Raw genomic sequence first — 144,179 nt, forward strand, 5'->3', positions numbered from 1 at the left:
ATGAAAATGTTTAACAGTTGAAAGCATTCATTAGAAAAAGTAATCAAATGTAATCCGTTACATTACTTTAATAAAGTAATTGTAATAGTTACACTGCTTATTACATTTTAAATAGGGTAATCTGTTTGTAACTTGTAATCTATTACATTTCCAAAGAAACCTTCCCAACACTTGGCTCAATCTTTGTTTGGATTTTGGTTGAATATAAGTGATTAAGTGTGTTAGTGCACAGTAATGTTACAGCATAGTATTATTCAAATATAGTTTATTTTATTTTAGTTATGCGTGTTTTTTGCCATTTATGTATTTTTTTTTTATTGACTATTTAGGTTTGTTTTATTTTGATTTCAGTTTTAGTTAACAATAATAACCCTGTATATCACATTCGCATATCTGCTCTGAATAGTGGTACATTTCCATTTCCCCAATATTCATGTAAAATAAAATATCAATATCAAAATATTGTAGTACTAGTACTTTGACATTTTGATTTCCTTTTTGCCACTAATTGACCATATTTTTCTTCCCTACTATAAAGAAAATATATTAGCTGGAAATGAAATGATTTAGAGTTGGATTGTGTGAAATGCATCTTTAACTAAACCAAAGCACAACCTGCACTGCACCAATATGCCACACCTGACACCAACAGTATCAGTCAAAACCTTCATGTCACAAAAAGGCTTGATGGAGCAGTCACTCCACTCTCCATAATTATAAATATAGACATTTTCCCTGTCAGTCAGATCAGCACTGAGGATGTAATGGGCGTTGAGTTAATTGCTGAGTGAGCCACAGCTAGAGAAAGAGAGAGTGAGCGAGTGAGCGGGGTACTAAACTGAAAACTGTCATTTCTGCCAAGCCCCTAATCATTTATTCTCCATTTTCGACCATGTTACTAAATCTCTTTCCCACTTATTACATAAATTGCAATTAGAAGTCATCGTGACATGCTGCTGGGGGTCCTGACCTGTAATGGCTCCTAAAACAGAGAAACCTTATTATCTGTCAAGAGGTGCTTTGGCATATGCCAGCGCTTTCTCGCTCTTTCTGTGTGACATGCTCCAATAATCTTTTGACTTCCTGTCTTCTGTAATTTAGATTTATTTAAGGAAGATTATTTTACAGGCTTATGAGTGGAATAATTTCAGTCCTTTTTGTCAAATGAGAAATTCGGTGTCATGAGGAGTTTACGAAGTCAAACAAGAATCGATGCACATGGAAAGGTTAGCCACCTGGAATAGAAGCAGCATGCAAGATGTTTGCGTCACCTTAACAAAATGCTGTGCCGCAGTCGATCTTGGCATTGTCTTCTACAGAACCAACCACAAAACCACAAACATGCAAAGTGAACGACAAAGTAATGAAGAAAACTGACTTTGGTTTACACTAATGAAAAGTCATAATTTACTCACCCTCATGTCATTCCAAACCTGTATGACTTTTGTTCTTCTGTGGAACACAAAAGGCAATGTTTTTTTCTTTTCTCTCCATACAATTGAAAGTAACGGGGTTCAGTGTTGTTTTGGACCTGATTGACCTTAAAAGAGTCATACAGGTTTAGAATGGCATGAGGGTTTTGGTGTGAACTATCCATTTAATTAAATTACCTCTAGGGAACAGGGTTAGTGTTCAAGCAATATAGTTATTGTAAAAAGGACGTGGATTTTGTATTGCAAAGTGAACACGAGGAATCCATACAGTTGACTTAGAAACATTACATCTTAGGCAAAAAATGCTCCACTCCAGTCATTCATTTTTTCTATAAAAGCAAATTTTGACAAACAGCCAACAATATAGCTTCAAATAACACTTCCTGTTGTGAAAGAACTCGACTGTAACAAATGTTGCCACAATCAACACATCATTTGTTTGGGGAAATTTGTCTGCTCTCTGACAAAAGCGGTAGGTCTGTGTGGGTCTAATTTGACCTAAAACAAGCAGTCCTATTAGTGATCTCTCTAATTGAATCGAGTGATATTGGTGGCCTTCTGTGTGATGAACACACAGTTGCTCTATGCGTGGGAGGCGAGCATCAGCTGGCCTCTCTCCTAGCAACTACAAGTCCTTGAGCCCTTCGGTTTACAAAATGCCGGCACACACGGAGGTGCATAAACACAGTTGGCCCACTCGAGCCTGGTCAGAGTTATTTGCATCCTAATAAGTTTCAATCTAAATAAAAGACATTTAATAAGCCACTCAACTCTGTCTGGGAAAACGGCAACTGGTGTGCCCTTATTAATGTGAACACTGGGCCGCACTAGGGCAAACACTAACTCCTCTCTAATCAGTTTAGCAAAGATTACTGCAGCATTGTCACCTGATAGTACAACATTTGATTTACTCATGACACATGGCAGATTTAAATTCAGACTCGAAAACAGACAGAGAAATAAAAATCTTTCTGAATTTGTACCATTTTTTTGTGGCTTGAGAGTGGTATTATTTATTATATATATAATTTACTCATGTGTTAGAAGCAGGAAAAATGGACAAGCGTAAGGATTTGAGCGAGTTTGACAAGGGCTAAATTGTGATGGACTGGGTCAGAGCATCTCCAAAACTACAGCTCTTGTGGGGTGTTCCCGGTCTGCAGTGGTCAATCTATCAAAAGTGGTCCAAGGAAGGAACATTGGTGAACCGGCGACAGGGTCATGGGCGGCCAAGGCTCATTGATGCACGTGGAGAGCGAAGGCTGGCCCGTGTGGTCCTATCAAACAGACAAGCTACTGTAGCTCAAATTGCTCAAGAAGTTAATGCTGGTTCTGACAGAAAGGTGTCAGAATACACAATGCATCACAGTTTGTTGCATATGGGGCGGCATAGCCGCAGACCAGTCAGGATGCCCATGCTGACCCCTGTCCACTGTCGAAAGCGGCAACAGTTGGCATGTGAGCATCAGAACTGGACCACAGAGCAATGGAAGAAGGTGGCCTGGTCTGATGAAACACGTTTTCTATTACATCACATGTACGTCGCTTACCAGGAGAACACATGGCACCAGGATGCACTATGGGAGGAAGGCAAGCCAGTGGAGGCAGTGTGATGCTTTGGGCAGTGTTCTGCTGAAACCTTGGGTCCTGCCATCCATGTGGATGTTACTTTTACATGTACCGTTGCAGACCATGTACACCCTTTCATAGAAACAGTATTCCCTGGTGGCTGTGGCCTCTTTCAGCAGGATAATGCGCCCTGCCACAAAGCAAAAATGGTTCAGGAATGGTTTGAGGAGAATGACAACAAGTTTGAGGTGTTGACTTGGCCTCCGAATTCCCCAGATCTCAATCCATTCGATCATCTGTGGGATGTGCTGAACAAACAAGTCCGATCCATGGGGCCCCACCTCACAACTTACAGGATTTAAAGGATCGGCTGTTAAAATTTTGGTGCCAGACTATAGCACACCTTCAGAGGTCTATAGTGGAGTCCATGCCTCGACTGGTCAGGGCTGTTTTGGCAGCAAAAGGGGGACCAACACAATATTATAGTTTTTAATATTGTATTTTATAGGATATTATGTTATGTTGACATAATATGACCTTTGAACCAAGTCAATGGGGCCCATTTTCTTTCTCAACTATTTACGTTCACTTAAAACATAACTGACTGTGTTTACATGAATACTCACCAAGACCGGCATTTTGACATTATTTTGTATGTATTTGACTGTTTAAGCGCAATAAGCAGCAAAAATAACTTTTTATTTGGGATTTATGTGCGTGCGCTTTGGGTGTGAGCACAAAATCTGCAGGACTGAGTAAAATTATGGGCAATACGCGCAATCCCATGCTGAAATTCAAGCCCTGGAGCAAATGAAACGAGGGAGTGAGGGGAGGTGGGTTTGCGTGTCAACTCACTGTACGAGAGATGAGAGAACGAAACAGTGCAGCTGGTGTGTGTGTGTGTGTGTGTGTGTAGGTAGGTAGGTAGGTAGGTAGACAGACAGACAGACAGATCGTGGTATTTGACTGACAAGCGTATCCATGGCAGAATAGAGGGAGTGGCCTTTGACGACAACATGCCCAGTGCATTATGGGTGTTGAAGTTTTCCCACCTATTTGGCAAACGGGAAGACAGCTGCCTTTTTTTTCTCTATTTGCTCTAGACAGGTAGCAGCAATTAAAAAAAAATATTCCACTACTGTATCCAAGTTTTACTGAAAGCCCATTTTGTTAGCGGCGAAGAAGTGGCATACTTACGCTGCAATGCTACAGTTTTGTGTGTCGTTTGTGGTTGCCAAGGTGTTGCCAATGTGTTTTGAGTTGTTTAGCATGTTGCTATGTGGTTGCTAATGTGTTTTGGTTGGTTTCAAGAGTGTTTGCTGTATAATAAAAAAATCTCACCCTCCAAGTGTCTAAGATATTCTTCTCCCTATGTGTATGGCTTATTAAGAAGATGCATGTTGTTACTTTTCTAAGCAATAGAGTGCAACAGTCGGCTTCCGGATGTAAAAACTTGATTCATTTTCTCCATAGGGAAATTGATTTGAACAATGACTAGTAAACCTTTAAAGACAGACCTACTGTGAGCTACGAGGTTGATAATGATGGTATTTGCTTCTGTTGAAGATGTCTGCTGCATTAAGCTTATTTTTAAAATAATTGTGTTTAATAGCGGAATTCCTGGTGAAAAACTACGTTACACATGATGCTGTACAAAAAACTACACCAATCAGTTGAAAAAAGCAACATGTGCCAAAAGATATTGTTAGCTCTGCCCACTCTCATGAAGCACTGAGAATGGCGTCATCAAGTTGATCTCTCTACGCAAAATACGTTTATGTATGTTTATAACTTAAAAATATTGTTTTAAAATATATAATCAACATTTGTAAATGGGTAGGCTACTTTTATGTTTCTTGTATCTGGTTTTTAAGTGGATTCTACTGTCCGCAATGCCATCATGTATGCAATGATAGTTCTTTCCCTGACTAAAACCTTTGTAATTTTTTCTGATTTTCAAAAATGAAAAAGAGGGCAAGGACATTATCATGACAAGTCGGCATGAAATGAAATTTGCGATAGCCTTTTCTCTCAAGAATAAAATGTAAGACAGGACTTGGTTTTGTCCATCAGGAATTGATTAGATGGTTGTGGTTTGCTATTGCTGTGATCTCACAGGCCGCTCCGCCCTCTATCCAATAAACACATCATCAGAGAAGAGAGATGTCGCTGCAAGAGGGAGGAGAAACTATTTTAATTAAAGATTACAAGGGCACATAAATAAAATTAAATACAAAAATAATGATGTGCAAGGATAAATCATTTACAATAAATATAATATTTCATTAAAAAAATGTGAACAAAAACTGTGACATATTTCATTGTCAGTTGTTGTTTTATCATTTTTGAGTGGTGTCTTGAGGGGTATTATTTTAGATTTTATTTTATTCTATCCTAGGTTTTTACACAATGTTATATTAAGTGTCAAACTTACACGGCAAAGCTAGAGTTTTGTGGGTGGATTGTGGTCACCATACCGTTTAGCACGTTGCTATGTGGTTGCTAGGGTGTTCTATATAATGAAAAAAGCCCACCTAAGTGTTTCTGCTCCATATATGTGTAGAGCTTTTTGAGAAGTTGCTGAAACAAAACCTCAGATAAACCTAACTAACACTGACAGTTAAACCAAATAGCAACACACATACAGACACACACACACACACACACACACACAATCAGAAAACTTTGGCAACAGCATAACAAGAGTTTTTCTTAAAAAAAAAAAAATCTAGTCGTTCAAATTACAAATCGTAAGGTGGCATTAGCAACAAATAAAACAAAAACGAAATATTCTTCTTACACTGTTACATGGTTTCGCGGAAGTATTTTGGCGGAAACTATATGGTTACCATGGCAATTTTTGTCAGGGTACCGACTCTATTCCCTATGACATGTAAACGAAAATAATTGTATCTCTGTTTTAGAGCGGAAAGTATTCATCTATAGCGCTGAAACTTTGACATTCGCATCCTCGTTCGCCATTGCAGCATCATCTGAGTCTCCGTGATGAAGGAACCAGTCAGGAGGCGGTGTCTGATCCGAGCCCAACATTAAACATATCTGACGTCTATATCTCCATCATCATCTTCATCATCGTCTCTCAATGTCCAAATAACTCTTTGCATTTCCGTGCTATAGGTTTTCCTTCAAATTCGCGTTTTTCGTCTGTTAGCCCTCTCAACGTCTTTGGGGATCTGAAGTTTGCCTCAGTTTGCGCAACCGGTGTGTGTGAACTCGAACAGCCAGATTTGATCGCTGTCCAGGCGTGATTGTGGTGACAACAGGGGATTCATATGAGCGTGCCTCCGGTGATCCGACCGCCGAGCCCCCTCCCGGGGTCGCAAGGCATTTCCTTCCAAATCCAGATCGGGTTGAGCCGGGAACCCGTCCTGCTGGATTCCGGCGAGTTCAGCCTGGCGCAGGTCCGAGAGATGGCATGCTCCATCGTAGACCAGAAGGTAACACTTTCCATTTTCCTCATGTCACATTCATTGCCGTTCCCGTGGAAATATCATAAACGTCACACAAATACTATTTGAAGAAATAACTTTTACCTGTGACTTGCACGTAGGCTACGTTTGTTGAAAAGTGGGGCTTGGCGGTTATTTTCTTTCCAAACTCACAGGATTTTAAGTTTCGACGAACTTGAAATATATTCATATGACCTGCATTGTGTTGTGTGCGTTAATATAGTATGCTAATTTAGAAGTGTGTTAGGCAGAACATACAGGTTTACACAAGTAACTTTCAAAATATAGTCAGTGAGAAAAAAATGATAGAAAATGGCAGTTCAATTCATTCTTGTCAGAGTTTACTTCATAACCCGAAGCAGCAGAATCACACTGGTTTTGTGTAGCTTCATCAAGTGTTCTGCATTGTATTTTCCATTGACAGTGATGATGACGACATGGTGACGTTGGGTACTTATTGAACCAGTGAAGGGCTTGTACTAGCACACATCAGAGTACAGCAGGCCTGTCTCTCCTGCTGAAACACTTTCTTTCAAAACTATTCAGTGGATTGTATCCAGGAGCTTTTTCTTCTTTCTTTCTTTTTTTTTTTTTTTTGTTGATATTTGGGATATCCTGTCGCTGTACACGTTTGTTACATTGAGTGAAAATCAGGAAAAGGAATTTATGGTTGTATAAGGTGGCCTTGAACTTAATTAAAAGGGACCTATTATGCAAAATTCACTTTTACTTGGTGTTTGAACATAAATGTGTGTCGGCAGTGTGTGTGCACAACCACCCTATAATGGCTAAAAATCCACCCACTCTTTTTTTAATTCCCAATTCCCATAAATCATAAGCAGAAGGACATGGCATTTGTAGATTCTAGCAGTGTGATGTCACACATGCTTAGGCTCCGCCCACAACTGCTGACAGACTCATAGTTTTCAGTCACGTGACTGTCGCGGAGCCTTGGAGGGCAAAACCGCCATAGAACTCCATAGAACGGCAGCACAAGCCTGTCAAATTTTCATCTTAAAACAAAAATATGTGAACAAGATGCACGTTTTGGGCACTTATGATCCATATACAGCACCTGCTGCAGTATTTAAATCACTGAAAACAGCGGGACGTTTTTAAAACGCTTAACGTGAAAAACTCTATAGGGTGAGTTGCACCAATAAGGATTAAATTAAGCAAAGTTTAAAGGATTTGTTGATATGGGTTTTATTCTAAATCGAGTCGTTGCACCACTTCATTTTAAACACAGATAAATTATGCAGTAAAAACGTTATTTACATTTATGCATTTGGCAGACGCTTTTATCCAAAGCGACTCACAGTACCCGTATTACAGGGACAATCCCCCTGGAGCAACGTGGAGTAAAGTGCCTTGCTCAAGGACACACTGCTGGGATCGAACCAGCAACCTTCTGCACATCAGTTGAGTGGTTTAACCCACTAGACCACCATCTCCGTTATAGAGCTGAACAAGCAGCAGACGGAGGTGAACTGAAGACAGGCTAAAGAATCCTTAGTGCAACCCACCCTTAAAGTGCCGTAATGTACTACAACAGTGATATTAAAAGATCAAATTCAGTTTACACCTTTTTGATGATGCATACTATATACAGGCGAGTAGATGAGGCAAGAATATGAAAGCTACGTGTTTTCTTTATAATGGGTATGCAACATCAATAAGGTGTATATTGAATTTGGTATTTTAATATCACTGTCTTACCGCATTAATACTGACTACAAACCTGGTAAAAATGACTAGCGGGCAATGGAGGAGAGCCTTCTTTTGCCCTCCAGGTGGGCGTTCCTATAAGCGTGTGACGACACGTGAAAACTATGAATTAGCATGGCCAATCAATAAGACGTGAAAGAGAACCCAGCTTTCTGTGCGTATGAAAACCAGAATACCATAGGCCCATATCAGAAGTTTAGACTATATGTATATGGCGTTAAAACGCATGCACATATGAAGAACTACGATGTCACATGACCACAATAGAGGTGATTGCTAAAAAGAAAACATCTGTTTGGTTTTGATTTGGTATCCGAGGCAGGAGCTGTACAGGCTCCGTCCTCTTCTGTAAAGCTAGTGGGGAGCAGCAGCTCATTTGCATTTAAAGATACATGCACAAAAACAGCATGTTTTTGCTTCCACTCAAAAATGGGAATCTATAACATGGTATAATAAAGGATCTGTGGGGTATTTTGAGCTGACAGACACATTCTGGGGACAACTGAGACTTACAGTGGTGGCCAAAATTATTAGAACATCTAAACATATTGACTTTTTTTGCCTCCAAAACATGATTTCATTTCGTAATGTTCATGAAACATGCAGATGGTTGCTCTGACCATCAAATATCAGATGAAGTGAGTCATACTGTTTTTATCCACTTTTAACATTAATATTTGGTATGTCCGCCTTTTGCAGAAATTACAGCAGCACATCTCTCTGGCATAGTGTCAATATATTTCCTCGGAGAACTTCAACACTAATGTTATCCCATGCCTTCTGCAACTGAAGCCAAAAGCTTTCCTTTGAATGTAGGATAGATCTTTCCAGTTTATTACAAAAACTTACTACCTGCATTGTTGCTATGGTTTTCTGCCATGAGATAGATGCTTTGACAAAATTACACTATAGATTTATGAATACGAGTAGTGACAATGGCATTACATTTGGCAATAGTTTCAAACATATTCGGAGATTGTAAGACTAGAATACATGTAAGACAAGAATATTTATAGTTGTGTGTTAATTTTTGTTTGCTCCTATTAATTTGGCAGAATGGTCTACCAATTGTGATTTGCTGAAGTAAATTTTAACTTGAAATTGAGCTTTTGGAGTAACAGGAGTGAAAGTAATAGCATTTACCAACATAATTTCTTTTTTTTTTTGGAACAGAAAAAAAGTTATTTAGCAACACCCATGTCCAAATTTCAATTTTCCATCCTTTTCTTCACCCAGTCTAACATAATTAATTTTTTATACATAAGAACTGAAGTTAAATTTGTATATGGTATCAAGTGCATTTTGCTTCCAGCATGCAAAGTTCTCACATTCATGAAGACGTCGGGTTTCAAATACGGTTTTCAGTGAATAACAACATATCCTCACACAGAACCACTGTGTGGCTTTAGAAGACTTGTAATATAGCGAACAAGTAATGTGGACTTTGATACCATTCACTCTTGTAGGGAAATTAGCATTCTGATAAATACATTTTAATGCGTTTCATTTTGAAAAATATGGTTTATGGTTATGTTTTTTTTTTGTGTGTAACTTTAATGTTTTTGGAATGACATGAAGGTAAAAGCCAAACCTGACTATATAAAAATCTAATGCAGTACAAGAGCATGTGAACTCAAAAGTGCTTACAGTAGTAAAAAAGTTCTGCGAAGATTCATATTCTCAGAAATTGCTTAACACAGTGATAGCACAGCAGTCAGATTGTCACCACTCCTTAAAATGCACATAAGATGACATCTGCACAGTTATTAATATCTTTTGGCGAAAAGTGTTTTCTGTTTTGTAAGCACCTGTGCTGTGACACATCACCAGAATGATACTACAGCTCCATAAATTTTATGCATTGTGTTCGTTGTTCGTACAAAGTTTGTGACGAGACGCGAGGTGTTGACAACAACATAATTTCCCACTATTATCAAACGTTGTTTTCTTCCTAAATCTCTTTCTCTCCCTTGCGGCTTCTTAGTTTATTCTGACACAGTGCAAGGGTTGCAGTCTGTGTTTTTAAGACATACAGGTGTTAGAATACAGAGCAGTATTTTGATAAGCATAACAACAACAAGCATCATGTGACGCTTAACAAGAAACACCTTTTTTTTAGGCCTGACGTTGTCAGTAAAGTTTAGGAAAATAGAAGTACATGTTTAAATATGGTTAGTAGAAAAAATGTGAATGAGATCCGCAACCTAATCTCCTTCAACGCACACGTTCTCTTGCTCTCTTGAGCAGCACTCGGAGCATTTAACACATTAAACAGTTAGATGTGAGATGTTGAATAAGTGTGTATGATGTGAAGGTGACATTGTTGTGCAGACAGTCTTAAACAATGCTGTGCTTATATTGTTTGGTTGTATGTGTTGGAATGTGTTAGTGGGATGGGGGGAGTTCGTTTCGTTTTATCTACCTGCAGTGCTTGTACAGGTGTTCACACATGGAAAATAACATGTAGGCCTAGCTCAGACTTAAACGTAATTCAGACAACCCAGAGATGTCACTTTGAGTCACACTTCACTTCTTTCTTTTCTCTTTTATTGTTACATATAGGGCAAGTCTGATGTGTGACAACGCACATGTGACAACAGATGAATGAGTTTGTTCATATGTTCAATTCCCTGTCATATTATAGACAGAATCAGATAATAAAAAAATCCATTCCATGCCGATCCGGCCCAGCCTGTGTGGGGCTGATAATAACTCTTTAGCATTTAATACAAATGTGTCGGTCCTTGCCTTGGTAATGCAAGAGTTTACAGACATTATGAGATGTAAATAGTGACTGGAGGATGAACAGATATTCATTTTAATTTTATTTTTAAAGTACCCCTATTATGCTATTTTAAAGGTTCCTAATTTTGCTTTTGAGGTCTCCTACAACAGGTTTACATGCATCAAAGGTCAAAAAACACTTTCATTTTCTCATAATATACACTCACCTAAAGGATTATTAGGAACACCTGTTCAATTTCTCATTAATGCAATTATCTAATCAACCAATCACATGGCAGTTGCTTCAATGCATTTAGGGGTGTGGTCCTGGTCAAGACAATCTTCTGAACTCCAAACTGAATGTCAGAATGGGAAAGAAAGGTGGTTTAAGCAATTTTGAGCATGGCATGGTTGTTGGTGCCAGACGGGCCGGTCTGAGTATTTCACAATCTGCTCAGTTACTGGGATTTTCACAACCATTTCTAGGGTTTACAAAGAATGGTGTGAAAAGGGAAAAACATCCAGTATGCGGCAGTCCTGTGGGCAAAAATGCCTTGTTGATGCTAGAGGTCAGAGGAGAATGGGCCGACTGATTCAAGCTGATAGAAGAGCAACTTTGACTGAAATAACCACTCGTTACAACCGAGGTATGCAGCAAAGCATTTGTGAAGCCACAACACGCACAACCTTGAGGCGGATGGGCTACAACAGCAGAAGACCCCACCGGGTATCACTCATGTCCACTACAAATAGGAAAAAGAGGTACAATTTGCACGAGCTCACCAAAATTGGACAGTTGAAGACTGGAAAAATGTTGCCTGGTCTGATGAGTCTCAATTTCTGTTGAGACATTCAGATTGTAGAGTCAGAATTTGGCGTAAACAGAATGAGAACATGGATCCATCATGCCTTGTTACCACTGTGCAGGCTGGTGGTGGTGGTGTAATGGTGTGGGGGATGTTTTCTTGGCACACTTTAGGCCCCTTAGTGCCAATTGGGCATCGTTTAAATGCCACGGCCTACCTGAGCATTGTTTCTGACCATGTCCATCCCTTTATGACCACCATGTATACATCCTTTGATGGCTACTTCCAGCAGGATAATGCACCATGACACAAAGCTCGAATCATTTCAAATTGGTTTCTTGAACATGACAATGAGTTCACTGTACTAAAATGGCCCCCACAGTCACCAGATCTCAACCCAATAGAGCATCTTTGGGATGTGGTGGAACGGGAGCTTCGTGCCCTGGATGTGCATCCCACAAATCTCCATCAACTGCAAGATGCTATCCTATCAATATGGGCCAACATTTCTAAAGAATGCTTTCAGCACCTTGTTGAATCAATGCCACGTAGAATTAAGGCAGTTCTGAAGGCGAAAGGGGGTCAAACACAGTATTAGTATGGTGTTCCTAATAATCCTTTTGGTGAGTGTACATTGCACATCACATTTTTTAATGATTCTCAAACGACTAGTCAGATGAATCAGTCTCTCTAAGGGTGCTTTCACACTTGGTTCAATTGCCTGGACCGAACCCGAGTTCGATTGTTCGATTGCTCTCGCTCCATCCTTTATCTTTACTCAAAGTAGAGAGAATGACAGGCGATCTGCTTTAATAGACACAGTATTAGGTAATAGTGGCTCACAGCTGTTTAGCAGAAGTATTTCAGTAAAAAAAGTAATAATGCACACAATATAAAACACAAAACTACGTATTTTGAACACCTGGTAGAAAGTATATCAGTAATTACTCATACTTACAGGTTGTGATTCTGAGAAGCAAGCTGGTCCAAATAACCTGAGTACTGACCATAAAGTACTGACCCATCTTTCAATAGCAAGCGTTTTGCAAATCCCGCGTTGAACTCCGAGATTTGAGAAGCAGTCGTCAGTAAAATCTTACGTTGAAGGGCGGGTCGAGTTGTGACAAAGTACAACATAGGCGGGCATTATGCAAATGTATTATCTAGTGACACAGTGAGATTCCACTTGTTTAGGCGCTTCAGAGTCTATTCTTTCTTTTTGGAGACAATAACTGTATTTATCGTGAACTTTTAGCAGTTGGCTAACCATGCTGACAATTCCGGGACGAGAACAGTTTGTAATCGTGCCGTGCTGAACCAAGTTCTAGTGGAAATATAACGGGAACCTTTCCTTATCATTCTTAGAACCGTTCGGCCAGACGGTGAAAAAGCAGCTATAGGTTCCATGAATAACCTTTAACATTTCTGAAACCTTTCCATTGCACAAAATGTTCTTTATAATGGAAAAGGTTTTGTAGAATGGTTCTTCTATGACATTACTGTGAAAATCTGGTCTGTTCCTCACGCTTAACTACTCATAGGACTTCAGAAGACTGAATATAATGCATGAGTAGTACGGCTCATTTTTAACGTTTATTGTCTTTTTTTTCAAAAAAATTTGACAGAAAGTTGCAGAACACACATTTTCATAACAGAAGTCATTTTCTCATTCATCTCAGAACTTGCATTTAGGTCAACTTTCACTTTAAGGACAATATGTTCCACACTTAAGTTGGCCTTGGAAATGAACTTCATTTACTACTTCCTTTGGCCTCTTTGCTCAGTTATTATCTGAGCCAGTGGTTTAATACAGCAGAGGGCAACAAATGTCTCTTGAGCTGTAAGGATCAAGGACCATTCTTAGTCAGATCACAACAAGTCATGAAAGGTGGAGCAAGACTGCTTGACCATGAACCAACTGATAGAGTATGATAGCATTTCTGTAATAACAATAATGTGCAAACACTTCTAACAAGATAATGTGGTGAGTATAAGCTTGTCAGTGCTGATATATATACAGTGCATCTGGAAAGTATTCACAGCGCTTCACTTTTTTCCACATTTTGTTATGTTACAGCCTTATTCCAAAATTGATTAAATTCGTTATTTTCCTTAAAATTCTACAAACAATACCCCATAATGGTAACATGAAAGAAGTTTGTTTGAAATCTTTGCAAATTTATAAAAAATAAAAAACGTGTACACATGTACAACCCCAAATCAGAAAAAGTTGGGACAGTATGGAAAACGCTAATTAAAAAAAAAAGAAGTGATTTCTAAATTTACTTTGACTTGTATTTCATTGCAGACAATATGAACACAAAATCTTTCATGTTTTGTCTGGTCAGCTTCATTTCATTTGTAAATATGCATCCTTTCCTGTCATTCAGACCTGCAACACATTTCAAAAAAAGTTGGGACAGTAAAGCATTTACCACTTTGTAATGTTGCCATTCCTTCACGAAGCTTCTTGAAGGCAGCATATTATGCTCCAAAATCTCTATGTACTTTTCAGCATTAATGGTGCCTTCACAGAAGTGCAATTTACCTTTGCCAAGGGCACTGACACAACCCCATACCATGACAGACCCTGGCTTTTGGACTTGTTGCTGGTAACAGTCTGGATGATCCTTTTCTTCTTTGGTCCGGAGCACACGGCGTCCATTCCTCCCAAAAAATACCTGAAATACTGATTCATCTGACCACAGTACACGTTTCCACTGTGTGATGGTCCATCCCAGATGCCTCCGAGCCCAGAGAAGTCGACGGCGCTTCTGGACACTGTTAACATAGGGCTTCCTTTTGGCACAGTACAGTTTTAACTGGCATTTGTGGATGTAACTACGTATTGTGGTACTTGACAAAGGTTTGCCAAAGTAGTCCTGAGCCTATGTGGTGATATCGCTTATAGATGAATGACAATTCTTGATGCAGTGCCGCCTGAGGGATCGGAGATCACGGTTGTTCAGCTTAGGCTTGCGCCCTTGTCCTAATTACGCACTGAAATTCCTCCAGATTCCTTGAATCTTTTAATTATGTTATGCACTGTTGAATGTGAAATATCCAAATCTCTTCCTATCTTTCTTTGAGGAACATTGTTTTTAAACATTTCAATAATTTTCTCACGTTTTTGTTGGCAAACTGGCGATCCTCGGCCCATCTTTGCTCCTAAAGGATTAGACCTTTCTTGGATGCTGCTTTTGTACCAAATCATAATTACAATCACCTGTTTCAAATCACATCATTATTTAACCATTTTACCTCATTACTAGCCCTAAATTGCTCCTGTCCCAACTTTTTTTTAAATGTGTTGCAGGTCTGAATGACAGGAAAGGATGCATGTTTACAAATGACATGAAATTTACCAGACAAAACATGAAATATTTTGTGTTCATAGTGTCTGCAATGAAATACAAGTCAAAGTAAATTTAGAAATCACTTCTTTTTTTTTTTTGCGTTTTCCATACTGTCCCAACTTTTTCTGATTTGGGGTTGTACATAAGTATTCACAGCCATTGCTCAATATTTTTTTGAAGCACCTTTGGCACCAATTACAGCTTTAAGTCTTTTTGAGTATGATGCTACAAGCTTGACACACTTATTTTTGGGCAGTTTTGGGCAGTTTCTTCCATTCTTCCATTCTTTTTCATTCTTCTTCATGTGCCTTTTACTGAAGAGTGGCTTCCGTCTGGCCACTCTACCAATACAGGCCTGATTGGTGGAGTGCTGCAGAGATGGTTGTTATTCTGGAAGGTTCTCCTCTCTCCACAGAGAAACGCTGGAGCTCTGTCAGAGTGACCATCGGGTTCTTGGTCACCTCCCTGACTAAGGCCCTTCTCCCCCGAACGTTTGGCCGGGCGGCCAGCTCTAGGAAGAGTCCTGGTGGTTCGAAAACTTCTTCCATCTATGGATGATGGAGGTCACTGTGCTCATTGGGACCTTTGTACCCTTCCCCAGATCTGTGCCTCGATACAATCCTGTCTCGGAGGTCTACAGACAATTCCTTGGACTTCATGGCTTGGTTTGTGCTCTGACATGCACTGTTAATTGTGGAACCTTATATAGACAGGTGTGTGCCTTTCCAAATCATGTCCAGTCAACTGAATTTACCACAGGTGTCCTCCAATCAAGTTGTAGAAAGTGGAAACAGGATGCACCTAGGCTCAATTTTGTCATAGGTGTCACATGTGCATTCAAAGACAGGGAATAGCTACTTATGCACATGTGATTTTTCGCTTTTTATTTTTAATAAATTTGCAAAGATTTCAAACAAACTTCTTTCACGTGGTCATTATGGGGTATTGTTTGTAGAATTTTGAGGAAAATAATGAATTGAATCTATTTTGGAATAAGGCTGTAACATAAAATGTGGAAAAAGTGAAGCGGTGTGAATACATTCCGGATGCGCTGTATAAATACGAACAGATTTATAGCTAAAGACCTATTTATATTGTCATTTTATGAGCAGAACATGAAGATATTTGCTGTATTGAAACTTCACAGAAATGACAGTCATTCAAACTTGCAATTGGAAAGACAAACACTTATAAAAAACAATATTTCAACAAAATATGTTTGCCATAGGAAACACAACAAATCTAGCAACAAAGAGCAACATGATCTTAGGCAGAAATTAAAAGTCTCTTTACCATCTCCTCTTTCTCACATTGACAAAAGTCCTTAGTGCTATCAAGGGGCTGCCTAATAGACTGTGAATCCATTAGTGCTCTGGATTATCAGGCTTAATTAAAGTGATAGCGCCTTTGTTTGAAGTTTGCACCTTTTTGCATTACCGCTCCTCAAAGTGTTCTTATTAATCAGCGGGGCTGCCGCACTCTTCATGCTAAGCGCTAACCGATCCATTGCTCAGTCCATAGCATAGACGTGGCTGGCAGATGAGCATAACTGATGATGGCTGTGTGGAACAGCTACTTGTGTTTGATGGGTTATTTTATGTCAGCCTAATGCATCCATCACAGGTCTAAAACGAGTTTGAAAAAAAAATGGATACTTGTATTTGTGGAGCTAAGTTTAATAGAGTCTTTCTGTAAACAGGCATAAAAGACCTGCACTGTATTTTGCACATTGTTACAATGAAATAGCCTCCAAAATGTAGATTTTAACGCAATTATACATTTACCCATCCTAAGACATTATATTTGAATTATCGATATTAGCTTATATGGTCATCTCGCCAGCTCTGGTCTTTCTATGTGAGTCTTTCTAGTTGCTTGGCAACTGATTATGATTGCCTGTGAAGTACTTATCTGAGTGCCATTATGATGACGAGAGCCATGTGTGGTGGGGTCACGCACACACACACACACACACACACACACACACACACACACACACACACACACACACACACACACACACACACACACACACACACACACACACACACACACACACACACACACACACACACACACACACACACACACACACACACACACACACACACACACACTCCCACACTGGGGTAAGAGATGAGAGCTGCACATAGCCCATTGTTAAGCAGCTGTTCTGGAGAGTATTCAAAGAGCTTTTATTATCATGAAATACATGACGGTGTGCATGTGTGTATGCCTGTTTTTGAGGGCAGTGGCTTCATAGCGTCTCATTCATCTTGGTTTTTTTCAACAACGTGTAGCGGTGCCGCAAAACACTTTGGTCTTTAAACCAGTCAGGTTGCTGAATGGATTCTTGCTGTCATATATAATGCTGTGGCTCTGGCAAAGTAGTCATGAAAGGTTTCTTGAGTAAAGTGGACCGATGGAGCCTCAGTTTTGCACTTTCATTTAATAGCATTATTGAGATATGGATTCTCATGCGGTCCAACGTGGAAATAAGGAGAGTTAACAAAGAAACTTGTTAATTGCTTTCCGTAATGAAGTAAACACTGCATATTGCAGTAATTGAAATGACTAAAAATATGTAGTTTGTCTCGGTGTCAATGCAGTTTACTGAGAGGTTACATCATTTTCATGGGTGTTCAAGCAGGATTGGATCTTTTCAGGAAAACCAAGCACAAACATGGTCATGTAGTGTTGTTTTAGACTGTACATTCAGCCACTGAAAAAGCCAACCTTAAAGTATACCTTGCAACAAGGTATATTTGAGCAGTCCTGCTGCTGGCAAATCTTGGTGCCCTAAGCGTAATTACTTTATGGTGCCCATGGTGGCAGCGTTTGTGACTTTTTAGAGCTGGTGCTCCCTCAGCTCTTGGTGCCCTGCGGCAGCGCTGTATTTGAGTCACTCTTGTTGAATCTTAAAGCATTAGCATGTACTTTACAGACAAAGTGTCTGATTTAATAAAGCATTGATGTGATGCTTGTTTTTGTCCAATCTATCAGTATAGTCTATAAAAAGATGCAATTCATGCAATGCCCTTAATACACCTCTTCTATGAGGGGTAGGGGAGAGCGGGGCACAACCTAACGCTTTTTGACTTTCTCAGTTTGTGTAAATCCACTTGGGGTTCAGAGTATTTATTTTTTCCCACATTAATTGCACACATGTCTAGTACAATTATGTGGTTTTGTTTCATTAATACAGTGTATACTTTTTTCTTGATTTACCCCGAAAGAATGGAAGTCAAATGTGACAACATGGCCCATAGGTGGGGTACATTGTAACATGTGGTGGGGCACAATGGAACATGAGCAAATAACAGCTTAAAATGTTACCTGATATAATCAAAAAAATATACAAGACAAACTAAAATATTTTGTCAACAAAATACAATTATTAACTTTTTTAAATAAAATAATGGCATTTTTAATTATTAAAAATATAAGCATTTTTGAGTTTGACTACAAACACATAGCTAAAAACAGCTATACAGCATAGTTCAAAACATAATAATAATTAATAATTTCTGAACATTAACTCAGTCATTATTCACCCTTTTCTCATGGTTTCTCAAAAGAATTCATAAAAGTAGAGAATATAATGTTATATTTTTAATAGGGGCTCATTGTAACGCAGTGTTACAACGCACCCCATCTGCTCAACTGGGATTTAAATCGCGGCTCGTGTCTTCTGCTGGTTAGATCAGCATTAAAGAACGATCTCAACTGTTAAATAACAGATATAAGATTAAAATAATATCGGATTAGTCTTATTTTAAATAAACACAAAAAACAGAGATGAAAACTAAACTTAAGTAACAAATTTACATTTGTATTGGTTAAATACATGTTCATATCTTCCAGAGATTTTTTTTCCCTATTTTTTCTCTAAATAATGTTGACATGGCAACTAGTAAATACACTAAGTTTCGTCATTCTGGCATGTGTGGAAAGGGTTAAAACGTGCACACACGTGCAAGAAAGGAATGTTATTTCACTATAACCCGTCAGCAGGCCGGTGATAGCCCATCTGAAAAACACATAGCCCCGGGACTTTGGGCTTTGCGAGCTGGCGTTACAAGTCCGACTCTGATCACGAATGAACCAATAACACATTCTCCAGCCTGTAACAGCGTGCTAAGGTATGTAATCAATAGATATCAAATGATCTGTAACAATGCAATACTAACACATATAAAAAAACATGTTTTACTCACATGAGTGTGTTGCACCATTCCTGTCAGATCCAATATAGAAGGCACAGCATTGTGTTTTAAAGGGGTGTTTCCGTGTTTTTTTTCTAGGCTTGGTTGTGTTTATGGGGCGCAGTATAACATGTCTTAATACTTATTCTTTTTAAAAACGCCGTATTTTTCTAATATTTTACCTTTATTCCACACCGCTGTCTCCACTGTCCTTTGAATGGCTCGTTTGCTTCCTGCTTCTATGAAGCCCATCCCTCCGAAAAACGCAATGGTCTTAGATTGGTTAGATGGCCAAATGTAGTTTGTAGTTCTGCAACAGCTCTCTCTCTTTCGTAATGACTGCGACGTGGCCTCGCCCACTTTGTTGCGTGTTCGCGGGGGCAGTGTTTATGTTAATAGCAAGGGTTTATGATGTCACCAACCCGGGAAGAAGCTTGTTGTAGTCCAAACCAGACGTTTTTGTAGGCAATAAACTGCCATAACTTTAAAAGACAATATCTCCGTTTGCATTGAACTTTCAGCACTATAACTTTGCAGATACTGTTTATGCCCAAGCAGAAACATTACACACTAACTAAAGTTTAAAAAGTGAAATAGCATGCAACCACCCCTTTAATCTCAATATGTCTGCAAATCCAGTCTCGACCTCCATCTTGTTTACAATCGATTCCGCTGTGAAATGAAGCGAACAAACGCAATGTCTTACGCACGTGAGCTGGAACCAACATCGTTTAGCTCCACGAGTCAGTGGGAAGGCTTGAGGCGGTGCTTCTGCGTCCTAATACGTTAATGGTCGACATATTGTGAGATTGCTCGTTTTCTGGGCCTGGTGTCTATAAAAGCTTCTCTTTCTCTAACAAGGACGTTTTCAGCTCTGAAACTTACAGGAGATTCTTATATCACGATTAACTTTTATATACCAAAGGCTCTCAATTCATCACCCCTTTAATGGTACAACTTTATTTTGATGGTCCCCTTTAGACATTCAATTGACTATAAGTAACTTTGTACCTATATGTCTCATGAGAGTATTAGTAGACGGTCTGCTTAATATCTGCTAACTCTTTATTATGATGGTCCCTCAACGGACATTCTACTGATTATAAGTAACTACATGTCAACTTATTCGACTAACCCTAACAGTCTACTAATACTCAACTAATACTCATTAGGTGCAACGTTACTTATAGACAACAGAATGCCTAAAGGGAACCATCAAAATGGTGTAAAATTATTCAATTTAATAAAAAAATTATATATTTTTCCTTGAAACAATTATGTAATTGATTAATAAAACATGTTCAAGAGGCACATGCAACGATTTATAAATATAAACAGCTTTGATAATCTTACTTAGGGGCCTCTACATGTTTAAACAAACTGAAATGAGTGCCAACTTGTCTCTCTTTAACTGCTTAAGACTTTAATTGTTCTTTAATCTCGCATAAAACAACTGGAAGTGGTGCAGTGATTGCAGAAGCACACAAAAGCTTGGCTTATGTATTGTTTCATGATTGTTGCACCTCATGCTGTGTGAGGGAGTCCAGTTCACCTTATCATAGGCAAAATATCGAAATTATAAAGTCAATTTAGAGGTGTACCACCCGCTAAGCCTGTCATGCTATTTTAATGATCTGCTGTAGCACCTCAAAGCCCAACAGAACTTGTGCTGTCTCCAGCCGAGTGCACTTTGCCAAGGGTTAGTTAGTGGGCATGTCGGCACTAAGGAAGAGAGCTGTAAAATACTCACTAATAAAGTGTGAACATACAGCTATTAAGGTGACAATGAGAATCTTAGCAGTCCTAAAAGAGAGCTGTAATTAGATACAGTGTGCAGTCTCATCTTATAGTGTCGCTCATCCAGATGATTCTCCCCAGGATGAAGCACATGGAAATGTACAGTATGTGAGTGAGAACTTAAATTCTGCAACATGATCTTTGAATTGAGACCTAGACATATTTGCAATTTCAATTATTAGGGCCTGATTTTTTTTAATGATGCTCTGCTCATTTTTGGCCCATCTTGTTCTAGTAAAATTAGTCACTAGAAATTGTCAGTATAGATTTAGTTAAAGGCATAGTTGGCCCAAAAAATTGACTCATCATTTACTCACCCTCATGTCATTCCCAACATGTATGACTTCTTTCTTCTGTGAAACATAAAATATATTTTGAAGGATACTTGTTGTCCATACAGGGAAGTCACCAGGATCCAAAACAAATAATTGACTTTCATTGTATAGCCAAAAGAACACTGAACACTTTTAAAAAATATATATATGTATGTGTTCCTTTTATGTTCCACAGAAGAAAAAAAGGGACACAGGTTTGGAATGACGTGAGTAACTGACATGATAATTTGTTATTTTTTTTATTTTTGGGTGAACTGTCTGAAACTTGCTTTTACAGACCTTAATAGGATGTGATATAACATGAACCAATAACATCTTGATCCAGCAGCCGTGGCTTTGGCAGAACACCTAGATGGTTGTTTTCTTGTATGTGTGTGTGTGTGTGTGTGTGTATATAGGGTGTATAAATAGAGGAGCAGTGCTCCAATAGTATTGATCAGTGGTTGTTCCAGCACAGCCAGCAGCTACTAACCTGCAGACTACACATGGCTTGGGCAGACCGATTGACTGATGGTGGTTATGGTTCATGCTGGCTAGGCTCATTGACTGGCTCCCTGAAATCTATTATGTTTGCTGTTCTGGTAGGTGTACAAAGCCATGCATTTTATTTGATAAAACTACAGTGACACACGATCCTTCAGAAATCTGTTGCTTTGGTGCTCAAGAAACATTTATTTTTATAATCAATGTTGAAAACAGTGCTACTTAATATATTTGTGGAGACCCTGATACATTTCTCAGGATTCTTCAATGTATATTTTCACATTGCTGCTATGCACACTTTTGTTTCTTTGCACTAAATATGTGTAAAATTAATTAGATAATTTTTACATACATTTTAACATGTTTGCTTTTAAAACATTTTTTTAATTGAATCTGTTGCTCTAAAACATTTAAACACATTATTAGTGCTCTCTCTTTGTAAAAAAAAAAAATCAACAGATGCTTTATATTGACATTTTATGCATGAATTGTGTCATCATTTACTCACCTGGAAGAAGGAAGATATTAGGAGATATCAGATTTGAGAGAGAGATGGATGAATAACAGCAGTGCTTTATTGAACAGTGTCCAAAGTTGCTGAGTATAGACAACACACGATGAGCTATGCAAGTATAATGCTTCAGTTCTTAGGTTTGCAGGTGAAGATCCAACTGGTAAGTATATCCACACATGCATCATATAATGCTTAAGTCCGTTAGAGTGAATGAATAACAAACAATGTCTTGGTCTTACAGGGATTGCAGGAATGCTAGAGGTGGAGAACAGATGAGAGAATAGCAGACAGGATCTTGGAGAAATCTTAAGCCCTCTTCAAACTGGACTAGTTTTCTAAACATAGTTTGAGGAACAAATCTTATCACCCAATGTCTGTGATTTCTGTGTTTATTACAGAGGTGTGAGTGTGGGTGTTACAGAAGGTCATCTTCTCTGCTTGCATGCATCAAGTATATGTTTTTTTATTATTTACTTATTGATATAACTTATTTATTATTAAAACCCTATTTAAACAAACTTCATATAAGTTTATAGAAGTGGCTGTTTATAATAAACCCACGTAAGTGACATCTAGAGAAGCACCTTATTTGACACAATTTGCCTACTCATTTTATAATAAAATTTTTTCGTCGGATGCCATCCATGAAACGAAAGCATGTAGAAGATTGGAGCACAAATGGTAGCTCAAAAAAGTTAGTATATTACAATATCAGCAATCGAAGACATTAGCAATCAGAGGACCGTTGAGTTTGCTGAAAAACAGTGGGTAATTTGCCCTGGAATTTTTACTGAGAATGTGAGAAAAACAAACACAGACATGGCAGATACAGACAGGATTAAATTAGCAAAGTACGTCTGTGAAACAGCTATTTTTTTAACGTCCCCCTAGAAAACTAGTCCCGTCCAAATAGGGCTTTAGAGGGTAAATATTTTAGGTAAGTTGACAGGTAAGTAGTCCAAGTAATAGCAGGAGGAGCCAGGGCAAAACCCCCAGCAGACGGTCCAGGATGCAGGACAGAGCTGAAGATTCCCAGCAAGCCAGGGTAGATGCAACTGATCAGGTGGCCAGTAGGATGGAGCAAGTAGATAGGACCAGGCAGAAGACTTCTCTGGTTTTATATATCCTGGGTCACATGAGAATTTGAGGAATGCCGGCTAAACTGCTGACGTCTGGAAGGCCGGCTGAGATGCGGGCTTCTGAACTGCCGACAGACATTATACTTCTGGAGTGCCAACCATGACAGACCTGATGAAATACAAACAGAGAACTCAAGAATGGCCACCATAGGCGAGTGGCGACATAAGTGAGCTATGATCTGCCTCCGTGGCCGTGACGAGGGAGCTATGACTCTGGAGCGAGCTCTGGGGCTGGAGCGTACTCTGGAGTGAGCTCATGTGCTGAAGTGGAAAAATTTAGTTTTAAATTTTGGGTGAACTGTCTGAAACTTGCTTTTACAGACCTTAATAGGATGTGATATAACATGAACCTATAACATCTTGATCCAGCACTCCCATAAGGCCACCACATCCAAGCAGACGATTCAGCAAGCCAGGGTAGATGCCACTGATCAGGTGGCCAGTAGGACGGAGCAAGTAGAGAGAACCAGGGAGAAGACTTCTCTGGTTTAATATATCCTGGGTCACATGAGAATTTGAGGAATGCCGGCTAAACTGCTGACGTCTGGAAGGCCGGCTGAGATGCGGCGTCTGAACGGCCGACAGACATTATGCTTCTGGAGTGCCAACCAGGACAGACCTGATGAAATACAAACAGAGAACAGAGAACTCAAGAATGGCCACCATTGGCGAGTGGCGACATAAGTGAGCTATGATCGGCCTCCGTGGCCGTGACAACGGAGCTATGACTCTGGAGCGAGCTCTGGGACTGGAGCGGGCTCATGGGCTGAAGTGGACTTTGGACAGGGTGAAACTTCAGAAATCGACTTCACTGGCCCATTCGGGGGGATTTGGTATGGTCTCACTGGTCGTGACAGGAGCTGTCAAATGTAGAAAAACCAAGCCCCTTTTCATTGCCACCCATACTGACATTAGTGGAGGGTCTGCCAACTTAGAAATCAAATCCATACTTGCAGAAATAGCCTTCTTATACCTAGGTATGGGAACGCTGAAGCTGACTCTTGGGCAGAATGGGACTCTGGACTCTTGAGCACGCATGAGCAGTGATGATAGTGCACGACTTGGGAGGAGTTCTAAGACAGGTGGTGTTTCGATGGCGATGACCACTGGCACCTGGAGGACTGGGGTGGTTGTGACTGAGGAGCAATGGTGTCTTCAACCACTTAACCTACCGTCAATGAGGATCCACTCAGCCACAGCACATAATAAATGTATCTTTCCAGGGAACAAGCGGTAGCTGCCGCTGGTATTTGTTGAAAAAGATGATCGTCTAATCCACTCCAGAAGAAGCAATGCAAGTATAATGCTTCAGTGTTTAGGTTTGCAGGTGAAGATAGAGTAGGTGACTTCAACTGGTAAGTATATCCAGACACGCACCTTTTAGTTGCCGTTAGAGTGAATGAATAACAAACAATGTCTTTGTCTGACAGGGATTGCCGGGACGATGTAGGTGGAGAACAGATGAGGGAACTAGGAGACAGGATCTTGGAAAAATCTTAAGCTTGGTACATACTCTGCAAGAACAAAAAAAATTATTCGTTTTCTCGAGGTGGCAAGAACAAGAAAAAGTTCATTCTGGCCAGGACATTCCATACTTCACGAGAAAAGCAGGTGCCGAACGTCTCCATTTCTCTGCATTAACCCCGCCCACTTTAAAATCCAATCACACAATAGTTCTCGGACACCCACAAGAAAAAAGTTCTGCTCAGACGGTGTCGCGAACGAGCTGCGAGATCTCCCAAACCCGGGCTCCTGCCCTGGGAGCGAGAACTTTTTTCTCTGTTCTTGCGGAGTATGTAGCGGCCTTTAGAGGGTAAATATCTCAGGCAAGTAGTAAACCAGACAATGATTATGACCAAAGGCGGAGGTACACTGTTGAAGTTTGGACATTCGGGAGCTTGTGCGCCATTGCACACACCACGAGTCAGTTAATCTGATAAATGCGTCAATGCAGCTGGTACGCTGCACGACTGTACTGCACGGCGAGCCGGAGGCAATCACATTAGCTTTCGTGCTAAACACAGAGACTGGAGCTTTCAATGTTGCTGCTATAGTTTCGGATAAAAAAAAGAAATAAAATGATTTTGTGAAAAGCAGAGAACAACAGCCATCGCTATCAACCAAAACAATTGAATTTGTGTGTGTCAGTGTATGCGCATCATAGATCTATCCTATGTGATGTGTTTGTGTATGATTTGGCAATAGGGGACAGCCTGGTCAAAAGTAAGTCCACTCCCCAAATGTTTTAAACATGTTTGAAAATTATCTGGAGGTCGAGAGGTGCTCATAACGTACTTGGCTCGGCTCGTAATTCCTCTCACACAATGCAAGCAGCGACAATATGAGCATCAACAATTTCCACAATTTCTCAAGAGAGAAAAAAATAATAGCCTGTGATCTCATACAACAGCAAAAATCGCACCATGTGTGCCCAGCTTTTAGGTGTGTGCTTAAATACTGTGGTGATGAGCGTGCTAATCAGGTGCAGGTGCAGATGATGGCTAAGTAAGTGCAGGTGATGAGCAGGAGGAATGCTGGGAATTGTAGTTTTGAGTGTGAGTGAGGGAGGACCAGTGCGCTCGTATTTTTTAAAATATAAAATATATTTTTTTGTTTTCTGCAGAAGAAAGAAAGTTGCACAGGGGAATGACATGATGAGGATTATTCAATTATGCGGTAATGTGAGGAAGTGTGACATGACGTATAAGAGCTAACTGTGTCATAACATAAAGCATCTATTGATAAATAAATAAAAATAGAAAGAAAATACAACTATCCCTTAAACAACGTGTGCACAGTCCTCTATTGGTGCTTCAGTGACAGCCTTCTTAAATATTAAATACAAGTCTTCAGCCACAGCTTTAAGAACTGTTTTGGAAAGCATAATATTGAAAATTATATTTCTCTGTACAAAGCGTTCTGGCACGTTTATACAGTTTCTCACAGCAAACTGCACTGCCAAAGTTACAACAGTGTTAAGTTCATTACACTTTACCCAACCACTCTGAATTTACTTATGGTGAAACTAATGAAATAAATCAAGAAACTCTGAGAACTCCTCTAGAAATGCCAGAAATTATTGTGACGAGTCAAATGGATGAAAACACTAATGATGACTAAAGAAAAGAAAAGAAAAAAAGCTACATAGTATTGCATCTGCTTGACATTTAGATATGCCAAATATGAGAGCCTGTCAGCCAAAAGTACTGAATCCTTTTTCCTTGAGGTGCAACATTTGACTCACTCATGCTTTGAATGCACAAAATGGCTTGTAATATTTAAGGAAACAAACCACCCTGTTCTACTGACTTTGGCACAGTGTGAACAGCCATTTATCTTCTGCTCATAGCCTCAAAACTGATTACAAGACGAAGGTCTATGCATCACGGGTGTCTGTTGTTCTACTGGCATGGATTCGTAGCCCACTATAGTTAGACATCAACGCATTTGTACTGCTGTGGTCATTGTCATCTTTGTTGCTGATAACCAGCAGCAATCCTCACTGCAATTTTTGCTTGTTTTGAAGTGAAGTGTCACATAAACCACCCTGATTTTGCATCAAATTGATATTTTGTGTTGTTTCCCTTCACTTTCCATACATCTGCCATGATGGAACATGTACATGTATGATGCACAGTTCTGATGTTACAGGGCCGCCCTCGTACATCCCAGTGTTTGCTTTAGCTTCATATATACCCAGTGTCCAAATAATGCCTATGTTATATTGCAAACTAGTATTTCTTATGACATTACTTTAATGTACTGTTGTAATCATAAACACACTGGTTTGTAGTGCAAATAGTTTTACTGTTTTGTGCACTTTGGTGTTATACTTATATTTATTTGCCAGTGAATCGAAAGTTTCACATATTTACAGAAAATAGCTTACTTCCACTTTGCAAAATATGATGAATATGCGGAAAACATTATGTCAAAATTAATTGTATTTATAAACCAGTAGGCAAAACATACTTGGATGGCCTACTACTTATGCTGGGATTTTAAAGCGTGCATCCAATGGAAACCTCACTGTCCCATTAGGCCACGGGAGAGGAGTTGTGAATGGCACTGAAGCGGCGCTGTGAGTCACATGACAATGACAACATGGCGGATGAATACATCCAGATTTTCATAGTACATCCACCTTATTCATGACGAGCCTACTGTGTTTTGAATTACGGGTGACACTTCCGGTTTGAGGAACTTCCATTCAAAAAGATGAATTTATCCGGTTTATCTCCACGTAGGCCTGTTATATATGTTACATGTCATGCGCGAATCGGTGGGCGGAGCTACAGAATTAGGCGTTCTTCTTCGGTCGAGGCAGCGTTTCACTGCTCTCTGACGTCACAGGGAAGCAAATTGCCCGATCGATCGTTTGATGAGCCAGCTGTCAATAAAAGCTTTTCTTTGACTAACAAGGAAGTTTTCCGCTCTGACACTTACAGGATATTCTTCTATTACGAAGACCTTACATCAAAAGCTCAAGGAAAAGTTTCTCAATTCATGACCCCTTTAATATCAATGCAAAGGTCAATTGATTTCAAATCATCTAACTTATCCATATGCACATCCACCAAGATATGAAAATGTATTTATAAATGCTAAAGCTTAATTGTAATAGCTGTAATCCATTATGTGTTTTATATGTAATATAATGCCCGTATCACAATATGACAACAGGTTGATATCATTAGTTTGAGTAATTAAAGGGCTAAGGTTCTGTAGGATGTCAAAGCGTTGCTGGGAGGAAGGAACTGCGGTTTAGCATTAAGAGCAGGGCATTGAGCCTGGTATGGCGTAGGCGAGAGGGGGTTGACAGTTAGAACGGATGATTCACTCCTTACGAGCTTTCAGAGCGCTCGCTTGCTCTTTCTCTCTGCCCGTCCATCTTTCTCCTTCCATTTTTTCCCAACACACCTGCCTTTTTTGACACGCACAAGTGCTCGCTCCACCCTGACAACCAGCTTCAGCAACCAGTTGTTTAAAGGGAAGACAACATCCAAATTGATGTTCTTCTCGCCGCTCTAGCCTGTCATCTATAAAACACATACAGAGAGATGGCAGAAAATGACAGTCATGAAAGACCATCAAGCAAGGGGGTCTGGGCTGCTCTCTAAGAGGCAATAACAGAGTTATTGTCAGAGAATTCCACCGATCGGAGCCAGACATCTCCCAAGGGGTTAATGACAAGGATCGGTGTGTCTTTGGCTTTGATGGCTCAGACATGCAGCAGATATATGTGCATCCATTTGTGCCAAACAAATGAATAGTGCTCAATCAGGAAAGAGCCTTGGGTGTCCGCTGCCATGACAACCCACACTGTTACAGTGAGGCTGCTGTCATGGTGACCTCAAAAGCACACTTGCCTCTGTGTATCTTCATTGTGTAGCACTCATTAGAGCTACACAAGAGGGGAAGGAATCTGCACAATTAAACCGCAAAAAGATGGAAAGGAAAACAGATAGCCCAAACCGCAAGTGGTATCAAATTGAATCGAATAAACGCCGTAACCTTGCGCAAGTCTCTGTGTGGTGCTTGAATCTAATAATGTCCATGCATTGGTTTGGAATGTGTGCTTGCGGTGGTATGCTTTTAAAAGGCGAGTCTACCGCCTTACTCTGTAACCGTATGATATGCTAACAGCGCGTTTTGCTGCAGTGCACATCTTGTGTGGGCGTTCGGAGGTGAGCTCCTCTCCCGGGTTGCTCAACAATAGATAGAGTCATCTCTATTTTCTACAAACCAGTGCAGTAGTTAGAAGCAAGCCTGAAACGTTAGCTCTGATCAAATGCTCTTTCTTACTATAAAATGGCACATTTGGAATTGTGAATAAATGTGACACGGCTATTTGACTGGATTGGGAACAAGGCGAACGATTAGTGTTCAATCTGTTAACCTGCAGTCTGATAATCATCATATGCTTTCACGGTCTGTTAGCATCCAGATATCTTGGATGGAGACGCTTTATAATCCCACAGTTGCTTTTTCAATGTTAGTCATTGCGGCTCGGTGTCTCTATTTAGAAATTGGATTTTTTCCACATCGTTCACTTCCTATTCAGCTCTGTGCCTGCCATACTTTGCTCTCTGTAGATGCCTCTTCAGAAATCTCATTTGAAGCAGCTTCCTGAATTTTTGTACACTTTAATGCATACAGGAATATCAGGCACATACATAACTCTCATTTGCACGATATAGAGACAAGCAAAACTAGAAAAGCATTAGAGAAGTGTGGAGTGAATTCAGTCAGGAAAAGGTTGAGCAAAATTGAGCATTTAAGAGCTGGGTCCAGTTGCGTAAACACTGTTGCTGCATCCGAAATCACATACTTCACTCACTACTATATACAGTATAGGCAAAAAACAGTAGGTGATTAAACCAGTATGTCCGAATTCACAGTACACTACTCATAAAAGACTAGACAGAAAGTCCCTGCATGACCTACTATTTCCGGCGAGGTTCTGAAGTGTGCATACGATGGACACTTTACTATCCCATGAGGCCACAGGAGAGGATTTGTGAATGGAAGTGAAATTACGAATTGTAAATTACGAATTAATTACATTTAAGTTGCATTTCTTAAATGGACTAATATATATATATATACATGATTCAAATTTTTAAGTTGAATTTCATTAAATTTAAGTCTAATTTCTTAAATTCAAATTTGAATACCAATACTATATTCTACCTCAACTTAAAATCAAATTCAGTAATTGGAATTTAAAAGATTTTCTCAATTCCTTATATGTGTTGATACTCAGCACTCAGCGTATTTTGGATTTATGAACTTACAGAATAATGTCAATGCAGATGCAAATCTCAAATACAAGTTCATAGTGACAGCTAGAGTAGTTTTGATTTGTGATCTCTTTGTTTGTGGTGTAATAAAACCCAAATAGCTTAGATGCGAGTACCCTTTGTGAATTGTGTAGGTTTGAATTGCCATTACATGCAGGCCTTCTCTGCAGTGTTGCTGCAACTCAACCCAGCAGGGATCAATAGGGAATGAGGCTAGTGAGCCATTTCCCCAGCGGTCTACATGGGTCAGTCAATATGTTGCTCTCTTCTTTTGACATTGGATTGATTGCGAGGCTGCTGTTTGTAAAACTGTTTAGGAGCAGTCAAAAAATAGGGAAAAAAAGAAAAAACAAAGCATTTCATGCTACAAATCGGTTTTGTCCCATGAGCGATCATAATGCAGTTTCTGAGTACTGAATAAAAAGCTTCAGGTATGAGCAATGTCTGCAATTTGAATATGTGGGTAGGGCTTTTAGATGCATTATATGTCTGGCATCAGTAGACGAGCAATTCATGTAAGCTAACCATTATAAACTACACACCACCCACTCAATAAAGTCTTTACTCAGTAAAAACACCTGACAGACTTCATTTTTTTCCTTCCGTCGCAGTTCCCAGAATGTGGCTTCTATGGGATGTATGAAAAGATTCTTCTTTTCCGTCATGATCCAAACTCTGAGAACATTCTGCAGTTGGTGAGGTGCGCGGCTGAAATTTTGGAGGGGGACCTGGTGGAAGTCGTCCTGTCAGGTAAGTGTCATGTTCAATAGTTTTTGCTCAGCATGTTGTGATGCCCCTAGACACAGATGTACATCCATCGTCTTCTCATTTGTGGCGTAACACATTGTTTTATAGATCAGTTAGACGAGACACCTTGACTTTGTTGCAACGCCCGCCAAAGTTTTTGCAGTCTGCCACAAACCCGGGTGCGATTCCTGTGCCATTTCTGACTGTTTTCGTGTCTCTTAGTCCTTCCATTTCCCACTCTGGAAAAGTTGATGCGTATCCAAGTTTTGATGCCGCACCCGGTGTGAAAACCGGAGTTGCTTTGCTGAGGAAGCGATGGAGGTATCGCATTTGACACTGCTAAAGTGTTTCTCCAAACACTTGGCAGGCCTTCCCCTCCCTTCCTCCCCCTCTCCTCCCTGTGCTATGTCAGGTAATTGAGTGAAGTCTATTCTGACGAGATAAAGCGGGGACTGACACCTCCTCCACCCCCCAGCCTCTCTACCAGGCCTGGTGTGTTTCTCTGTTCATGTGCTTGTCTGTGACAAGATGAATCAGGTGATTAACACACCCAGATGCACACATTCTCATAGACGAGCCTTTGGGAGCCTAGAGTAACACTTCTCAATGACACACCTGACAGCTGCTTTCACTGTAAAGTAACATAGAAGAGTTTTACAACTGTCACAAAAGTAAGGTCAACGGTTATTAATTATGACACGTCCTGAGGGATCCTGTGCGATTGTTTTCTCGGAGGGTATAATTACTGATGCAAAAGTAAACTGCGTCTTGGAAAATAAATGGTCCAGCTTTACTAATTAAGTAAACTTATTATTTTACAGCACTCTAAAGCATTAGAGTAAAACCTGATTTTGCTCACCATATGTTTTTCAAAGCACAAGTTGCGTGCTTTGTAATTGGCCTAAATTGGAAAAAAGCCGCAACGAGCGGGCCAATAAACGCTGATCTCTCAGATTATCACTTTGACAATATCTACTACAGTAATTAAAAAGAGCAGCATTTCATGAAAATATGACCTACGCTTTCTCTGCTGGGTCTCTACCCAGGCTGTTATGGTTCTTAAAGTCTGCTCGGAGTCTATTTTCTGCTGGATAAATTTAGAGTAACCATGGGTTGGCTCCAGTGAAGCGCGCTGACAGGATGTTTGGCTGTGCCTGGATCAACATAATTGCAACATAGAAAGTGCATTAAAATACAGGCGCTAGACAGAACGTGTGGGATTAATAACCATACAGATAGATATTGATTAAGAAGTATGCATAAACTTTTTTAGTGTGCCAAAGTGATAGTGACTCCTAATCATTGTACCTTTCTTGTTGCCTTTAATGTCTCGAAGAGGAATCGCAGGGCAGAGTGTGTACTGTGTAGGGCCAGAAAACGTCCAATTTCCACCAGAAGCAATGAAAAAAAAAACAGGGAAAACAAGTATTTGCATTAAGTCAACTCAGGATGCCTTTTCAGCATCATACTCATTTCCCTGAAGCATTTAATGACAGTTTACAGGTAGTTCAACTTGCAAACATATCTTGGCCTTTAAACAAAAGGCAAAACAATAATTTGAATGAATTGAGGTAATTTAGCTGCAGAATGGCTAATCAGAATGTATTCTACTTGAGCGTGCTAGGGGAAGCCATGTTGGAGAGGAGGCAACATGCGTGCGTTGAGGCAGGCAGTTCTCCCGCTGCGCTCGCCACTCAGCCGCTATTGGTCCTATCAACATGCAGCCAACAAGAGCCAATCAAAACACTCCAACCACCCCAAAAGCTTCCCTTTCATAGTACAATTTGCAAATATAAATAAAGCTGGGTTTGTTTGGAAGGGTTTGGATGGCAATTAAAAATTGTCATATCTCTGGATTTCGTTCTGTTCAGTGGTGCACAGGTTTTTGAGTGAGCATTATTTTTAGATGTTTCAAAGCGAAAATATCTCACGTGGATCTGAATCTGCTTCTTTGTCGTATTTTAAAGCACAACCAAAATGAATCCTCAATTAATTAGTGCTTGACCACGACCCCCTCTAAAGGGACCACCATCTCTAGCCCATTAACCCTGACAGACACACGGTCTGCCCATCTGATTAGAATTAGGCAAGGCCAGAGAGCCTGCTGCCCAGGCCTTGTGGCAGTTCTGTGGAGACGGCAAGAGCGTGCCAGACTGGCCATTGATAGATTGGATTTGGCCCACCCTCTCATCCATCTGCACCCCAAAGATACACATGCCTTGTGGGAGCTCGAAAGAGGATGCTTCATAAAATAAAGATATAACTCCCTCTGCAACATTTGTTTGCCTTTTTAATCACGACATGTTTACTCAGTGCTGCTGGGACTAAGAGCAAAGCAAATTCCCTCATGAAGTCGAAAGTCCAAATAATGCAAACAAAAAATGTGGTTATTTATGTCAGTTGTTATGGGAAAACAACTTTAATTAAGATTTTAATATGTAAATTGGAACTTAAGTACTTGGGATGATCTATGACTCACTTCACTTGAACAACCACAATTACACACAAATAACAGCTGTCTCGGAGTATAAGGTTGTCAAAACTTGAAGTCTCTCATCAGGTATTGCATATCCTTTAACCAATTACCAAGGATTTACATAGATGTTTTTAGCAGATACAGTTTTACCAAAGCCACTTCAAATAAAATGCACAAATCATGTTAATTGCAAGTATTAGGAATGTTAGCTGAGCATAATGAAAAAGATCAAATTTGAATTTTGTAATTGTGATGTGTAATTGCGGTTGTTAAAGTGAAGTGAAGTGAATCATTGATCTTCAGATTTACGCAGCAAATGAGAATACCTGGAACTATCACATATTTAGAGACAAAAGATTTTCATTTTGCTTGAATGTCAAACATGTATTTACTAAATGTTGAAATAAGTGAAAGGATATTTGCGGTAAAAGGGACATGGTTATTTTGAATAATTATGTTACTTAATTGTGTCTCAAGCATCTTTCAGCATTTATTTTTGCACAAATTGCTACACTGTAAAAAAAAAAAAAAACACGGAAAATGTATTGTTATTAAAGGGGCTATATGCGTTTTTCTGAAATTTAAACTCGCAACTGACACCTGTGGCCAAAAAACAGAACTGCTCTCATTTTCTGCTCGCTCTCGCAGCGGTGGTGACGTCACATCCGCAGACAGCGCGGGAAAAGACGACCCGCCAGAAAATAGGAAAAATAGGATACAGGCTTAATAGGTGCACCCACTGTGAGCGGACAAGGTGTCAGTATGCTCATCAGGAGATGTTTGAGTCATAAATGGTAAAATAAAAAGGCTATTGTTACGTTTATTATGGGGAAAAAGTTGCATATAGCCCCTTTAAAAACTAAATAAAAATGAAAAAAATTGCCTTGCCAACTTTTAAAAGTTTCTTTCCCCCCCCAAATTATAGTGTTTTTTTATGTTTTAGTTTTAGCTAACATTAAAATGGGACAAACCAGCTGAACAAAATATCACAGAACTAATCAAATCCATTGTTTATGTGACGACGTGCTGATGTCACTTCCTTGAGGATGATGTCATTAGGGAACCTGGGATTTTACAGGGATAATCCAAAATCTTAACAGGGGTGGTGGACACAAAATTATTATTAATACGTATGAAAATGATGTATGAAATGTACATTTTGCTTTTGTGCATGTTGTTTCCATCTTTCAGCCTCAGCTACTGTGGAGGATTTTCAGATCAGACCTCACGCTCTGTTCGTTCACTCATATCGAGCTCCAGCATTCTGTGATCACTGTGGAGAGATGCTGTGGGGTTTAGTGAGGCAGGGTCTTAAGTGTGAAGGTAAAGGTCAAAACATGCCACTAAACTTCTGTCAGTGTTACATCAGAGGGAGAAACAGACCACAGTGTGATCTTCTTTTGTCACTCTCTTTGTGTTAGGCTGTGGGCTGAACTACCACAAACGGTGTGCCTTTAAAATCCCAAACAACTGCAGTGGCATCCGGAAACGTCGACTATCTAACGTGTCCCTCACAGGCCTGACCAACACTCGCTCTGTATCTGCTGAACCGTCTCCCAGCACCTCTGATGAAGCTTTACTGGTGAGTTTGATGTCAAAAACAGATCAACACCATATTGTATCAGACGTTCCCTCCCTCAGTCACAATTTAGAATACTCAAATGTAAGTGTTCAAATATTAAGACCATATGAATCTTACTAATCTCCAATGTTATTGATATAGATTGTAGATTTGGCCTGTTTGTTCACCCTAAGTGTGTCCTGTTTATTAACACTAGTCGATCTCTGTCTGTCTCTCTCTCTCTCTACCTATCCCCACACATTCCTGCCCAGTCTCCTGTCAGCCCTAGCATGGAGGTAGGCACTAACTAATTCAGCTTTAACTAACCACCTTGTGATATTTTGTCTGTCATACACCCCCTATTGTATACAATATGAAAAAATGAAATCTGTTTGATAAAGGGGTGATAAGCATCTACTATTAATATTTACTGTTTGAATATCTTTGACTATACTATATATTTTGCATATACTTTACCTCTATATCAGGGATGGGCAAACTCGGTCCTGGGAGAACACTGCCCTGCAGAGTTTAGTTCCAACATGAATCAAACACACCTGAACCAGCTAATCAATGCCTCTAGGATTTTTAAAAAGCTACAGGCAGGTGAGTTTTATCAGGGTTAGAGCTAAACTCGGCAGGGCAGTGGCCCTCCAGGACCAAGGGTGCATTCAATTCGACAGGGTCCCTACGCACTGTTCACTGCTCCCTACTCCCTGAGCACGGGATGTCAGTTGAAGTGGACTTCGCTGACAATAATCGCTCATTTGGAACGCCCTGTAACGTCATAAAAGAAAGGCAACGACGGGTGCAGATTATGATATAACATAAATTAATATTGTAATTTACTTTACTTTCAAATTGAAAACCATATAATAAGCATATACATTTACAAAACATACATTATGTATCTAAAAAATATAATCAAAACATTGTCCATTAGTTTTATTAGTTTACTTATAAGTTACCTGTATTGACTATGAACAGATTTGAAGCTGCACCTGTCATTCAATATGAAAATAGGCTACTATGATTTGGTTAACGATGTATAAATGTAGGCTATTCTTAATCAATGGTCTTTGTAGCGTCTCATCTCGTGCGCTTTCTTTCCCAAGAGCAGCTGCATATAACATTCCTGAGGTAAATAAAGTAAAATATAAAAAATGACAGCCCTCAGGTGCTTCTCAACACTTTTAATTTACATATTCATAAAATATAATGTACGAATGTAACAGTTATTGCCATAACCATTCATAAATACTCTAGTTTGTATAATAACTATGAATATTCAAATGCATATGTAAACTCCTTAATCGCAGAGCTGTTTAAAAACTCCGACCAACGGCTCTGCACCATCATAAGTTCAGACAGGTGATGCATGCGACGCGCAAAGACATTTGGGTGTTTTTCACTCTCTACTTCCTGAGAAGTGATGTATCGATGTTCCCTTCTCCCCTTCGTCGTTCGTAGTTCCCTTCGAACTGAACATGTTCGCTCCCTTTGGATTGGAATCTCACTTAAGATGGCGGAATACCCTCTGAAGTCCACTTTGCAGTCCACTTACGGTCGAATGGAACGCACCCCAAGTTTACACATCCCTGCTCTATATACACTGATCAGGCATAACATTATAATATTGTGTTGGGCGACCTTTTGCTGCCAAAACAGCCCTGACCCGTCGAGGCATGGACTCCTCTAGACCCCTGAAGGTGTGCTGTGGTATCTGGCACCAAGATGTTAGCAATCCTTTAAGTCCTGTAAGTTGCGAAGTGGGGCCTCCATGAATCGGACTTGTTTGTCCAGCACATCCCAAAGATGCTCGATTGGATTGAGATCTGGGGAATTTGGAGGCCAATTCAACACCTCAAACCATTCCTGAACCATTTTTGCTTTGTGGCAGGGCGCATTATCCTGCTGAAAGAGGCCACAGCCACCAGGGAATACCGTTTCTATGAAAGGGTGTATATAGTCTGCAACAATGCTTAGGTAGGTGGTACGTGTCAAAGTAACATTCATGTGGATGGCAGGACCGAAGGTTTCAGCAGAACATTGCCCAAAGCATCACACTGCCTCCACTGGCTTGCCTTCTTCCCATAGTGCATCCTGGTGCCATGTGTTCTCGACACATGCACACCTGGCCATCCACATGATGTCAAAGAAAACATGATTCATCAGACCAGGCCACCTTCTTCCATTGCTCCGTGGTCCAGTTCTGATTCTCACGTGCCCCCTGTTGGCACATGGGCACCCTGACTGGTCTGCGGCTATGCAGCCCCATAAGCAACAAACTGTGATGCATTGTGTATTCTGACACCTTTCTATCAGAACCAGCATTAACTTCTTGAGCAATGTGAGCTACAGTAGCTCATCTGTTTGATCGGACCACACGGGCCAGCCTTCGCTCCCCATGTGCATCAATGAGCCTTGCCCGTCCATGACCCTGTCGCCGGTTCACCACTGTTCCTTCCTTGGACCACTTTTGATAGACACTGACCACTGCAGACCGGGAACACCCCACAAGAGCTGCAGTTTTGGAGATGCTCGGACCTAGTCTTCTAGCCATCACAATTTGGCCCTTTTCAAACTCGCTCAAATCCTTACGCTTGCCCATTTTTCCTGCTTCTAACACATCACATCATGAAGAGATAATCAGTGTTATTCACTTCAACTGTCATAATGTTATGCCTGACCGGTGTAAATAACACACACTACCATTCATAATCGGTTTGATTTTCTTTAAAGTTTTTGAAAGAAATCACTTATGCTCACCAAGGCTGCATTCATTTGATCAAAATAATGATACAGTAAAAACAGTAATATTTTTACAATTTAAAAAACATTTTCTATTTGAATCTATTTGAAAATGTAATTTATTCTTGTGATAGCAAAGCTGAATTTTCAGCATCATTATTCCAGTCTTTAGTGTCACATGATCCTTCAGAAATCATTCTAATATGCTGATTTGTTGCTCATGAAAAATTTCTTAACCACTATCAGATGGTTGTGATGCGTAATATTTTCGTGGAAACCATGATCCATTTTTTGCCTCTCTGATGAACAGAAAGTTCAGAAGGACAGCATTTATTTGAAAAAGAAATATTATGTGACATTATAAATGTTTGTACTGTCACAATTGATATATCGAATGTTTCCTTGCGGAATAATAGTGTATTTTCAGTTTCTATATTTATCTATATGTCTAATTATCTTTTGCTGCTACATTTACAGCGAACCCGAGTTCTGACTGTTTGCTCTTATTAAATGTATTGAGCCAGACTTTTTTTTTTCTCTTAAGAGGTTAAGGCCTTTTAACCTGACACCAGGAATGTTGTGGTACACATGTAGAGTTTGTTTGAAGAAAACTGTTAATCGGCTGTTGACGGCAGAATCAAACATCTGTTAGCTGCTCTCTAATCTGTTCCCTACACCTAAGACAGGTTACAGCAAATATACTGCCTCTGTACTTTAGCTGAATTGGGCTGTAAGATTACCTCACCTTTCCCATGAATCTTCTTAAGGCCTTTGGTGAAGTGTACAACACGGCAACAGGAAACTATTGATCATTTTCTTTCTTTAGAGCACATTGAATAGTTGATTATGCACACCTGCGTGATGTCAGATCTATTCACAACAGGTGGTAAGACATCTGCATCTTTGCCAATCAGCAGCACATTAAAGATCAGCTTGATGAGAAAGTTGTTGTTCTGAGTTGATGCAAATTCATCAAAGCTCAGCATATACAACAATCTCCCTCAGCATGAACCTCGTAGAGCCCTTGTGTTTTTGTTCACCTAATCGAGAGCGGGGTGGTGTTGACTTGGCTCAGGTTAATAATACCAGGGAACCTGTGTGACAAATTAATCCTTTTTATTTACTTTTGATAATAGTTATTTGACATTTATCACTAGCATAGTCATAGGTTTGATCTAAAAATGTTTTTTAAAATAGACCATAGAATAGCTCTCAGGGTGGGTTTATTTTTGGAAGTTATTTTTGTATGAATAAAGTATTGGCTAAAATCTGTTAAACATTTAAACTCATATTGCTCAGGGGGAAAAGAAGATACAGTTGTTTCCGTGACAACATGCCCCAATTGTCACACTATATCGGGGTAAGTTGTCACAATGGAAGCTATATATAAATTATATGCAAAATGCACACAGTAAAACAATTATAAAACTTAAAACAATTTATGAAACAGCAAACATGTAAACTGTACTTATCAGACAATTGGTTTGATGAACAAAAATGTAAATAAATAATTGTATATATCATAACATATCAATTCATCATGTGACAACTTGCCCCAATATAAATGTGACACTGAGAACACAGTCGAACCTGTGACATATATCCCTTGTTTTTTGTGAATGTCCTATATTTTTCTTGAAATAGAATGTCTACATTACAATCTACATTATTTGTCCACAGCAAAAAACACCATTGGACATCTTTCCAGGAAGAGGCCGATCCAACTCTCAGTCCTATATAGGTCGGCCAATAGAGTTAGACAAGATCCTGCTGTCTAAAGTGAAGGTGCCACATACATTTGTCATCCATTCCTACACACGCCCCACCGTTTGCCAGCATTGCAAGAAGCTTCTCAAGGGCCTGTTCCGTCAGGGACTGCAGTGCAAAGGTAGGAGCTTATCCTTAACATTTCAAGCTACGGGTGTTGGATTATTGTCTTTATTGTCATACAGTAATTGTTTAAGTGTCTTATTGCTTTTCATATTAAATGGGTCTCATCTAAATCCACTCTGATCTTGATGTTTCCATGTCATTTGAATTATTTTTAATACATTTGTTATGAACCCCCCATTGGATAAGAAAATGGAAATGAACCCCTCATTACCATTTCAAAATAACATCGCAGTTTATTCACAATATCCAAAAAACTAATTACACAAATTATAACATGTACACAAATGTGCTTTTGCTATTATGTGCATGGTGCACTGTATTAGGCAGAGAATGAAGCTCAGAAGGGCTGTGGTCAAATTGTAATACTAGTGAACTGCACAAAATATACTCTGTGTATGTATGTGTATATATATATATATATATATATATATATATATGTGTGTGTGTATGTATGTATGCATTTACTGTATGTACTGTATGTACAGTATGTATGTATGTATGTATGTATTAATATAATATGAAACAAAATGACTATGCATATGCAATATTGGCTGAATTTAGACCTGTACGATTACGGATAAATTGAGAATCACAATTTTTATTTTAGTTTAATTAGTTTAAAGAAGAGATCACGATTCTGCCAGTATCCCTGGATTTGTCGTTCTGTGTCGTTCCCTGGATGATCCACGGCTGTTTTTTTGTTTTGTGATGGTTATTCACAAGTCCCTTGTTTGTCCTGAGCAGTTAAACTGCCCGATGTTCTTCAGAAAAATCCTCCTGGTCCTGCACATTCTTCAGTTGTCCAGCCTCTTTTTCATATTTGAACCCTCTCCAGCAATGACTGTATGATTTTAAGATCCATCTTTTCACACTGAGGACAATTGAGGGACTCAAACACAACTACTAAAAAAGGTTCAAACATTCACTGATGCTCCAGAAGGAAACACAATGCATTAAGAGCCGGGGGGTTAAAACCTATTGAATTTGAAAATCAAGGTAAATTGTACTTAATTTGTCTTCCGGGAAACAAGTATCTTCTGTTGCTTCTGAAGGGCAGTACTAAATGAAAAAATATATATATTTAAACAAAATAAGAAGAATTTGAACATCATCATCCTGTTCAAAAGTTTTCACTTTTGAACACTTTTGATTTTTCTGAAGAACATTGGGCAGTTTAACTGCTCAGGACAAACAAGGGACTCGTGAACAACAAAATAAAACAAAAAAACAGCCATGGATCATCCAGGGAACGACACACAGCACTGAGAATCAATGGTTCAGAAACTTTTTATCAGGGTTATTTTAATAAATTCAGCAATTTTTTTGTCTTGTGGACTTTATGTAAACATTTTTTATGTAAAATATCTTATTCAGGACAGTACTAAATAAAAAATTATATGCATTTTACATGATCCCTCTAATTTAGTTAAAATTATTCCCATTTTTGGGGCATTTTAGGGCAAGCGGTTCACAAACTTTTATATATATATATATATATATAAAAGTAAATATATATGTATATATATTTAAATAAATATAAATGTATAAATTATTTTATACATAAAAAAAAAAATATTTAAAAAAAAATAAATATAAATGTAAATATATATATATATATATATATATATATATATATATATATATATATATATATATATATATATATATATATATATATATATATATATATATATATATATATATATATATATATATATATATATATATATATATATATATATATATATATATATTTACAGTTGGTTTGAAAGAATGATTTAATGACTCACTTGTTTTATCACTGGATGAATCTTAACTCTTTCCCTGCCATTGAACTTCTGAAAGGGTACTGAATCTCCAGATCAAAACACAGGAAAGAAGAAGCAGAAACAAGAGATATCATATGTAATCATATGCATATGTAAAATAACACGATCATCAATTTTTAAACGGCATACAAATCAAAACTGCCTAATGTTCCTGAATTAAATGTCGACCTAGGATGAGCTATAGGACAGTGCAAGATTTGGGGGTGTTGATGGATTCGATCTTCTCCATCTATGTTTTGATCATCGTTCTGAATCCGATCTGGATGTAGTCTTTGACAAAAAAAGCTTTTTGCTCAAAATGTTATTTTTTGTAACAATATTTTTTATTTTTATGAAACTTACCCACATACAAAAGAATGCATGAAGCTAAAATAAAACAATGTAATTCATACAATCCTTATTTGAACCATCAAGTTACTTTGGATCAGTGTTTATATCACAACTTTAATATTTTATCCCAGTACTTCTGTGATCATTTGAATTATTGTGACACAGAAATAATAATACTGTGTGGTTGTAAAGACTTTTCCACACTTTTCCCCTGCATGGTACCTTTTGGGGGGTTTTCCACTGTGTACAGTACCTAGTACCTGGCACTTTTTTACCACCTTGGTTAAAGTTCCAAGCAAGCCATACCAACACTAGAATGTGACATGTAAACACTGCAGATCACTGATTGGTCAGAGGGAATCGTCACTACCAGACACTGTCCCGCTAGATTTAAAGAGTCAGCAACAGTTGAGTCGTGCCGAGCCAAGAACGCAATCTTTTGATGATTAATCGTGAATCTCTACCTGAATTTTAAATAGCATTCAACTGACTATTTCTGCCATATAAAATACTTCATATCAAATGTTTAATATAGTGCATACAGGTTTTTTTTTAACATTTAGGGCCAGATTTCCTAACAGCTTACGCCAGCGCAAACCCTCTTTTGGTGTTAAAAAAAACTACTGTCGGGATTAGAGACACGCAGTGATAAATTAGCGCTGAAAAGGCATGGACAGGGCTATTTTTGCGGCTGACCTTATTGCATATGCATTTATAGGAGTTTCCTTTCAGGCGCAAAATTTATGGGAGGAGAGTATTTAATGCGAGAGATTATGAGATTAGAGATAAAAGAGAGATTATGCAAGGTGATTTATTAAGGTTTGCGCTTGTCAATTTACTGGTATTTGCACTATTATTTACTGCCCAAAAGAATCATGTCTTAAACCAGAAGCTAATTTGCACTACTTTTGGTAGATTGTGTCATTATGCAAATGTGTTCTTTAATTTGCACGTCATCAGTAGATCATGCACAGAACTTCCATCTGCGCTTTTATGGGATTGCGCTCTCACACTAATTTGCCCTGAATAGTAAATCTGGCCCATAATATGAAAAAGTACTATGCAAATATTAGCTTAAAGGTGCACTATGTAAAAATTCTTCAGTAAAATATCCAAAAACCACTAGGCCAGTGTTATATATTTTGTTCAGTTGAGTACTTACAATATCCCAAGTGTTTCCAATGTGAGAAATTGCTATTTTAACCAATGAACCGGGATGTGTGAGGGAGTCGCCTGTCAATGGCGTCAAATCTGCGCTCCCTCGGATTCCGTTTTTATTTTGCAGAAACGCTTTCATCTCACTGCAGTGTGCAACAAGTGTCATAGCAGCCACCGAGCGAACGCACAGAGAAATGTCATAACGTAATTTTCAACACACTCCGATGTATCTAATATGATATATAAAACGGAAATGGCGCTGATGACTGTGTCATAATAAAAGTCCCGCCGGCGACTATGCCATAATAAAGGTCCCGCTGCTTGCGAGGCTTGTGTTGCGCTCTTCTTATTAACAATCGCTCCTGCTTCTGCTTCATACTACAGTAACGTTAAAAATCACATCCACGAACATGATTTCTGCCCGAGTCCTATCCCGATTCTTTTCCACCGGCTGTGAGGTGAAGACCACATGTCCCAAGATTCTGCGCTCAAACGTGGTGTCATCAAACTACGACTTTGTTTTGAATAGGCGACCTGTAGTGGACGGAAAAGTTACATAGTGCAGCTTTAATTAGATATAGCATATTAGCATACAACCTACTATTTCTGGCATATAAAAATACTTCACCATGTTGAATGTTTAATTTAGTGCATGCTAGAAATAAATTGGTTATTTTCTGTTTATTTTTAATCCAGTTTAGCGTGAAAACCTTTGGCAATATGACGAAATAATCAATAGCAATAGAGATGTTAAAACGGTGTTCTATGGTTGTGTACTGGCCATTCTGGCGAACGTAGTAGATCAAATGTAGCATTCCATGCAGAAATAAAATGTGCATATGGCACAGCAGTACATAATACATGTTACAAAAATAGCAGGTGTAGCATTCCAAACATAGCCTATCCAAACATGCCAATATTTAATGTATTTATGCTTGCTTCCCAGATCCGACATTCTGATAACACCGTACAGTTGAACAGATCATAGAATTTGTTGATCCTTTTGTGTCATCTAGAACAGAGCATAAATATACTGTGACACAACAGCTGCTTTTATATACGATGTGTTTGTGTAAGAGGAATATATGGCATGTGCCAAGCAGTAAAGAGTGCAGTTGGCTGGGCTGTTACAAACAGCTTTAATGTTCATGTGTTCAATGTGCGAGGTCTCAGCCTGTCAGCCACCGGCACAACAGGAACTCATATGTTTACGTGCCAGATTGGTAGTAAACTCTCTCCCTCACTCCCCCCTTTAACTCGTTCTCCCTCTCTCTGTTGCTCTGTCATTCTTCCCTACTCTCTTTTCCCTCACACTGTCTCAGATTGCAAATTCAACTGCCATAAACGATGTGCACCCAAAGTGCCAAACAACTGCCTCGGAGAGGTGTCAAGAAACGGAGGCAAGTCTAACTTTAGAGTCTTCATGCGAATCAATGATCAACACTGCATTTTCACGACAAAAACAACAATATTTATCTCACTAAACATTAAATGCTATGCGAACATCATATTCCATATGTAACAGTGTGCTCAGATGAAAAAACTAGAGTGATGTTGTTAGACTGAACCTGTTTGTTTATATCACTGAAGCTGATTAACCTAAAATTGAAATTCTCAATAATTTATATTATTAGTTATAATACCAGGGGGAAAAAAGCAGATGTATAGTAAGCATAACATTTGTTGTAAAGGCTAAAGAGCATAATGATATAACTGCAAAGGGGACTCTACTAAATTTTCAACTAAATATTCAAATACATTTTCAACTAAATTTCTGATCTGCCTGCATTGTCACTATATGATAATTGAAACGAGCTGGATAACATCACCGTTTTCTCCAGAGCGGCTGTACGGCCGAATCAAATTCTGTTGCTTTATTTTCCTGTCTAACACTGTGAAGCTGCTTTGAAACAATCTGCATTGTTTATTCCCTATTTGTATTATAATATAATATTATTAACATTACTCTGTACTTTTCTGAATGGAAATTTAAAACTGCTCATTTTCAGGTTCTGCTTTCTAGGGATGGTGGTGTTAAAATTACAGCTTTTTTGCACACATACGTCACGTGACTTACATTGTCTTGCTATGCTTTACGTTTCTGTTCACTTCAATGCCCTTCTTATCATGGCTCACAGATCTGTTGAGTCCCGGTGCTGAATCAGATGTGGTCATGGAGGAGGGTTGTGATGACCATGACGGGGACAGACATAGTCCACTTAACGATGACCTGGAAGAGTCTCTGGTGGCAGACTCCGCTGCTCTTTTGGAAGCTGGACATGGTGACCTTGGAGATTTCCAGGACCAAGACCCAGATGAATCCAACAGAATCATCAGGTAGCTCCTCTTCACCTCTAGAAGCACTACAAACAAAACAAATGTCACAAATCGTTCCAAAAACTTAAATGACTACAAATATACATTACCGTTCAAAAAGGGTTGGTAAGATGCTCACCAAGGCTGTTTATTTGATAAAAAATACAGTAAAACTTTTTTCTATTTAATATATTTTAAAATGTAATTTATTCCTGCGATGGTAAAACTGAATTTGACTGAATTCATAGGACCCTTCAGATTTATTATCTTATTATCATCAATATTGAAAACGTCTCGTTTACGTATGTCGGAACGGCTTAATATTGCTGTGGAAACTGTGATAAAAAAAAATTCTTTGAAACTTCAAAAGAACAGTAATGTAATGCTTCCTTGCTGAATAAAGGTATTACGTTCTTTAGTGTAACTATTACAGTATAACTGACATTTTATCAAATAAAAGTACCTAATAATAAGGACAAATGCATAAAATAAACCCAGCCTGATCTGCCGGCGATTTGATTTCGCCCTGCAACTCAGTCTGGAAACCTGTACAATCATTTCTACTGCTTCTGTTACACTTTTGCGGGAACCAATCACAGACGGGCTTATCCACCTGGCGCGCTATTGGCGGGTTTAACACGATGACGGATAGAGAAGATGGGTCGTTGCCCGTTGATCACGCCTCTCATGGTCTGATTGGTTGAAGAACTATCCAATTGCGTACAGAGTCATTTAATTGTGCAGTAGAAAATACATAGCAGACTCCCCAGACCAATGTTCAATCTTAAATTGAGCTATGTCTGGTGACAGCCAGACAATAAAATACATTCCCAAACAGGACATATACAAGAACAACAATAAAAACTGAACGTACAAGTAGTCTTGCTGTGTTCTGGGTAACAATTTAAGCTAAAACATGTTGTTGTCTGTTCTTATCTTTGAGGTCAAGTAGAAAATAAAAATAAGAACTTAACAGTGAAGGTATTTGAATGCTATGAATCCTGACCTGCAATTGACATTTTCTAGAAGGTTTTGACATGTCACCGTGTTTGTAAGCCCTTCCACCAGCAACAACATCCCACTTATGCGGGTGGTTCAGTCTGTCAAACACACCAAGAGGAAAAGCAGCAGTGTTATGAAAGAAGGCTGGCTTGTGCATTTCACCAGCAAAGACACAATGGTAAGTTCTCTGGGTTTCCATTATAAACCTTAAGAATTCGTATGTGAATTACCAAGTGATCACTGATAGTTTCTCGTATATATGTTGTTTTTTCCCCCCACACTAGCGTAAGAGACATTACTGGCGACTTGACAGCAAGTGTATTACCCTGTTCCAGAATGACACTGGGAGCAAATACTATAAGGTGACTTCAAATATCAGCTTGACACTTGAAACTCACATTAGCAGATGAATCTAGGAAGTATCTAGAGGGCTTTCATCATTTCTTTAGAGAACATTGATAGTTTCTCTTGATAGGTTTCATGGATCACTGCACAGATCGGGTCCACATGCATGTCTCTGCAACATCATTGAGGTTTCATCTTTCAGATAGACCTCTGAACTCTCTCCAACAGGAAATTCCTCTATCTGAGGTGCTGTCTCTGGAACCGGCGAAAACATTCAACCTTCTCCCTGAGGGCGCCAACCCACATTGCTTTGAGATTGCCACGGCATCTCTGGTGTACTATGTAGGAGAGAACCTGGCTACGACGGGCTACGGAAGCAGCGTGCTTGTTAGCGGCGTGGGACAGGACGTGGCCCGCATGTGGGAGATGGCCATCCAGCACGCACTTATGCCTGTCATCGCCAAGGGCATATCTCACGGCAGCCATCACAGCTACCACAGTATGAACTTCATGGTGAAACATTTAAGGGCTTGTCCTAAGACCCTTAGAATGATTCTAAGGGGGAAAACACTACAAATACAGAAATGCAGTGCAGTATTATCCCTTTTCTAGATTTCTAGGCTTTGCTTCTGCCAGAAAACTTCAGGGCATATGCTGTGTCCGAATTTGTGCATGAGTATGTACTGTATTTGAAAAATACCTTCTTGCTCATTATTAAAATACATTCTATAAGAATGCAGGAGTATATTATTAATACAATCCATACATACTACATCTGGCATATTGGCATTGCTATGAAACATGCAATATTAACTGCGCTGCAATTTTCAGCTATTTGCAACTCCTCTCTCACTTTTTTCAGAAATTATATCTATAAATCACATCCAGACATTCTGGCTAATACACTATTTTATGGCTCTTTATTACACCCCATAAATGTATTTAATCATGTTTATGATGATCAACTGGACAAAAATTAAATACAGTGAAAAAGTGTGCTTGCCACGCCCAATCTTATTTTAGTATTACTTATATAGTATCATAGTATCTATTAATATTTTAAAATCAATTTTATAATTATATTACAATTTTTAGTTTTTTTTATTATTTTTGTTTTGTTTTTTACTTTTGTCTTTTAGTTTATATATGTATATATATATATATATGGCTTTAATTAATTTTTATTTCAGATGTAGCAATTTTGGTTCTTCAACTTATTTTATTTCAGTTTTTTGCTAGTAATCATTTCTAATTTTCGTTTAATTTGTTTGACTTTTTCATGTTGTTGGACTTTGAATATTTATATTAAATTTTATTTCAGCTTTATTTCAATAATGAAAACACTGGGCGCCCTCACATCAGTATCGTGCAGGTTTCATTTCTAATTTGTTTTTGAGGTTGTTGGGGTTTTTTTTTTTTTAGATGCTTTTGAAAAAACTCTTAAAATGTATTATGTATTGTCAAGTATTTCTTTTCCAGGTAGAATAAATTAGTAAAAGGTGTAAATCTGAGGCTGTGGCATTCAATACAAGAGAGACATAATGAGATTTTTGTTTTGTTTTGTTTTGTGTTTTTTACACCAACAGAAGAGATCTCCATTAGCATCTCTGTATCCAACTGCCAGATCCAGGAGAATGTGGTAAACATTTATGCTTTTTTATATTTGGAGACGTAATATCTCATATTCTTTCTGTATCAAGCTTTCTGTTTCTGTGTGCTAGAGCTCACTGTTCCTGTCGGTTTGCCGATACCTGCAACCTTGAGTTCCAGTGTGATATAAACACACAATGCCTCTTGGAGATTATTTTGATTACCTGCTTGGCCATGGGGTTGCCATGGTTACTCAAGTCTTTCTGACACAGTCCTAGTGAGATGTAGAAATACTGTAGCTCTTTAGGCTACTGGTTTGAATTCAGCCATTGTTACTGTACAAAAAAATAAATAAAGTCTAGCTCCGAAGAAATCTGATGTATCAAGCATTCTGAGCTTAGGGAACAGCCCATTTTGGCACATACGCTTACATTTTGTAATTTCTTACGCATTTGTTTTTCTTACAGGATATTAGCACAGTGTATCAGATTTTCCCTGATGAAGTACTTGGCTCTGGGCAATTTGGCATTGTCTATGGAGGTAATGTTTCAGTCTATTTACAGGGACTTCTCTGACATGGGCTCCCAGTGAGTGAGGAAATGTTTTGGAATCTGTATACTAGGAGAATGTTTCATACATATTTTACTGTATTTAAATATTGTAATATTTAAATACGGTACAGAACTAAAGAACAAATGTGGTACAATGTAATACAACGATCAATGAATGTACAATGAGGATAAACTTTATTTAAATATTTACAGTAAATAGCCATTTACATATAGCCATACTTCATATCTAATTAATGAATGACAAAAATGCACATAATCCTTTCTGATATAATGCAGGGAAACACAGAAAAACAGGCAGAGATGTTGCCATCAAGATCATAGATAAGCTGCGATTTCCCACCAAGCAGGAAAGTCAACTGCGCAATGAAGTTGCCATTCTTCAGGTAAATACGATACAAAGATATATATATATATATATATATATATATATATATATATATATATATATAGAGCGATTAATCACATCCAAAATAAAAGTTTGTGTTTACATAATGTGTGTGCGTGTACTGTGTATAATTATTATGTATATTTGAATACACACACATACATGTATATATTTAAGAAATATTTGCAGGTATATACTGTTTATATAGCCTGACAAGCCAGACCCACATCAAGATGTTGGGTCTGGGAACACACCATTGGCAGGGCTCAATCCGAGGGGCAGGATAAACGGTTGTCTTTCAAATTCCCTCTGCACGCAATAGGATAGCGCTACAACCAACCAGAGCAACGAACAAGGTGAAGAGGAGCTAGTTGATAGATTAAACTTTCGCCGTATCCGGTCGGCAAAACTCTGAACACATCTTCCTTTCTTAAGAATGACTTCAGTGCCGTTCTTTGCTCTTTTCTCAAAGAAAAGCTTAACTCCAAATCTTCCAGAGTCGCAGCCAAAGCAGTTTCGAAAGGCCGCTGTTTGCCAGCTTCTTTGTTTACGAGTAGCACACAGAACCGCGGCAACTCTGCCGTCATTATGTTAAGCCCGCCCACCGACTCTATACACGATGTGATTGGCCTGACCAGAGTTTGGTTTTTCCAGCTCGCAAGCCAACGGAGAGTTGCTAGACTACCCTGGCTGCAAATTACATTTGCTGCCGCTAGGGTGCATCTAGATTTCTAGACTACTGTTTATATGTTTATATCATTTATATTATATACAAATATAAATATTTTATATATAAATACATATTTTTCTTAAATATATACAATAATATAATAATTTCACAGTTACTCTCTAAATTAATGTAGAAACAACTTAAAGACAGTATATTTTAAATATTTGTTGTAATGGCATCTTTTTATGAATGAATGCCAGTATCACTGATACTAATACTCACATAGACAGGACATTGACAGCGCTTTCTCTTTTGTCTTGTTGCGCTTGAATGGTTTAAAAGCATTTACATGAATAAGAGCGTGATCACATAATGTAATGCCTGTCAATGGATGACAGAAAAAACGGATGCTGCATTAATTGTGTAAAATATATACGCATTAAACTGAAAAAAAATTTATTGCATGTGTTAATTTTGACAATATCCTAGTAATATACACTCACCTAAAGGATTATTAGGAACACCTGTTCAATTTCTCATTAATGCAATTATCTAATCAACCAATCACATGGCAGTTGCTTCAATGCATTTAGTGGTGTGATCCTGGTCAAGACAATCGTCTGAACTCCAAACTGAATGTCAGAATGGGAAAGAAAGGTGATTTAAGCAATTTTGAGTGTGGCATGGTTGTTGGTGCCAGACGGGCCGGTCTGAGTATTTCACAATCTGCTCAGTTACTGGGATTTTCACGCACAACCATTTCTAGTGTTTACAAAGAATGGTGTGAAAAGGGAAAAACATCCAGTATGCGGCAGTCCTGTGGGCGAAAATGCCTTGTTGATGCTAGAGGTCAGAGGAGAATGGGCCGACTGATTCAAGCTGATAAAAGAGCAACTTTGACTGAAATAACCACTCGTTACAACCGAGGTATGCAGCAAAGCATTTGTGAAGCAACAACACGCACAACCTTGAGGCGGATGTGCTACAACAGCAGAAGACCCCACCGGGTACCACTCATCTCCACTACAAATAGGAAAAAGAGGCTACAATTTGCACAAGCTCACCAAAATTGGACAGTTGAAGACTGGAAAAATGTTGCCTGGTCTGATGAGTCTCGATTTCTGTTGAGACATTCAGATGGTAGAGTCAGAATTTGGCGTAAACAGAATGAGAAAATGGATCCATCATGCCTTGTTACTGTGCAGGCTGGTGGTGGTGGTGGTGGTGTAATGGTGTGGGGGATGTTTTCTTGGCACACTTTTGGCCCCTTAGTGCCAATTGGGCATCGTTTAAATGCCACGGCCTACCTGAGCATTGTTTCTGACCATGTCCATCCCTTTATGACCACCCTGTACCCATCCTCTGATGGCTATTTCCAGCAGGATAATGCACCATGACACAAAGCTCGAATCATTTCAAACTGGTTTCTTGAACATGACAATGAGTTCACTGTACTAAAATGACCCCCACAGTCACCAGATCTCAACCCAATAGAGCATCTTTGGGATGTGGTGGAACAGGAGCTTTGTTCCCTGGATGTACATCCCACAAATCTCCATCAACTGCAAGATGCTATCCTATCAATATGGGCCAACATTTCTAAAGAATGCTTTCAGCACCTTGTTGAATCAATGCCACGTAGAATTAAGGCAGTTCTGAAGGGGAAAGGGGGTCAAACACAGTATTAGTATGGTGTTCCTAATAATCCTTTAGGTGAGTGTACATGCTAATAAGCAACTAGTTTATAGTGAGAATTGGACCCTAAACTAAATTATTACCATATGTATATATATGTATATACATGTATATATATATATATATATATATATATATATATATATATATATATATATATATATATATATATATATATATATATATATATATATATATATATATATATATATATACATATATATATATATATACATATTATATATATATATATATATTATATATATATATATATATATATACATATATATATATATATACATATTATATATATATATATATATATATATATATATATATATATATATATATATATATATATATATATATATATATATATATATATATATATATATATATATATATATATATATATATATATATATATATATATATATATATATATATATATATATATATATATATATATATATATATATATATATATATATACAGTCAAACCACAATTGATTCCTTCAAAATGTTCTCACGTTATCGCAGTTTATTCACTATAGTTTGGAAAATAGTAATAAAAGAACTCAAGAGTTAAACTGTATCAGAACAAATTCATCTTGATTATGTCAGATAACCCGAAAGGTATGTAATGGATTACAATCAACATCAGCTTTCAGCTGTTAAATACACAATTAGATAATACCAATTTAGGTCTACCAGTTACCAAGCAATGCTTCATTTTGTTCAGTCTGTGGTGTAAAAGGTCACATTAGCAATTAAAGAAAAAAACACTTAAACAAAACATGGTCAGGTCAAAGTGTCTGAATAATTAGTTTTACTGGTAGTCCACTGTATGAAGAATTTTTGGGTATAATATGTCACAGTTTACTTTATTTTGCTATCCTCACTCACATAAATGAACTATAGAGTCCTGCACCCACTAGTAAAAAAATATATCTGGTGTCTGAATCATTTTTGGTTTGACTGCATATATATATATTTAATATGTGCATTTACTATTTCTAATAATAACAAATGAATACAGTATATTATTGATAATATTTTAAAGGCATATTAAATCCAAATTTGTCCATAAAAATTATTTAGATTAAACATTTATACAGGAATTTTGTCATTTTATAATTAAATATAGATGTCATAACTGTCTTCTGCAGAACCTCCACCATCCCGGCATTGTCAACCTTGAGTGCATGTTTGAGACACCAGAGCGTGTCTTTGTTGTCATGGAAAAGCTCCATGGCGACATGCTGGAGATGATACTGTCAAGTGAGAAGGGAAGGCTGCCAGAACGCATCACCAAGTTTCTCGTTACGCAGGTACATCTCACAGCGCAACAATGGCAGAATCGGTATACAACACAATCCCATATAAATATTTGAAAATAAATGGGAAAGCATTGCATTTTAATTTACAATTTCATTCGTTTTATTCCATATCGAGATAATAACGCTGTTCCCCTCCTTTCCCAGATTCTCGTCGCTCTCCGCCACCTTCACTTCAAAAACATCGTTCACTGTGACCTCAAACCTGAGAATGTTTTGTTAGCCTCCGCTGACTCTTTTCCACAAGTGAGTAAAACCCGAACAGAACGAGAAGCGACAACAAAAGAAAGGAAATATCTGAATGAAGTGAGGCCACACCGAAATGAACATAAATGGATCTGTTTTTGTAAATGTGCAAGAATAAAAGATGGTAATTATAGCGTGTGTTCGAGGCACAGGGTTGTGTGTGTCTCTACATTCTAATGAAAGATTTCTAAATTATCCTCCCATTGTTTCTTCTGTCTACTGCACAAGCTTGTCTCTGGAAGCTCTCAAGCAGAAAGATGAGCGCAGGCAAACATTTCGGAAGAATACTAAACAAATCACCGCGTGTCATTTACAAATATTTTGCAGAGGTGGAAGCAGAGCTAGAGCTGTCAGCATCTGAGCTCGTGTCCTCAGGTGCTTGTTGCTGTGCTTAAGCGAACGTTTCCGAGGTAGAGAGCCTTAGATCAGCAGGAGATACATTGTAACCACATCCAACCGGGTGATAATTTCACTCGACTTTCGTTCAGACCGTGACAACTGATCATTACGGCGTCTGTGGTGTTAAAAGCTAGCGCAAGAACAAAAGGATGTTATTTTTTGGGTCTTTTGTGCATCTCAGTCCTAGTCGAGTAAAATAGCCAGTTCCTCCTGGTGGTGTGTCTGCTTATTGTGAAGCTCATTATCCCTGGGTTTGTCTTGCAGGTGAAGCTGTGTGATTTCGGTTTTGCACGTATTATTGGTGAGAAGTCTTTTAGGCGTTCGGTGGTAGGCACCCCGGCGTACCTAGCCCCGGAGGTGCTTCGAAACAAGGGCTACAACCGCTCGCTGGACATGTGGTCCGTGGGTGTCATCGTCTACGTCAGTCTCAGTGGAACGTTCCCCTTTAATGAGGATGAAGACATTCACGATCAAATCCAGAATGCCGCTTTCATGTACCCACCCAACCCCTGGAAAACAGTGACCCCAGAGGGTAAGTTTTGGGGGAATGTGAAGTTTAAAGGGATAGTTTACCCGAGAATGAGGAACCTACCTGTATGAGGAAAATAAAAGAATATATATGGTATTTTTTAACGGTCAAAACAATGAAAATCATTAGGGGGAGATGTTGTGTTGGACCCCATTGACTTTCATTGCACAGACCAATACAGTTTTTAAAAATCTTTGTTCATGTTCCACAGAAGAAAGATTAGATTTTGTAGTACATAGATTTAGAAAGGTTGTGAAATCCTGAGATGACTATTTAAACCAAGTCAGCTAGCTGTATTAACCTCTCTAAGCTGGAAGCGATTTAGAGTCCGATATGTGCGTGTTAATCCTCAAAAATGTAAGCGGTAATCCAGTCACAGAGCCATTTCTCGAATCCCATCTCACATACGAATAACCTTATTAGGATATTTATTGTGAATTAACTTCTATTAGCTAATTTCACTGCCAATGTACAAATATGACCTCTATGTACTGCTATTTGTGCTAGACGTTAAACTCTATTTTGAAGTCATACTTCAGCTTGATGTTCCTGTTGAAGCTCCGGTCGTTCTAATTATCACATACGCATCGCATAGATGACCTCAGCTCACCCAAATCATTCTTACTTGGATCGTGGTTCATGATCTAGGGAGATATGGTCAGTATTAATTCAAAGTAAAGGCGTGAATTGAGGTCTTGGATAGGTAATGTTAACGTTTAAGTCATACGCAACCTGTATGAATAGAATTGACCTTCATCTCATTACCTTAACTAGATTTTTGATGCCCTCACCTTTGACCCTGTTTATTTACTAATGCCCTCTTTCTTCCTCATTAAAATAGCAAGAGAACCAGAGAGCACACTTTACTTACTTGAGAACACTGGCAATTGGAACAAATTATTCACATAGACTTTTATTTATTTATATAGTTTGGCTGGTATCAAGTATGGCCATTTTAACAATTACTTTCTGTTTTTAAAACTGTTTTAATTGAATTTGTTGCCGTTTACTGTGAAGTGAAAATAATTAATTGGCATTACAGAGTATCTCAAAAGCGCTTTATAAAACAAATGGAGAAATTACAGAACAAATTAGAATTTAGATTCATTTTAACTGCAATGCATGTACATTTTTCTCTGTAATTTATATATAATAATTTAAATATAAATACATTTCACTATATATTCAATCTAAAAAACTTGTGTAGAAACTCTGCGTGCTACCAAGCTGATGGTAAACTGTGTAAATGTGGGAGAGAGAGAGAGTTGGAGGAGAAGGAAGGGGAAAAGAAAAGATGAAGAGAAGAGAGGGCAAGGGTTAAAGAAAGAGATTGGTGAGAGCGTGCTCAATTTTTGTTACGACCCATTCATGTGTATAATGCCAAGCGATCCCTCAGACTAAAGCGCAGAGGCCTCAAGGTTAAGAAACTTTGGAGTGTCTCGGAAATTTGTGACCCCTGAAATAATGTTAACATGATGTTGGTTTTGCTCATTATCCCTCTGGACACAAAATCCCTCAGGTTTTCCACCACAGTCCGGTCACTGACAACCTGTTTTGTTGTTACAGCAATTGACCTCATTAATAACCTGCTGCAAGTCAAAATGAGGAAGCGCTACAGCGTGGACAAGTCTCTCAGCCATCCCTGGTTACAGGTTAGTAGATAATGACTTTGATATGCCATGTGTTAAAAGAACTATGATATACGCACAAAAAAAAGTTTAGTTTTTCCCTCACAGACGCATTAGGCGGTTCAAATAGACGTGGAATTACCCCCTCATGTCTGAGTTAGAGAATATTAACGTCTTAACAAGACAATAATAACCCGTACTGGTAACTTGCAAAATAAGTTTAGAAATTTGTATAACATCTACATCATCTTTCCAACCATTTTTACTCTACTTTTACATTTTTAAATGAACCTTTGAAATAAATAAATATACAATAGCAAACTGAATGTAATGTGTCTGTAATGTAATGTTTAATGTTAACGGATATTAATTGCAATTGTAGTTAATGTCTGTAATGTTAATTGTTAATGTTAATAATTGTTACTTGCAATTAAATGTAATATTAAATGCAGTTAGCTGAACTTTAGAGTGCTTTTTTGACCCACTTATGTAGTGCATCTTTATTTGTCATTTGCTGACAAACATTTATGGGAAAAATTAAATATACTAATGATATAATTTCTGTTGAATGTCATGCATAGACATATATTTGTAATGGAGAAGTTACAATTTAGAACATTTCAGATATATTGACTTTAAATGTAATAATGAATAACACACTACAGTTACAATTATAATCTAGTACCTTACATGTGCTTTAGTATGTTAGTCAACACATCAAAATAAGTGAAAAAACGTATCAAAAAATGTACTTTTTAATTTGACATTATTATGAAAAAATGTAAGTGTGGTAAATAATGTAATTAAATTACAATTAAGTGGCCTTTTATTTCATTAATATTTTGTTAGCTGCAAGTAGTTTTTTTCACAAGGGTAGATATTGACAGAAAGGGATTTTATTATTATTATTATTATTTATTTTTATTTTTTTTCCCTTTTTTTTTTTTTTGCAGTGTGGAATGTTTTTGATCCCTAAAAATATGTCTTTATAACAGGACTACCAGATGTGGCTGGACCTGCGGACCCTGGAGTGCAAAATGCAGGAGCGATACATCACCCACGAAAGCGATGATTTGCGCTGGGAGCATTTTGCAGAACAAAATGGCCTTCAGTACCCAGCCCACTTAATCAACCCTCATGCTGATGTCCGCGAAGAGGCGGAGTCTGACGAGCTTGTGATGGGCATGCTCAGCGACAGAGTCAGTGTTCTGTAAATTGCTGCCTGCCCCTTTAAGGGCACAACAACGGAACTCAAGCCAATATACCGCAAAATCACCACTTTAGTCAACAGTAAATGACTTGAAGTTCCTAACAGAAGTACTGCACAATTTCACTTAACAGTACAGTACAGATCAAGCACAAATTTCATTAAACACACAGTGCCTAAACCACAAAAGCCAACCTAGCCATACATTACGCAGACAAAAACAATCATACCCAAATATATAACAATAACGCATTACAACAACAAAAAATCATCAAACAAAACAACTGCACTTAAAAATAAGATCAAAAATAAATATTTTTTAATTTTTTTGCCGTTAACTGGCACGACACAGTTAAAACAAAAAAAATTGTATCAACAGTATTTGTACAATTCACAAAAGTTATATAAGAAACAGGTTATAAAATTAACTTACCAAGCCTTTTATTAATTCACTTATTAATATTAAATTATTCAGCTATGAAAAGACCATTAATACCACAGATTTTGTGGTGAACTGTTGCATCAATGATAACTTGACAAATGTATAGCGGAGAACATTTATAGCTTTTGTGGTTTTGTGTTTATGTGCTTATGAATGTAGCGTGTGTGTGTGTGTGTGTGTGTGTGTGTGTGTGTGTGTGTGTGTGTGTGTGTGTGTGTGTGTGTGTGTGTGTGTGTGTGTGTGTGTGTGTGTGTGTGGTACTTTGGGGGTTGGTTATGTTTGTGTTCTGTGCAAGTGTAAGACAGCAAAGCAACACTGCCTGTGGACTGGAGATGTTTTCCCTTTTGCTTTCTTCAGATATGTTGGGATAATAAAGTGCAGCTGGTTGTGTACGCATAAAGTATTATGTGCTCATGACAGATTTTCAGTGTGTTTCTTTCAGCGTTCCCTTTAGATGAAGAAGTGCAACGCTAATGTACTCATCAGCTGTTCTGTCCAAAAGGCTGTTTAAATGTTCTCAAAATATTTCTGTTAGTTATATAATTATGGGCTGGAATGAGTGCACAGAATGGCAGTTTGGAATATAACAGGGTAAAGGTGAGTGATAAAGCCATAGTGCTTAGAAAGGATCATATACTGGGGGCTAGTGTTTTTGGCACGATGCAGCTTCATCTTCAAATCAAGTAGGTGTTATTCGCGGTGTGCCCTCAGGAAAGGTGCTTCCTCATCGACAGATGGCGCTGTATGCTTATGCTGCATTGAAAAGCCTGAAAGTTGGTTCGGTGGGATAGGAGAAACCTCTCAACCAACACATTTTACTAGATGGATAGGTCGTTGAAAACAATAATATTATAGTTAAAACAACTAAAATCAAGGAATGGATGTGGCATAGCATATTTAACAAATGTATAAGTTTGGAAAGTTTAATAAGGCCTAAGGAGGGTAGTTTAAAAAAACTTTAGTCGTGATAGACGCCAAATGTGAAAACGAGGTGGACCAGCCGTATTTTAAATGTCATGATTTTCAACAACACTAGTTTTTTTGTCAAGATTATTATCCATCGTCAGCCAAATTAACATGAGTAGCGACAATCTTTTGAACAATAAAGGAAATATGGGAGTTTTTAAAAGTCCCTGTGACTTAAATCTCTTATGAGGTCTGCACGGGAGGTTTTTTTTTTATTCATTCTTTTTTTCTGTTTAGATTTTAACCAAACGTTGGATATATATAGGCATAATGTAAACATCATTTATCTTTTATCGTAGCCTACAGGCTATTTCTATTTCCCCCCTGAATAGGCTACATATCCAGTGCCCTCCTCTAATATTGGCACCCTTGGTAAATATGAGCAAAGGCGGCTGTGAAAATAAATCTGCATTGTTTATCCTTTTTATCTTTCATTCAAAAAATTCTAACCTTTCATTTAAGTAAAACCATTGAAAGTGGGGGGAAACGCACATTACGAAATCAATGTTTATCAATGCATTGTTGGCCACAATTATTGGCCCCCCTCATAGCCTCTGAAGTAGACTAGGCTATAGCCTATTCCTATATGCTTTTTTTTTTTTTAGCACACCAGGGTGACTAGGAGCATGAAATTGTCCAGCCATGAGTTCCTGTTCCACAGGAGTATAAATATGAGGAAACACAAAGGCCGAATTCCCTTAATAATCCATCAGGCTATCCAGCGCATCTCAAAATGTATTTTGTCAAGAATCTCCCTTTTCCTGACTTTTGCCTGTTTAATTAGAACATATTTCAGTCTGAAGCAGCAGTCAGTGTTTATGAATCATTTACACAACGCCACCAGCAGCCTATTCCTGGACAAGAGATGACGAGCTCGTATAGCTACTGAAAGAAAGGGAAGAATCTTACAGATGGGCTGTCTATCGAGTTACGCATCGTTTGAGTCTGTTTTTTCTCTCTCTCGTCCAAACTCCTCCCCACAATAGATGGAGAATAGAGCCAATAGTGCAGGTGTTACACGACCAAAGCAAAATGTAGGCTACTGTATATGAGATTTATCTAATTTAAAAACAAGAAATTCGATTAAAAATGTCGGATATAATTGTGAACATAAAAACAAATAGGCTACTGTGAAGCCTATCCTACTATAAATTACATCAAAACAAAAATATATACAGTGTAAAATAAAATCCATTAGAAAACTATATGAGTAAGATTCTTTATAAATCGGCCAATTTTATAAATAATTGAGATAGCAATTCAAGCCTGTCATGCAAGCTCAACAATGTTTCATGGTAATGAAAATAGCCTAAATGTAGGCTATATGTGAATTGGCCCTATTTTAAAACTATAGGCTACATTAGAACATTTTATTAAAGTCTTTATATCTTTCAACAGAATGTCCACAATGGGAAGAGGTTTCATTAGCTACTGTCTTTAAAATAAATAAATAAAAACTAGTGAAGAACTTTTAACAACGCGCTATTAATTGCATGAATTTCTCAAGAACAATCAATAATAAACACATTAACAGAGCGTTATTTAATATCTCTGCGTTTCCGACAAGAAGGGACAATAGTCAAGTAATATAAAAGCAATGCATGTATTAAATTATGCCTTAAAAGATTTCTTATTAACACATTTGTCTTTTTTTCTAGCATATACGATGTATCTGCTGGAGTTGCACATGTTTTACTCGGAAAATAGTTAGTATGCAAATGAAGAATCACAGCTTTGACAGTGAGTAACCATATGTTCGGCAATTGCATATTAAAAAAAAAAAGAAAAAAACGAAAAAGAAAAAGAAAAGGAGAGAGACAGAGATATATCCTGAAAGGATTGTTGCCGTAGTAACTCCGTTTTTCTTCATCCTGGTTGCGTTGGCACAGACAATTTCACCAAAGGAAAACAAATAGTTTCGCACGTCTGAATTATTTGGTTCTGTCAGACAAAACACGAAAATATTTTCCCCGAATCTGCGTCGAGCAGCAAACATGAAACCAGCCGGTGCAAAAAAATGCCGAATAAATGACTTTTCAGTTCACCAGTCAAACAGTTAGGTTGCTTTCTCTCTTTGTTTGTGTGCTATCGATTTCAAACGATATCTTTGAAATCGCAACTTAAATATAAATAGCGGCCATTGGGTTATTATTCATTGGTGAACAAGGTTATTTAATAGACTTGTATTTATTATAGGCCTATTTGTTTTTAGTTAACTAGCCTATTTAGTCAGCAATGTTTTAGTTATGACATTATGCATAATATATTTCAGACAGTTTATATTTACCTTGAATCAGACAGGTCTCACTACTGGACTGACATAAACGATCAAACAATTGAAATCTTGATTATGTGAAAACAGGTTGCGCGTGGCAGGCAGCTCTGCAGAATGTGCACGTGCAGTTAGTTGTAGGCTGCTACGCGCGCGACAGCTTCATCAACCCCAGTTATCCTCTGCTCCCGCGACGGAGGGCATTAGAAGAGAGATTAAACACGTTAGAAAAAAAGGCTTTGCTTTTATAGTCAATTTGATATCAAATTCTGCCAGCCAGAAAAATGTTGCACTGAGATGAATGTTGGTCTTATCTTAATTAATCGAAGAATAGCCTAGCTTAAAATAGGCTAGGCTACTCTCCACATTTTGCTTGAATAGCCTACTAAAATAAAATTGTAATAATTAAAAATAAGGATGAAATGCACGTGATATGAAATCAAATTCAAATCAACTAATGTAATACTTGGTTTTAGCATCATAAAAAAAATTAAAAAACTGTTTCTCAAATATTTTTAAAATGTTGTTTATGTTTTAAATAATGTTACCAATTAAATTTTTGGTTCAACACATTTAAAATGCAGGTTTTTGTCTCATTATAACAATGATTATAGTGTTTAGGTGTGGCGCTAGGGGACGCCAAAACAGAAACTGATACAGATTTGAAAAACCAATAGAAAAGATACATAAAGAAAGGGTAAATATGTAAACAAATAAAAAAAATGAAATATAACTGTTAAATAATAATAAATGCTTGTAATCAATCATTCATTTATTTGGGCATATTACAAAAATGTTAATTCTTTTTTTATATAGAAACATTTTTGCGCCCATTCGTCATGTCATTTTCATACATGTTTTCAGAGTTTCAACTTGATTTTCTTCATTACTAATTCAATTTAAAGTGGTTAAAAGTTGCAGTTAACTCATCACTGCAGGTTGCCACTTTGAAATGTGGTAGAAACTGAAAGTTTTCGAGTGTATGAGTGTATGGCCAGATAATATTAGTATACGTCTATGGAACTGAGCAATATATGAACTGGGTATATGAGTAGGTCTATTTAAATGAATGAAAGAATGGAACTAAACCTAAAGTTTCATAAAACTTTTGACAGAGAACTAGCTCTCATGGACTGCCTGCATAGTGTATACCTCAAAACATTAATTTTCACTTAAAATATGTCCTCCTGTTCTGAATTTCTCCATTGGGAAGTTGTTCAGCTGACAAATTAGACTAGCTAAATATTATGATAACCTTTTCCATCCTAATTTGTAGTGCAGCCTGCACACATGCTAGGATCAACATCAATTACAGTGCAACATTTCAAGTGTGTGGTTCAGAGAAATGTCAGGGAGTCAGTGAAGGGGAACGTGGGGTTTTCGGGGTGGGAGTCGACGGGTCAGTATTCATTTCCGCGAACCCTTCGTGTTAACTCAGAATTGTACTTTTCACAAAATGCTGTGCGACCAATGTCTGCACGGATCACCTCAAGAATCTTGAACCTGTGAAGATTTCATTTCATTTAAACTGCTTTTATGTTTGGAGTTGTTTGGGCAACAGAGGCTCATGCAAATTCCCGCGCAGATCTGTCATCCGGCGGTGTAAACTGTTTTCTCTAGCGAAGCAAAGAAACAAAAATAGCCCTGTTATTCCACCACACCTAACGTGTTGCTAAATGAGGTTATTCTGGGTTGACAGAACCCAGTGCCTGGACCACTGAGAAGTGGTTGTTGTCCCTCTGTGGTGGGAATTCAATAGTTGGCGCTGGCTCGCACACTCTTGCCTTGCACGCAAAGGGCTCATGGCGGAAGTGGAGCGATGGTCAGGTCCATTTCCGTCCAATGAAACCCATCCCCCAAACAAATGACCACCCCTTCATACCAACGGAGGCAAAAGCTGTTCTGCTGCGTTTGGGCAGAATGGATGCACAGGGATTCTCTGCGTGTTTGCGTGCTATGTGGTGGAGATTAGTGGGATTACAGGCTTGGCAGAGGGTGGTGGTGGGAGATTAAAGGCCTTCCTCTGCACAGCAGGGCAATTTTAGCGCAGCGAGGTTGGACAGTCTTAACTGCGACATGAAATATCTGTGGTGTGTAGATGATTGCTCTGCTGCTGTAGAATTGACTGTATAAGAAGCTTTAAACAACTTTCAATGTAGGTAATTCACTGAGGATTACACTCTAAAAAAAAAGGTTCTATACAGTATGGCACCAAAAATGGTTCTTCGTCGTAATTATAGAGGAACCACTTTTGGTGCTATATATATATATCTTAACATGGTCTGTATATGGTAGCGGTGCTGTATGCACTCTAAAAAATGCTGGGTTAAAAATAACCCAAGTTGGGTTGAAAATGGACTAACCCAGCAATTGGGTTGTTTTAAGCCAGGGGTGTCCAAACTCGGTCCTGGAGGGCCACTGTCCTGCAGAGTTTAGCTCCAGCTTGCCTCAACACTCCTGTCTGGAAGTTTCTAGTATGCCTAGTAAGACCTTGATTAGCTGGTTCAGGTGTGTTTCATTGGGGTTGGAGCTAAACTCTGCAGGACAGTGGCCCTCCAGGAGCAGGATTGGACACCCCTGTTTTAAGCAAACATTTAACCCAACCGCTGGGTTAAAACAACCCAATTGCTAGGTTAGTCCATTTTCAACCCAACTCTGGTTATTTTTAACCCAGCATTTTTTAGAGTGTAGCACCTTAGTCAAAGAACCGGTGAAGAACCTCTGAAGAACCGCTGAAGAACCACTGAAGCACCAAAATTGGTGCTATACAGCACTTAAAAAGGTTCCGAGCCAAGAACCATTTTTGGTGCCATAGAACCTTTTTTTTAGAGTGTAGACTATAATTTCAACATGCAGCCGTAAATTCATTCACTCAAAACCGACACTGCAATCCTGCACTTTTAAAGAGATCTTTAAATGCATTCCTTCACTTAAACATTTGCACCTGACCATTTTCCTTATTAGTGACAAGCTTATTAGGCTATAGCTGATAGTGTGTAAATATGTAATGTTGTCGGGTCTTAACATTAGGCGGAAGTATGGCACTTGACTTTAAAAAATATAATCAGCATTATTTGAGCATTTCATCAGCAGATTCTGAACAATAAAACTTGCATCAACAACAGGCATTCAGATGGAATAGCATATATAGGCATACTACAATGCAATTGATCATCTCCTGATTTGAAGATCATTCTGATTTAAAAAAAAACTTTGTTAAATAGCTTGTGCCACTCAACATGATAAGTTGATAATAAAAATAATAAGGTAAGATAATAATGTAGGTTGCGGCGAAGCTAGGCTTTATAAAATAATAATAATAAAAAATTGTGTTTTGACACTAATTATTACACTTCATAACATTCAGCAGTTGTGTCATTTTCATTTTAAACATTTTTAACTACATTTGCAAATAAAACAGAAGCCGCGAGCAAGTTCGACTTCTGGAAGAATCGAAGCATCTTCAGCAACACCAGTTGCATACACAAATCTTGTTCTTTGCACACACTGACCAAAAAAAACACCAAAAAAAGGCATTTATTAAGGCAACTTTTCATCTTTTTTAGCAGCATCATTTTTGCAGGCATCATGTGTCATGATCTGTATGCCACATGTGTGCAGGATTTTTTTCCTCTCTCTTTTTTTTGGTGAAAACTGACAGCTCATCTTTTTTTTCCATTTTGTTCTGTCAGTTTTGTCTACGGTCTAAAAGTTCTAAAACCTCTAAAACCTTTATTTGATAAATTCGGCACATAAAGGAGTTGGATTTGAGGCAGTATTTCGTTTCCTTTCTGCGCTCTGTACAATTTTCTCTCAGTGCCCTATTGTTTTGTCATTCACTGTCCACAGTTAAAATAACACACCTGACAAGCAATCCAACCACTTGGACCAAATTAGACATCATTTCACACGGAGACAAAAAAGCCTTTCTAGGCTCAAAATGTCCTCCTCATTTTTTCATTTCCGACGATTTGGTCAGTGTGTGTGTTTTTTTTTTTTTTTATCCCAATGACCTAAAGTGTTTCCACACCTAAAAAGCACGGAATTCATATAGAAACAGTCTGACATTGTATATATAAAATCAGCATTAACCTCCTATCACTGTAAACAAACAAAGTTCCATTATTTATAACTTCCCACAACAATCTGAATGTTGTGGCAGAATGTAAACAGTAAACAGCTTTCAAATCTGCCTCCTAATACTTTAAGTACAAAAATATACAACACATAAGCCTAGTTTCTTTCCTGCAGCAAACACCATGACTGCACTCATATAGCCTAGCGTATCTTCTCAAAAGGACAAAGAACTTGGAGGTCATAATGAAGGGTATGTGCAGCGGTTGATTTGAAAAATTAGTAATTGTGCAAGCATCTCTCCAGCCACTGGCTGTTTTAATGAGTAAATATTAACAGTAATGGCATGCAATTTCCTGTGGTGGTGCTCACCTTGCTCTTGGTTATTCACTCTAGTGACACTGGCTTTGTTTAGCCGAGGCTGTGCCTTACATCACCTTGGTAACCATAATCATAAAAGCCCCCCTAAGTGCGAAGGAGAAAATTAGAGTCCAAGATTTAATAAGGGGTCTTATGATAAACCAATGTTCTATGGGATAAAATGAGGACCCCCCCTCCCTCTCTCTCTCTCTGCAGATATGAACATCATTTCAATGGTAGTGCGAGAAATTTGATAACTGTCCATTAGTGGGATCCAAGGATAGCTCAGATTTGATAGGAAAAGGAAATAATGAAGTCTGTTGATTGTTTTCTCTCCTTCGCGCTCCCTCTCTCTGGTTGTAGCCTATTCCTCCTGTAAGCAATTTTATGCTGAATTTTAATTCAAAAGAAGATGATTTCATTCATTAATACACCTGCCGAGCAGAGGATAGTAATCTGGCAGAACCGTCATATTCAAATTAGACATTTTTTGCATTCGTCGTCTTAGTAAGCCAACGTTGGCTGGTGAAGTTCTATATGCCATCTCCATTATGTCTTTATAGGTGTTTTAAGGACCCCACCCCCCTTCCCACAAGCAACCCCTGAAATGCTGAATGAGTGTCTTGTTTTGATATTTTTCAAAGGTCATCAGCCTACAGATACAGAGCCGTGCAACGACAGCAAAGGTTAATTGAAATGAAGAAATTATTTTTGGTACTAAATACCATTGCTGTCAGCGCCCATACGTTTGTTCTTTAATTGTCTTTCCAACTTTTCTCCAGCTGATGAGACTGTCATTTGGTTGTGCAGGTGTATGTCCATGTGTGAGGAAATCCTCTGAAAACCGAACCATCACTGTCAGCCATGTGATGTATTCACTAACTTTATCCTCTCTGTGGCATTAGGAACAAGCCACACAGTGTGAGGCCAAGTGCTCGCCAAGAAAGGAGAACGAGGAGCGAAAGGAGGGAGAAGAGAGCAAAGTTTACCTTCCACTTCAGTAGCTCTGTAAAGGGCTGAAGATGAAAGGTGCTATTTGGTTTGTGGGGCAAACTGAACTGTGATTCTGCCATGAATAGACTTCTTATAGGCCTGCATACAGTTCTACTTGTTTTAATGGGACAATTGTATTTGTAATTAAATTAAATTGTAATCTATCTATTTATTAGGGGTGTAACGGTACACAAAAGTGACGGTTCGGTACGTACCTCGATTTTGAAGTCGCGGTTCGGTACGGGTTTGGTACAGCAGTTTTACAAAATTGCTTTGTATTTATTTTTATTAAACAGTGGTTTACTGAAGAAGAAAACATTGTTCTGTTCTTAAATTAATTCAATTATAACTAAAAGTTTATTGAAGATATTGCTGTAAACTATATAGGGAGCCCTTACTTGCGCATTAATATTAAAGGTTAACAACAGAGCCCAAACTATTAGCCTAAATTCAGTTGCTATTTATTTTTAGGTATAATAATCAACACTCAAATAACATAGTACGCAAACATGTAAACTTCACATAAGGCAGTTTTTGCAATAGCTTCTGAATCTAATTATAAAATAGTTTTTTCTCCAATTCGTTGTTGAAATATAATCATTTAAGCACAGTGTCTGTCATTTTCATGACAGGTTTATTTAAACATTGGCCTACATTAAATAATCAAGAAATAACAGTTTAAGTAGAATATAGGCTAATATAGTGCATATATTTAGCGAAAGAGTTGATTTCTCTAGTGAATCAAATTCTGTGGACACTGAATGACTGCCTGAGGTAAATGTGATGCTATTGACATTGTTTAGTTTACAAGCAGTTATATTGAGGTCTTTCCGCCGTTGAAACACTGATTGAGCAATCACACCATATGATAAGTGACAGTAAGTTGTAATGTATCCTCAACATACCTTCAGATGTTCATTCATGTTTATTCTTTAGGAAGAGATGATCGATCGGGTTCATAGATGATCGCGTTCACGCGTGCACGCTTGATCAGCCACGCCACATTAAAGAGCGTCAAAACGGCATTTATCGTTTGAATTTCGTGATAAAATGGACAGAATACTTAATATGTCCGTGTGGAAACTCGGATTGAAGTGTGTTCCACGCTTAAAACAAGCCTACTGTTAAGTGTTAAAGATTGCTTTCGGAAACCTATCGGTAACCTACATGCGAACCGAAAGCCCTGTACCGGCTCGGTACGAATACGTGTACTGTTAACACCCTACTTAGGGACATGCTAAAAGTAGAATGCTACTAAATTAACTACATTTTGTTATTTTTTTTATAAAATGAGCTTTATCCAACGAGTAGTAGCTAGTATAGCGTGACAAACAGTACTAAAACACTGTTTATAAAGCTGAAGTAATGATCAAATGCAAACTCAGAGGGCCCTATCATACACACCCAGTGCAATGCAATGCCTGGCGCGGCGCAAACGTTTTTTTTGATGTTTTATAAACAAATTTCGTGAGGAGCACATTCAGGAAATTAAAACTGTTAAGTGGAGCAGACCCAGATAATTAAACCTAATTGAACACAAGAGGAGCTCATTAAAAAATCAACGATAGGAGGTGTATATAGACAGCCGATTTACCTTCCTGTCGTTGACTGTTTTCTTAGCATCCCTCCACCACCCCTTCTCCTCACTTAATTGAACTCACATAAGACATCAAATTAATATATGTAGTCTAGTTCTAGACTATCTCCATCACGGGGGGGTACTGTGGGTTCGGGCAAAATTCCGAGCCCGGAGCCCTCCCCCGGACAGCACGCCAAATACGCATAATATTTACTCTATTTAATTTGATGTAAGTGTGAACTCGTGAATGCTAGTTTCAGCCTGACGCTCATGTTCAGTCTTTCCGCTCGCAAATTCCGCCATGTTAATAGGGAATCCACCATGGTGCAAGCGCTGGCTTTTATGGTGAGACTCCGACACACTCATGAGTCATTAAGAGACTACAAGGCCATTTTAGACCATGTGCCTGGCGTGCCGATCGTTTTTTCCGTCCTTAAACTACAAAAGTGGATTCAGACACACCCTAAGTGCACCTGTGTCATATGCTTCAGACCATGCGCTTAGATCATTAAAATAGGGCCCAGAGTGTTGTAAGTAAAACTGATTTATTCCAGTGAATCGGTTTGTTTGGAAGGTTCATGTAAATGAACAGATTCGTGAAAATGGTCCATCAATTTGACTATGTTCTATATTTTTGACTTGGTTATGTAAATTAGCATGGTTGTAGTATAAATTTACATTAATTCATTCTAAGTATACTAAGTATATATTTACATTTTTTCCCCATCACGTGTCACATATACTTTGCCTTCCTGACATCAGTCTTAGCATAAAGACTCTAATTAGAAAGTCACATGAAGTGAACTACTGTGTTCCCAGCTTTAAGTACTGTCACATGGCTCAAAAATAGCTGCTGTTTGCTCAGTGTGACTGGAGGGATTTTACCTGTATTGCAGCATATCAAACACCTTTTCAAACTGCTGCTTTGACAAGTTTCTTGACTGCTGCCCTGGCTGAAGTGACCGTGGTATATAAACAGGATTCTTCGGTTAGTAAACACTGCACATTTAAATCTGAGATTCAGATGCTAGAAGGCTTAGAATAAGAGTTAATAATAGTTACTACAAAGATACTAGAATATGTACGTATAATACATAATACAACAAATACATCGTTTTTTTTTTTTTTAAATGGGGCAAGCCAAAAATGGCTAAATATTTTATTAGTTTTTTAATAGTCTTAACCATTTTATTCACAAATCACTGGTCAGGAAATGAGCAAGAACAGCACAAATGTTGTAGATAAAGTAACCTAAGGCTTCCCCAACTTGCAGAAAGCTTTTTACAGGAAAATATTTATGAGTAGTTGAAAAATGTCTCCCAGTTTGAGTTTAATATGAGACCAAATATTAACTATAAGGGTACAAATCCGAAACAGGAGCCCGATGGACTTGCCACTTATTTGTTATTTTTGCAATTTGGGCAGAAGCATTATCTTGTTGAAAAATAACATCTGATCACTGCTATTTAGATAACAACTTTTCAACTTTTGTGGGAGGCAAGCCGTTCTGTAATATTCTCCTGTACTCCAAAGCATTAAATGACTTTTCACAGTGAAGTATAGCTCACCAATACCAGCAGCTAAAAAGGCTCCCAACACAATGATACCTCTTCATCAATGCTTCATTCACTGTGGTAGAGATGCATTTATTGTTATTATATTTCTCAGCTCTGGAGTATCATGGAGTAACTTGTGTTAACATTACTTGACTGGGTTGAGTTTCATTTTGCAAAGCAATTAAAGTGTGTACTTTTTTTTTAAACATGTGGGGCAAAAGGTTTTTGAGGCGGGGCAATTCTTCACTCATTTTCCAAAGTCATCTTGAATGTTATTGTCAATACAGATAAAAATTTGGGGGAAAGTCACATAAGTTGACTTCATACATTTATGTTGATTTCCAAAAATTATCCATTATTGTGATTAGTGTTCCCTTTGGTTGGGCACTTGGAACTTTTATATTATTGTAATTATACCTATTGATGCAACAAGAAATCACATGTATTTGATTTCAAAGGAAGGGAAGTAATATATATATATATATATATATATATATATATATATATATATATATATATATATATATATATATATATATATATATATATATATATATATATATATATATATATATAAATAATTGGCTCTAAACATTCGTGTTCAAAATTATTCAACCCCCAAAAGTAAAATTTTGTGCAGAATCTTTTATTCTTTATAACCTCCAATAAACGCTGCCTGTAAGTGTTTAGAAGCTTCTACTCAAGATCTAGAAGATTCTACGACTGATCCCTGAACCAGGCTTAAGTATATTTGGATACTTGAATGGGAAAGTCCATTGATCATCAAGCTTCAGTCTCTGCACCGAAGGCATCACCATCTTCGTCAATTCATGATGTCCTTCATACAGTCAAGATTTTCACTTCCTGCAACAGCAAAGCACCCCCACAAGACTGGACCACCTGCGTGTTTGACCACGGAGATGGTGTTCTTTTGCTCAACGCTTTGCCTTTTTTTGCACCAGACATACCGCTGATCCATGGGTCCAAAAATGGGTTCCAGTTAGGTCATATCACTCCATTAAAAATTCTTCCAGAACTCCACAGGTCTATCCAAATTAATTTTAGCATATTTAAGTCGGCATTTCATGCTCTTCTTGGTCAAGAGGGGCATTTGGCAAGATGTCCCAACATGAAGGCCATGCTTGTCTAGTGTTCTTCTTCAACGCTGCATTGAAAGGTTTTTTCCTCCTTTCATCAGGTCATCTTGCAAGTCTTTGGTAGTGAATTGAGGGGTTTTCTCAGTTGCTCTGATCAAACATTTTATTCCCCTGAATGATATTGTGCTTTTTCCTCTCAAAACCATCTGTGGTTTTCTGGTAAATTTTAAACTTATGAATAAGGCTGTCAGCTGTGTCTCTAGGAACTTTTAGTGTGTTGTAAATCTTCTTGTAGCCATAGACTTTCTAAAAAAATGTAAAAAATATATTTGTTGTCTACAGCTTTTGTGAGAACTCTTTTGGCTTGGCCGTATTTGCCACTCAACTTTAGCACATGCATGGGTTAAATGTGTAACAGGCAGCACAAGATAATACAGTTTTAACATAATTTTGTACCATAAGTGACTTAAAAAGAGCAGCATTGAATAGGGATTGAATAATTATGACATATAGCTGAAAAAAAATACCGTAACTCAAAAGCATTACATTGACAAACTTTTAATTTGCCACAAAAGTTTTATAGATACAATTTTTTTTAACTCTTTATCTTTAGAAAAGCCTACATTTGTAAATTATTAGTCTCCGAAGGGCTGAGTACTTTTGATTGCAACTGTATATATGTATATTTATTTGTGAATTAATGAACTAATGATACATAGCATAACTATATTTCATATAAAATAATGTTTTTTTATTTTATTTTATTTTATTGCTAACACTTATGAGATAAACACCTAGTGAAACTTTAAATTGGGTTGATAAAATGTCTCTATATTTGTGACAAAATCTGGCAGTTGACCATGACTTCAACTTTCAGCATACAAAACAGCAATGGTAGCAAGTTTAAAAAAAAAAATTGTATTAATAAGACCACTACAATTGTATTTGCTGTCCTTATTGGGGTAATACTGACACAAGACAGCAAACAAAATTGTAAGAATAAAGCCACAAATAGTAAAACAAAGCAATTCATTTATTCATGCCACAATGGGAGTCCACTACCACAGAGAGAATTAAGTTGACAACTTAAATGGTTTAAGTAAGAACAACTTAATACAATTTAGTTATGCTTAACTGAATTAAGTAAACTGAACACATTTGTTTTTACAGTGTGTCTTTGATGTTTTCTGAGGCAGAAATGGCTTTTTAAGTAGTGCATTTGCTTACATTTTTGCTAATTTCTTGAACAAAAATTTGATATTAAAAGCTGAGTATTTAAAAAAAGAAAAAAAAAAGCTTAGTGTTTAGCCATTTTGGCCTTGGCCTTTTGCTCATGTGTTCACATTCTTGTACACTCCTAAGCATCTCTATAGGTCCATTCCTTAAACCTGAAGCAAATCCTATCTGACAATTCATATAATATCCTTCATCAAACAACATGTGACATGTCATGCATTTACTGCCTGTTTACAAATATCCCAATAGCTAAGGTTGAGTTGTTTACACCAGAGATCCAACAGTATTAATCTCTGCTCACTGAAAGGAATCTAAACAGACAGCTTGCATGAAAGAAAGCATAAACAAATCACAGTGGCCTCATGCTTTTACAATAAGTCCTGAGGACAAGAGCTGTCAGACACTATCTGCTGACCCAGTCCCCCAGTCTTAGAAATCTCATATTCTCGGAGCCCTCTATGCCAAAATCACTGGGTATTTGAATGCAAAAAAAACCATAGGTTTACATACATACACACTACCTTTTTTCAGCATCAATACTCCAGCCTTTAGTGTCACATAATCCTTCAGAAATCATTATAATATGCTGATTTGGTGCTCAAGAAACATTTCTTATTATATGTTGAAAACATTTGTGCTGCTTCATATTTTTGTGGTAACTGTGATACATTTGAAACAGACATAATTTGTAACATTATGAATGTATTTGCTGTGACTTTTAAACAGTTTAAGTCAAGTCACCTTTATTTATATAGCACTTTTTACAATGCAGATTGTTTCAAAGCAGAAACAAAAATAATGCAACAGAATTTGATTCGGCTGTACAGCCTCTCTGGAGATAACAGTAATGTCATCGTCCAGCTCAGCTCAGTTCTCATATAGTGTCATTACTGGCGGATCAGTAATATAGTTATATAATATTTAGTGTCCCTACTAAGCAAGCCACGAGCCAAAGGCAAAAGAGGCGACGGTGGCAAGGAACCAAAATGTATCCTTGTTGAATAAAGAAAAATAGAAAAAACAATTATTTAAATGGTCACACAGAAGTACATTTGCAACATTTATAAGGATGTTTTACAATCAATAATTATCTTTTAACAATTATTTTTATCACATCCCTCTAAAATGTTATTAACCAAATCAGCTCAAGGGTCTAGTGATTCCCCTAAAATACAATTTTTTTTTTGTTGTTGTTGTTTTTATCTGTGAAAATGTCTACTTGGTGAATCCTGTTTAGCTTTAGTTGCTTTTCTTCAAATTTAACAGCACAAAAGAAACAAACAGCAGGAAATTTCAGGACTCTCACAAACTGTAGACATTTGAAATGATTGCGATGGTTAACTGCCATTTTCAATATTTCACTGTCTCTTTGTCTTTGGGGTTTTGGCCAATCAGGAACAATCATGGCTCATCAATCCAGTGCTTCAGAGAGACTGACCAGTGATTACACTCTTACAAGACAAGTGCGTGTGTGTGTGAGAGAGTGTGTGTGTGGGGTTGGGCTCAACTATAACTTTTCAAAAATTCTTCTTTTAACCACTTTTTTTTTATTTTATTCAAACATGTTTACAGTATTTCATATAAATATGTCCAGAATATAAGTAATACTCAAAGGCAGAATGAAACATTTTATGCTATTTTATGCATTTTTTTCCTTTTCACTGTATTGGTATTTTGAGCGTGATACAGTACATTTGGTGCAATATTCATGATTAAATCTGTGCATATTGCCAAATATCTTTTCTTCAATTTCTCTTCTTGTCTAATCTCTTTCTTCTCTGTAGTCAGCAGCCATATACCCATAAACATCAAATGTTAGCCATGTAACAAGCGACAGAACTAGCTAGCTATTTCATGTCACTCCAAAAGCTAACAAATTCACTTCAAATTCTGATTGAAAGAGAAAATGGCAACACATCTTAATTAATTAATTAATTAATAATAACTTGTTACATTTATATAGCGCTTTTCTAGGTACTCAAAGCACTTAACATAGAAGGGGGAAATCTCCTCAACCACCACCAATGTGCAGCATCCACCTGGATGATGTGACGGCAGCCATATTGCGCCAGAACGCCCACCACACACACCAGCTGATTGGTGGAGACCGAGTGATGAAGCCAATTGTATATGGGGATGATTAGGAGGCCATGATGGACAGAGGCCAATAGGCAAATTTGGCCAGGATGCCGGGGTTACACCCCTACTCTTTATCAGGTCCAGGACCAGGACCTTCTTAGATGGATGCCTGATCTACAACAATCACACCATGACATATAGCGTGTCCCTCTCAATTCCTTATAAATTGAGAACATTTTAATTTACAAAATTCTTTAAAGTTAGAGGACAATCACAATCAGATGACCTCATTGTCAGATGACAAATCATTTATTTCTCTGAGACATTTCTGCCTGTTGTTGCTCTCACACTTTTCGTAGAGAGCTGCAAAATGTATTTCTTAAAAAAATCCTTGTTCTGACAACCTATTCATTTTTGACAAAAGGTTTTCTTGCTTAAATAAAAAAATTATGCTTTTGATAAGCAGTTAAAGGTGCACTATGTAAAAAAATTTCAGTAAAATATCCAAAAACCAGGCCAGTGTTATATATTTTGTTCAGTTGAGTACTTACAATATCCTAAATGTTTCCAACTATTTGTAAATCGTGAGAAATTGCTATGGAACCGGACGTGTGAGGGAGTCGCCTGTCAATGGCGTAATATCTGCGTTCCCCTCGGTTTCCGGTTTTATTTTGCAGAAAAGCTTTACTCTTCACTGCAGTGTGAACACGTGTCATAGCAGCCGCCGAGCGAACGCACAGAGTAACGTCATAACATCATTTTCAACACACTCAGATGTGTCTAATATGATAAACAGAGCTGCGTTACCTCATACTCATGACCGGAAATGCGGAAATGGCGTCGGCGACTGTGTCATAATAAAAGTCCCGCCGGCGACTATGCCATAATAAAGGTCCCGCTGCTCGCGAGGCTTGTGTTGCGATCTTCTTATTAAAGGGTAACTAAACCCTAAACCAACTTTTTTTAGTTAATGATCTGTAATAATGGGGCTTTATTAATGCTGTTCATTGATTCGAGTAAATGTTTTGACATTTGAGTATAAAGTGTTTTAATTCTATAAAATATGGTGTAAAACCGCCAAAGTGCTGCCCTCTTAAGGTTGAACGGTGGCTACTGCAGTTGAATTTTCCTATTGGACGTTGTGGTACATCGTGACGTAGGATGGTACCTCCAACGGCTCTCTATCCGCGCCCCTAGCACGAGCTCACCACGCCCTCAGAAATGTTTCCCCCAATCACACGATGAGAACGGCTTCACTCCAGTATGAACTGTCATGTTACATGAGATAGAAACATTATGAATGAAACTCACTTGACACTTGCTTTAACATTGTATTGAAGAAAATACGGTTAAATAATGCAGTTGTCAGTACACGTCAGGCTTTTCTTGCGATATTATTGCCGTCATGTGTACAGATAATTTTCATACATGAGACGCGCTTTTCAAACCCTGACACGCAAGTGGTTGCCGCGGACGCAGATAGATTAGGTCAGTTCTCTTGCGCTGCTGCTGCTTCACTAGCATCGTCGGCATCGGGAGTTAACGCAGTTTGAGCAGCGGCTCGCATTGATAAGGCTCCGGGTTTGTGTCTGTTACAGACAATCCACCCTCCTCCACTTCAGGTGAAGGTAGGAGAAATGACCGTTCTGTTGCAAAGCTGGCGTCACTCCAGTCATTCTCCATCTTTGCAACTCGCGAGTCTGACAGCTGTCAGTCAATCCGTCACTGCGGGTCTCAGGTGCACACCAGTGATGCGCGGGTTGATCCAAAATGAGCGGGTGCCCGCGGCCACCCGCGGTTACGAGTCATCCAAAAATATTTTTAATGATATTCGGGTCACGGTCGGTCGGATCGTCAATAAATCCTTATTTACCTTTTGAATGTTGAGCGTTATTAACTTTTGAATAAATGCTGACGCGGGACAAAATGCCCGATTTCCCAAAACGTTGAACTGAGCAATGCCATTGTACCATTTTAATAGGCTACTTTTAAACGCATTTAAAGTCAGTTTTATGTATTTTCTGAGAGGGGGCGGGATTTTTGTTGGGAAAGTCGGGGGAGAGACGCACACTTCGATTAGACTGGATAACACATGCAGCATCTTAATTGTTAAGAAAATTAAACGAAATAAATGAATAAATCAAGCCTGTATTACATAACACTAGGCTATATCATACAGCATTCAGAAAAATAACAGTTTGCGCTCCTAAGGGCTTTCACACTTTTCTAAATGTTTTCCAAATGTGGGCTGATGAATTCTTCAAGCCGGGTCGAAACATAAACATCGCGTTCATCAATAATATGCATCTGGAGCTGAAATGGAAAATGATGGGCCGCCGCAAGAACTTCCTGCTCTCGCTGCTGCACCTCTGAGCACCGCGTCAGGGCCTGAAACATTTTCTCAATTGCCCAATGAGCTACGATGAGCATTTACTACTATTAAAAAATGCGGGTCAGGAAGCGGGTTGGGTACAATATTTTCTTCTTTTTTTTTGCGGTCCGAGTTGCGGGCGGGTTAGTTGAAAACGTCGGTCGGGTGCGGGTTGTTTATACATTGACCCGCGCATCACTGGTGCACACCCTCCGCTCAGCCCCGCCCTCGGTTCGTCCCCTCTGTGTCTGCCGGGCTCTGCCCACTTTTCCAGCATTTTTTGAAAATTGCCAGTGGGTGGAGTTAAGCTCTGAGCAGGGGTTTAGTTACCCTTTAACAATCGCTCCTGCTTCATACTACAGTAAAGTTAATAATCACATCCACGAACATGATTTCTGCCCGAGTCCTATCCCGATTCTTTTCCACCGGCTGTGAGGTGAAGACCACATGTCCCAAGATTCTGCCCTCAAACTTGGCGTCACCAAACTACGCCTTCGTTTTGAATAGGCGACCTCTAGTGGATGGAAATGTTACATAGTGCATCTTTAAAACCACTCTTATAAGCCAAATAACCTATTTTTTTTTCATCACATAATCATTTATGGCTCTAAAGGTACACTAATCTAATCATCACAATTAACTAAATTATGAGCTCTTGTGAATGGTTTCGGTTTTAAGTTAACCACAGTCCAAACACAAAAGAAGTATAAATCCAACCCTCTACTCTTAGCACCTTAACAAAAAGAAACAGTTCTGGGGGAATAGCTGAAACTAATTCTCAGTCACTGAAACACAGCGATAGGTGTGTGTGCATGCAAGCAAGGGTAACATGTCAAAGTTTTTTTTGAAGATGATGCCTTCTCATTCTTTCTCAGCTCCATTAACACATAAAATTTTACCCTACTAATAAGATTGAGCCCAATTTCAAAAGCCTCCTCCAAAAATAAATCTGTCATTTAAGTCTTATCATGTTAGTAATTTAAATTGTTCCTGCTTACTCCATGGTTAACTTAAGTGCCATTCAGAAATTAAATTCCAATTTACAGTTTTTCCTCAATTCTCGAATTAGATTTTTTTTTTTTAAATACATGCGTTTTTTTGTTCATCAGATTTGAATTTATTGATTAAACAAATGGCACGTGTGCAAACCAGTAAGTACAATTTGCACTAACTAAATGCACATGGCTTGTTCATCAAAACTGATGAGTTGATTCTCAGTGAAACTGTCAAACTCTTCGCATCTTATAAACATTCTTTCATTGTGTGAGCCATCACGTGCAAAATTATCGGATTAAAAAATATGACGGACATGCATGTAGATTCCATAAATCCCTATGACATGGCCTGCCCTTGTAATGAAATAGAAATCACTATCATACCAATCAACCAATCGCTATATGGAGTTTGCCCAGCAAAATCACTACCATTTTTTAACATGGAGGAACGTCACAACCCTAAACAGCCACAGCAGTTTATTTTCGTAGAAATGTAACATGAAAACTGAAAACTGTTGTGGCAGAGCAATAGGAAGATATTTAAGAATGTGTGGTGTTAGGGGAAGACATAATAGAGTGTAAAAAATGAACAAGCAACTGTAAATTTTCAGTTTACATGAACACACATTTCTACAAATATAAATGTGATGTGGTCTCAAAAAATGATTGTATGATGCTGTTCACTTTATTTAAGCAATTCATCCTTGATTATATCAGGTTTCTGTTCAAATGTGATTGCTTCGTGTTAAATTGACTTGAAACAGTTACTCTTTGACTTAACTTGATGTTGAAATAACATGTTTCAATCAACTAACCCAATCAAACAGGACTCTCACTTTCCATCAAGAGCGGCTGAATTCTGAGACTACATGTTTAAATAAAGTGTTATTTTATGCATTTTTAACAAGATGTGAAAATGGAGAGACTTTTTAATGTTTAATGTTGTATTATGTTGGTATTTTAAAGTTTCTGTAATGTTAGTGTTTTTTTTAAGGGGGGGGGGGGGGTTATTTAAAGTTTATTTATAGTTATTTAAACAATTCACATTAGTTGTAGGATTATTTGAAGAATTGTAATTGAATGAAAACCATTTATTTAAGTTAAACTAAAGCCATTCATTCACTGTAAAGTCGAATTAGTTAGACTTACTTGAAAAAAGCATGCAAACCGATTGCCTTAAAAAAACCAAGTAAAGTGAAATAGGAATAGTATGTTGTGCTAACAAATGCTGAATTTGTATAGTTCACTTACACAAGAGTTCTAGTGGCTAAAAAAGAACTGTAGAGAGTACTTGATCTTTTAATTTAGGCTTACTCTTGACTTAGTTTAGCTACCATAGATGTTACCATTGTTGTGTTTTGCATGCTGAATGTTGAAGTCTGTGTGTGACTCAAGCATGATCAGCTGCAAGATATTGTTAAGTATAGAGGGATTATATCAACTCATTTAAAAGTTCCACAGGTGTTTATGACGTAAGTGTTAGCAACACAGTTGTAAATGATCGTTATATGACAAAGGGAAATATTACATAGGTTAATTTTAAAAGATGATCTTAATTTCTGACTCATTAACTATAGTTAATTATTCAGTCAGAAGCTAGGTCAACTTTTAAAAGCAACCTATTTATTATACTTCTCTTCCTTTGAAACCAAATAACTGTGATTTCTTGTTGCATCGCTGCATCAGAAAGAGAGTTTTAATAATATAAATGTTCCAAGTGCTCAACCAAAGTGAACACTTATCACCATAATGGTAAGTTTTTTTTTGCTTAACAAAATGGCACTCAAACCAATCAATTAATCTTAACTTGTTTTTTCTGAGTAAACAAGGAATAGTATGTGAATAGTACAGATCACTAGATTTTTTCAATTGAGTTAAGACACTAAGTAAAGTTAACAAAAAAGTGTTAGTCAGAATCACTTTTGGATTTTACAGTGTTCAAGTTAAATGAACACCATTGATTCTAGTTAGCTGTACATGTTAATTCTATTAGGTTTTACTGTCAAAGCCAAAGACCCATTATTTTGAGTGTATAAATAAAAATGTTCGATCCCCACTTTAGATGTACTAACATTTAAATGAATAATTCGATATGTACTGTTTATTTTAAATGCCTGCATGTAATTACAGCTGTAAAACCCATACCACTAAACCTGTCCCTAACCTTACCTGTATCTATCTTACCTGTAAGTGTTTTGCAATACAATATGAACACAGTAAGTACACTGTACTTATTTTGTGATGCAAGTACGTAGTAGTTAATGGCCCCTAATATAAAGTGTTACCAAATGTCCATTTTCTTTTTATGTACTGAATTTTCCTAGTAAATTTTACCTACTGCTGAAATCTGTATCTAAAAAGCTCAGTTAGACAAAACTGACATTCTTGTATACTGTAGAAAACAGACAGTGGCATCTAAAAAGTAGAAAACAAACATGAAATTTGTATATAACAAATATTTCCATGATGAAAAAAACATCTAAACATTTTGACCAGTGTGGCTCACACGCTGACAAAAACGCTTTTTATTTATTTTGGTGGCAATGGCCAATTTACTGACACAATAACTAGGTTTTTGAAGCATGAATTAAATGTTTTGGGTGAGTAACTACATTTTGTAGACATGCAATAGAGCTCTGATGTTCAGGCAAACAGTTGTGACAATCGAGCTTACAGTTTAGAGAATGTTAAGACTGTTCCGAAAAATGTGCCAAAGCAATTGAGAAAAACTGCAATGCCAGAATTTGATTTGATGTAGCACAGAGGATGAAGAATTACAATTGTAATAGATAGATAGATAGATGGATGTGAAAGTGGAACTCATCATTTCTCTTTTAACTGTTCGACAGCCTTTTGCAGTTATTTGTGTTTGTGTTCCACACCTTTCTACAGCTGCATTTTGGAACAAACAGGTATTTACAGTTCATATTAACCCAACGTGCACCACAGTGTTTGTACCCTGGGAAAGGCCTATCTCCCCGAGGGCTTGCTGGGCCAATCTGGTGGTGTTGTTCCTAACCCTGGGAATCCTTGTCCACATTGTGCACACAGTGAGAAAGGTAATCCGGACGGATGGTCTCCATGAATCACCACCACATTAAGAGTTTCAGCCCTCTCATTATCCTGCACCACATTTCCCCCAGGGGGCCGGTACTGTGCCTGAGCCTCACCACATACAGCCGCTCATTACCAATCTGCCAACCGAGGCCCGGCACGGCAGAGTCCCTGGTCTTGCACAGGTAAGGGGCCTGGTTCCTTTCTCCACCTCCATACAACATCCACAGACTCAAGGGTGAACAGAAACAGCATGCCTTTCAAAGGCGCTGCAGGTGTCACCATCCCAGAATCCACCAGCAAAACCCCTCCCCTCACATTTGCTGTTATGAAACACAGAGGCCGATCGGAGAGTCTGGAATAATGGTGCGGTAAGTGTTTGCCTCACTCACACGTATTCCCTCATGAGAATTTATATTCCCACAATTTCGAGATACTGATATTGGTGGGAGAGTTTGGGTTAAATGGCACTCTACCAATTAGGCTTTTTTTTCCCAAGGATGTTTCCCAAGGCAAGGACGACTGTCATAGCATAGCCAAATGTAATTTCTTTAAAAAGCCTCTTCCTGCATAAAAGGAAGCATATTTGCCTTTTAATTTGTGCCTAACATCCAAAACCTTTTTCAAAGTTTGTATTCAAATTTAGTGACAACGTTTGGAACTAGCTTTAACTGTAATTGAGGAGAAGACATTTTTTGTTGTTGTTTAATAGGAGTTAGCAAATGGTTAATTTTGCTAGTGGCAGATGGCAGGAGAGCTTCAGGACCTGCTTGCGTTTGCTTTTTATTAGCTTTATTTGGAACATACACATCCTCATTTTAATGGCTTAAGGAAAAAATACAGATGTGTCTCCTCAAACTATATACTACGGCTTCGCATCCTTTTTTGACTATAAACATATATTCAAAAAAAAAGGAAGTTGGCAATAACTATTACATGTTTGCTTGCGATTAACTATCCATTTGTGCACAAACAAACACACCTAATGTAACAGAATATCAACAATCAGAATATGTGATCAGTAGGGGAGAGCGGGGCACAACCTAACGCCGGGTTAGTTGTAACACACATGGTTTAAAACCTTCCACACATGCCAGGATAACGAAACATAGTGTATTTACTAGTTGCCATATAAACTTTATTTAGAGATAAAATTGGGCCAAAATTCAAAAATCTTTGGAAGATGTCACCGAACATTTATTTAACCATAGCAAAAGTAAATTTCTTATGTTAATTTTTCATCTGTTTTTTTGTGTTTACTTAAAATAAGACAAATATGATATTATTTAAATCTTTAATCTATTTTTTATCTGTTATTTAAGAGTTGAGATAGTTAAAGACTCTGAAGTGTATATAAAGACTGAGAGTCAATGTTCAGAAATTATTATTTTTCTTAACTATATGCTGTACAGCTGTGCTTTGGAGTGTGTTTGTTGTCAAACTCAATTTTCTTTTAATGATTAAAAAAGGCCATTATTTTATTTGAAAAAGTTAATAATTGTATTTTATTGACAAAATATTTTAGTTTGTATTTTTTTGATTATATCAGGTAACATTTCAAGCTGTCATTTGGTCATGCCCCTCACATGTTACAATGTACCCCACCTATGGGGCATGTTGTCACATTTCACTTCCATTCTTTCGGGGTAAATCGAGAAAAAAGTATACACTGTATTAATGAAACAAAACCACATCATTTTACTAGACATGTGGGGAATTAATGTGGGAAAAAATAAATACTCTGAACCCCAAGTGGATTTACACAAACTGAGAAAGTCAAAAAGCGTTAGGTTGTGCCACGCTCTCCCCTATACAACTAAACAGACACTTAAAAACTTCAGAATAACTTAAAACATTTAAAGCGAAGACTTTAGATTATGAATACTAACATAATTTATAAAAAAAACAGTACTCATGGGCTCTATATTCTGTGTTCCTCACAGATTCAGCAGAGATGCATTTGAGATGCTTGGGAGTCATGTTTGTTTCCAAACACATGGCATTGTTCGGGTGAAACTCGATACCGGCGTGCCAGCTGAGTAAATGCGTGGGTTTTGCAGCTGCCACTAATCCAATGTCTTCTATTCCAAAGCCGAGTTTACCTGCACGGTCACCACTCATTGTCTTCAGCAGCCTCTACCTACACTTTGTCACTTCACCTGACATGAAGGCATGCTTGACTTTCCCAGGCCCTCACTGATCCAGTCCAACACTCCCTTGAGTGCTGTTTATAAAGTTAATTTAAGCTCCCTCACTAATGTCTGCTCTGCACTGGTCATGAAAGACAACACTTAAGATACATCAAATATCCAGGAATAAAACCCACACAATTTTATTAGAAATGTATTGGAAATTACTCTCCATAAATAGGGTGAAAATCAATTTTTTATTCCTTTCAATAAATGGTGAATAGAATAAACCTTAAGAAAATGCAAGGTTTTTTTGGTCACACTTTAGTTTAGGGTCCAATTCTCACTATTAACTATCTATTAACTATGACTTTTGCCTAAATAAACTCCTAATTACTGCTTATTAATAGTTAGTAAGGTAGTTGTTAAGTTTAGGTATTGGGTAGGAATTAAGAGATGTAGAATATCCTATATCCTAGTAACATGCATGTTAATAAACAAGTTAATAGTGAGAATTGGACAAAACTAAAGTGTTACCAGTTTTTTTTTTAATTCCATAATTTTCATAGCAAGTTACCTATTACCTAAATGTGGCAAATATCTTATCCTGTGTGTGTGTGTGTGTTTAAATCAGCCAAACCTCTAAAAAGAGGATAACTCAGAGTTTGCTCATGGCAATCTCTCATCAGGTTATTATGCCATTAATTATCGTGAATAAGCCATCTGATGAAGAAGTCATGCTACTGTTAAACACTCACTTCTCAGGGTCTAGTGGTCTCAGGGGATCTGACCTCCACAGAGTGGACTGTTGATGTGTTTGAGCCAGCTGCTTACATGTTACTGTTGCGATTACCTTGTCTCTATTTTCATAGACTCTTATTTTTATATTCTTTTGTTTTGTTCTTCCTATGTCCAGTTCCTGTGTTTTTAGTTCCAGTTTCCCCTTGTTATCTTGTTAGTTTCCATAGTTACCCTTGTGTGTTACCATGTCAACTAATCAACTACTCCTGTCCTTCATTTAGCCCCATGTCATCTAGTGTATATAAACCCTCAGTCATCCTCTGTTCAGTGTCTTGTGTTAATGTTTCCTGTAGGTTTCTCGTTATTGTCCCTTGTTATTGTTCTTTATTACCTTAATTGCCATCGACGAATTGACTCGTCATTCATGAGAAAACTTTCCCTGCCATTGACGAGTTTTCACAGCATTCGTGTTCACTTATATGATGGGGGGCGCTATTACGCATCTCCTGAATGAGTACAGTATCTCCAGATCGAAACACAGGAAAAAGAAGCAGAAACGAGCGATCTCATATGTAAGCAGATGCATATGAAAAATAATGTGATCATCAACAATAAACAGCACATAAATCAAAAAGGCCTAATGTTACAGAGTGAAATGTCAACCCAGAAAGTGGTTAGGACTCAACATCTACTCCATCTGTGTTTTACTCATTCTGAATCTGATCCAGATGTAGTCTTTGACAAAAACGCAACTTTTTTCAGCTTTGCTTAAAATGTTGCTTTTTTTATGAAACACCCATATTCAAGTGTTGATAAAAAAAAAGATTGCATGAAGCTAGAATAAAACCGATTTCTTTTGTTTAAAGGCACAGTATGTAATTTACACTGCTAGAGGTCGCTAATTCAAAACAAAGGCGTAGCTTGATGACGCCTTGATTTCGCGGAATCATTGGAATTGTTGTCTTCACCTCTACAGCTGGTGGAAAAGAATCCGACGCGACTCGGGCAGAAATCATATTCATGGATGAGCCATGTGTATTAAAGATTTAGTAACGTTGCTTTAGTATGAAGCAGGGTGGGGGTGAAAGCCGCTGGAGCGGAACAAGGCTGTTGGAGCGATTGCTAATGAGAGACAATATGTCGCAGACGACCGCTTCCGCTTCTTCCGGTCATGCGTATGTGGGGTAATGCAGCACTGTTTTATCATATTAGATACATTTGAGTGTTGAAAGTTATGTTATAATGCTACTCTGTGCGTTCGCTCGGCGGCTACTATGACACTTGTTGCTCACTGCAGTAAGCTAGATGGATATTAGGCATGGTAAAACATGGTACTCGCGGTAAATCAAGATTTAAACAATAAGACTAACTGTGGATATTTTAATCCAAAAATCTTACATATTGCGCCTTTAAAAGCTTTAAAAGTTATTTATTTTGATATATTGCATGTTCAAAATATTCTGGGGCCAGAATATTCACCGTTTTATTTCACCGTTCATTTGCTTATGGATTATAAAATTAAACCATTGAGAGTTTCATGAATTCCACACTTTCCTAAGCTTATATTTAAGACATTTTGATGTTGCATAGTTAATGGGCAGGTATAAAACCCATGGCCTTTAAAACACACTACATCCTTACTACTTTACCTTTTAAGCAGGGTGCATTTTCTTTCTAAACTTTAGCCTAATATAAAATTCTTCCTACATTGTTGTATTTCATGCTATAAATCTAATTTGAAATCTTTTAAATATGCTATCATTGTAATAATATTAATAATAATATTGATATGCTAATAAAATCACAGCACACTGCTGAAGGCAATTGTTAATACTGTTAAATAGCATCACGTTAACAGCGATAAACGTGGGTCGGGGCAAAACAAGTATCTTAATGCCGTGAGTGACAGATGGCTGTCAAATCAGATGAGAGTGATAAGTGCCTTGCCATTTTGAAAAAACAACTTCCTCTTCATGACCCTCTGACCCTTGACCTCTAACCTGACTCTTGTTCTGTTTTCTTAGCTCACAGAGGGGATTCTCTACAGGTGCAGGACCAAGAGGTCACAGAGTGTGTAGCAAGTGACCACCAATTGATGCCCCTCCCAAACAAGCAGAGAGCAACAGGGATCTGACCCATGGGCTTTGTTCCTGCTCCATGTCATTGTGAGAAAGAAAGATGATGATATTGAATGACTACAAGGAGGAAACGGCATATTCCGAGCCCAAGCAAACAAGCGTCACACTAAAGCAAAAGGTGAAAGCGTAAGAACCTATTTAAAGAAATAAACAAACACTGTTCACCACGATTTAGTGTTGCAGTTAATTACCGCCCATGATGTGCAGGATGATTTAATTTCAAACGTTAGCTTCTCAGTTAATGTGCTTTTAATTTTACTGCTCTCATTACTTTACTTCACGATCTGTGCAGTTTCTTATGCTAGCATATGTACTTAATTCATGCATCTACTTACTTTCTCGCTCACCCACTTGCACATTCGCTCAAGCATGCTTGCATTCACACAGTCAAGTCGAGGCACTTAGACACGTTGTCGAATTCCTCGTGTCGAAACTGCCAACACTTAGCTGATATGCATCTCATGACATTAAACGGATCTATTTTATACCGCTACATGTACCTCAAGAGAAAAACAAAAGTGTGCATTTCAAGCAAAAAAAACCTGTTTATTAATTTGTAATGTCCTTCCCTGTGGTGGACCTCTGCGACTAGACGGGTAGACAAACATAAATCCAGCATATATACAGTAAAATTACCACTAGACGCCAGGCTGTTGTTTAACATGTGTTGTTCATTCAGACGCAACTGAAACGTGTAGCTTGGCAACTAGTAATAGTGCAGCTCCTTGTTCTGACAAGTCAGTTAATCGTTCTCATTCTCCGACTTTGGATTGGTAACACATGCAAAATGCTAAATTGAATGATTGGATTTATTTAAAGTGATTGTCGGTTGAGTTGGGCCAGATTGGTAGGCGGGTTTTGTACATTATTTGTCAGTACTCAATCAAGGCGTCACTTACCTGCTCGAATGGTGATTTCAAAGGCTCCGTCCCCTTTGGTGAGACAAATGAATGAGTGCATGTTAAAACAAGCATGTTCGAGCCATTTAAGATGTGTGAGCCACACTTCAACCGTATCAAAGCAAATAACAACAATTATTTCTCTCTTTCAAATGCTGGCGGTTATTTGTACTTATAGAGGTGTAATGAATAATAGCAGTTTACTAGAGGAGGGGAGGGCTCTCTCTCCCACCGGAGAGAGGAAGAATGAATTAATAGGCATCACACCACTCAGCACAGTGCGTGGTAGAGGAACAGCATGATTACAGTATGCTATCAAGAAAATTAGTTGTTTCATTTAAGTATATCCCCAGCATGCCGAAGAAACATAACAACTTGCTTTTGTTTACAGAATGCTTCATTATGTAAAGACAAGCTCAAGATTCCAAACACCTGCTACCACCAAATCACATATTCAATTATTGTGCTTGCTTAAGATCATCCAAATATTTTGTCCACTTACCAAGAGCAAAAACAGTACTAAAGTGATTATGGCTGCGGAGTCAAATTTCTGCGCCGAAGCAGCAGGGCTAGGGAATAGCGTGGCAGTAAACCTTCGTGAAATTGACTCTATATATCTCCAGAGGTCGTCTAGCAGGGTCAGAGGTCGCAACCTGCGGTCATTATTCACCCATAAAGTACTTTGATGAGTAATGCGACACTTTGACGACAAGATTTTCAGATAATTGTCCCAACAATATACCCTGATTGAGTTACTCTTGGAAGGCACAACATTTTGATAGAGACATGTTGTTATGAACATGAATCTGAATTTTAATTTTGCCTGTGTCCATTTCAGTGCAGAGCACCAATGTATTGATGGGCAACTGAAGGAGTTCACGTGCAGGAATAGCTATGCAAGAATGATAAAAAGAAACAGGTTTGACTTGTTTGTATTGAGGGACTTGTGCTGAGTTCTACCTACACTTACATATAATTTATAGAGAGTAAATTCAAATGCGTATTTGGCATGCTGTCCGGGGGGAGGGCTTCGAGCTCGGAATTTGGCCCGAACCCAGAGTACCCCCACCAAAGGCTAAAGAGCATAGGACAGTCACCTGGCTAAAGACCCCCCCAAAGTAGTGCCGAGCTTGGCGGGCTGGCATTTCGAGAAGGGGCCTGGTTGCTTGACCAGGAGCGCCTGTGAGAGCGGCTCGTGGCACCGGGCAGACGGGGAGCAGCTGTAATTTGGAACGACCAGTCGGGAGGGATCGCACCGTTTCTTGATGGGAGCAGTTTGCGGCATCATACAGGTGAGCTCTGCCGACCGGATGGAGAGACAAAACAGGAAAAGAGAAAAGTGCTCTACCGGGAGATTTCTCGCTGCGTCCGCTGAGAGACCAATGCTCGCTGGACAGAAGAGAGAAACTTAAGTGCTCTACCGGGAGAGTTCTCACTGCATCTGCTGTGAGACCCATGCTCGCTGGATGGAAAGAGAAAACGGGAAGAGAGAAAAAGGTGAGTGCTCTACTGGGAGATTTCTCACTGCGTCCGCTGTGAGACCAATGCACGCTGGACGGAAAGAGAGAACGGGAAAAGAGTTTATTTTGATTTATGGGGAAACTTGACTAGGGTTGCAAAGTTTCCAGACCATTCCACCTTCCCCGAATTTTTGGAAACTTTCCACTTTCCCGATTTTTGGAAACTTTCCACTTTCAAACTTTCCACAAATTAATTTTTGTAATTTTTTTGTGGAAACTTTCCACTTTCCTGAATTTTTGGAAACTTTCCACTTTCCCGAATTGTTTTGGAAACTTTCCCGAATTTTTGGAAACGTTCCACTTTCTCACTGCGTCCGCTGGGAGACCAATGCTCCCTGGACGGAAGAGAGAACCCTAAGTTTTGACCACTCTAGAAGAAAATATTAGATGACTAACTTGTAAGACTAATAGTTTATGCAACTGGCCACAGGAATAGTCATCAAGAGTTATTAAAAGAAACAGGTTTGTATTGTTGTTCGCATAAAGGGACTTTGAGAATGCACAAATTCCACCATCAAGACTAATTATAAAATAAATGTGGATTGTCGACATGGTTTCCAGATAATTGTCCCAACAAAATATTATGATTAAGTTACTCTTGGACATCATGATATTCCTTGATAGCGACATGTTTGATGAACAATCTGGATTGTATTTGCTCAGATAATTTTGTGTATTGATTCGACAGCAACACACAATGTATTTACGGGCAACAGAGGAGTTCAGGTGAACCAATAATCATAAGTGATAAAAAGATTTGACTTGTTATTCCAAGAGGGACTTTGAGAATGCTTTAGTCATCCGTTCTAGCTTCAACACCAATTATAAAAATGGAGTGTAGACATGTCAGTAGAAATGTCCATTCAAAGGGGTAAGCTGCTGTTTATATCTTTATGAACATGCTCCTCCTAAACTTTCGTTCGGAGCTCCATTTATCGTATTCTGTTAGAGCGTGACTTTAATTAAGTTGACTTCATGTAGACTATGTACTCGGGGGTCTTGCAGAGGCCATGTCTTTCACTGCGCTATTATGTGGAGATGGAGGGCACCATCGAGAGATCTGCCAAGGTTGCCTTGTGTGCTTTTTGACTGACAGGAGGCCTGCGGAAATGGGGTGAGATTCGGGGAAAGGCATTGCAATGGGAACTACACTCAAGATTTGAATTGCCTTCTCCACTCCAATCAGCTTGGTGCAAGTTAAATGAAGTGCCTTTGCCCCTCCACCTCCATCCCTCTCTCTCCCCATCTGCAGAAAGCCCATGCAGGAGGCTGACAGCGCTACAATCAGTTTGCCATTCACCGCTGCCCCTATTTTAACTTGTATATGTGGAAATGGCATTGATTGTTAACTCCGACCTTAGCAATTAGAGCCAAGAGAAATATTTGAAGAGTTTCGAACGGAGCCTCACGAGTGTTTTAAAGACAGATCAGTTAAGCGTTAATGGAAGGCAAACGCCATGTTTGTTTTCACCCAGCCACCGTCATTGTTTCTGTTGAGTTCTGCGACGAAGCCTCTGCGAAAAATAAGCCCTGCGACCGGGGGCGTCTCCGAGGAGACGATACGCGCGTCTCGCTCGCATCCACGGGGGATTTGCGCGGGAGCCCCAACGGCCGATGTACAAGGAAAATGTACTATTTAAACAAATACTTCCCCTCGATTGCACACACAAACACATGCAAATGCATTGACGCTCACAATGGATAACTCGGACTCAGTGTAGGAACAGGAGGTGCTGACTGAAGTATTTGTTTAAATGAATCGGCGCTATGAAAAAACAGATGCAGCAATTAGGAGCCTCATTGCCGCACACCGGAGACATGACAAGAGTGCATGACAGTGGCTTTCACCCTCACTCCCCCTTGTCTTCAACATGAGTCCTCTAACAATCCCTGTCAGGAACACTCTTTGAGAAGTGCTTGCACCAGACAATGGCTCTTCACCCTTATTTTGTGCTCTAAGTAGTGCTGCAGAATGCTGGAAGGAGCTGAAAACAGGCAGTAATGTGAGAAAGACGGGCAGCCATTGTGGGAAGTGTGAAAACCAGAAGGACCCTTTTCAGAGGCTCGCCTGAAAGTGCTATGAAGACCTTTAGTCCTTTGCTCTCCCTGAATCCCCAATTAGACAAACATTAACATCAATTAAGCCTTTATAGGACACAGGTTCCATATAATTACCTTAATGGGTTGACGCTTTCTTTAGCAGCAATTTCTTAAACAAACTTGAGCCTTTGTGTGACGGGCTAAGAAAATTTTCAGCAGGGAGTATTTGCTTTTGTCAGGCTTTCTAAAGAGACAGACGAATTGTTCTATTTAACAACAAACACCTTCAGAGAGGAGCCTCAAGCAGGCCCAGTTCCCACCACATCTGACTCGACCGTTCCAAGCTGATTATCCAGCGGAGACAAAAAAAATCTGACCAGCCGGGAGAGCGAGGACACATGCGGTGAGGGGCAGCACACAAAAGGGCCCAGTGAGCCCAGCCCAGCTATGTGAGCAGAGCACCAGAGAAAGAGCCCCTCCACTTGAATTAGCTCTCTATTTAATGTCCCAAAGAGCCAGATCCGTTCCCTGTCTGAGAAACAAAGGGGGACGAATTAGAAAAACAGGATCTCTCTTCATAAAACAAGGCAAATTCGCACTGGCGAATCGCAAAGGAGGCCGGTTAATTAAACGCAGACCCCGTTTTGTTCTTCCCCTTCCTGTCCTGCTGCCCATTATCTTCTGTAATCTGTAACGAGGCAGGTTGTGGTGAAGAAAAACAAAAAGTGACACGCCGTCAATCATAACCTTTCATTCGTGCTTCAATGGAACTAATATCCCACAAACACGTTCGCTGATTTATGAATATGGTCAAAAAGAGAATAAACTCCAACATGCTTGGGATAACTTGGAGTAGCCATAGAAAAAACACATTCTGACTAGGGTGCATGAATTGAGAATTTTGGAACAAATTGCACAAATAACACTTTAATCACGGTTATTTTTATTCTACTGGCACTCTTTCCCAAAAGTGTGATGATTTTATATTCAGACATATTATAGCTTGTGCCGCATTCTGTGCATTCATTTTTGAATGTGGTTGATAGTTTGATATACTGACCGGCAAAGTTTTGCCGCAATGAAATACTTACTTTCCGCAACCGTTATCGGTGAAAAGAAATGTTATACTTTTGTTTTGAACACAAATAGGTTTGAATGCATGGTCAAGCACTGATGAGAGTGGGATACAGTATATTAGGTGGCAATTGGCCTCTAGAGGGCAATGGCTCCATAGCCCACTTAGTCAGCCAACACCAGGCATCATGTGTCTGCCCCTACCTAATATGACAAGGGCTAAATATGTAAATCATGCTATTTGGCATCTATAATTAGACAGTCTCTTGAAAATCCTCTCTAAATATGGAAAACTGTGTTATCCACCATATAGAGATTAGTATATACCTTAAATCTACATTAGTATATAGATAATTGAAGCTAGCAAATCATGTCACCTTCATTGAAAATAAACTGTGAGCCTTTATAATAATTGTGAAACCTCGCTAATGGGAAGTGATTCATTATATCACCTCCAGTTTTCAAATAATCACAGTCCAGAGGGTGGTATTGTTATTTGTCTCACACCTTAACAGTTGATGGACTTGCAGAATGAAACACAAATCTGCTAGTATGGTGAAAAATTCAAAGCTAGCGTTTTGAGAGGTGAAATGTGGTTAATGGCATTTAACAACCATTGTTTGAAGTATTTTTTTTAACGTTCATAAATAGACCTTTCCAACTGAGTCTCTGTAAACTATTATAAAAAATGTACTTGACAAAACAAAACCAAATATTCACACTTGGGATACTTTTGCCATCGGTTATGTTGAAACTACACATTATCTGTGATACTAGGCTTTGTCTGTTTGTTCTGAGATCTAACACGAGTTTGGACACAATCTGAGGAACATTCAACAGACAATTATGTCTCAATGCAATGCTGTTGCTGTGACTGTGAGAATTTCTTAATTCAAAACAAAGGCTCTCCAGCCAAAATTGTGATGTTGGCAGCCAATGAAAATGAAAAAAATGAAAATATTTTAAAATGTAAAATAAGACAGAGAAACTGATGTGAAAGACAATAATTATACAAATAAAACTTTAACAAATCACATATTAATGTACCACTGTTGGCATAGCAAGCAATCAATTTAATAAAGAAAATATGTTATATTGTTTTAAATTCTTGATGGATTCATTTGAATCTGCAATTGAAGCGATAATGCCTTTTCAGTACAATACTATTTTTACTCTCAATTAAAAGTATATTTTAAGATTCTGCTGATGCTCTGTAGATCTGTGAAAATATATGAGATTCAAATTACATAGGTATAAAATACATTTTTATTTCTTAGTTTTGATTTTTTTACTTAGTTACTTTAACATAAAGTAGCTTAGTTAGATGTACTGTCAAATCATTCATGATGGACACACAGCGATACAGTCTTTGTATTTAAAGAAACAAAATGTCACAACAATTGAAATTCTGGTTCCTTTAGTGGCTGTACGAATCCTTCAACCCATAGGAGTTAATTTTTCTTGCACTAATCAAAGCTTTTTTTTAGAGAGAGAGAGAGAAATATCATTCACAATCTGTCAAGATCACATAGCAATTAATGTATATTTAGATTAAATTAACAACCGTGCTACTTCCAGAGAGGTAAAGCTTGTGGTACCGGGCTAGGTGAACTGACAGTTCAATTGGAAATCCCAGCATGAACGGTCTAATGACTGACAAAAAAAAAAGAAAGAAAAGAAAAAAAAAAAAGATTATGACGACTTTGTTGAAGCTCTGTTTTCTAATAACCTCCAATCAATTGGAAATTGATTGCTTAATAACCATTTATTCAGTGGCATAGTAAATAACATTTTTAGAACTGTAAAATAAGGTCCTAATAATTACCCACTGCCATATTCTCTCAACCAATCTGTGTGAATTTATGCCTTAATTCAATATGCCCTTTTGTTCTAACCAGTAAAATGAGGACTAAAATGGATGTGGTTATTAGCTCTGGCTCCTGCAGTAAGCATGTATTACTTCAATTATTTTATCTAGCGAACAATCAGCCATGGGAAATATCTTTTTATAATGGCTTGTTCTGGTTACATGGGTTCTTCAGCTTTTGCGTGTGGCACCCTCAACCTCTCCCCCCCCCCCGAAAAGAGTCCTGCATGCTTTAGCCCTGCGGCTTGCTCTAAATCACAACTTGTCCAATCAAACCTGCTCGGTGCAGCCTGCAGTATTACATTTCCAACACCGTTAGTCTAACGAACGAATACACATGCACTTAGATTACAAACACACTTTCATTCATGTTAAAATCTCCCGGACAATATTCATTTGCAGCCCATCTCCTTCCCGGTCGGATACACGGAGTGATAATAGCCGCCACCTTTAAAAGTCATGCTCCAAGGCTTAATCTTTACGAGCAGTAAGTGGCTACATGTCCTACAAATGCGCCGAGGTGATTTTTATCTGGGAGAAGAATGCCACTTGTGTTCAGGTGGTGAAGTAGTTACAGAGACTGGAATTACACGGTGAAACAATCCTCAGCTCTGTGTCTATGCTTCTCCACTCACCGTAACACAGTGGCACTGGAGCCATTTAATCAATCCATTTTAAATACATCCAAATGTTTAATGATTAATGACTACTTGCCACATCATGCATCATAGCTATAGTGCACCATTAATCATATATCATATTTCTATGAATTAATATTTAAAGGGATAGTTCACCCCCCAAAAAAACAACACCATTGTGTCGTTTCAAACCTGTATGATTTTCTTTTTTTCTGTGGAACACAAAAGAAGTTTTTTTTTTTTATAAGTACAATGAAAGTCAATAGAATCCAATGTTGTTTTGATGACTTTGGAATGACACCGGGCTTAGAGACAAATCATGAAAGAATCTTTTGTTTTTAGGTGAACTATCAGTTCAGTATCAATTAAACGTTGCATGCATTTCTAGAAAAACACGATATTATTTAGGAGCAGATCATTTATTTTCCATCCACTTAGGAAAGCGGACTGATGCCGCTATCTAACTAACCGTTGCTAAAATAAATGTTTCAGTGTTCTTCCTATCAAGTGGATGATTGATGTTGCCTCATTTCTGTTGGTGACCGAGTTAATACGCAACATAAATAAAGCTTGAAAACAGCTCCAGTCCACATTTGCTCAACTAAATAAACACATCAGCACAATCTGTCAAGTCTTCAAATAGTCATCATGGTCGACTTGCCAAAAAGGGCTGGAAGCGCGGGGCCTTTTTTTTGCCGAGTATCGGGCATGCTTCTTTAGGAAGTGTTCAAACATGGCACCTCTCTATCTCCATTCACACCCTCTCCTCCTCATCACCTGAACTGTCTGATGCCTGTCAATCTGGAGCCGTGGGAGGATATGAAAGACGGCTTTGAGTTGTGGTGGCGTTGATGGGGAAGGGATGGAGAATAGCACACCAGTGGTGCCAGCAAGAGAAATGGTGCGGATTCCTCATTCCTCCCCATCAGCACCCAGTGCTCTGTGAGGCTCTTTTAAAAGAGCAGATTGACTCCCTCTGCCCCCCTCTTGAATGAAACCCCAACCCTGAGCAGATGTCAGAGATGGGAGCCAGAGACGGGCCGCTGAGCCGGCCACGAGGTGTGAGGCTTTGTGACAGGTTCGCTGCTAAAGGACCAGACACAGCGGGGTTTTTAGCACATCCATTGGATATCTGAAGTCCCTCAGAAATGATGGAAGGACCATCGGGGGGGGTGGGAGCGGGGGGTGTTTCATTGTGAGAACCCCACCGGCTTCATTTAGCCAATGTTTACAGATGTATCCTGGGCCGCAGGAGAGCAGTTCAGCATCATGTCAAAACGACGATCGGTTTTCAGAATTGGCACTGCTGCGATGGAGGAACAGAGAGTCGCTCGGAGGTTAAGAAAACGATCCGTTTTCCAAGCGGAGGAAGGCTAACCTACAAGACTGATGCTTAATGCGTATAATCCTGCGAATAAACAAACCTCGGCAAGTGTCCCCTTCTTCGCAGCAGCCTTGCGCTTCTTCGAGTCCTCTAGCCTTGCCAAACGTCTCATGTATCCCTAAGAAAATAAAGAATTTGTTCAATTAGTCGCTGTGTTGACCACAGCCGAAGCCCTTAATGCGAGCATGTGTGTCTCCACAGAGCTGGTGGGCGACTTACAAGCAGAAAACATTTCAACATGGCACTCCATTTTACCAACTGATGGCAGGAACAGAATGTCTGTTATCATTTATGTATTCACGGTTGATTCTGTGAATGTAAGGGCTGAGAGCAAACGTTACGCTGCGCAGTGGCTGTGTGTACTAACCGAGTGGGATACTGATGATCATTTGCTTTGATATCAGAGTTTACTAATCACTCGAGGTGATGGGACTCGGAATTATTTCACTCCATCTGGAGTTCACCAACAGCAGATTTCGCATGCTAGTATTACTATCTTTAAGGAACAGTATGGATCTTTGTGAATGTGTGTGTGTGTGTGTGTGTTTTTGTGTTCCTTGTGGAATAACGTACCCCCTGAGGTGCTCTATCTCAGACAATACCTATCCATATCCCTTTTCTGGCGCATGTAGAGGCCCAGATGGTTTAGTATTCACTTCTCTGCCAAGCAGATGGACCTGCAATGTACTTCAATGGTCTCAATTATATATGCACAAAACTACCGAGAAGGAAACCAGAACCAGAGAAGTTTAGGACCATGATTTCTCATATTGGCCACCCACCAAGCTCGGAGACCTCAGTGATGTCAATGTGTTCGAATGTTATGTGTAATTAATAGAAAAATGTACATCCCACAGGTGCTGCTTTTCTTCATTGAAACGACACAAAAAACATTTGCTGTGGTAGCTGCCAGCAGATACATTTTGTGAAATGTTTTGTTTTTTTAAGAAACTAGGAATAGGGCTGGTTCTGATACAACCACAAAACAATTAATAAAATAAAAGAGTATATAAAAGTATTACCGAGGGAGAAAAAAAAGGTGAAATTCCAAACCTAATAAAGCCAAAATGCTGTTAAACTCACCAACACAAAAATGCTTGGTGAATTACTTCACAGCCATTACACTGAACAGAATGTACCACATTTTGGACTTGCTCTTGCCTTGTGGACATAATAGAGGGTATTTATGTTGCTGTTATGTTTGATTCTTAGTATCTTCAAGCACAAACGCCGGCCAAACTGATGTAAACACTTTCTGTTTTAACAGAGACTGGTCCGGCCCAGTCTAATTGGCCACTGTTGATGGACAAACCCCAAACGGAGAAACCTGAGAGACACAGAGAGGATTTTCGTCCCCCACATATTCAGACACTGCGAGTGTTTGCCTAATTGTGAAGGCAAATTTCTCCACCAGAATGAAATCTAAAATGGATTTAACAGATTAAACCTTAAATATATACTAAAAAAATGCATTATTTCTTAAGCCATATGTAATTTTGATCATAATGCTACAGTTTTATTTCAATAAGAACACGATGAGACCATAGTGAATGCTCGATCCCTTAAGCAGTTGTAACATTTAAATAATCTTGAAATCATGTCATAATAAAATCACAGGCATAATTCTCCAACACCGGCAGCCTATCCAAGACAAATAAGTGTTAGCATTGCTACTTATTGTTACACTTGTGTAGACATGTCAAGATTGTTTTTCCAAGCAAGGAAATTTCACAGTAAAAACCTGTCAAATGGAACTTCAGTATTTTTGCTAAACAAATTCCGTCACTTAGACAACACATAGTTTTCTGCTGAAGCCAGCTGCATTCTACATTATATTAGGAATAAATACGGTCTATAGAGTTGTCTCAGTTGTCAGCTACTGAGCCTATATAAAATTATTTCATTCCTTTATGTGCTTGGGTTCAGCAAATTCCAAAAGCAGCTTTGGTTCTGGCTGCAATTGCAAACAGTTGACGGGTCAGTGGACTCTCTGCACTAACCTCTTGAAGGCAGGAATCAGGCACTGTGTAATTAGATGGCTGTAATTACCACTATGCCATTTCAAATGTCCAGCGTTCCTGCATTATAATCAAAAAGTAACAAACACCCAAAGCCACCTGGAGAGGTCAGTGCGCAATTACTAAACAGGGAACTTCTTCAAATGACATATTAAATGTTGTCTAGACTTTTACTAGTTATTCTTGTTATTGCTCAGCATAATGGTATGGAAAATAAAAATGTATTGGTTTTATGGCAGCGAGTTCCAGGCAGAATTTAGCTGATCAACTACATTAGGCCTGCCTTAAATCAATCTACCATTTTAAAAAAGTGGTTGAATATCCTTAAATAGCCCAGTCAATCAATGGCACTGTCACTGATCGAGGGAATTAAAATAATAATTATTAAATTAATTAAATTAATGAATTGGATATATTATATAATTATTGATAAGCCGTGATTATCACAATTAATTACGCATTTCATAAAAATAAACAATAACTTAAAGGAAAATTATGACAAAATTATATTACATGTGTGCACTATTTTTTAATCCTTCGTTTTTTTACCTGTTGTGTGTCGCTGTTGCTGCCCGGCGTCTCACGTGAGTCGTGACCGACATTAGCGGCGCCCAAATTTTTAAAATGGCGTGTCAACTGTCTGAGGTTTGATTCGAAGGGTCTCAATATGTGGAAATGCATCTCAGACCATTGCGTTCGGTACAATTTGGATATTTAACAGAAAATCTTTACCTGTGTAACCCGCGAATCATTCCATGGATCTCTCCGAAGGTAAGTTAGGACAATCCTCAATTTACATAGGCCATGAGTCATGTTGTTGTTTCATGTTTGTTTTAAACTTTTTACATTTTTAACACGTTATTTTTGAACCGTAAGTAAAACATGTAAACAATTTGGTCTATACGTGACGTACTGTTTTGCTTGTCTACTAAAACAAACTTCAAAAAGAAGATAGGCTAAGGCTACTACCAGCAACGGGTTCAAAGTTATGGGGCGTCATGTCGGAAGTATCGTATTTAATGCTGCCTTTGGTTCACGTGCTATCGGAATTATCGTAAATACGAGTTTCCTTGTGAAAATGATGCACATGAACGCCCTCTAATGTCGTGTTTACCACTGGAAAGTTCGGAAATAATTTTGATACCCAAATTCCCGAGATGGGCGTGTCATAAACTTGAGAGAAGGGAAGTACGCCTGTGACAGGTATGATTTATTAGGTTTTCCCCCTCAAAAGCTAGATAGTCTTGTCATATCATTAATGTAGTGCATATTTACATATACGAGTAATTATTTGGAGCATATTGTATGTTTTATAAGCGAAAAAGCCTGCATTTGTCTGAAATTATCGGCAGAAAGCGGATTAACGTTATCTAGCATCGTAAATGTTTATGGTTGTCAGTGCATGTGACACTAACGTATACATATAGGCCTAATTTTGGTTTTAATATTAAGTTCCCAATAAATAGGAAAGAATAAACCTGCGGGGTATTCCAGAAAGCAATGTTAACTTACCGTCACATACCTTGAACTCTCGGTTGATTAACCCAAACCTTGCTTACTCGAGGTATGCTGGTTCCAAAAACACATTCAGGGGTAAGTTCAGACAACTCGGAGTATGTTCCCGGTTAACACACAAGACTTTCTCAAAAGGAACAAGGAATCAATGAGTCACCATGGAAACAGACACTTAGAAAAAGCATGGCATTCTACTTCCTCTTCTTCTTTTGTTTAATGGCGATTTACATAACCTACAGTGCACATCGCCACCTATTTGGTGGTTGCGCAATCATTTTTACAATGTTCAATGTTCAATTTATTTATAAAGCACATACTAATACAACAGAAGTTGACCACAGTGCTGTACAAGAGCCAAATACTACATAATTATACAATCACATTCAAATTCAATTTCATTACACCACCATAAAAATATAAAATAAAATAAAAAATAAATAAAAAAGCATATAAACACCACTAGCACACACTCATGTGTGATCGAACGCCAAAGCAAAAAAATACGATTTTAACTGTCTTTTAAACTCCCTAAGACCAGATATAATGGGGTAACCCATTCCACAGCCTAGGACCAACTGCGGCAAAAGAGCGATCTCCCCTCATTTTCCGATAAGAGAATAAGAGATTTAATGAATCAGAGCGTAACAATCTCTTTGGTTTCTTTACCTGGATCAGATCGACTATGTATGTTGGAGCAGTGTCATGTAAAGCTTTAAAAACAAATAATAAAATCTTAAAATTAATCCGATTGGAGACTGGCAGCCAATATAATTGTCTTAGTACAGGGGTGATGTGCTCATTTTTCCGTGTACCTGTCAGAAGTCTTGCGGCTGCGTTTTGCACCAACTGTAATCTGTCTAAACTTTTTTGTTGAACACCATAATATAGTGCATTACCATAATCTAGTCTCGAGAAAATAAAAGCATAAATTATCTTTTCCAGGTCCTTCTGTGACACAAAGGACTTAATTTTAGCGATTAGTCTAAAAAAAAAAGAAACTAGTTTTAACGACTTCGTTTATCTGTTTTTCAAATTTTAATGCACTATCCCAAATTATACCTACATTTTTTACCTGATGCATCCGAAAAGGTGAAAGTGTACCCAAGTCAATTTTGGATGTATCAAAGGACTCGGAAGGGCCAAATATAACCAGTTCTGTTTTTGTTTCATTTAAACATAAAAAATGTGTGGACATCCACAGCTTAATCTCATCAAAACATTCTAGTAGTCTTTCTACAGCCAAAGAGACAGTAGGCTTTAACGGAAGGTACAGCTGGGTGTCGTCTGCATAGCAGTGAAAAGAAATACCATATTTCCTCATGATTTGACCTAACGGAAGCATATACAGTGAAAAAAATACTGGTGCTAAAACGGATCCTTGTGGAATACCACACGATAGCAGCGCTGAAGTAGATGTAAATTCCCCCATCTGAACAGAAAAAGTTCTGTTTTCAAAATAAGACCTAATCCAATTCAGGCAATTTCCTCGAATCCCTACATGATTTTCTAGGCGTGAGAGCAAAATGTTGTGGTCAATAGTATCAAACGCTGCTGACAGATCCAATAGTAAAAGTACAGTCACATCACCCTGGTCAGTAGCAATATCAATGTCTTCAATGTCTTCATTTAATAAGTATTCTTTAATCACTGAGAATATGCTGGCACCAAATATATTATTTGTTTGATGCTAATTAATTGAATGCAGATCCATGTGTGAGATGACTATAAAATACATAATAAATATATTTGAATTGAATTAACATTTAAACATTACCTTGTTATAATTTTTTTATTCTAATTATTAATATATAATATTGGATATTACACAACTGAAACAAATGTTGTTAAATTAATAACTTAATTAATTATTTAAAACACATCTGAATACCTTTTAAGCAGACTAACCCTGGAACATGAGCTGCTTCGGAGCATGTTATGTTCAGAGAGTGATTTGCTATGGCTACTTAAATACCCTGAAAGTTATCTCCGTTTTTGGAACCGAAAGTTGAGGTTATCCTCTTACTTATCCTTAAACATACCCAAGTATGTCACATAACCTGCTTTCTGGAATACACCCCTGGTTTCCTCCACGATTCTTGTTCATTCCGACAACTAAGCAATTGAATGCAACAAGCTCGTAATCACGACTTCTAAATTAAGACATTTCCGATAGCACGTGAAGACAGCATAAGAGTTGAACACACATGAACGCCACCACGATGTCGTAAATACCAGTGGGAAGCTCTGGATTTTCTTTTACCCCAATATTTACAAGTTGGGGGCGTGTCAGTGAGAAACATGGCGGAATACCCTACAGTCTATGGGAATACCACAAAGGTATTTAGCAGTGATATTGTCAGGTTTTTGTATTTACAGCGAAGTAATCTAATTGCCTGCACAAAAAAACATTATAATATACAATATAATATCTATATAATAATAATAATGTAACGATAAAGTTTACAGTGGCTTCAAAATTTAGTTAAAAACATAAAGCATATAAAAAAGTGACTTGAACACACATAATGTCGTAAACACGACTTCCCACCTCATAAATACAGACATCCCAGGAGGACTTGAACATGAAGGCCACCGCAATGTAGGAAGCTCGGGTTTTTACGAGTTGTGGGCGTTTCAGTGAGAAACATGATGCCATGTGATTAAAATTACGGATCCCACAACTATTTCGTGCAAAGGAGCAATTACAAAAAAAGTCCACTTACATTATTCTGTGTGATAAGATTTTTTTGCTCTACAGGTTATGTTAAGGGTTTTTTCCCATGGTTTTAATTTTAATTTTATTATAACCTAATACCATGCATATTTTTTCCTTTGGTTTGGTTTCTTTAAATTAAAAAATATATATAGAAAAGCAATAAAAGTTTTTCAGGAAGGGTGTTTTCATAACAATATAGCATGCAGTCACTTCAAACAATGGCATAAAGCTATTCAAAACATCATTCAATATAAATTATTTACGATTCGTAATAATTGCAATTACAATTTCAAGGGAATAATCGACAATTATGATTTTTGTCATAACCGTGCAGCCCTACTTAAAGGTATTTAGCGGTGACATGTCAGGCTTTTCTAGTTACAACGAAGTAAGCTAATTGCCTGCACAAAATATGATATCACTGTAATATAACAATATAATATGCAACAATAAAGTTAACAGTGGCTTCATAAATTAATTAAAAGCATAAAGCAAAAACCCACATGATGTACATTCTTTGTTCTTCATTTTCTAGAAGTAGAGTTAAATCCTTGCTGGGGTTTTTTGTGTTGTTAATTAAAGGCACAATATGTAATTGACACCGCTAGAGGTCGCTTATTTAAAACAAAGGCGTAGCTTGATGATGCCTTGATTTTGTGGAATCATGGGAGTTGTTGTCTCTACAGCCGGTAGAAACGAATTCCGCGGGACTCTGGCAGAAATCATATTCATGGATGAGCTAATGTATTAAAGATACTGTAGTATGAAGCAGGGTGGGGGGTAAAGCCGCTGGAGCGGAATGAGGCAGTTGGAGTGATTGCTAATGAAAGACAAACACTTCTTCCGGTCATGTGTATGTGGGGTAATGCAGCACTGTTTTATCATATTAGATACATTTGAGTGTGTTGAAAGTTATGTTATAATGCTACTCTGTGCGTTCGCTCGGCAGCTACTATGACAGGGCTCGACATTAACGCTTGTCCGGGACAAGTGGATTTCTTGAAGGGGAAAGTGAAAAAGAATTTTACAAAAAATAACAAGGGAATCACCAAAGTGCAATAATGATTCTGCATTCAGTTAGTGTAAGTGGAGATCGATAGTGGATAGTAATATAAAACGAACTGACGTTAACAAGGTTGTGCTGTTGAGGTTCGCGCAGCCTCTCGAGGAGAAAATCGAAAACAAATGAGCGCCGCTCATACAAAGAAACTCAGTTAACATACACGGTTAAAACGGTGTAGTTTTTATATTTATAACATATGATACAGTTAAGCAACATCACACAAACAAGAGTGTTGTTTTCCTGAATACTATCTCGACTGAAATTTACGCTGATTTCATACGCCAGTTCCATATACAATTAATTAACATTAAGTCACTTACATTTTAGATACAATATGGACAGTTTTTGTTCTGTTTCAGCAGCGAAACTAGTTCCAAACAAAGATCACATCAGAAGCGTAACGCATCTCACAGCAACAGCATGTTACTGAATGATTCAGCGTTTTGAATGAATCGGTTGAATCAAAGATTCAATGACCTATTTGTAAACAACCGCCCATAGATATACATAATAAAGGCTAGATGTCTTACGGCGGAGTCTCTAACGTCATCACCGGCGGCCATCTTGTCACAGGCAAGCTTTCTGGCGGGCTTTTATACCTGATATAAGGCGAGTGATTTGCACAAACACAAATACTTAGAGATGCTCCGATCAGCATTTTTGGGGCCGATCACCGATTACCAATCACCAAGATCATGATCTGCCGATCACTGCCGATCACAGAATGGCAGGGGAATGGCAATCTTTTATCTACAATCTTGCAGAGTTTGCACCATTTGTAGAAATGAAACTAACTCTAAATTAACTGAGTCAAGATCTTGAAGAACCACCAAGTGTTTATTTTAGAAAATGAGATAACTTAAGGCTACTGTAGGCCATCTTTCCCAAATAAATGTATATAATAAATGTATATAATTATCTCACCTAAATATTTGATCATGCAGTGCATTTTTGTTTTTAAAAACAATTTTTCAGGTAGGTCTAACATTAGTATTGAGGTAAGAAATACTAAAGACATTTAATAAGAAATCAAATGTAAATTAATATTGGTCTTCCCTGAATAAATTAAATTAAATTAATCCTTACACTTAAGGTTGCAAAAGTTAGTCATTCAAGAGCAGTGAGTGTCATAAAGGTTCATCAAACAACACAAAACAAAGAGAAACTCAGAGACAGCAGCAGTTTATTCGACAGCTGTCACTTTAAGAGCGAACACGGATACGGTTACATGCAGTGTAGTCACGACGGGGTTTACGTGCATACTCGTCAAGACGGTCATTTAGTACATACATTTGTATGTATCTGACCATTTCAGCGCAATTTATACTCACAAGCTTTTTGTGAGATGGCCTGTGTGTGTGTGTGTGTCTCTCCAGACCGTGCGCGCAAGTGCGGTTTGAACACTGGCAAGACTTAAAAATAAATGCAAATGATAAACTTTAGTGACGATGCGACACTGCCTCGATTGTGCAAAGTGGCAAATCCTGTGTCAACTGTGCGGCTCGATTTTAGAGCACATGCGATGCGCTGATGTGAAGCCATTTGAGCATTGTGATTCACGCGCGCTGTTTGTGAACTTAAGTTACGTCCCACAGAACGTTTTCAAATGACTGCGTAAGTTATTTGATATAGAAATATGAATTGTACCTCACCTTCAGCATTATAATTATTTTACCCGCGCTGGAAAGAGAATGAGACGGTGTCGCTGCATATCATGCCCTAGCTCTCACGGCAGGTGCGGGTTTTATGTGTCGTCAGCATGCGATCGGTTCATGAGATCGGCCTTTTTGGAGACCGCCGATCAATCATCCCAAAGCGATTATCGACCGACCGAGATCGGTTGCCAATCGATCGGAGCACCCCTACAAATACTCTTATCTCGCTGACGGATTTTGGTTTCTTACAAACATTATTAACGTGGCTATAATTCTGGATGCTTGAACAAATTATGAATAATTATTCATAAGTATGCAGTGTCATAACTACATCTCTGACGTTTATAACAAACCAAACAGTTTGAAAATCGGTAGACAATTGAGCAAGTTTTGGTTATTTAAAAAGTGCATGCACCATTACAACACAATGTTATGAGTGAGCGAGCTGACTGTGACAAGATGGCCGCCAGGTGCGGACGTCGACCTCTATTGGCCAGCAGCGCAGACGAGACATCTAGCCTTTATTATGGATATCAATGCCACCGCCTAATTCTTGAATGAATCAGCCGTTTGAAAGAATCGCCTCAATGACTCAGTCATTAAGATGGTCACATGCTGCCACCTACAGGTGGTTTAGTTTAATCTTTCCAAAAAAAAATTATTTGTATATTCAAAAATATTTAAAATAATCTCATAACATTATTTAATGCAGTTGTAATTTTTCAATGTAAATTATTTAATTTGATTGGTAACAGCCTATAGGGTCTTATTCTAAGTTAATTTATAGATCAAATTTAAAAATATAAAATGAAAGCTGAAACATAGCCTATATTTAATAAGATTATGGAAAAGGCCCTTTATAAAAAGGTACAAATATCACAAGTATGCATATTTAAATATGTCAAAGCTGATTGAACACTGGTGAGAACAATGCTTCAGAATAGATTATATTTACAAAAAAAGAAAAAAAATCCAGACAAGCTAATTTGTATTAGCTAATTTGTACAAGTGAATGATAGATTTACTTGTCCGAAGGACAAGCATGTGAACAGGCTTAATGTCGAGCCCTGTATGAGACACTTGTTGCTCACTGCAGTAAGCTTTTTTTATATTGTGCCTTTAAGAGAAGATACACCGCCATCTTACGCCGAAAGTGACTTGAACGCAGCTGACGTCGTAAACACAACAACTCACCTCATCAATACAAACTTCTCAGGAGAACTTGAGCTCACCATGAGTGCCAACTATGCTTTTTAAAAGCTAGATATTACAAACTTCCGTTTTATTCAACGGCCAAAAGCTTGGAAACCAAAAGCAAGCTGACCCTCAGACATTCGTATGGCTGCATACCTTTTAGTGTATAGTCCTTTCTGAATGAACTCCTGTGTCTGATCCCATCTATGACTTCCTCGTCAAGCGTCTGCTTCAGCACACACATCAGTACCCTGCTGCACCATTGTGGCCTGTATTCTCATTTCCACACTGGGCATTCCATCTACATTTGGGCTTTTACAATGGTGGCCCAGCATGTTTTCTCCCCAATTCATCTTAGCCTCTTTTAGAATCTTCTATTACTGCTAGGCAGGGCCGTGCACAGACCTTTTGAGGGGCATGTGCTGAAACTGAAAAAGGGCACCCCAAGGGCAACTGCATGTCTGTTCACCTACCACATTTTCAGATGGTAAAAACAAATTAAAGTTGTTGTATAAGATACATCTGCATTTTGTCCGTCATAAAACGCCGGCATCACATTAGGTTTTCATCAACAGGTTACAAAGTTTGTTGTAGCTATATGGGCGCTCAGTTTGAGCCCTACCTGTGCACGTGCCTGCTGGCTGCCCTTACCTATATATATATTTTTAAATGACATATGTCTAGTAGTTATTTATAAGGAACAACACACCAGGCCCACAGATAATGGACTCACTGAATGTCTACCATCTGGTGTTTGTTTAATACACAGAGAAGGTCAAACGGCCAGCGATCCTTTTCTACTCTCCTGCATTCACTTCTTAGATTGGGGAAATCATTGATTTTGCTCCTCTACCGGATGATCTTTGTGTGTTGGAGCTCAGTATGACAATGACAACAACCTTATTGCTTAAAACAGCACTCTGTAGGACTGAAACAACCTGAATTCAGCTTGGGAAGTGAATGCTCAGTGGTGTGTCTTTATTTTGATTGAGGCCCCCAGACTCAAATTCGCCGCATGTCTTCATGCATTCGGGAAGGCTTGAATTATTGGACTTTCATTTGCTTTGATCTCCCTTGCTTATCCGGGGTGGTTGGGTGCTTAACGGCTCGGCGGTTACACTCACGTCGAAATTCATCCATTGTATTACCCTTACCAGATATCCCTTTTATATAGTTTTTTTGCGAATCAGTAGGTAAAACTACACAGCCGTTACCTTCCCATGACATTTTAAAGGGCCTAAGAGTGAATGGAAGCTCATTGCCTCTTTCAGTTTTATTCATGAGGCGCTCGGTTGCATCATGTACACAGGCGCGTTTGGCGGTGTCCTCATCGGTGGAAGTTACACATGCTAATGATCTCTTAAGTGCTAGACTGGAGAGAAAACCATGACTAACTGCAGAGCTGGGAGAGAACGGGACACGTGCGCAGTCTCATTTGGCAACAAGGCAGGCTTTCCTCTCAAATGTGAGGCAACTAAATACTCTTAATTGAGAGTGAGTGGACATAGAGGACAAGGGTGAGGAATACAAGCTGTAACTTGGATTTACTTGATTACGAAAACAAATTTAAGGGCCGTACTCTTTACAGTTGTTAATGAGAGATTTAATTTCATGCTAATGAGCTGGGAATATATTATTACAACAGGATCTCAACAGAAATAGAACTTCTTTCACTATGGATTAAATTGATCCTCCTACTACAACTGAGCGTCATTATGTGGCGGCTGCGTCAAATCTGAGAGGGTGGGAAAATTACATGTATTTTTACTTCATGCAACTTTAGAAGAAGCATGCTTAATAGACAAACGATTAACATGTTGGCACCTCACGTGAGGAACCAGTTTGTAATGCTCTAAGCCGCCTCACAGCACAGGCCTCCTCAGGAGGGAAACAATGCAGCTCATTAGGATGGGCAGGGCTTCTCAGAGCCATACAATGCTCACGACCTCCACAAGCAGGAAACAACTTTGAGCCCGGTCCCAGGAGGTCAGTAGCAAAAGTGGCAAAGTCATTTAAATCTCCTTAATGAACTGTTAATAGGTCAGGTGTCTGTTTGTGCCTAGTCTGAGCCCGCCTCCCTCTTGAGTTCCTGTGGCAGTCTGCTGGATCTTCAGCCAGTCAGGAAGTGGGGGGAACAGGTCAGGAGGTTGCACTTAAACCTGTCACCATGGAAATAAATGCCTGCACATTCACACTTAAGTGTTTTTGAAAGTGCAGCAGAGAAAATTACAATGTTATGCATATTTTTATCTCCTATGCAACACATGTGAATTGATAGTTACAAGCACCCTGATGATAATGAAATTAAATCCAGTGCATGAGTTGCATCCATGTTTGGCACTACTGTGGCACACATTCTAAACATGTCACGGATCATGGCTGTGTTTAGTAATTTGCTTGTTGTGGTCATGCATACTTTTGTTACTAATTAGTAGGTCAAAGTGACTATCCTCAATATCATAGTAAAATAGCTCTTTGAATTGGTTAGTGTTGTGCGCTACAAGACAAGCGTGATCTTTTACTAGGGCACTGTGGTACTGATATTTTTTTTTTTTTTTTTTGCAAGAAAAGTTCCAAGTCTTTAGCCAGCATTAACTTACATGGGTTTTAATTATAGTATTGTGTGAGATTCAAATGAAGCCTTCGGGGGATTTCATTATTTAATCAAGCAAGTTCTGTCTAGAATATTTGGACTGTTTTCCTCAAAGCTCTTTCGCGTTCACATTGAGCTAATGAAACTTACTGCTGTATTTTTTGTGTGTCCTGGGATCTGGCATATGCTTCCCACAATGCACTGATTTCATAAATATTGTTTACTACATATGCATAAGGATGATTCACACGCATGTTTTATCAGTCCCTCCTCTTTTTTCGAAATAAATCAAAAGCAATGCAAATGCATATAGGCATACTACAGAATTTTTTGTGGCTCAAAATGCATCGATTGAGATTTATGAGTGTTCATTTTTAACAATTAATGCTTAAAATTCCAATGGGCAAACAAATATCAGCCGGAGAGGTTTTCAAGCTCTGGTTCAATTAATTATTCAAAGATTTTAACATTTACCATTCAACTAGAAGAAACCATTAGCCCTTTTTAAGTATTTTTTAATTTCAATTTGCACTGCGGAAACATTTTGATGAATTTGATGAGGGCTGGGGATTTAATGTTGTCCCACTGGGAGGAATTATTTGATTCTGAAAAGACACATCATAATGGAAAATGTGGAATGAAGCAGATTGCAATAGATTGCTGTAATTCAGACTCTTTGGCAACATCTTAAATCGTTGCTAGCTCCAATCCCAACCTTCAAAGAAACGCTTGACTACAGTGAGAACCACTGTACCACTTTTCACCACAGGTAGCGATATAATGCAGCCAATGATTAATTTTAATTAAACACATTTTGGAAAATGATATTGAATGTTTGAACCCCTGGTGCTTTAATTACTTTATTGCCTCTCAGCTCTAACTCTGAAATGCTTTGGCTGGATGACATACTGGAATATATCCTAAAAAAAAAACCTCACAGCTGGCATGCAGAGAGCTTCTTCTGATTTCTATAGTGCATTTGCTATAAGGGTGATACAATCTAAGTATGTTGAAAATTAATACCACTATGAATGCTAATTTGCTCACACCCTAAGAGCTGTTTGAAATTAGCTGTGAAATTAAAGAGAACATCTAACCCATACTGTTGACATACAGCTGATGTTATTCATTTTATTGTCAAATGATTGCAGTCGGTGACGTAAGCAGGCTTCTTGACCTCAGAAGGTCCCTAACTTTGTCATACCTCTGCTCCCATTACACTTCCCAGACAGCTGGAGAAAGTGAAACATCCTCAACACACTTGGGTTAAGGCGCACCTTAAGTGCGCTTAAGGAGGGACAGAGAGGCCAGAGCTTGAGTTTGGTCCTCATGAGCTCTAATGACCTGACAAAAGTCAGGATTATTGGACGTGCAGAGAGACAAATGGCATCTACAAGCATTTGGCCTTAAGCCTCTTGAAGATCCTCTACCCAAACAAGACAATTCCAACAAGCCCTTTACCCATCCTTTGTCTATGGGCAGAGAAGTTGAAACAGTTCAATGGGAGGATTACCCCCACTTGAGCTGTTCTGAGAGAGATGAATTGATAAGTTCCTGTTGGGGTTAAACCAGGTGGGAGCAGCTATGCAGATGCTTTTTGTAAGCAGTTTTTAGGATGGTCAAAGAGGAAGTAGTTTCACCACAGGGGAGCTGTTTGTAGTCTTTAACTCCGACATGTCATTTAATGACAGATGTCGTCTTAAGAATCAATATAAAACTGAATGATGCATATTCCTAATTTTTTAATCATGATTTTACCATTAAAGGGTTAGTTCACCCAAAAATAAAAAATAGCCCATGATTTACTCACCCTCAAGTCATAGGTGGATATGATATTCTTCTTTCAGACGAATAAAATCAGAATTATATTAAAAATGTGCTGGCTCTTCCAAGCATTATAATGGCAGTGAATTGTTGCTCTGTTTTTGAAGTCCATAAAAGTGCATCTGTCCATCATATAACTGCGTTTTGAAGAGAAGCAATGCGTTTGTGTAGGAAAAATATCCATATTTAAAACTTTAGCTTCCACCAGATCACCTTCCGTATTCAACTTACGGAAAAGTGGCTCTCGCAGTTCAAAAGGCTTGACATTGCACACCAATGTGTTCCGATCTGGCGGAAGCTAGATATTTTACTTTATAAAGTGTTAAATATGGATATTTTTCTTACACAGACACATCGCTTTGCTTCAGAAGGCCTTTATTAACCCCCCGGAGCCGTGCGGAGAAGTTATATGATGGATAGATGCACTTTTACGAACTTCAAAAACGGAGCAACAATTCACTGCCATAAAGCTTGGAAGAGCCAGGACATTTTTAATATAACTCTGATTTTATTCGTCTGAAAAAAGAATGTCATATACACCTATGACTTGAGGGTGAGTAAATCATGGGCTGATTTTCATTTTTGGGTGTACTAACCCTTTAATGAATAATTTTGTTCCATTTATTTATAGTCACAAAGATAAGTAGCCAGTACAATACATAATTTGGAAGGTTGTGTGTCTTTACCTTGTATAGTCGGAACAACATTTTCCTATTGCACACTGATACACTGCTGTGTATCAAAAGAGATTTCCGTAAACTAAGCTGTGCTGGTCTGAAAAGGCCAGGGGCAATGGAACCAGCAGCTGATAAGATCTTCATACTTGGCTAGAGCTGGAGAGGCAGTGAAGAGTTAGACAGGGAAGGCAATACATCAAACCTGCTCCATGGCTACAGTTAAGAAAGGAGTAGACAGGTTCTCATGGTGCCTCTTGAAGTTTTGAAGCCCAATTAGACCGACTTGCCCTGAGATGACATTTACTGCTGGGGGATTTAAAAAAACAAAACAACTAGATTACATTTTCTCTATACTGACATTTGAGCATAGATCAGTCCATATTTTAAAGCTTTAAGCTCCAATGACGCTTTGTTTTATGTTTATCATTATTATATTTTGGCCCAATAGTATTCTGCTATCCCAAAGACATTAGCTAGTATGCTAAAAATGTAAACTTAAGATCAAGAAAAAGATATTGGCTTGATATTTCCTGCTGTGTCAGATGCTATATTTAACCTAAATGTTTTGAACGGTATTTTGCTATTTGTGTGATTTATTATGCATGCATCTTTTTTTGCCCTTATCTTGCCCATGTCTAATTACTTGAATTGAATACTTTTACTCTTACACATTAAAAAAAATACTAGATCATATTAGATTTAAAATCCACTTACAAGTCAAAAGTAAGTGTAAATATTGATCGGTTACATAACCTAATATATCATAAATATATATTTTTAATTCAAATGAATGATTAAAACTACATTATATTGATTCATTATTTATGTTTCAGCTATGCATAAGTAAGCCCATTTTAAAAGCTTTGTTAAAACGATTTAAGGTTGAGATAATATATATATAATGTCTTTTGTGAAAGCCTTTCTACCCTCTGACAGCCAAAGGCACAGACGGAAATTAAATGTATTGATCGGCATAAATAGCCCTGTCTTTAATAAATACTACATTATGACGGTGAGGTTTCTGTCGGCGTGTTGGCTGATGAAGGCATGCCTCTCAAAGTCGGCAATCAGAGGAAGTTTGGGGGAAAGATAATCTTTCGCTCCTAGCATCCTCAGAGACGCAGGCCAAGCAATCAGGGGATAGCCGTGATTGCTTGGGTTGCACTTGTGAAATCACAGCCTGCATTGGTCCCAGACCTGAAGGAGATGCTAAAATCGACCTCTTCTAAGTTTCTCTTTTCAAGTAAATACTGATTGGGGCTTCCATAAACCAGCCAGCACCTTCCTCTCTCTTCAGACATCTGGGGGATTCTCACATACAATCTGTCATAAACAACAATGGGAGTAATTTATTGTACTTGAAATACAAATGTATGGTGACTGATGATGTGGCTTTCCATAGTTCAGGCACGCATGAGGAGGAAAATACAAATACATGAAGCCTTTTTTTTTTTTTTTTTTTTTTTTTTCTCGGTAGAAGATGTATTGGAGGATAAATTAAATATAAATTCCTCATATTTTACACCATTGGTTAAATGTGAAAAAAGGGGAAAAACATGTAAAGCGTGTTCCATGTGTAGGTGGAAAATTGGCAAGTAGACAAGAAGAAAACCAAGGACCTGCTCCAAGATGGGTTGTGTTAAGATTTCACACATGCAGAAAAAGCCAATAAACAAATAGCCATCCCTTGATGGCCTGAAATCAGATGCTAAATGAAGTCACTTGGGATGGAGCCGACAAATGTAGCCAAGGCTCAGAGAGCATCTCAGACTCTGTTGTTTTCTTCTGACCCGACCCCCTAAAAAGCCTTTCCCTGTTTCATACTTCTATGATTGAATTCAGTAGGATCATGTATCGCAAAGAAAAGGCAATTAGTAGATGACACTGAAATGGCAAAGGAAACAAGCTTTAAACACGGCAGAAGACAGCTGTCCAGATATTACCAGTTGCCAGAGCAAACTGCACCCGATTAAAGTTTAATGCGGCTTTTAAGTGAGGATTTTGCTTATCAGTGCGATGGGGTCTGAGGGAAAATATTGTTATTGATTCCATCATTTTAGACGTAACCGATCCTTTAAGTAATTTCTCCGGGTTCCTGTGTGTCAGTTTTTAAGTGTCTGCTTGGGTTGGATCACTAAGGCCCAAGTTCATTTAGAATTCAGAGCTTAATGCACAAAGTGTTCCCAATGCGATTTCAGTCACATCTGTTGGAGGATAAGACATTTATTCCATCGGAGACCCGACCGACGACAACATTGTCTACGGTTCAAGTCGGGGCAGCTGAATTATGAAAATGAAGTGCTGTTCAGAGGCATCTTAATTGATGGGAGATTCCAAGGGAGAACATTTTAAAATATTGATCCACCATTTCTTAAAAGTAAAGAGCCATTTACATCAATTCATTGAGGTGTTTTTCATTATTACTTTTTAGTCCCTCAACATATTCTTTTTGTTAGAAAATGTGTGTGTAGAATTTTATTATGAACTGCACTATTTGGATCAGTATAATGATATTGTTCTAATTTATTTTTGCTAAATACACTATTGTTCATAATGTTACAAAATATTTCTATTTATAATAAATGCTGTTATTTGGAACTTTCTATTTGTCAACGAATCCTGAAAAAAATATATTAAGCAGCACAACTGTTTTTTTTTTTTTACATTGATAATAATAAGAAATGTTTTTTGAGCAGCAAATGATTTCTGAAGGATCATGTGACACTGAAGAATGATGCTGAAAACTCAGGTTTACCATCGCAAGAATAAATAACTTTTTAAAATGTATGAAATCACCATATTGTTTGCACTCTAATTTTGATCAGATAAATATAGCTTCGGTAAGCATTAGCGACATCTTTTAAAAACATTAAAAACATCCCAAAACCCCAAATCAAAAACTGCGATGCTAGTATATTGTAATATTTGAAATGTATTAAAAGTTTACAGACCCAAATATCTACTTTAAAATAAGAGCCGGCAGCTTTAAAATGGAGTGAGAGAGACTACGCAAGAAAGTTTGGCTCGTTGTGCAGGTCCCTCCACTCCATGAACAGACTGCAGCGATATACAATAGCCCCGCTCAGGAATGGAGGTGTGGGCTAATTTGTCCATCTCCTGCAGTAACCCTCCACTGCTGTAAGAGAAGAAAGACCACATTCAGACCTCAACTGGATTAGACAGGCCAAAAAGAGCAGGATGTTGAAGGAATGGGAAGCTTTTGTTACATTCCCTTTCAGATCATATAAGATTTTGATTAAAGAACAGTGGTTTTAATGCATATTGGTCGATTCAAATCCAATCTGAACTTTTTAGACATTAACGTACAAACCAACAACAGTAACCCGAGCTTAAGTAGTACATCTTTGGCACATTAAGGGTTCTTCAAGAAAGGAAACCAAAGACAGAAAATATAGGTTCAGGTTTCAGGCTTTAGCCAGTGTGAAAATATCGTCAATTCGATCAAAAATTTATAATGCAACTTTCCAGGTCTTAAATTTCCTTGGGCTGCACTTGAAATGGGCACTTGTTTCCCCATTATGGCTTTTTTAATCTACTTATGTCCGACTTGTCTTGCTTAAAGATCACTCCACTGTATTGGATGTTCAGTATCTTAGGTATGTGTTCCTCTGCAGGGCCTGATGAAATAACACAACAGTTTACATATTTCTAAACCCGATCTGCAGACCGATTGAAAAATCCATACCGACAATCAAATTTCCCTGAAAATATATACATACAAGTCTGCTTTGAGGTGACTGAAATGAGCAAATTTGGTTTCAGGAGACAGGAAGAGAGACGGGCCTAAGGAGCACGGATCAGGCGGTAAATGGCTACTCATCGCGACCAGGAACGAAACTCATCCATCCCAAGAGACCCTTAGAGAAGGGTGAGAGAGGCAAGCGGTGAGGAAGGAAGAATATGCGCTGCTCTCTCTTCCTTGCAGCTGGTATGAATTATTTAGCTAGGGGGAAGGATCGCCTTACATTAGCCATCTTGTTTCTTGTGCCTTTAATGACAGTTGTTGTAAACATACATAGACAAACACCATTCCCGCTCCTACACAACTCTCTCTCTCTCTCGTCTGACTGGGAGAAATATCTCAATTCCTTCAATGCACTTTTTTTTTTCCACTCCAGAGAGATCAATGAAAAATGTCTGTCTTTTTTTTTCCCCCCCAAACGTTGCCCTTTAATGTTGCCTATGTGTGTTTTCGAAAGTCGGGTGGGAGGGAGGCTGTTCGTAGCAAACTGTCATCACCACCATTTTCCATCAGGCATAAAATCAGGGTGCCGAATGACATGTAAGTGTTTGTGTGTCCCACTGCTTGAATTTGCAAGGTCAAGGGGAGACATTTGGCCTCTGCTAAGAACTAAAGCCCCCGGTATTCAAAACATTTACCCATTCATGTTTAAGAGATGGCCAGCTTAAATAAATGATGACTGTTTACGTTAAAGCTTAAGTGTCTACCTTTTTACATGGAGGGACAACATTCGGTCTCACGTGAGTTTCTGTGGCCATACGGGTTTCACGGTTTGGCATAGGGAGGAATTGCTCGTAGAGTTAAAGTAGGCCGTATCGCTGGCCTCGAGGCCTTTTAGAGAGATATTGTAGAGGGGGGACGTATGTTTTCCTTCCTATCTACACCTTTGGCTTCCCCTGTGCTTAAATTGTTAATGCTTATTTCAAGATCAAGAGCAGATACAGGATATTTGAGAATCCCGAGATATTCATCTTGTCCAGTGCACACTTCAACAGTGCTGACTGCTGGACTGAACACTCATCATAAACAAAATCAGGATTCAAACCTGCTACTAATATTAAATGGTACTAGTTATCACACAGAGCCTTCTATGTATTTGCTAACTCTTCCTATACGTCTTCCCAGTGTCACGGCCTTGCATTCAGAAGAAACGTCCAAGCATTTGGGCTGCGGGCACTTGAGGTGGACCGTCTGTCAACAGCAAGACTTCAGCGACCGCCAACTGAATAAGCGGACTGAGAGCTGCTTTGTCCCAATCTGCCCTTCGCACTCAAGCAGACCAAAGGAATGTCAGGTCTCCGAGGTGAGATTGCATGGATAGCTTCGGCTGATCACTTGAGGAAGTCCCATGTGTTAAAGTGAGTCTCGGAGGCACCTCCAAGCAGCTTAGGGCAATCGCCATATTGATATACGATGAAAACCGGGGGCCCGGCAATCCCTCCTTAATCCTATAATGCAACGCTGCGCCGTGGATTTGGTTATCGGCCGGTTCTCCAGTGTCGCTTGGGAGGCGTATCTGTGTGACCTGACATGGTGACCACGATCGCTGACTCGCCTATTCAACTTGACTCAAGTTGATTTGCTCGCTTAGATCTAGAGTTTCCCTTTCTCCCTCTCGCTCTCCTTTTTCCCTCTCCCTCTTCCCCTCTCTCTCTTTCTCTCTCCTGTTTCAATCTGAGATCAGACAGCAATGTTACTACACCACATCTTGATTTGTTTGTGTTGTGCTTTTCAGAAACCGCTGAGGAAATGGAAACAGAGAGCCTGAAATTATCTTGCATTATTCAAATGCTTTGCCAACTAGCACAAGCTATTTTATCTCTATTTACTCCATGACCCGAGATCAGAAGCTAAGTGGCATATGTATGTCCATTAGCTGCAGGATTGAAGCTCCCTCTCACCCACCGCCCTGTTTTCATAATTAGCCCTTCCCTGCTAAATGTCAGAGTCTGCTGCCGCACATCCATCCGACGGGCCCTTGGCAGCATACGCTAACTCCTAAACAACACTGATACGGCTAAGTGTTTCAGGAAGCGAGGCCTCAGTTCCAAGGGGTTACGTAATGGAGCCGGCTCCTTCATTAAAGGCTTCCTGCTCGCCGTTGAGTGTGCCTCGGGTCCCTTGGCTCCTTGCATTGCCATTCATGCTGCCCACATGCAAACAAATATTAATTTTACCCCAGCACAAACAATAACAAAAGCAGATGTCAGTCAAACACTCTTGAGTGTGGTGGTGACCTGTCGTCTTAGGGAGGATTGGCTGGGCGGGACTTCGAAGGCCGGCTTTACAGAGGCTTGGTTATGTTTAAGAGGGCGGTAGGCGGACTCTGGGCCTCGTCGTGCTGTGTCCCGTCTCCACCATTAGATGGAGTGCTTGCTGTCAGTGGAAATGAGTCTGTTTTGTGCTCGCATCTCACATCAACTGGATGCAGGCAGAGAAACTGATTAGATAATTAGCATCACCATTGATTATGATCTTATTATTCAAAGGATAATGCACAGATACAATCATTAGTTGACGTGTGCTGTAAATGCTTATTTATAAGTGTGTTGCAAATACAGAAAACAACTTGGTTTTGCAGTTTTCTATATACTGTGTAGTGTTCATTTTGGATAAATATGTTATAGATATTCCCTCCAATCACGTACGATTGAGTAAAATTATGAGAGATGAACAAGAGATGTTACTTACAAATTAGAAGTGTTTTATTAGTGTTTTTAGAATTGAATGTGACTCGTGGTGTATCTTCATTGCACAAAGTAGCTAAATGCATCAAAGCTACGATACATTTTGGGGTCAGTAAGATTTCTTTAATGTTGAATGAATTTTCAGCAGTCATTGCTCAAGTCTTCAGTCAGACATGATCCTTAAAACAAATCATTCTAATATGCTGATTTTGGTGCTCAGGAAACCTTTCTTATTATGGAAAACGTGATGCGTTTTCTTTGATGAATAGAAGTCGATGCGTCCTTGCTGAATAAATTAATAATAATAATAAATTTTAAAACTTTTGAATGGTCGTACATATAAGGGAGCAATCTCTTCAGTTGTGTACTTCACAGATTATGTGATTCAGTTCAAAAGAGATTTTTTTTATTATTATTATTTATTTTCATAGAAGAAATGGTTAAAATGCTTTGCAGTAAGTTCTAGGATCACATTGTTCGGATGGTTCTTTACTATGAACCATCCGAACAATGTTTAATAAATTGCATAGCTCAACTTTGGCTTTTATATTTCCTTCTCAATATTCTATTTCCTCAATCATGCTCGTAAGAAAATGTCAGAGTACTACAAGGGCGTTTGGTATCTCGAAAACACGCATTGTGTGGCTGTTTGTTAAAGAGGTGGGAGGTTTGACAAAAATGTCCTCCCCTCTCTCGGAAGATGATAGTGAGGTTGCCGATAGATCTCCAAGGTGCCGATGCCGAGAGTGGGGACTCGCTGCACTGACGCTTGACAAAATATTTTGGTAGGAAATAAGTCATTACCAGAGCCAATGACAGGCGGACGATGAGTCTGGCATTGATCGTGGTAGAGGGGGGTGATGATCTGTCCATGCTTGCAAGTAACTCCATAGGGCACCACTCTCTCAGATTTCCCTGAACTGTCCATAACCAAGAGGTGGCCTGTGAAAAAACAATCATCAGAAACCGAAAAAAAATCACTTCATCTCCACTCACCCCCCCACCCCCACCCCCTTTCAGGGCAGGGGACAAGCTTCTCAGGCTTTGTGCAATTAAACACTCCATCTGTCTGAGAAGCCTACGTCCTCCTGGAGCATTCACAGCCTCTTCTAATTGCAATTCTTATTAGAAATCAAGCACCACACCGAAGACACAATGCATGCATTTCAACATCCCCTCTGCAAAGGAAAAGTAGACAAAAAAAATCAAGCTAATTAATGATTATCCATAAGCTGCTGATCTGCATAACTGCGGCCATCCCTCTAGGGTTCAATTCAAGCCTGATTATGATGCCATATATCCGCTTACATTGTGCGTTATTCACGCGAACGGTGGGCAAACTTGCTCGGGAAACGCATGTACGCTTGAATTCTTTATGTATAATGTATGTGACAATGTTTCTGCATGGCACAAAGAGTGTGCATCTTTTGATGTGTTCTTTGGGTGAAGTGTGAATTGAGGAAGGCTGGCGGCCAGATGGGACTGCTGGATCAGGTTACCTGTTAAAACTGCGCATCTGCCCCTGTAGTCAATCTCACTGATGTCTGTGACAGGTCGATGGAGCCTGTGCAGGAAGAGCTGAAGCACAGGATGGGAAGAGTGACCTGGGACGGGTCTGACCACTATAACCACCCCCCTCTCTGGGATTTCGCTGGACAGGGCAGGAATTCTGTCGGGCCACTTGGTCCTCTGGAGTCAGAGAGACAGAGGGACAAAGGCAGAGTTCAGTTACACAGGGGCCAGGGCCGTGGCACCCAGTCAATACAAAATAGATTTACAGAGTCTCTTACATAAGTTTTTGAAATGTCACAGGCTCCTCTGTCCCCTCTTTGTCTGCAAACATGGTGTCGAGTATTATCGCAGATTCGTTCACACAATCGCCTTGGGGAAGATGAGACTTTTGCTATCCTGTTAACATGTGCCCAAGAGCTCCAAAACAATATTATACAGTTTTTGTTATAGAGTGCTAGATTATGACACTGTCTATCTTTTTTTTTTTTGCATTAAAGGTAAATGCCACTGGCCATACAGCACAATACTACAAAACTTTGATTAGAAAATCTACTTTTTCCTTTTTAATTGGCAATCTGAATTTGAATCCAGTTTGTTTAGCTTTACAATAGTGCCAATCATTTATTTTAGTAGTTTTTGTTTTCATTATTCAAATGTATGTGTACAAACTACATAAACATACATTATATGCCAATAAAGTGTAGAAAATTAAAAAATATATAGTATAATTACATATAGTGTAAGTGGAAAAAAGTACTAATTAATAATCTTATTATGAGTTTTATCAACCATTATACTTTTTTTAGGGTTCTTTGATTAATAGTAAAAAAAAAACGGCATTTAATTTAAATAATTTGTTTTTGTAAAAACATTTCACTTTTCACCAATTTAAGGCATCCTTGCTGAATAGAAGTGTTAATTAAAAAATTCAAAAAATTTTAATAGGTAGCATTTATTAAAAAATACTTAGAAAGCAGTTCATGCTTATAAGGGAAGAGATGATACTGGATCGTGTTCAGTTCTTAAAGAGGCCAATAGCTTTATAGTACAATAAGATATATAGTGTAAAACAAAATTAGTTATAGAAAATGTACTATTATGCTATTAAAATTAGGGTGACCAAAGGTCCTGTTTTCCCAGGACAATTTTCAAGCCCTGTCCTGGCCCTAATATAACAATTTTCTATCCATACAGAGGGGGCATACTTTAAATTAATAAAGAATCTTTGAGTATCTCATTGCCGGTCCGAGTGTCCTGGTTTTCGGTAATCAAAATATGGTCACCCTAATTAAATACTAAAGAAAATACTAATGATATATATAGTATAATTATAGTTATTATTCTATGTTTTACACTAATCATAATATATACTCTATGTATTCTATTATTGCATATTATATACCATTTTAGAAGCACGTTATCAGACATAAAGCAAGTAGTGTACACTAGGGTGGAAATAGCATCTGCTTTCCTTTACATCTGCCTAAAAATAGCCTCCGTACATGAACGTTATTGTATAAATACCCTTGCATTTACAAAGCCAGATTTCAATGGTGGTGTGGAATCATCCATAAAGCATTTCACCTGTCACTCACAAAAAGGTAAAAGACTGATCTTTGCTCTTTGAATATCTCAGGCAAGGAAGGGTCCCTAACCCCGTTCCTGGCCTCACTCGTCTATTTTTGATATTCCGCTTATAAGTGATTTGAAAGTTGATTGTGAGCAGACAGTCTGAAACTTTCCTGTCAGCTACTTTAAGGGCAAATAGATAGCCTCATGAATTATGCATAGGAGACAATTTTCTCTCAGTCACTGAGTCATCAATCAGAAGCTTTGCGAGGACCGCAGAATCAGCCAGCCCAGGTACATTCAAAGCCAATACACGGGGGCAGTTTGGGCAGCTTTTACGAATTCTTCACTTAAGACAGCAGTGGTGCGAGAAAAAAAATCCCTGCTGACCGCCTAGCTTCACAATGCTTTTCATATTATTTCAAATGCAGGTGCAGAATGGCTCCATTTTTTCAAACAAAGATGTATAAGGCAAATAAATGCAAATATTTGCACGTTTTGTCTTTTTTTTTGTTGTTGTTGCTAACAGACGCGTGGCTGAAAGGACCCTCTAGAGCAGCAATTTGATCCATGATTGCATGCATTTACCCATGTAATTGAAATAATGAGAGATGATTGCTTTGAGCTATTAGTCATAAGTTCCTGATCTTTTTGTTTAATCCTGGCATCAGCTGTCAGTGTGCTGGTAGGAGCTTTGGGGAAGAGACACTAAGGATATCATTTGCATCACCTCAGACTAATTTTCCCCCCTCTTTTTTCTTTTTTTTTTCTTTCTCTCTCACCCTGTCTGTCTGTCTCTTTGAGCTGATATTCTTAATTCGCCGAAGCTCTCCGAGGTGCATGGGAGTTCTCGTGATGTTGTGATGGGAACAAAGTAAGACAGAGCCCAAATATTCATGGTACTCATAACCAGGATGTTGTCAGCCGTAAGCAAAATAAAAGTCTTGGCAGCAGGTGTAAGGAAGGTGTAATTCTTCCACAGAGGCCATTTTGCCCTAATGGGGACATGCTCTACAACAGCCTGTAACACAAGGTGTTATGTATCACTCCGCCAATGACAAACCCTTGCAGCGTTATACAAATGAAGTAATAATTCCCCATTGTATCGGGACAGCTGTCTTAGACTATCAAAACAACAAAGGAAAAGAAGCAGGGGGGGAAAAAAAGATAGAACGCCAATTAATCACAACCATTATCTTCAAGACGAATCAAAAGGCGTCAAGCTGTTTTCTAAATATTACTGTGCCAGCAATATTTGATTATGAATTTGACACAAGGCAACTACAGCAGGTATCATAAACATCTGGTAATTACACAGAGACAAAACATTTGCCTTGTTTATATCAGCTGCGGCAGGCAGACTTGTTTAATTGACTTGCTTTTTATTGTTAGGCTCCAATTTTAAACTTGTTTAAAAACACATGGTATGTGTTTCAGGTGGCTGGTGGAATGATGTTAATAATAAAGATCGTTGTTTCTACCGGCACAAAGTTAGATGCTTTTGATTAGCACATTGTATGTTTGTTTTAAACTACACTCTGAAAGCATACACGGATAAAGGGCATGTTTTTTATTTCTGCGTTACATTTGTTTGTGGATTATTTTCTGCCACTGCAGAACTAAATTGAGATTTCTCTCAGAAGTTTCTTTGACTTTAGTTATTGTTTAAACTCGATGGCATTTGCTTCCCATAATATTCTCTTTGAAATGCTACATTTTGTATAACTTGAAGGCATTCGTCATCATCATTTATGGCTTTCTTTGTTCTGTGTAACACAAAATCATTTTTCAAAAAGTCAATAAACAGTAGTGTTGTTTTGAGCATTTTTCAAAACTTCCTAGTGTTTTGTGTTCAACAGATGAACGAAATTCATACTGGTTTGGAAGTAATTTTTTGCTTCTTCAATTATCCCTTTAACCTAAAGTAGTATGATCAACGTTTTTTACCAAAACAAAAAAAGTGAAGTTATTATCGCATCCCTGCTAATGCGGAAGCACTGCCGGCCTCTTAACACCAGATATCAGATCTCTTGCTTTTACGGCTTCTGAAAGCGTCGCCAGATAGTTGCAAGTGAATCTCTCGTATTTTTGAGCAGGGGAGACGGTGCATTAGACAGAGTGACAATTCCTGCAGGTGAAATGTGTGTCAATTCTCCGATGAATGCTCGTGTGTCTTCCTTCGCTCTCTATCCTCTCTTCAACCCTTCTCCCAGAGGTAACAGGTATTAGTAAGAGATCTCTACATATTCCCCTGTAGGCTTTCCTTTAAAGAGCATCCTCTTCAAACGCCTCTCCTATTCAGCCAAATCTTTCATCTAAAGCATCCACTGCAGGCTATTATGAACCCTGACACTTACAAAAGAGTTTTCTTTTTTCTATCACATCCACCTGCGTGTCAAAGAAATTATGTGACACACACATTAGGGGCCGCATTTCTCTCCGAATCTGAAAGCGCCGCCGCTGTTTGTCTGAGGGTTCGCTTCTTTTCCCTCCGAGTCTTATTCATACTGTCAGCATGTCTGTGAGTGCAGGCAGGTACACATATGCGCCAAATAAGCAAGGTCACCTCCAAACTCTCCGAATGTATGAAATCTCACTACTTTCTGGCAATTTAGTGTTCTTTCCTTTTTTTGTGTGTAGCCGGGCATTTGAGATCCATAACACGATATGGAATACATTCTGCGGTCACTTGCCTGAACCCTCGCGTTCCAGGTGGCCCCGGCGTGCTTTTCTGCTCAGCGGTACGAGGCTTTTTAGAGGCATCGTCTTCCCCCAGACACAATTTCAATGTTCAAAGCATTACAAAGAGGCATGAGAGAGATCTCACTGTTATCGCCTAACACTCTTGCTACCGTAATTAAATAGAAATGCAAAGCACAGAGCAATTTGGGCACTGGTGAAGGCTGGATATTTCCTTTAACAGTTACAATTTAATTGGACCATATCAATTTATTTCACATTTTAAAATGTCATGGCTTCGCAAGAACTAACAAAATTTGCATCCTGCACAGAATGTTATTGCACAAGAGTGAAATAAATATATAAGTCTAAATGCCAGTGTAAATGCCAAGTATTTCGAAAGCCGCTAAAGTAGGCTTGTAAAAGCACAGCATCCTCTCTCCTGTGCCTGCTCTTCGCAAAGTTTGCCAAATGCTTTCAGTGCAAGCAGTCGGGCTGGCTTAAAAGGATAGCAAACTGTGTCATGCCATTGTTAGTGTTTTGACATCTGTTTTCAAACTCAAAGAATTACTCATCCACACAACCAAGGAGCCGCAACTTTGACACGCAGCCAATGAGGACAAAGGACTACCAATTTGTCCAATAACAAATTATAAAATACACCAGAAGCCACACTGTAAATTAGCCAAGGTCTTTAGATGCCTCTCCAATAATGAGATAAAATGTGCTGCAGTCATTTAAAGAGGATTTTATATCATATGCTTTCCATTGCTGTCATTAAACTGTGACCCTCAAGTGTGCGTTTCAAAAGGATTCTCCGTTGCAAACTGTTAAACTGCTGCTGTAAATATGAACCATCGGCAGTCTTTCACCATAAAGCAATAATGTGCATTTACAAATTAAATCTTCTCTACTTGTTTATTGAATTAAATCCATTTGACTAAAAATACATGTCTGTTAATTTGAACAAATCACAGCGTTGTTATAGTAAAGTAATTGTTCATCCAAAATTGGAAATTCTGTCACCAAAAACCAATGTTTCATTTAAAAAAATATCTTCTTATGTCTTCAATAGATGCTATGATACAGTTTTGGAACGACATGAAAGGGAGTAAATAATGACACCCCTTTAATCGTTTAAATGAACAGAATTATCAATAAACTGCTGCCATTGTAATGCTAGCATAAGATGGGTTAACATTTGGCAAATATAAGTTCCTTTACAATTAAAAACCACAGGACCTTCCCTCCATTCACGCCTAATGAAGTCCTCTCTGCATCCATCTGTTCCGAGCAAATCTGAGTGACACTAATGCTTTTCCTCAGTTTTGTAATCAGTTTAGTGTTGTTATCATCTTTGACCCCATCTTTTACATAAAAATATTTCATTTGGCAGATTTCACTCTGCATGGATACCTTTACTTGTCTGCTGCCTCTTAAGCATAAGCAGTACACTCTGTGCGTCTTGCCTAACAACACCATTATTAAAACAGAAATGCTCATTAAAATGCTATTTTAACATTTTCATTAAAGTGAACAAATTTAAGGAATATTTCAGCCAAAAATGGAAATTCTGTTATCATTTACTCACCTTGACTTAGCTGAACCTTGTTGTGTGTGTGTGTGTGTCTTCTCCACAGAAGAAAGTAAGTCATACAGCTTTGGAATGTCATGAGGGTACACTTTTTAAAGTACAGTCAACTTGGATCATTTCAACTTAAATCACACTTAACTCACTTAAAAATGTGTTGAATCTTGTACAGCATTAAAAAAAGTGATTTTTTTTTAGTTATTTTGAGTTAAAATGTTGTCATAACTTATTGATCATATCATTTTTACAGTGTACATAAGTTGGCAAAACTAAAAAAATTGAGGCAATCGGTTACATCAAATTAAAAAGTTAAAGTACACTCTTAAAAAAATGCTGGGTTAAAAACAACCCAAATTGGGTTGAAAATGGACTATTGGGTTGTTTTAACCCAGTGAATGGGTCGTTTTAACCCAGCGGTTGGGTTAAATGTTCGCTTAAAACAACCCAATTACTGGGTTAAAACAACCCAATTGTTAGTCCATTTTCAACCCAACTTGGGTTGTTCTTAACCCAGCATTTTTTAGAGTGTAAGAACAACTTGCAGATTTTTATTTTGTACTCATACATTTTAATTGCTCTTAACTTCAAATATTTGAGTAAGCTAATTCATGCATTTAAATTAAAATTGTAAACTTAAATATTTTCGGTAGTGGAAAATTGGCTAGCTTTAAGCTAATTCAATAAATGCCACTTTGCTAATTGGTAAAAATGCTTTGATTGCATTATACAGCAATATAGAATATTTAACATGCAGTATATGTGCATGTATAAACCCCCCCCCCCACCCTGCATGTGTATACCCCCCTCTAAACTAACGGCAAAACATTAAACACTACTAAATCGCCACCATAACACAAAAACACTCTTGTATAACACTCAATTTGAACAGTTATTCTCCATTTTGAGTGCCATGTGAAATAGAAATTCCAGGCCAGTTTTAGTTAAATTTAAGTTTGTCTAAATTAAAAGAAACAAGTTCATAAAACAAAACAAAAATTGTCAGTTATGTGAACTCAAAAGAAAAATAAAGTTCTAAATACTCATAATTTGATGACCTAATTTGTTTAGTTTGAGTTGGCTCTACTCAAAACAATTAATTATTTTGTGTGTTAGGGTCTACAGTAAATGAGTAAATGGTGGAGGATATAAAGCAATATAGTCCCTGACATTTCAAAATATTGCTATGCTATGAGAATTAAATGGTAAAGAGGGAAAAACTGTTAATGTATTGTAGAATATGGCACAGCTGGAATGCTGACTTGACCAATGAGCTTCCAGAACCAGGACCTTAATATTACCATTTATACAGACAACTGTATAGTACATTTGAAACCATAGTTCTTTATCTTCACACAATAGATATACTGTAGCTACTGGAACTGTTGGCATTATTTAATTTTGGGACATTTGCCTTTACTCCCCCTCTGTGGATATTTTTGTTTTCGCTGCATTTGGTGCAAACTGTCATAACAGCCTTCATATTTAGTTCTCCCTTCCAGGCCTTTGGGTGGTGTCTCATTGCGTCTCAATTATGAATCCAGATTAATTCATTTCAGTCCCTGCTTTGTTGTTTTAAATGGGTTAAAAGTTGAAAGATGAGCAAACTGTCATATCAGCATACTCCACCGGGGCAGACAAGGAGACGAACCTGCCTGGGAAAAAAAACACAAAAAAAACTGCCTGTTCAATGAGGCCTCAAATTCCAAAACAATTTATCACCAGATTAAATATCCCTGAAGAGGAGAAGGACTTGTCCATGGGCTGTTTGTAATTCAATGCAGCAGCAACATTGTCAAGTGCCAAGGCTGAAGTAAGAGACTTATTACTCCTCTGTGACAAGTTTAGCCCCCGGGTGTCTGCAGAAAGCCTCTCGTTACACGTAAAAAAAGTACCCCCCTTGTAAAAGTGTTGTCTGCGAGTATTTAAAGTCATTATCGCACAGTATTTACAAAACATCCCATCAGAACAGTTTGACATTTGACCGCCTATTTTGCTGATTGTGTACAATAGAGGTGTCACGGTGCTCAAAAAAGCTCTTTGGAATGTGTACAAACTTTGGCCAAAGTTTAGGTTATCATGTAGCACTCAACAGAAATGAAGACGTGCTAAAAGAGAGATAAGACGGAGAGAGAGAGCATTCTCTCCCACATTCCTTACCTGCACCTTGTGGTGAGGAACCAGTTCACTGACACATGATGAATTAGCCCGCTCATTACCAAGGACAGGAGTTTTTCTTTCTAAACAGAGGAAAGGGCTCAGAGCAGCAGCTTTCCAGGCATTTGTCAATGACTTAATGACTCTGTTGAAATGTGGAAGTACATACTGGTAAAACAAATAAGCTAACACAGGCAACAAAATATGTGTGTGTGTGTGTGTGTGTGTGTTTATGCATATGTATATTATATATAATATTCTATGATACAGTAACAGCTTTGAGCTGTGAATAAATTAATAATTATTGCAAAATCAAATATAAAAATAACAAATTGTTTTATTTTTTAAGTTTTCAGACGTTTTTAGTCACAGAAGTGCTCAGACATGATGACCTGATAATGACATGAAAAAAAAGTTTGTTTTTATTGATAATAATCATTTTATGATCAAACATATTATACCAAAGTCCTCAACTTGTTGTAAATGTCTCCGCCGGTCTAGGAGGAGATTGTTTATAGATACCAGGAAAGTCTCCTTGGCTTTCAATCAATGATGTTTCATTTAACTTTAGGCGGTGGTGGTGGTGGTGGTGGTGATTATCATCTACAAGTGGATACACAGAGCTCTTGTTGCCTCCTTGTTTATACAACAATTAGATCTGAGCAGTGTGCAGAATAATGTCACAAAGTCAAACGTTGAATCTATCCAATGCAGTCATCACAAAAAGAGGAAAAGGAAAGTAAGATAACAACAATATCTGATTTCCGAGGCCAAGCTGTTTCATAACAGACGACATAACGCGCATGAATGAAGTCTATTGTCTCAAACATGCTTGAATATGGCAAACAACTCCGTTTTTATCAGTTCTGGTAGTCATCTCAAGGACGTGTTTAGCAACAATGCGTGTCAGGATCATGCAAGAGAAGAGGAAACAGTTCAAATATACCATGCATCTGTGATATCCATCTGTTTAGAATTAGGCTTGGGATTTAGGAGGCAGTCAGTCATAATATTTGGCTATCTTGGACCTTTTTCTCTGGAAGACCTCCCCCACTCCGTCCTGGGAATCGCCCTCCATTTGCTACTACAAATAAACTTTGGATTCATTCACCAAGTTTGGTGACAATTGGATGTAAACTGTTTTCATCACTTTAAAGAGAGATTTGCCTCCTTGCCTCTCTAGTGAAAACACCTTTTGACTTGAGCCAACAGTGCAAATTATCGAGGAAAAACAAACAGTCTGGGAGGAGGGAGCGGACCTTTTTGTTCCGCGCATAGATACGGATGAAAAGCCCCTGTTTTGGCGGATGAAGGGATGTCACGGACATGGTGTACACACCTGTTATTCCGTCTCTTTTCCATTATGAATACCTTCACGACAACAAAGCTGCTCCGAGCAAAAGACACCACCCATTCTTTCATCCACTGTCATGTTTTCTCCACAAGACTGAATAAACCCCATTAGCACCTTTAGAGTAATTATATCCTCTCAGGTGTCGTTTAATGCCTCAACTTGACATCTTTTCAAGACTCCCTGTCATGTTTTGGAAGGTCAGAACCCTTCATCTGACGTCAAAGGATTGGACATTTACTTTTCGGCAAAAAGATATAAAAATAATGGTGACGGTAATGATCATTTTGATGTTTTAAAGTGTTTGGGTGTGGCCGCCCAACGCATGTATCACCATACACACACACACACACATTGTTCACCTGATCCCACTTCTTGTTATCGTCTTTGTTTCTCCTCCTCTGACAAAGAGCCCCAACAAACCATGTTTCACCTGCAGAAACACAATGTAAACAAGTGACTGATGGCTTCTAATAATGAATGTAAAGAGCCATTGTTCTGTGTGGAGTCATTGCCTCATGTAAAGATTTAGTGTCAGGCCTCAGGGTAGCTACCTAATGCTTGTCTCACTTTTCCTCATAAACATCAAAGAGAGCTTGTCTTTAAAAGTCACAATAAAGCACATAGATAGAGCCCCGGAGTTTGCAGGGCGCTCATTCAGCAGACACCCACCCATGTCATTGTGCCGATGGGTAGATATCTTAGATGTCAGGGGATGCCCTACGTGGCTTACTCGAAATGAACTCGGCAGAGCTGCCAAATCCCTACAGGAAAGGAAAAGGTTGTGTGTTTGTTGATGTGAGGAGGGCTTGTCTTTTGTGAAGGTAATTACCCAGTGTGCAAACATAGTCTTTTAGCTTCAGCCCCAGTACAGATGTGCGTTTTGTTTGTCTTGTTTGTGAATGTATAAGTATCTCCTGGGGGAAAAAATCAAACCACAGGCCTCGAGGTCAGAAGTTCAGCCGTGATCTCGGTTCCGCCTGAAATCATGATATGATTTTAATTACATGGTGTTTCTTCAACTTCTGGCACTTTTATGTCCGGGGGGTTGATTTTTATTATTTTTTTAAATTGTTTTTAAATATTTTTTCATGCCAACAACATTCAGTTTTGCTCAATTTTATATGAATATTTTATTTATTAGCAGTCATAGACTATTAAAAAAATATAATTGTTAATATAACATTATAAAGCATTTCAGTAGTTTTTGTCTGAAAATGATTTATGTTTCACAAATTACAACTGGCCCACACACTGAACAATTTTGCTTCACTTTTTATTGAAAACTATCAAGAGAAATCAAAGTATACTCAAAAAAATGTTTGGCCATTTTTCTTTTTTTAAGATTTACGCAATTTAATTAATAGTAAAATTCTATCAAATCAAATATATAATCCTTACTTAATTTAAGTGAATACATTGATGGGATTTTACTATTAATTGAATCTTTAAAAAAAAAAAAAAATTTTTTTTGAGTGTATATATCACTTGAGTGTTTTCATTGTACATCATTTTCAGGCAACCTGTAATTATGTATATTTATATACTTAAATATAAAAGTTATAGTAGTTATATGTATTTAGGAAACATAAACTGATATCTGTGAAATTAGTCCTTCTTTTCAAAAACATTTATTTCCATCACAGATTATCAAAGATTGAGATGTAGTGGATATTTTCATTACTTTCAGAGGATAATTAAAAAAAAACAAAAAAAACACCTTTAATGTATATACACTGTTGGACATCTTTAATGAAACTAGTGAGAGTGTGAGAAGGGAGTTTTAAGAGATTTTCTGAAACCTTACACTTTTTCTGATTAAATCTAAATATATAATCGCAGTTTGATTGTTTTAATCTAATTTTAGTGTCACATTTAAGTGAGTGGATTACTTTATAGAGTGTTTTTTCTCCCTCTTTTAGAGAAGGGGTGTGGACTCTAAATGGAGTGGAGGTAAAAATTGAGGTCGTGAGAGCTCACCTCTAATATGTGCTTTGGAGGACAGTTGGCTGTGGGGGCTATTGGTATCCGTGGCAACCGCTGATAAGGATCATTAGTGGGGTCACTGGTTACTAAGGAAACCCATGAGGTTGTCAGCAGGCGGGGGCAACTGGTCAGATTCGTGCTTCGGGAGCATAGCACATCCTGTGAGAAGATAGACTAGAGGTTAACCATAGCGGAGAATGTGGTTGTTGGGGGTCAGAGATAGTGTCTCTAGGTGAAACTGCACCCCTCTTGGAAAGAGTGCCAAAAACAAAGCTCTAATAAGTAAGCAGCACACTTGATACCACTCTTTGTGGTGGTCCATACCTGTCCAGGCATGCAGATGAAAACACGGGTCTGATACGAACTCATGAGCAAAAATCCATGTTGTGAAACTATACAGAAATAGGGGCCAATTGTGAATTTTATTTTCTTTTTCTTTTTTTTCTCTCTCCACTTTTTAGAATCACTTGTACAATAGTAACAATTATTTTGACATTGACCTGCTATCCCAGAGGAAAAGGGGTTGCTCTTTCAAAGTTAATGGAGATCTCATTTGTGTCTTATTGAAGAATGAGAAATAAAAAAATAAACAAATGATACAAATTAGATACAAATGTCATTGAGGAATTTGATTAGAAATGTTTGAGTTCAGACTTAATATCATGGCAAATGTGAGCACAGTTTGAGACATTATTGAGACCTCTGAAGAGACACATTGAGATTTTCTGGAATCCTTTCTCGTTTTCTTCAGGTTTGGAAAGAACTCTTTGATTCTGATAACAGAAAATACTTCTGGCAATAATACAACTTTAATAGATGTCTTAAATTATGTTATGATGAAATCATTTCAGTTAATGTATTCAGAAAGTGCACTTGATTTGCCAAATATAAGACCATTTGAAAGGTATAAAAATGTGTAAGTTCACACTCTTCAAAGCATTATATACAGTATATATCTCTTATGCACACCAAGGCTGCATTTATTTAATCAAAAATACAATAAAACGGTAATATTATTTAAAAAAAAATCTATTTTGAATATATTTTAAAATTACAAATTTTCCTGTGATGCAAAGCTGAATTTTCAGCATCATTACTCCAGTCTTCAATGCCACATGATTCTTCATAAATCATTATAATAATCTGATTTAGTGCTTAAGAAACATTTATTATTATTGTTATTATTATCAATGTAGAAGATTATCAATGTACAGTTGTGATGCTTTAGGAAGTTATAAAACGTTCAAACTTTGTCAATCCAACATAAAAGTTTGCTTTCTTTAAATATGAAAGTTGAACGATGTGATGTTCTTTTTTAAATGAAATCAAATAGGAAGACAAAACAAGTAATCTGCTTCAGTAATGTACTACCAGTGCAACTGCTGTGGTTTTCATCAGGGTGTATGGTATTCATCAAACATTTTCATCAAATTTTTTTTCAATTAATCTCAACCTTAAATGGGTTTTCTCATGACACAGAGCATGTGAAGTTTCCATGGTAATGGAAACCACTGCTCAGCATCTCCTCGGTAAAAAGCCACAGTGACTGACATGCATTGAATACTACAAAAAGAATGTGAGGAGGAAATGTGCACATTATATTATGCACATAGCATTTACCCTTTGACAACTCCCTGATGTGTTAAAACACAATTTGCCTCAAGTTGGGAAAGAAACAGACTATGTTTTTAAAACAAGCACACACCAAACTAGCCATACGTGATAAGAAAACGAATTAATCATAGCTACGCTCTGCCGTGAAGATTGAAATCTCTTTGAATCACTTATTACAATGCCACAGCTAATAATAATTTCCACTGATTGTTGACAAATACATGTAAGGTGTTTGAATTGACAGAATTATTATAGATTTGTGACACTCCCTCAGAGAATGTCAAACAGATTGCATTGTCAGAAGTGTTATATCTGTTAGATCAGTATGGTGGCTTCTATACCATAGATTTAGAATAAATCCCAATGTTCTCTGCAATCACTGTCATGACAACATGAGTGCCTATGGCCATGTCGGAGAAATGGCCCCTGCTGACTGCCATCTTGTCTTTTTTTTCCTGGGGGACAAAGACTGTTGTACCTTTCAAGGGTGATTCTAGGTGTATCCTGTTTCACTCGGCGCTCTCTCCCGCCCATTTGTAAAGGCAAAGATCATTAGCCTCTAAAATTACGTTCCTCCTTCGCTACTTTTTCCAACAGCCCAGTTCTTCTCCTCTCCATCACACCTAGACAAATTAAACATGCTGCAAATGAGATGCTGTCTCGCCATCCACACCATCTCATAGTGTTTATTTTCATTCAATAGCAGGGGTTATTCTGAGGTCTCTTTCTCAGCTAATCTTTTAAATGGTTGCTTGTCTTTTAGATCAGGTTCGATTCGACCCTCTGAAATGCCACCCACATAAGGAAACAATATCAGTGTTTGAGTGATCCACTTAACTTATAAACAGTGTACCGTTGAGAATCGCAGAAGAAACCTTTTGATAAAAGCAGAGATGAGGATGTCTTTGTGTGTGCGTTTGTGTGTACGGGACACAATTCTGTATAATGTATAATGACATGGGTATTACAACGTAAACATGGTTTATGAGGACTCTTCTTGTGTCCTGAAACAATTCAAAAAATGCCAAAGGTTTTGTGTCATGAGTAGGCTTAGGGGTAGGGTTAGTGTATAGGGGGATAGAATATACGATTTGTACAGTATAAAAACCATTACGTCCCCGTAGAGTCCCCATACACTCTTAAAAATAAAGGTTCTTTGGCGAGGTGTATGGTTCCATGAAGAACCATAAATATCCAAAGAACCCTTCCATTGCACAAAAGGTTCTTTTATAGCGTAGAAAGGTTCTTTAGACTAAAAAATTGTTCGAAAAAAATGGTTCTTTAAAGAACCTTTCCCAAAATGGTTCTTCGGGGAACCAAAAAGGTACTTCTATGGCATCGCTGTGAACACCCCTTTTTGGTTCTTTCTGGAACCTTTTTGTGTGTGTGTGTGTGTGTGTGTGTGTGTGTGTGTGTGTGTGTGTGTGTGTGTGTGTGTGTGTGTGTGTGTGTGTGTGTGTGTGTGTGTGTGTGTGTGTGTGTGTGTGTGTGTGTGTGTGTGTGTGTGTGTGTGTGTGTGTGTGTGTGTGTGTGTGTGTGTGTGTGTGTGTGTGTGTGTGTGTGTGTGTGTGTGTGTGTGTGTGTGTGTGTGTGTGTGTTTTTTCCTAGCCTGGTGGGGACTTCAACCTGACTGTAGACAGACTCATGGGGACTCGTGTCACCGTGGGGACCGGCACAAAAGCTTATAAATCATTCAGAATGAGTTTTTATGAAAATGTAAAATTGCAGAATGTCTCCTGTGAGGGTTAGGTTTAGGGGCAGGGGCAGTGTAAGGGGATAGAAAATACGGTTTGTACAGTATAAAAACCATTACGCCTATGGTGAGTCCCCAGAAGGATAGCGCACCAGACTGTGTGTGTGTGTGTGTGTGTGGGCATGTTTTCGTGAAATATCAGGACACAAATGTGTATAATGACATGGGTATGACATAGGTATTACAAAAAGAGGGTGTAATATGAGGACGTTCCCCATGTCCTCACTTTTCAAAATGCTTATAAATCACACAGAACAAGTTTTTTTTCACAGAAAGTGAACTGCACAGTCTCCTGTGAGGGCTAGGTTTAGGGGCAGGGGCAGTGTAAGGGGATAGAAAATACGGTTTGTACAGTATAAAAACCATTACGCCTATGGAATGTCCTCACATTTCACAAAAACAAACGTGTGTGTGTGTGTGTGTGTGTAAACTACACAAATCCAACTATATCAGTATATTGCAGAGTTTTCCACCATTCAGAAGTGAAGAATTGGCTCCAAGCCTATACGAGTCGTTTTAATCCCACTGCGTTACAGTGTCACTAAAACAACTCGCGTTGTTACTTCTTACTGAAATAGTTTTGCAAATCAGTTGTGGGCCCACCATTACCTAAAACTGTGTCTATTAATGCGGATTGTCTAATGTTCTTACTACTTTGTAAAGACAGTAACGATGGGCGATGGCATTGTTCTTTAATCAGTGTGTACAATCGCTGAGGACTGAGGAAGCCTCCTGGGCTGAAGTTCAGTTATGGTGATCAAATCAGAGTAGGCTCTCAGAAAGAAGGGATTTGGAGAGACTGATTCATCCGACGAGTCATTTGATAATCATTGAAAAATGTGGTGATGTGCATTTAAACCTGTGATGCATGTAAACCTGTTGTAGGAGACCTCCAAAACAAAATTAGGAACCTTTAAAGTAGCATTTTAAGGGGCTATAGCCTTGAAAGTATTTTCATATGAATTGTTTTTTTTAATCATTTTATTACAAATGTGTGAACAGCTTGTAACAACTTAAAAAACAAGACCTTTCCCGACTTCCTAGGTTTTCTATGAAAGCCTGTAAGCGAATAACAAAAAAGAACTTAGCCTTCAGTATTTTGGGGCTATGAATCACGTGCAGTTTAAACAAACAAGGCTTTGTCAAACCATCATTCAAAGTTTTATCTCCTCCATTTTCTCCTTAAAAATTACATTTATTTAGCTGAATTGTGTATGTTTGTTAGGCCTATCTCAAATCTAATTTAGGAATTGAATTTATAAAGCATGAAATCTATTCTCCAATATTTCTGAATTTTGCATAATTGTGGTTTATTGAGTCATCACTTTTAATTTGTATTTATGACCATAATCGTAGTTGAATGTTTAGTTTTTTTCATTTGGTGTAATTTTTTTGATGTCTCCAAATGCTGGAGGTAAACAAATATTTAAAAAATTGCCACTTATTAAAATGCGCATATGTTTGTTGTCACTACCAGGAAAGGGCAAATTCCCTCAAATACATTTCTGGGACTTGAAATCAACAGCATGTATTCTATCATTATTGGAACCATTCAGGGGGTTACCCATAACCCACATACCCATCAGGAAACTTCTATGTGTTTTCAGATAGATTCTGTTTTTTGTTTAGTGCAACAATACAACACTGCATTGCTTTAGATCCCATGCGTCCAACTGCAGACCAAAATATTTCTGTTCTTTTTTGAATCTTACCAATTTAGGTATTTCATTTTGCAGAGGTGCTGTTCAATTAGTGGATTGTTTGGCCCATAGAGGTGCCACTTATACTTATTGAATGTGCCTGTGCCAATCCTGGGGTCAGGTTGTTTTAGTCGGTGGTGCCAAGGCAGGTGCTAAAGATTAGTGCCGCCAAGAGTGCCTGTACCTTGAAGAGGCAGTGTTTTATTTGAAATCTAAATTGTACTAAGACATATTCAACAAAAACAGTTAGACACTGTAGTAATGCTGAAATGAATTTTTTGTTTATTTTTCATGCTGGTAATCTAGACTGCTATGAAACCAGCCTTAGCTGTGAAACCATTTCACTTTTCAAAACAAAAACAAAGATAACATGATGGGTGTGAACAATCCCTTAATAATACTAAATGTGAGGTGTTTTGCCCAGCTCGTATTTTGCATGCACTTATTGCCTGCGATTTGAAGTCCCAGCAATGCAAAAACACACAAGGCACTTTCAAGATCATTTGCATTTCCTTTTGATGTCTTTTACTGTTATCTTTCTAGGTAAAATGCATGTTAAAAATCATTTAACTCTTGCATGGAAACACCTATTTTCAACAAACACAAGCTTTTAAGCATATGTACAATGACACCTAAACATAAAAACAGCACTTTGCGGGCACGATGCTCTGTTCTCTGAGGGTAGAGAGGGCTCCAGGTGCTTTCTTCTGATCAGATACTGTATTTCTCGGTGAGGCCTGAGGGAATAAGACTAGCCTTTGACTCTCTACTGGGACAATTATAATGAGCCGCCAGTTATGTTCTCCTGAGGGTACAACATCTTACCTGTGCAGGGCTCATTGTGCGGATTTGTGATGTCTGAGAAGGTTGTGTCACTCTTTGCCGCTCACAGTACTCGCCTCCGTGTATGTGGACAGATGTTCCCCACAGATATGGTGATTATTTTAGCATCGTCTCATGTCTTTGTCAGAATACATGATTTAATCAGAATACACATTTTAACTGTTTGGTATTTAGTTTTTATTTATTTCAAGTTAATAAGAGAATCTTTAGTTTCCTTTTTAAAAGGGATAGCTGACTCCAAGATGACCCAAAAATATACTATATATATATATATATGCTTGAGTTCCACAGAAGAACGTAAGTCATATTTTTTTTTCCTGAACTGTCCCTTTAAGTTCTTAGTATTGGCGAGCGAGCGGTCCATTCTATCGCATGCCTAAAGAAAGGATTTGTGGGATTTGCCATCATGGTTTTGTTAATGAGCACAGAAGGAATTGAAAAGTGAGAGCCATAGATAGGGCTAGTGCCCTCAAGCCATTTTGGAGTGGGGGGGGGGGGGTCGTCGGGGGGTAGACTGCCTCTTTTGAGGGAAGTGTGTGCGCTCATTGGAGTAGATCCATCCTCAGCTCTCTCTGTCCTTTTTCTTCCATAGTCAGGTTGGATGGGCTCAGACCTTGGCTGCTCCATGGCCCTGAAAGACAGGGTCCCTCTCACTCGCACAAAGCCAACAAAGCTCCCGTCTGCCCTTCCCACCCCTCCTGACCTAGACAATGCAGGTAAGGAAAACGTCACACATTCATCGGGCCAGCCTTTACCCCCGTAGGTCAAGCCCTCTTAAGCCACTCGTTCCTCTTGTGTTAACAGCAATTAACTAGAAATGAACCAATTTACAAACAAAATGGACCGATCATATAGGAAGCGTCCTATCCAAGTGCAAAGGTTTGGTAGTTTGGATCACACCGCCATCCCACCTCGTTGCCCTCACTCTCCCCAAAAAGAAAGGAATCCTCAAGCTGTGGAGGAGTGTAAATTAGTTTTCTCTTTCTCTTTCCTGGTTGCTTCAAAAAGCCAACAGAACACCTCTCACCCCATTTCTCCTGTAATGAGGCAGGCTATACAAAGCTCTCAGGGTCTGTAAAGGTGCCATGTGCTGCGTAACAATACAAAAAAAAAATCACGTTTTCTTGCATTTTGATTACACAAGTCATCTAACTATTTAAAATAATAAACCCTATTACATATCGTGATCTAATAAAAATGTACTAAATTATTTCTAAATAAAGAATAAAATGCGGATGAAAATTCAGTTAACTTGGTTTGAAAGATTTCATTTGCATATACTTTTCACTTGGATTGTTTATTTTAATAGAGATAATAAAAAAAGCTCAGACGATGTGGTGAATTCCTAACCCTTTGCACCAATGATTAAGTCAAAAACTGCATTTAATTACTTTTTCAAAGCCTACATAATAACAATTAACTGTAATCAGAGAAAACTGACACATCAAGATTATGATATGCACATATTTAATGAGAGCCCATATTTTGTGTCACCGCACCTGGCTTTGCTTTACATTTGTACACTTGAGATAAATGTCCACGTCTTTGCAAGTTGTTTGCAGAGTTTATGTTTAATGTGTTTGTTATTTTCTGTACTGTCTCTTATTGAACAATTTTTGTCTTGTCCCGTATCCCAGGAGGGGGATCTTTACGGCTAGCATTGGGAATGTTGCCAAAACACCTATCTAGATTGACAGGTCAAACAAGTGAGGCAAGCGATGTAATGCAGTGACCGGAAAGATGTGTTGAAGGCTGAAAGAGCGGGTGATGTCTTGTCTCCAAAAGGAGAGATTGCGGACTGTGGGAAAGAGAGAGGAGAGGCATAGATCCTGATTTTGTAAGATTTGAAGTGTGAATGTGTTCTTGGCTCAAGTTGTAAGGCAGTTCACTGCTGTCATATTCAGACGCTAACTACTAAAGATCTCCAGCTTGTTGTGGTAAGGGGACATCTCAAGAGAGGCTATTAATTTTTTACCTCCTGGTTTCTACTGTCAGGAGGGCTGAATATAGCATATGCAACTGAAATGTTCACTTTATAAGATTTAAAAGGCTAATTATTCGATTTTTAACATCATTCAGATTACATTTCTCATGGTGTTCGATACATATTGGTGAAGAGTAGGTCGTTTTTCATGAAGTAAATCAGTAGAGACAGCTTTATCTTGTCCTGGAGCAACTATGTAGAACATTTGGATGAGGAATATTACTTTACGACAAGTGTAAACCTCTTGAAAATAGTGATATTGTTAATAATTGAATATTCTGGCAGAATTGCGATTAAAACTTTTCAAACACTCTGCTGGGAATCACCTTCCGAACAACTAGGTAACAGTTTCTTCCCTGTCATTCCGAATGTGTGCGCACAAACTGGGGATTGTTATTTTCAGGATAAAAAAATGTGTGCAAATATTAAAAATGGAAAATAGCACACACTCATCCTCCCAGCTCCCACGGGGGCAGGGTGATATTGGGCACACCACTCTGGTGTCAATTTATGCAGTCCATGCTTCTGTTGCCTCGATTCATTAAGATGATTCACGCTGCTGAAATGCTGTGAGGAAAGAGACAGAGTGCAACAGGGAAACATTAATTACATGTGACTTAATTCTCCATACTCTTGAAAAACACCCAAAGTGTATGCGACCATGTTTTACATTTAGACGCCAGTCTTAGAGGAATACAAAAAGATGAAAAATATGCCGTGAGGTGTTCTGTGGGCTCCATAAAGGCTTGCTTTAGAACACAAGTTCAGCTGTCCCAGAGGATTGCTCCGTGAATGGTAAACAGTGGGGGGGAAATCAATGCAAAACTGTTTGAAAAAGGAGTTCATAAAAGGAGTTTCTTAGAATACAGTGGAGAATCTAATTACGACCTAATAAACACAGTGTCTCAAAGCCCACCACTGAGAGAGCAATGCAAATGGAGCTGGAATTCATAAACCACTCAGACCAGTGAGCTCTGATCAATGAAAACAAACAGAAGGAGGAATCATTAGCAATATTTCAGTTCCAGATAAAAAGCCCAAGACACTGTCTAATACAAGTATTATGGCCATTTGTCCATTTACAGTTTGTTTTGCTAATGGATCAGGTTACAGTCTACAGATCCTCTTCTGCTAGTTTAGAGTCATTATAGGATAAATATGGCAACAATGCTGCATATGTAATGCTGTATAGTGTTCACAATTTTTATTTATTTATTATTATTTACATGTATATGTATACATGTATGTTTTAAATATGTACAATTTGTAATTAGCATTTAGTTGCTATGCTTTCCAATGCTGCATTTATTTGATCCAACCTGCAGTAAAACAGTAATATTGTGAAATATTACGAAATTTAAAATAACTTTTCTATTTTAATATTTTAACCTTTGAATTTTGTCTTCAGTGTCACATGATCCTTCAGAAATCATTCTAATATGCTGATTATTTTAATTGTTGAAAACACTTTTTTTTTTATATTATTGCATAAAGTGTGTATATTACGTATATTATATCTATCTATGTTAGGGATGTCACGATACCAAAATTCCAGTAGTCGGTACCAATACCATAACAATTTTACGGTACTCTACCAATTTAGGTACCCCAGCAAAATGTTTTTATTTTATTTAACTATTTAATTTTTTTTTTATTAAATAAGTTTATTATTTATGATGATAATCATTATAAGTAAATACTTTTTTATATTATTATTATAAGAAATAGTAGTAGTAGTAGTAGAGACGTATTATCGCCCATCTGCGCCGTCATTCACACGGAGACGCAGAACATGCAGGAGTAATATTTAAATAATATTTTGCAGTTTAATTTTCACAGACACTAGTACCTATAAATTCGCTACAGTCTGGAGCCCTGCGCTTAGATAAACACGGAAGCGACTGAACACAGCTGCGGGTAGGCCTACCGAATATACTCGGGAGTCGGTACTACCGGTACTAACTCTACAGAAATGCTGGTATTGTCACATTTTTTAAGTTTCAGCACCGACTTGGTACCGAAGTACCGGTACTACTTGTGACATGTGGGCAAATTTATTAGAACACTTGGCATCTGGGAGTCGTCTTATTGGGCCTGGATTTATTTTCCAAGAGGACAATGACCTGAATCATTCTTCTAACTATTGCCGGACCTACCTGTGACGAAAGGAATCTGCTGGAACATTGAAAATGATGGACCGGCCCCTCAAAATCCTCAACCCCATCGAGCACATTTGGGGTGAGTTGGAAAATAAACTGGACAGATCTGTCGTACATTCAAAGGAAAGGCTTTGGCTTCAGTTGCAGAAGGCATGGGATAGCATTAGTGTTCAAGTTCTCCGAGGAAATATATTGACACTATGCCAGAGAGATGTGCTGCTGTAATTGTTGCAAAAGGCGGACATACCAAATATTAAAGTTAAAAGTGGATAAAAAACAGTATGACTCACTTCATCTAATATTTGATGGCCAGAGCAACCATCTGCATGTTTCATGAACATTATGAAATGAAATGTTTTGGAGGCAAGAAAGGTCAATATTTTACTCGGTGATCTGTCAGGTGTTCTAATAATTTTGGCCACCACTGTATATATATATATATGCTTTAGCTCAATGTAGCTTAAAAATATATGTGTGTTAAGAATCCAATCAAGTAATATATATTACTTGATTGGATTCTTAACACACATATTTTTAAGCTACATTGAGCTAAAGCATATGTGTGGATTGGTGTCATCATAATTGCAAATAATTGCCTAAATATTTTTCTCCTGATCGCAGAATAGTCTGTGACTCAACTCTCTTGACCCTTTCTTCCTCATTCATTACTTTATCACAAGTAACAATGTTTTGCAATGTTTGGTATCATCCCTCTTCTGTTGCATGATAAATTCCTCCTCTGGGATTTCAAGCTAATACTCTCAAGCACAGTCCAGCCCTCAGCCCGCTCTTCTCTATCAACAGCCACTTGTTCAAATAATTAGAGAGCAATATCTCACTTTACCTCCCTCTTTTCTTTTAAGACTTCTTCCCCAAGTCTGTCGCTCAGTGTCAGCCTGAAGCCCAAGCCCTGTGTTGCCCCAGGTGTGCCCTTTCAGTGTTTCTTCCATCAGTGTTTATGCTAAAAGTGCATGTTGAGGACAGGATGGTTAACAACACTGTGTCTGGCCTCTCTGTGATGTTTAAACCCAGAACATCCAACTGCCAACCATTAGAGCTCAAAATCATCCTAAATATAACCTGTAACTACCATGATTTCTGTGCCAAAAAAATAATAAATTAGAAAAGAAGACAATTAAGGTGTCATCCAGCTGGGGTTTTTCGCCCACTCTGTGTTCTGGCTGGACTCGGTCACCCTCACACTCTTCACCTCCCCAATCAGCCAATCCAGAAGGTCCTCATTCTTCATTGGCTTGTATATAACATCTGGCTTCTAAGGCTAAAGTTGACATTCATCCATTGCACTGAGGTCCAGTATGTTTAGATGTGAAATTGGGCAAAATAACCTTGAATGCCAGGAGTCTATGCAGACTCGGGACAAAATAGTAACAAGTAAAACAGTTTTGCATTGGATAGACACCGTAACAGTCAAGTAACTTCATTTATGAATGCTTTTGTTTTATTTATATCATTCATGTAATGATTTTATTTATACTCAACACTCATTTCTTAATGATACACTATGTAAACACAGGTGTTAATCAGGAAGGAAATTCACCTATAAGAGTGGCTTGAGAAATGTAAAATAAGAACAACCACAATAATAATACTGACATTTGACCAGAACAACTTGAATATTACCTGTTGCATGGCTACAGTCTTTTTTTTATTTTTTATTATTCCATACATCTATATGGAATGATTCAAATGCTTTTATACAATTGACTGAACATTACAAAACACTTTATCTTTCGACATCATATCTGCATGATAATGTTATGTATGTTTCACTGCTCACATCCATCTCCCCCAGAAAAAAAAAGCAACCGCAAACAATTCTAAGGCACTTTGAGAGCAAGAAAATCTATTCCACTTAACAAACGGATTGATTGTTCGGCTATACTATTGTCCTAATACTTCGAAGTTAATTTCCGCTCTGGTTAACAGTGTGCCGTTTCAGATCTTTGACTTCTAAAACATTGTAAAATGACATCTTTCAACACGAGAGGAATTCTCATCACTCTCCCGCAATTCGTGACAGTTTTAAAGGCTTAAACGATGCTAATGTATGCCCTGCTCCGCCGTGTGAGACCTGTAAAATGGAGTGTAACAAAGCAAAATGTCTTTAACAGTCCTGTAAAATACCAAAATATATTCCTCTTACAAAGGATCCTCACGGTACTTCAGAATTAAGATTAGTGCCTCACATCACACATTTCCAAGTAAAAAGTCACTCTCGTCTGCTAAGGAACATGGGAATAAAAAAGAGGAAGTGAGCCACCAGGAGTAAAATTGGAATATGTAAAACAAGCAGAATGTCCAACGTCTCGTGAAATGAGTCCAATTTGTGTTTTTAGTTTGCACAAAAGTGCATTACATACATCTTCAATAGGACCCGCACTACAATCTCATCTACGATCTCTCTCAAGCATTCTTTGCTTCGATACCTGCTGGATTACACTAATGGATAAAGCAATCTGTCAGTGATATCTTTATCTCACAGCTGTTCCCAGGTCAGTCAGGGCACGCAGTTGAGTGGTCAGCGATACACCACTCATGCGAACTGCAAGGGACATGAGCCCCAGGACATGAGCCCTAAAACTGCGCAAGGCTCGAATATCGCCCTTATCTGTGGCAAAAGTGTAAGATGAATTTGGACATATACCCAAAAGCACATCTGTGGGTCTGAAGAGTTTGTGTTTGTGTGCCCTTTTTCAGTTTGACGCCTCAGTTATCATGCACAATATTTGTTAAACTAATCAAAATTAGTGCATGAACTACACAGCATGACTATGTAAATAATTAAAAGAAAACGAACAATGCATTCAACGGTTACATAACATTGTTTTATTGCATAACAAATAATCTTTTACTTCCACAAAGGTTGAAACGGATAAATATTATTATTCTTACCATGCAATGTTTGTTGGAGGGCAATAAATATTAATCTGCAATGCACTTCAGTATAAACTGAGCTGATTCGATTAATACTGACTAATAATGAACCTTAAAGGGAAAAAAAAAAAAATCTTTTTCCATAGAAAAAAGGAAAGTCGTGTAGGTTTGGAAACGACAAGAGGGTGAGTAAATGATGACATTTTGAAAAGATTTTGTGGTGAAATATCCATTTAGGGCCAGTATTAAGTAGTAAGTGTAGGTGTGCTCATTTATTTTAATTTTATATTTTGTACGTTTTAGAACACCTGTTTTGTTGTTGTTGACTGAGGCTTGCGATTATGTAGTTGATTTACTTTATTTATATACCTACCTATGTATGATTAAATATTGTGAATCATTTATGAATGTGTCCTAAAATATTGTGAAGACCATGCTGATTTCTCACTCATAACCCATCATTGAGAGGAAATGCATATTTTTGCATTACTTGTGGGCTTTATAGCAACTGAAACAATTATTACTTTAATTTAAAAATGATTTTTGCTTTTGTTCTTTGATATTTCATATGGATAAAGAAAATGGTTGAAAAGGAAATAGATTTGATGCACTTTATTTGTATATGCAACAAATATACAAACCTCACTCGGATAAATCACCTACTGATAACCCCTGGAAAATGACAACATGTCTGCAAGCTGTTATGATTCATCATTATATTTATTTGATCATAAATGTTACATTTTTTTAAACTGGTAGTGTCGAAGACATCACAAGTGTTTATGTACTGCAGCATTGCATGAGATACAGCTGTTATTCACAGCGCTAACAACCTTTACAATCACAAAGCGTGAACCTCGCAATCCTTCATTTTTATCCGAGTGATTTGAAATTCAAACATGTTGGACAACTTTTCAAGTACTCGGCCTGTTATTTTTAGGTAGCCTGTTATATCAGTTGGTTTCCAGATTTCCTGTAATTAAAGCCTGACTCAACTGATTTAAGACAAATGCTTTGAAAAGAAAGCACAAAACACTCATTTTGTCCTCTGGGTGGGATGCACAATTTTTTCAATTACAGGCTATTGTTGCTTGTTTGGTCTGTTCATATTCTTACTGTTGGTAATGGTAGGCCTAATTGTGGCTGTCAATGGTGTCTTCAGTTTTCATAAATATTCTCCTCAGTATAGACACTCATGCAAAAACTTTTGCCCTCACAATGTCAGTTACACCTCTGAGATGTCAGGTATATATTAATCTGTCACGCGGGGCTTTGAAGGTCACTTAATTACTCTCTAATCAGATGTATTTCAGTAGCTGAATGACAGATGTACACTATTCTTACTGATGTTATTCCATTAGTGGTCTTTCTGACACACTGGTTCCTCCTTCCATTACATGCACCAAATGATTGTCATTGCATGATAACCGCACAGGTGCTTTGTTACTGCAGCGCAGGTGCTTCTTGTGTGTTTGCAACCAGAGTAAAGATCAGCCAGGGCTTTGCAATAATAGCGGACAGCACAGCATCAGTTCACGTATGGGTAATACATGTATTATATTATAACAAAGCATTTGCGAATGTCCCATCGCCACATGTCTTCTATCCACCCCGACCGAACAGATCTCCCCCTCGTGACCTCACCAAAACTCCAAGCGCATTTGATTCATTATTTGTCTCTCCTACTCACAGATTAGCTGTCTGAAAACAGACACACATTGCGCGGCTCTTGTGTGTTCCAGCACATCTGTTTTGAATAAAGACTTCTCCTGTGGTCTTGCCCTTACTTAGCAAGACTCCCTGGTTGAATCCAAGTCCAATTTTCAGTATGACACCCTGAGGTATCGCTTACCGGACTTTAGTGGTGGAGCGGCGGCTCTTTGTGGCCAGCAGGTCGATATATGAGAGTGTTCCTGCTGGAGCTGGGCACAGGTGAAAGCAGTAGATTAAGATAATGAGACGAGTGAGGCTAGTCCTTGTGTCCCCTGCACACATTCAGCATGCGAGAAGGTGGTACAGTGTGTGTACTTTTTGCTGTTCTGTTAGAAAGATGTACCACAGGAAGAGGCCGTTGTGTACGTTGGCAGATAATAAGACAGGAAAGATTTGTTGTGAAAGGAAAGTGTGTCTCTGGGCACAACAATGTAACCGA

The 144,179-nt window shown here is 38.3% G+C and overlaps 2 protein-coding genes across 2 annotated transcripts in view; one reads left to right on the forward strand and one right to left on the reverse strand.

The window, feature by feature from the left end:
• Window positions 1–6,295: 6,295 nt before the first annotated feature.
• On the forward strand, window positions 6,296–57,035 carry prkd1 (protein kinase D1; the record flags this gene model as incomplete). Its single annotated transcript, XM_079832681.1, has 19 exons — window positions 6,296–6,460; window positions 30,974–31,112; window positions 34,777–34,908; window positions 35,007–35,167; window positions 35,419–35,442; window positions 39,578–39,785; window positions 44,430–44,507; window positions 45,246–45,444; window positions 46,480–46,603; window positions 46,710–46,787; window positions 46,999–47,269; window positions 48,357–48,409; window positions 48,828–48,900; window positions 49,209–49,315; window positions 52,852–53,013; window positions 53,167–53,265; window positions 53,929–54,196; window positions 55,760–55,845; window positions 56,817–57,035. 19 exons carry the CDS (start codon window positions 6,296–6,298, stop codon window positions 57,033–57,035), a joined length of 2,646 nt encoding a protein of 881 aa, XP_079688807.1.
• Window positions 57,036–142,732: 85,697 nt separating this feature from the next.
• The window catches only part of foxg1a (forkhead box G1a), an 18,425-nt gene continuing 16,978 nt past the window's right edge, over window positions 142,733–144,179 (reverse strand). The window contains exon 2 of the mRNA XM_079832808.1: window positions 142,733–144,179. This exon is cut by the window's right edge and continues 81 nt beyond it. The gene's annotated coding sequence lies outside the window, so the exon portion shown is untranslated.

This window comes from Gobio gobio (genome assembly GCF_949357685.1).
Source record: "Gobio gobio genome assembly, chromosome: 13".
NCBI classification, from domain to species: Eukaryota; Metazoa; Chordata; class Actinopteri; order Cypriniformes; family Gobionidae; genus Gobio; species Gobio gobio.